The 136,147-nt window shown below is 43.5% G+C and overlaps 1 protein-coding gene across 1 annotated transcript; it reads left to right on the forward strand.

The window, feature by feature from the left end:
• The first annotated feature begins 4,252 nt into the window (after nt 1–4,252).
• On the forward strand, nt 4,253–105,125 carry LOC109904390 (potassium voltage-gated channel subfamily KQT member 4). Its single transcript, XM_031789263.1, has 16 exons — nt 4,253–4,518; nt 6,769–7,135; nt 60,621–60,694; nt 77,182–77,272; nt 80,122–80,248; nt 81,982–82,157; nt 89,310–89,435; nt 89,824–89,934; nt 90,042–90,137; nt 90,485–90,573; nt 91,455–91,580; nt 94,745–94,974; nt 95,134–95,233; nt 100,034–100,165; nt 100,303–100,447; nt 104,548–105,125. The coding sequence occupies exons 1-16, from the start codon at nt 4,253–4,255 to the stop codon at nt 104,749–104,751; spliced, it is 2,460 nt and encodes an 819-aa protein (XP_031645123.1). The 3' UTR covers nt 104,752–105,125.
• Nucleotides 105,126–136,147: the final 31,022 nt, after the last annotated feature.

Consider the following 136,147-nt stretch of genomic DNA (forward strand, 5'->3'; position numbering starts at 1 on the left):
ACATTACATGGTGTAACCTCTCCCCTTTGATACCTTACATGGTGTAACCTGTCCCCTTTGACACATTACATGGTGTCACCTGTCCCCTTTGACACATTACATGGTGTCACCTGTCCCCTTTGAAACCTTACCTTACATGGTGTCACCTGTCCCCTTTGACACATTACATGGTGTCACCTGTCCCCTTTGACACATTACATGGTGTCACCTGTCCCCTTTGACACATTACATGGTGTCACCTGTCCCCTTTGACACCTTACCTTACATGGTGACACCTGTCCCCTTTGACACCTTACATGGTGTCCCCTTTGACACCTTACCTTACATGGTGTCACCGGTCCCCTTTGACACATTACATGGTGTTACCTGTCCCCTTTGAAACCTTACATGGTGTCACCTGTCCCCTTTGATACCTTACATTACATGGTGTCACCTGTCCCCTTTGATACCTTACATGGTGTCACCTGTCCACTTTGACACCTTACATTACATGGTGTCACCTCTCCCCTTTGATACCTTACATTACATGGTGTAACCTCTCCCCTTTGATACCTTACATGGTGTAACCTGTCCCCTTTGACACATTACATGGTGTTACCTGTCCCCTTTGACACCTTACCTTACATGGTGTCACCTGTCCCCTTTGACAACTTACCTTACATGGTGTCACCTGTCTCATTTGACACCTTACCTGACATGGTGTTACCTGTCCCCTTTGACAACTTGCATTATATAGTCACCTGTCCCCTTTGACACCTTACATGGTGTCACCTGTCCCCTTTGACACTTTACCTTACATGGTTTACCTGTCCCCGTTGACACATTACATGGTGTCACCTGTCCCCTTTGACACCTTACCTTACATGGTGACACCTGTCCACTTTGACACCTTACATGGTGTCCCCTTTGACACCTTACCTTACATGGTGTCACCGGTCCCCTTTGACACCTTACCTTACATGGTGTCACCTGTCCCCTTTGACACATTACATGGTGACACCTGTCCCCTTTGACACCTTACCTTACATGGTGACACCTATCCCCTTTGACACCTTACATGGTGTCCCCTTTGACACCTTACCTTACATGGTGTCACCGGTCCCCTTTGACACATTACATGGTGTTACCTGTCCCCTTTGAAACCTTACATGGTGTCACCTGTCCCCTTTGATACCTTACATTACATCGTGACACCTGTCCCCTTTGATACCTTACATGGTGTCACCTGTCCACTTTGACACCTTACATTACATGGTGTTACCTGTCCCCTTTGACACATTACATGGTGACACCTGTCCCCTTTGACACCTTACATTACATGGTGTCACCTGTCCCCTTTGACACCTTACCTTACATGGTGTCACCTGTCCCCTTTGACACCTTACCTTACATGGTTTACCTGTCCCCTTTGACACCTTACCTTACATGGTTTACCTGTCCCCTTTGACACATTACATGGTGGGACCTGTCCCCTTTGACACCTTACCTTACATGGTGTCACCTGTCCACTTTGACACCTTACCTTACATGGTGACACTGTCCCCTTTCACACCTTACATTACATGGTGACACTGTCCCCTTTCACACCTTACCTTACATGGTGACACTGTCCCCTTTCACACCTTACATTACATGGTGACACTGTCCCCTTTCACACCTTACCTTACATGGTGACACTGTCCCCTTTCACACCTTACCTTACATGGTGACACTGTCCCCTTTCACACCTTACATTACATGGTGACACTGTCCCCTTTCACACCTTACCTTACATGGTGACACTGTCCCCTTTCACACCTTACATTACATGGTGTAACCCAAAGTTATTCCAACCTGCTCAAAACAAGAGGACAATGGGTGTTTATGATTGTGTGGGCCTGTGTAATACCCCAGTGGATAGGTGTGTGTGTGTGTGTGTGTGGCGGCTTCTCAAGTGTACAGTATTGGAGTGTGAGAGATAGGCTGTGTGTTTGCATGCACGTCTGTGTGTTAGTGAACGGCTAATGACACATTTGTGCTGTGACCTTGCTCAGCTGTTGTGTTGTCAGAAGCCCATGCAGCCAGACCCGGTCCTTTCCAATCCTGTCTGCATGTTAATTAAGAGAGCAGGGTGAAGATGGTGCTGGGTAGTGGACTGATTTAGTGTAGGGGGTGGTGGAGGGCTGATGGAGTGGGGTAGTGGAGGGAGCTGGAGGGTTGGTGGAGGGTCCGTGGGATGCTTTTCCGCGGTTAAACTTTGATGTTAATCCCCTGGTGCAGGCCCAGATCAGCCCTGTCTATCGTCGCTTCGCTCGACTCAACTTCAGGAGTCACCGCCTAACCACCTGGTGAATCACAGAAACGTTGCTGAGAGGGGGGATGGTGGGAGGAATGTTTTGATGATGCCTTGTCCACTATGACTAAGGTATGGGGGAATCCCCAGATGTTGAATGTTATAGAGCCTCCTCCAGAGAGCCTTTGCATGCTCAGGGGACAGGGGCATGTCTGATTTTATAGGCTAAGCTTTTGGTCAAAGCGAACCTAACCAGGGCATTATTTACCTAGGCACAGGATGGATGGAGTCTAGTGTGAAACAAACCAATGACAACGTCCGAGGATGATGGATAGCTTGCTAGATTTTAGCTGACCTTAATTGTCTGGAAATAAGTGTCCAATCAACGCACATACTGCATAGCTAGGCTACCTCCCAAATTACACCCTATTGCCTATACGTTGCACTACGTTTGTAAAGCCCTCTGTATGCATTCTGAAGCAATGTAAAGAGTTCATGCTGAGCGATGTAAAGTTATGTAAGCATAGGGTCCTGGGAATACACTAGAGATTTGTAGCTCCAGCACAGCAGTGGCACCACCATGCATTCCCCTGCTCATTCCCCAACCATGTTTCATAAACTAATGAAAAGAATAAAATAGACCAGGAGTGTGTATATTGTGCACCATTAGGCTACATACCAAAATGGTGACAATGATGAATGCTTGTTTTGTAGGTTGCTGAAGCTATACATTCCTTGTTTTCCAGTGTCACAGAAGGTCCAAAGTTATATGTTCAAGCACGTCTTCTAGAAATTTCATTTCGTTCATGTGAGTTTTTCTGTTCAAATATGGTATTTTACACTTTAGACCACTGATATATTAATTTATGTGCTTTGGTTTACAGGTTGTCCTGTAAATCACTGTTTTCTCCATCTCTTTGAGTGTACTGCCACTGCAGTAGAGATGGGTTGTATTCACAAGGCACCAAACGGAAGAACACTGACTGAAACAGGGCAGGAATATCACCGTGCGCATTCTCGCTCCCTCTCTCAGCGTCCATCCCATACAATCCGTGTGTTCAAGACAGCCATATGCTTTTGGTTTGTGCGTGCGAAGTCTTCGGAAGCGCAACGGCCCTGGGTCCCTCTAATTTATCTCTGGACCATCTGATTCTGCTGCGTGTGACCCGAGAGTCCTCTCTGAAATAATAGAAGTTTAGAGTAAAGTTGACTCTTGAGTTTAGATATCTCACGGACGGTCTTCACCGCTCCTCACCACGAGCGCGCTGGACCAGCGAGACTCACGGCTGGAGACTCACGGCTGGAGTGAGTGTCAGTTCAGTGGGCATGTTGTGCAGCAGCGAACCTCATGCGATTAATATAATATTAATACGGAAATAATTTTATAAAAGAGCAGGGCGATAATGTTCAATCGATAGTTATTTAACCAACTTAATTGTAGTCCTTTAATAAATACACTTGTCTGCTTTAAGCTTTCAATTGCGGGGTTTAAGTGTTTTCCATATAGACTCATTTCGAGCAAGATGCGCATGTGGGGACGACTATACTAATTAGCAATAGGGTAGGTTATAAAGATTTAACGGTCCTTGGAATTATCGCGTAATACATTTGACAACTTTGCATTTGTTTTTCAACAATGTTTCTCAAAGTTACGGTTTTACATACCGCACTTGTCAAAATGCCATGCGAAATTTTTTTTATGGCTGTGACTTGATTTTTAGAGAACTTAAATTAAATTCAGAGTCCAGACCCAGACTTTTAGAGGGACGAAATTGACTCGCTGTAATTAGTCTTTAGTCCCAAGTAATTATCCGATGCAGACAACCTGATTATGGCTTCGAATTCAGTTGGCTAAATCACCAATGTAGATATGGACTCACTGTTAAATAGGTGATTGAAACTGAATTCCGTTAGATTTAGTACTTATATAGATATACTTTAACCATGTTAAGCACCCCATCAAATAACGGTGGCATTAGAATGTTGGTTCTCCCCGCACCTAACGACGATAGACGGGTTGAGTTTGTGGCTCTTACCGCCGTTCATACGGAGAGGAGTGAACCATCGACCCCGGAGCGCGTGCACCCTTCTCACCGCACCGGGCTCCTCGGTACCCCGCTGCCCGGGCGTCTTGGACCCCGGGCGACCACCTCAGCCTCCAGCAAGCGCTACAGAAAGTTTCAGAACTTCTTGTACAACGTACTGGAAAGACCACGAGGATGGGCATTCATCTACCATGCGTTCATGTAAGTACCCTAATTGTTTTTCAATACAATGTTGTAGGGCCTAGTCATCTCATTTGCGCACGCGGATTTACACTTTCAATAGCTGAATTTGTATATTTACTTTGCCATATCATTTTTTTTTACATGACTTATATTTGCATTGAAACAATTAATTGTATATTGTCATGACTTCCTGAATAATGCACATGCCACGTTTTCCTTTGAGTCATTCCTAATTCATCAGGTGTTGCTTTGTTGGCAATTAGCTCACACGTTCGCAATACATCACAACATGGGACCTCACACTCAATTTCCGCTGCTTAACTTAATGAAATCCCCGATAGAACGGCTTATTATTTAATTTCTCCAAAACCGGCGTTGTTAATTGGAAATAATGTGTAGGCCTACTGCTTGTCTACTTTAAAATCCTTGATACCTGTAGAGGCATTTGTTTTGTACGTCAACACATCTCAGATCAAAAACTACCACTTTTTGCTGATTGTTAGTTGACTAAATATGTTGTTTAGTGTTCGATTATGGCCAGTGTGCAATGGAATCCCTTGAAAAAAACTACAACATCCCGCCCAGGAGTAGTCATAGTGGAGGTCCTACCCTCTTTTAGAACCCGAGAGTGGAAGATTTACTCTGGTGTCTAACATGTAGGCTTAGCATTCACGAACAGTCCCATTAGTCAGAATGTTGCATTTCTTTTTTTAAACTTACTTTACCTGTTTACTGTTTACCTGTTTACCGCAAATTTTTGTCCTTACCCGACTTTCAGTACACTGGTCTGTGTATTTGCGGTTTTATATATTCAATAATGAAGCAAATTTGCACATGACAAACAATGGCTGAGTTTAACCCAACCACAGACCGAACATTGTCCCACATAATCAGATGGCAAATTTCACAAACACTTTCAGTTGATTGCAGGAAACGTGCTGTTACATTCGATTCGGCTGTTGTTGACATATTGTGCATCACGTGCGATGCGTTAGATTGAACATGCAAACGACTGAACCTACCTGCTCCTCAAAGTCGGAAAACAACCCTTTCCTGTGGATATTTCATCTCAATTTCCTACCATCAAAAGGACCAACAGCGCGGACAACCGGTTAAGTGTCTCTTGTATCTTTTTTTAGGGTGTCTTTTTCCCCAGACTGAATAGCCATGGGGTAACCATGGTAACAGTGCGGTTTAGGTAATGTAGGTCCAATTGTGTAAAGACAACATTTCCTTTGAACAAGTTTAGTTTATGGCAGCCTTTTAGTGACAGTAAATAAATGCTTAAACGGAATGGAATCACCAAAACCCGAATCAGTTTATTAGAGATTTTTTTATTCTCCATAACTTAAAGGTAAGTAGTGTAGCCTATGGACAACCATAATAAACCTCTGCTAACTGTGAGTTACAACTTGGGGAAGATCTTTTCCACTCTTAATGTGATCTGTCATTGCTTCGATTTCCCTTTGCACAAGTGTATACAATATATACATAGCCCTATCCAATCCAATAACTCCTCATATAACACTGGGACAGATGAGGTCATCCCCAGCACTCTGAATCCATACAGCTGGGTTGTGTTCACTATGTATGAAACATGGCAACGGTTCAAAACCGAGTGCAACATGAAGTTAACATAACTTGTCCAACAAGAAATGCTTGTTTTAATTTTCCATTGCTCAATGTTTTGAAATGTTTTTCCACAGTGTGCGCTAATGAACACGACTGTGTTTGTATCCAGAGCCAGACCTAAACTCGGGTCTTATCAGAACTACACAGGGCCCGGCACAACACTCCTCTTGGCAACTCATACATAATCTGGGGCTTTTTACTCCACCATAATCAAAGCTCCATTGAGACGCACCACAGCTCTGCTGTGACATCGTCTGATCAGAAAGATTTAAGGTGACCACTCAGCTTTCCTTTCATACCTCTTTGATGATGGTGTGTAAGGGTTTGGAGTTTGGTGTGATGGGGCCGGAACAACTCACAGAAACCACTTTTTAATTAATATTTTTTTTTACAACTGGTAACAAGGACGGGACGCTAGTCACGGTACAACAACTCCAGTCCTCCAGTACCCCTAATGGTACACACTTTTGTTGTAGCCCTGGACAAGCACACCTTTTGGGCTTACTGGAGTTGGGCTGTTGGAGTTAGTGGAGTTGGGGTTAGTGGAATTGGGAAACACTGTGCTACAAGACATTGTCAGGAGTCAATGAGGACAGAGAACCCCCTCCCCCTTAAAACCCACTCCTTGTCCTCCAGTCAGACAACCAGCCACTCCTCGTCCTCCAGTCAGACAGCCAGCCACTCCTCGTCCTCCAGTCAGACAGCCAGCTACTCCTCGTCCTCCAGTCAGACAGCCAGCCACTCCTCGTCCTCCAGTCAGACAGCCAGCCACTCCTCGTCCTCCAGTCAGACAGCCAGCCACTCCTCGTCCTCCAGTCAGACAGCCAGCCACTCCTCGTCCTCCAGTCAGACAGCCAGCCACTCCTCGTCCTCCAGTCAGACAGCCAGCCACTCCTCGTCCTCCAGTCAGACAGCCAGCCACTCCTCGTCCTCCAGTCAGACAGACAGCCAGCCACTCCTCGTCCTCCAGTCAGACAGACAGCCAGCCACTCCTCGTCCTCCAGTCAGACAGACAGCCAGCCACTCCTCGTCCTCCAGTCAGACAGACAGCCAGCCACTCCTCGTCCTCCAGTCAGACAGACAGCCAGCCACTCCTCGTCCTCCAGTCAGACAGACAGCCAGCCACTCCTCGTCCTCCAGTCAGACAGACAGCCAGCCACTCCTCGTCCTCCAGTCAGACAGACAGCCAGCCACTCCTCGTCCTCCAGTCAGACAGACAGACACTCCTCGTCCTGTCTTGCTCTAGTGTATGTTAGTTAGAACTCTATGTATCTGATGTATAAGGCTCTCCTCTGACAGAACTCTGATTAAGGGGAAGTAGTGTGTGTGTCCTCCTCAGTGTCTTGCCCTGTCATCCCTGGTGTTTTACCCTGGGGTTGTTTAGACAAGCCCAGCTGTCTCTGCCAGTGTCACCCTGTGTTTACACCAGAGGGGAAACCCAAGGAGGGCCACAGATACGTATTCTAATGCACTCCTCTTTCCTTATGCTACTGTACACACAGACATGTAGGCCTACATACACAGCAATACACCTTAGTGCAGGCACTCCTCTTGCTTTCCCTCACTCTCTTGTGGTCTTTCTTTTGCCGTCTCGTATGTATGCATGTATACTCACACAGTGCTTGCTGTGTGAACCATCACAACCCTGGCTCTCCCCCATTTAAAGATCATTCCTCGCAGGTACTTAGTCAGTACTGGTGCTATTCCTCTGATATTAGTGGAGCCTATCTCAGAGCTGAGCGAGAGGAAGTTCCTTGTTTCAGATGCCAGGCCCTCCGAGTGTCTCATGGACTGTTCTTACAGACGGGAGAGAGGGGGTTGTCTGCTACTCTCTTGCTCGACTTGCTCTACTCATCAACAGTACTCTATATAGTCCCTACAATTGCCTACATGTTTATCTGTGTGTGTGTGTGTGTGTATGCACTTTGGGTTTGAGTAAGGCTGTTTTCATATGAATTGTATTAGCTGTATCTGCCTAACTGAGCACATCTCCCCCTCAATGTTATTATACCCTGAGGTATGCATTTGTGTGATTTAATTACAATACTCACATAGCATGAGAATAACTACAGTATGGCTGTACAGGAATTATGCTGTGCCAGGGAGCCACCAACCAGCAGCAATCAACTCTGCATCCCACTGCTCGTCTCTGAAGCTAAGCAGGGTCGGTCCTGGTCGGTCCATGGATGGGAGACCAGATGCTGCTGGAAGTGGTGTTTGAGGGCCAGTAGGAGGAACTCTTTCCTCTGGTCTATAGGGCAGTGATTGGGAACAGGGTCCTGTATTTTGGCTGGGATGTTAATCGGTCCTGACTCTCCGTGGTCACTGAATATCCCATGGTAGTTATAGTGAGAGTAGGGGTGTTAACCTCAGTGTCCTGTCTAAATTACCAAACTGGCCCCTCATACCATCATGGACACTCAATCTCCCCAGCTTCCAATTGGCTCATTCAAACCCCCCCACCCCCCGTAACTATTCCCCAGGTCGTTGCAGTAAATGAGAATGTGTTCTCAGTCAATTTACTTGGTAAGAGTGCTAAATAAATACAACAACAAAAAACAATCAGAATTGAATTGAGCCACAGAGTGCTGCTTCGTACGTTGAGTGCTAATATCCCTATCGTTTAATTAGGCCTTAGCTGTGAAGGTGGGGAAGCAGCTGGTGCAGATCTCATTTCTAGAGAGGGTCCCTTTGTGCAGGGTTACATGTATAGGAAAGGAAGTGAAGTAGCCCTCGACTATGTCAGTGTCCTCATGCGCCCTCTTCAGGCCCCCCTTCTCTCAAACGCTAGCATTTGGGGGAGGGCAAATTGATCGTAGATCTGTGCATATGGGCAACTTCTACCCAAAAGCTCTTCCTTGGACACCCCCCTTCAGTCTCTCAAGCTTCCGCTGCAGCAGCTGAACCAGAGATGCAGAGACAACACCGTTCACAGGGTTCCTCTGGTTTCACCACCTGGCCGCACACATTTTCTTTCTCTCTCTATTGAGATTCCAGACCGGTGACGTTTTGACTAGAGAGCTGGCAGGACTCTGGGTGAGAACTGAAGAGGAGGCTGAACTGAAAGCTATGTGTCCTATGAGAACCTGGGAGAATATGAAGGGGTCGTTAAGACCGACAATGATTCTCCATCCAAAATTGTACCCTATTCCCTATATAGTACCCTACTTTTGGGCACTGGTGAAAATATAGGGATTATAGTGCACTATATAGGGATTATAGGGTGCTATTTGGGATATCTGCTGCTCTTCCTGACAACCTGGTCCTAGGAATTCCTGTGCTCACCATCCTGAACTGTTGCTAAGACACACAGTGAATTCATACGCCCGACGAGCTTCCGTTTAAATATCTTGGAGACCATTAAGTGCCACATTTTAAAACGGGAGGTTCACTTACTTAAAAGCCTGAAACCTCTGTCACCCTTCAGCCAACTTCCTACACCTAGGACATCAGGCCTGGGCTGTCTGGGTTTGTAAGAAGAGTGTGATGTGTGTTAGGAGAATAGGGACCTTGGTAAACTGTGTGGTGTCAACCTGTCAGATGCCTGGCATTCAGCTGGATTAGATTCATCTAGCAATATTCTATCTGACCTATGACTCCTCACCCATTCCCACCCGCCACCCATGCCACATATAGATGATCACATGACCACCTCCTCTCCCTACAGGGGTCCCTCCTGATCAGGGGACATTGTTCGCATCCCAAATGGCACCCTATTCCCTATATATTGCACTACTTTTGACCAGCGCCCATAGGGTGCGTCTGTCAGACTGGACTGTGTGTACCATTCGGTGCCAGGCCAAATCCCAGAACGGAGCTGTTAGGCAACAATGTCTTATACTTTTTAGCTAGGGGTGGGGTGGGGAAGTCACTCATAGATCCTTGAGCACAATGTTCCTGTCCAGTGTGGGATGGGACAGGAAAAGGAAGCATAAGAGAGAACTGACCAGAGGGAGTGATTGATTCTATGGAGGGAGGGTGAAAATACACCATCTATTATTGATTTCTTTCTGTTATAGGAACAGAAGGGAGAGTAGAGATGGCCTAGGAGCAACAGAACAGAAGTGGGAGTATAGATGGCCTAGGAGCAACAGAACAGAAGTGGGACTATAGATGGCCTAGGAGCAACAGAACAGAAGTGGGACTATAGATGGCCTAGGAGCAACAGAACAGAAGTGGGACTATAGATGGCCTAGGAGCAACAGAACAGAAGTGGGACTATAGATGGCCTAGGAGCAACAGAACAGAAGTGGGACTATAGATGGCCTAAGAGCAACAGAACAGAAGTGGGACTATAGATGGCCTAGAAGCAACAGAACAGAAGTGGGAGTATAGATGGCCTAGGAGCAACAGAACAGAAGTGGGAGTATAGATGGCCTAGGAGCTTCAGAAAGGAGTTGACGATTGTACGTGTCTAGCTCTAATAGGTTTGAGAGTCCAGGGCCTGTATTCACAAAGCCTCTTAAAGTAGGAGGGTTGATGATCTAGGATCAGTTTAGCCTTTAAGATCATAATGAATAAGATTATTTGGACCTGAGCTTAGATCAGTACTCCTACTCTGAAAAGTTTTGTGGATACTGCTTTACAGATCATTAGGATCTGTAAAGCAAAACTGATCCTTGATCAGCCATCCTTCTCTTTGAGTCTTTATGAATACTAATTGAGATGCTACCTACTGTGGGTCAGAGACAGACAACAGGTTTTACAAGGTAACCAATGACATGAGCCAGCTGAGGGCAAGGCAAACTGAGCTCTTACTCTCCCTCGACGGCCATTCTCGCCTTAGTCTCTGTGTCTCTCAGATATACGTGAATTGAGTAAGGAATGAAAGGATGTTTTGAACTGAACTGAGAAACTGGGGAGGCCAGAAAGTTCAGGACAGTAGAGGTGTTTAGAGAAGGCTGGGTTGAAATACCTGAAACTGGCAGAGTTCTTAGAATGTAAATGGTGTGAGGACAACAAAGCCAAGTCTCCCTCACCATCCCGTACATCTCTCTCCTCTCTTCTCAATTCAAGGGCTTTATTGGCATGGGAAACGTGTTCACATTGCCAAAGCAAGTGATAGATAATTAAATTAACCGTAAGCATTACACTTACTAAAGTTCCAAAAGAATTAAGACATTTCAAATGTCATATTATGCATATATACAGTGTTGTAATAATGTGCAAATAGTTACAAAAGGGAAAATCAATAAACATAAATATAGGTTGTATTTACAATGGTGTTTGTTCACTGGTTGCCCTTTTCTTGTGGCAACCGGTCACAAATATTGATGCTGTAATTGCACACTGTGGTATTTCACCCCGTAGATATGGGAGTTTATCAAAATTTGATTTGTTTTCAAGTTCTTTGTAGTTCTGTGTAATGAGGGAAATATGTATCTCTATGGTCATACATTTGGCAGGAGGTTAGGAAATGCAGCTCAGTTTCCACCTCATTGTGTGAGCAAATCAAATCAAATCAAATTTATTTATATAGCCCTTCGTACATCAGCTGATATCTCAAAGTGCTGTACAGAAACCCAGCCTAAAACCCCAAACAGCAAGCAATGCAGGTGTAGAAGCACGGTGGCTAGGAAAAACTCCCTAGAAAGGCCAATACCTAGGAAGAAACCTAGAGAGGAACCAGGCTATGTGGGGTGGCCAGTCCTCTTCTGGCTGTGCCGGGTGGAGATTATAACAGAACATGGCCAAGATGTTCAAATGTTCATAAATGACCAGCATGGTCGAATAATAATAAGGCAGAACAGTTGAAACTGGAGCAGCAGCATGGCCAGGTGGACTGGGGACAGCAAGGAGTCATCATGTCAGGTAGTCCTGGGGCATGGTCCTAGGGCTCAGGTCAGTTGAAACTGGAACAGCAGCATGGCCAGGTGGACTGGGGACAGCAAGGAGTCATCATGTCAGGTAGTCCTGGGGCATGGTCCTAGGGCTCAGGTCCTCCGAGAGAGAGAAAGAAAGAGAGAAGGAGAGAATTAGAGAACGCACACTTAGATTCACACAGGACACCGAATAGGACAGGAGAAGTACTCCAGATATAACAAACTGACCCCAGCCCCCCGACACATAAACTACTGCAGCATAAATACTGGAGGCTGAGACAGGAGGTGAGCAGTGTGCACATAGCCTGCCTTCTCTTGAGAGCCAGGTCTGCCTTCAGTGGCCTTTCTCAATAGCAAGGCTATGCTCACTGTCGGTCTGTACATAGTTAAAAGCTTTCCTTTAATTTTGGATCAGTCACAGTGGTCAGGTATTCTGCCACTGTAACCTCTCTCTCTCTCAATCTCTCTCTCGCTCTGTAAGCCCCTCACCCCTCTCATCCCCCCTCTCGGGCTCCCTCTCTATTCCCCCCCCTCTCTAAACCCCTCTCGCTCTCTCCCTTCTCTAACCCCATCTCCCCCTCTCACTCCCTCTCCCCATCTGTAAACCCCCCTCTCTCCAACCCCCCCCCCCCCCCCATCTCTCTGTTGCTCTCCCTCGCTAAACCTCTGTCTTCATTAGGCCTCATTATGCCCTGCACTTTATTCTCTACAGTGCACTGCTTTTAACCAGAGCCTTATTGGGGACATAGGGAATAGAGTGCCATGTGGAACTCAGCCTGGGAGACTGACGCTAATTCCAGCAGCTCTGCACACTACCCCTTTGATAAAAGAGCACAGTTTGTTATTTTTACATACCACTCATGTGAAGGAAACAATAATTATGTAATTGAGTGGCTAATGAGATTAGGGTGATCGTAACTGGATTGGATCAGGTCTGGTTTGTGTTCCTCTGATCTGAATCGAGGGGGTGTTATTCTACTGGACTGGGAAGGGTTCTGTGAGCTTAACTTCTGAGCTTTTGAGGTGTCTCTGTCAGTCTCTCATTCCCTCTCATCCCTCTCTCTATCGAAGTGTATCACTTCCTCTCTCCTCTACCCCGCTTCCCCCTTGTCCCCCTCTCCCTGCCTGTCTGTCCAGCCGTGGGTCTCTGTCATGTGCTTGACGTCTCTTTCGATGGCCTGTCAGATATCTGTCAAAGCCCCTTTTCGGAGCGGCCAGCACAACCAGCTAGTACGGAGGTGTGACTGGAAGCAAGGGGACAGATGCAGAGAGAGAATAATATTTTGAGAGGGAAGTGAGACTTGGATGGAAACAGTGAAAGACGGGTAAATATTTGTGACGGGATGACGCTAGAGAGGGATTGATGTAGAGGATGACATTGGAATGAAAATCGAGTGAAGGGAGGCCTCCCGAGTGGGCACAGTGGTCTAAGGCACTGCATCGCAGTGCTAGAGGTGTCACTATAGACCCAGGTTCGATCACGGGCAGGATCACAACTGGCCGCGATCGGGAGTCCCATAGGGCGGAGCACAATTGGCCCAGCGCCCTCCGGGTTAGGGGAGGGTTTTGCCATGAGGGCTTTACTTGGCCCATCGTGCTCTAGCGACTCCTTGTGGCCGGGCACGTGCAGGCTGACCTTGGTGGTCAGGTGAACGTTTTTTCCTCCAACACATTGGTGCGGCTGGCTTCCGGGTTAAGCGGGCGGATGTTAAGAAGCACGGTTTGGCAGGTCATGTTCGGAGGACGCAGGACTCTATCTTCGCCTCCCATGTCCGTTGGGGAGTTGCAGCGATGAGACGAGATGGCAATTGGGGATAAAAAGCAGGTAAAACCCTTGACTTTTTTGACATGTTACGTTACGGCCTTATTCTAAAATTTATTCAATAAAAACTCAGCAGTCTACACACACTACTCCGTAATGACAAAACAAGAACAGGTTTTTAGAATATATAAAAAACAGAAATACCTTATTTACAGAAGTGTTCAGACCCTTGGCTATGAGACTTGAAATTGAGCTCTAGTGTATCCTGTTTCCATTGATCGTCCTTGAGATGTTTTCTAGAATTTGATTGGACATGACTTGGGAAATGCCTTTTTTTTAAAAGATTAACTTGGATTTGCTAACAACGTGCCATTGGAACACAGGAGTGATGGTTGCTGATAATGGGCCTCTGTACGCCTATATAGATATTCCATAAAAAATCTGCCGTTTCGCGCAACAAAAGTAATTTACAACATTAACGATGTCTACACTGTATTTCTGATCAATTTGATGTTATTTTAATGGCCAAAAACTTGCTTTTCTTTCAAAAACAAGGACATTTCTAAGTGACCCTAAACTTTTGAACAGTATATGTAAACTCAGCAAAAAAAGAAACGTCCCTTTTTCAGGACCATGTCTTTGAAAGATAATTTGTAAAAAAAATACAAATAACTTCACAGATCTTCATTGTAAAGGGTTTAAACACTGTTTCCCATGCACCTGTGGAACGGTCATCAAGACACTAACAGCTTACAGACGGTAGGCAATTAAGGTCTCAGTTATGAAAAGACACTTAGGACACTAAAGAGGCCTTTCTACTGTCTCTGGAAAAACACCAAAAGAAAGATGCCCAGGGTCCCTGCTCATCTGCGTGAACGTGCCTTAGGCATGCTGCAATCAGGCATGAGGACTGCAGATGTGGCCAAGGCAATAAATTGCAATATCTGTACTGTGAGACACCTAAGACAGCACTACAGGACGGACAGCTGATCGTCCTCGCAGTGGCAGACCATGTGTAACAACACCTGCACAGGATCGGTACATCCGAACATCACACCTGCGGGACAGGTACAGGATGGGAACAACAACTGCCCGAGTTACACCAGGAACACACAATCCCATCAGTGCTCAGACTGTCCGCAATGGGCTGAGAGAGGCTGGACTGAGGGATTGTAGGCCTGTTTTAAGGCAGGTCCTCACCAGACGGCACCGGCAACAACGTTGCCTATCGGCACAAACCCACCGTCTCTGGACCAGACAGGACTGGCAAAACTTGCCCTTCCCTGACGAATCGCGGTTTTGTCTCACCAGGGGTGATGGTGGGATTCACGTTTTATCGTCGAAGGATTGAGCGTTCCACCGAGGCTTGAACTCTGGAGCAGGCTCATCCTGACTTGACCCTCCAGCATGACAATGCCACCACGCACAGAACGAGCAGTATGGCTGATTTCCTGCAAGACAGGAATGTCAGTGTTCTGCCGTGGCCAGTGACAAGCCCGGATCTCAATCCCATTGAGCACGTCTGGGACGTGTTGGATCGGAGGTTGAGGGCTAGAGCCCCCCCCAGAAATGTCCAGGAACTTGCAGGTGTCTTGGTGGAAGAGTGGGGTAACATCTCACAGCAAGAACTGGCAAATCTGGTGCAGTCCATGAGGAGGAGATGCACTGCATTACTTAATGCAGCTGGTGGCTACACCAGATACTGTTACTTTTGATTTGGATTTCAATTGACTGATTTACTCATATGAACTAACTCAGTAAAATGTTAGATTGTTGCATGCATATATAATATATAATTCGAATACTGAGCTATATTATGCTCAAATTTAAATATAAACGTATTATTTTATACTAAATACAATTGCTCAAAGATTTTGTTGAACTTTTTATGGCTGGGGGGCAGTATTGAGTAGCTTGGATGAATAAGGTGCCTAAAGTAAACAGCCTGTTCCTCAGTCTCAGTTTCTAATATATGCATTTTATTATTAGTATTGGATAGAAAACACTAAAGTTTCTAAAACTGTTTGAATGATGTCTGTGAGTATAACAGAACTCATATGGCAGGCAAAATCCTGAGTTGAAATCAAAACAGGAAGTCCGAAATCTGAGTTTTGTATGTATTCACCAGAGTCCCCAATGAAATCCCCTTGAGATATGAATGATGTTGCACTGCCTAGGGGTTCTACTAGATGTCAACCATCAATAGAAATTATAATGAGACTTTTATGATGTTGTGGGAGTGCATGATAACAGAATCAGTCAGGTGTCTGGCAGTCAGCCATTTTCTGATCATGTTTTTTCCTCGTGGTAGTCACTTGTGTTCCATTGCTCACGAAGGCAAGAAGGAGTACTCCGGTTTGAACTTTATTGAAGCTATATGTTAAAAACATCCTAATGATTGATTCTGTACTTAGTTTGAAATGTTTCTTCGACAGGTAATATCACTTAAAAAAAAAAAATCCGATATAACACTGACCAGAATTAGCGTTTGGATATGTATACCAAACGCGCTAACAAAAGAAGGTATTTGGACATAAATAACAGACATTTGCGGACATTTTCGAACAAAACAAACATTTATTGTGGACCTGGGATTCCTGGAGTGCTTTCTGATGTAGATCATCAAAGGTAAGGGAATATTTAGCATGTAATTTCTTGTTTATGTTGACGCCATCCTTGCGGCTGTGGTGTTTTTACTTCTGAGTGCCGTCTCAGATTATTGCATGTGTTTCTTTTTCCGTAAAGTTTAAAAAAAATCTGACACAGCGGTTGCATTAAGGAGAGGTATATCTATAATTCCATGTGTATACTTCTGTGTATACTTTTGTATTATCATCTACATTTATGATGAGTATTTATGTTGAATGATGTGGCTATGCAAAATCACTGGATGTTTTTGGAACTAGTGAATCTAATACGCCAATGTAAACTCAGATATTCTGATATAAATATGCATGTATTGTGTAACATGAAGTCCTATGAGTGTCATCTGAAAATTATCGAAGGTTAGTGATTAATTTGATCTCTTTGTGCTTTTTCTCTCTCTCTTTGGCTGGTAAAATTGGCTGTGTATTTTAGTGAGTTGTTGGTGACCTAACATAATCGTTTGTGGTGCTTTCCCCGTGAATCCTATTTGAAATCGGACACTGTGGTGGGATTAACAACAAGACTACCTTGAAAACGATATAAAATACATGTATGTTTGAGGAATTTTAATTATGAGATTTCTGTTCTTTTGAATATGGTGCCCTGTACTTTCACTGGTTGTTGTTATATCGCTCCCGGTAACAGGATCTCAGCCATAAGAAGTTTAAGAAGTAAAATATTTTTATCTCAAAGGTAGGGGTCAAAAAGATTAACACCTGTTTTTCAATACCTTTCAGTACCTCCCCTTACTAAGATAATGGAACTGAGCTTTTTTCTAAAACGTTTTATGAGTTCGAGAACACATTGGGAGGGATTTTAGACCATTCCTTCACACAGAATCCTTCCAGATCCTTAAACTGAGCTGATGGACTGCCCTCTTCAATTCAAACCACAGGTTTTCAATGGGGTTCAAGTTTGGAGACTGAGATGACCTTTGCAAAATGTTGATGTTGTGGCCAATTTCTGTTGATTTGTGCTTGGGCTTATTGTCTTGCTGGAAGATCCACTTGCGACCAAGTTTCAACATCCTGGCAGAGGCAACCGGGTTTTTGGCTAAAATGTCCTGGTACTGGGTAAAGTTCATGATGCCGTTGACCTTAACAAGGGCCTCCGGACCAGTGGAAGCAAAGTAGCCCTGTAACATCAAAGGTGCACCACCATATTGTACAGTAGGTATGAGGTACTTTTCTCCATGTGCTTCTATTTTCAATGCCAAACCCACCACTGGTGTGCATGGCCAAAGCTCTATTTTCATGACATCTGACCAAAACACTAGTTCCAATCCAAGTGCCAATGCCGTTTAGCAAACTCCAGACGTTTTACATTTGTTGGACGACATGAAAGTAGAGTTCTTTGACCAGACCCTTAATGTACAATGATCCATTTTATGACCATCTTATTAAAACAATTCCATACGTTTGCTTAGATTGCAATATCTACTAAGGGCTTAGACCTACAGGGGTTAAGTAAGCGTTACAGTGGACAGTCAAACCTGGCAGGTCCTGGGGATGGGACAGATGAGTGGAGGGGGGACCGTTAGGACGGTGGCGTCGAAGACTGCCAGAAAAGCTCTACGCACAATGGCAGTCCTACTGGGAAACGCAGTGTCCTGTTGAGGGTGGTTTTGTCCCAAATGGCACCCTATTCCCTACATACTGCACAACTATGGGCCCTGGTCAAAAGTACTGCACTATATAGGGAATAGGGTGCTATTTGGGACAGAGGGTCTTGTGACGCGTCACCCAGTTAAAAGGTTAAGGCAGCGCTGTGCCTGTGAGTGTTAAATCCTGTTTATAGACAAAGAGCTAGAGTGTGTTCTCTGGTTTGTGGATACTGTCATCTTCCGTAACTGGTGGTACTGTGAGAGAGAGAGCTGGCATGCTGTAACCATCAACACATCTCTCTCCAACACCTTATACTATTACACCAGCACTATTTTGCAACACATTATAGGCCCCTTAATTCCATCTATTTCACATTGTGCCCCCCCCCAAATAAAAATGGTCTGTGTGCAAGCGTCTGTTACTAAAAATACTGACCTGCTGAAAAAGTGTTTGCGCTTGCAAAGTGCTTTCAATGGTTCTGACCTGTTCATTTTGGAAACACTGAAACCACTCTAAACGGTTTGCTCCAGTTTTGAGGTTATGAACGTAACTCATGACCCACACCATGACCAGTCAGTCAGTCAGTTTGCCCCCAGCACCACCAGTGTTTCACAAAGAGCAGTGAGAATGCCCTGCAGGCAGCTCTGCTATGGTAACTAGCATAAAATCTGTTTTTAAACCTAATCTTAACCACACTGCTAACCTAAATGCCTAAAGGCGTCAGCATGTTTCAGTTTGGCCTGCGCCTAACCGAACGAGTGTGCTCGCATACTCCCTTAAAACACCTTCACTTGTGATTAACATAAATTCACTGAAAACCCCAGTCAGGTCACCTGTGATATAAGTCAGTATTAAACATCCATCCATGTCGGGAGATTGCATAGAAACCAGTTACTAGGGGCAACAGTGAGTGCTCTTACCTTCAAGTTTGCACACACTGTACATAGTTTTTTTCTATTGTATTATTGACTGTTTGTTTATTCAATGTGTGACTCTGTTTGTGTCGCACTGCTTTGCTTTACCTTGGCCAGGTTGCAGTTGTAAATGAGAACTTGTTCTCAACTAGCCTACCTGGTTAAATAAAGGTGAAAAAAAGTAGGTTTCGGTAAGAATCTGCCTCTGATTTCCAAAGGTTCCAAGTTCGAATCCAGCGATAGAAAGTTGTTTTTAAGATTTTGGTTTTAAGCCTAACCCAAACTTAACCCTTACCCTAACCATTTGGAGTTTGTGGAGTTAATGTTAAAAAAGGTATTATGTTAGGGTTAAGTTAATATACCTAAACTTAACCTTAAACACTTCGACATTTTCTGTTTCCAACAACTTTGAAATTTGACATTTTGAGAAACCTGGATGAACGTCTAATTCTGATGTGAGACTGAGAGTTAGTTGGAAAACCCACAGTGCTCTTTGTCTCACATCACACACCTAAACTATAGTCTACTGCAGCCTATCAAAAATAATTTCCTATTAGAAATGATCACTTTTTAAATAATCCAATCCTCCTGCTGCAGGATTATTTTAGACCTGTGATGAAACTGGTCAAATTTAAGATCCTACATCTAACTCATTTAGTTGTTCTTATAGAAGGTAAACAGTTTTCTAGTCCTGATGGTGACCGGTCACCTATACTGCGCACACACGCTCTCCACTTGCTTTTGTCTCCCTGTTGCCCCCACGTCAACCACCACTGCACTCATTGACATAGTGCTAGCAAGATTAATCTACCCTAATATAGTGACACACACACACACACACACACACTCCACAGATCCAAGGAAGCCCTTGTTCTTGTTCCTGGGAAGTCCCAGGTCCAAGGACCCTGTCACTCGCTCTCTCTCTGGCTGTACCCGGCCAGCAGCGTGGTGGAAGGCCTGGCTGCTTAAGTGTTACGACCATTTTAATTTATAACTGCAGCTTCTATAAACATGTGGGGAAACCTCACCATGGAGACTGGACTAAAACAAATGCATAATATAGGCCTGTATTTATAAGGCCTGGTCGGCCTGCCTGCACTAAGCAGGGGCCTTTTCTCTCTGTGGTGTGTGTGTGTGTTACACGTGTGTGTGCACGCATTGCATGGCGTTTTTATGTCTTCATGCAAGTTTTTTTATGTGAATATGCATGTGTGTATTATACAGTGTACAATATGACCAATAATTAAATGTAATGTCTGTTTTAATGACACGGGTGACTGCCACACATTATATTCTGCCTCCCTGTGAACTGTTATTCGCAGTGTTACTCTATTTCTTTCTGTTTCGTATTATTGCTCAACTAATTTTCTCAACCCAACCCTTCCTCCATTTCTTCTCTCCTCTTTTTCAGTTTCTCAGTTTCTCTCACTTCCCTCCCTTCTACATGTTCTCAATGCCACATTTCACCTTTATCACTCATCCCTCTTTCCTTCTCCTCTCCTCCTCTACGCTATTCACCTTTCACTTTTTCTCCTCCCTCTCTTTCCCCTTTCTCCCTCCTTTTCCATCCCGTCTTCGTCTCCGTTCTGCCCTCCCCATCTTCCCTCGCTTTCTCCACCTGATTTCCTGACTCTGCAGGTTTGTCCTTGTTAATTAACAGGCTCTATGATGAGGGCAGGCAGGAGGTAAACACTGCCTAAAGGTCAGCCTCAGCCTGACTGGGCCAAATCCCAAATGGCACCCTATATTGTGCTGCAGTACTTTGGCCCATAGGGCTCTGGTCAGAAGTGGCACACTATATAGGGTCAGCCTTTAAATACTGCAAAATCAGCAGCTTCTGTTCCTGCTTCATCACGAAAATTATTATTCTCTCCCTTGTGAAATTAACAGAATTGTATTAATATTTTTACAGTCATTCTTTAGGTATCAAGATATCATTTTCCCATGGTTCCCATTTTTCCTTCGGTTTATTTTGAAATCATCCGATTTAAGGATTTCGACCAGTGGAGAATTGATAGGTGGTTTTACAAGTAGTTCAAGGTAGTGTTTGCGCATACAGCACATTTGGCGGGTGCAAAGGAGATGAAATATTTATATTTGAGAAAGGAACGCATATTAGATGTCTTAAGCTCACTGTGTTGTTTTGTTTAGAGGGCTGCTCAGTGCTCTGGTGGCCTCTTGGCCCTGAGATTAAAGCCATGTCAGCAGGTGTGTGATGAGACCTTACAGATACTTCATCTTTCTTTTTCTCTCTCACTCTGGGAATCATCCTCTCACTCTGGCAGCAATCATCTCTTCTCTGACTTTCTCTTTTTTTTTTCTCTCACATGCGTTTCCTTTCCTCACAGCTGCATACTCTCTATTCCCTCTACTGCTCAATCGATCATTTCGGCCCCGCTTGTCAAATTCCCACATTGTTTCCTCAGTAATGTCCGAGTGAGGGTCCTATGGCCTTTAGTGGAGCTCAGATTAGATGACGATGGGGGGTAGTGTGGAACACCACGTAGGCCTACACCGCAGCCGTGTGATGGAGGACAGCAAGTCGGCAAACCTCTCCCTCAGGACTAAGGCTCAATCACTGTGAACATTGACCTTCAACGCTGCACGGGAACAGTGCGAGAGAGGGGAAAAAGAAGGGGGTCTAGGGGGGGGGGGGGGGAAATGAGAGACAGTGGGGAGAAAGGGAAACTGAGGGAGAGGGACATTGAGAGAGCAAGCGAAAGCAAGACTGAGAAGGGAGGGGTGGACAAGAGATGGAGGGATGTCAGAAAGGGATGAATAATTCAGAAGTATTATCCCTCCTCTCCCATTCCATTCCCTCCATGGCCTGTCACTTAATTTGTTGTAATGATGCAGAAAGAGGCATGAAGAGGGAAAGAGACAGGCAGACGGCGAGTGACTGAGAGGCCTACAAGTGGCCCACTCTGAACCTGGCAAGGGTTCAATCCCTGTTGAGAGGGAGGGGGAGAAGAAAGTGAGTAGAGCACGGTGGGTAGAGGTTGCACTTTCCAGGACGTATAAGCGATAGTGAACATTCAGTACCTAAACATTTACTGAACAATATCCCTGCTCGTCTTTCCATTGGGTTAGCATACATTGGCAGATTGATGTCATTGACTTCAGGTATGCTGTAGTTTACCCAAAAACGCAATATACAGTACAAGTCATGTATTAAGTCTTATCCTTTTGCTTACTACTTGTGAACAAAATTACGCTCTTTCAAAATGTGTTCTTTCACATCCACTGGGGAGTCTATTTTAAGAGATTCCAAACCCAGCTTTCTTCAGTGGACCAGATAGTGGGTTTGCAGGGCAGAAGTTCTGCTCCTGGAAGTCCAACTCCTATAGGAGCTAGTGGACCAGAGGTTCAGTCAGTGTGGCCAACCAATGGAAAATGTGTCAGTTTCCGTCCCAAATGGCATCATATTCCCTATTCAGTGCACTACGTTTGACCAGAGCCCTATCAAAAGCAGTGGACTATATAAGGAATAGGGTGCCATTTGAGACGCACCCTCCAAGTCTTCATGTTGGTTGTACTGGCTGTAGTGGAGTCTAAGGACGATGATGTAACTCTAACACGTGGCTCTGGATTGTGTCTCCATACACACAGGCTGAGGCAGGCTGGTGCCGCATCACCAAAACTCTCAGCTATACACTGTAGTCTTTCATGTCAACCTCAGGCTTCATGTTTGAAGTCATCGGATAAAGACATTAGCTAAGTCGTCTCTGTGATAAGGGAGATAACAGGGGTTTCTACTGTAGGGTTGTCTGCCTGTCTGAGAGATGGCAGGGGTTTCTACTGTAGGGTTGTCTGCCTGACGGGGAGATGGCAGGGGTTTCTACTGTAGGGTTGTCTGCCTGTCTGAGAGATGGCAGGGGTTTCTACTGTAGGGTTGTCTGCCTGACGGGGAGATGGCAGGGGTTTCTACTGTAGGGTTGTCTACCTGACGGGGAGATGGCAGGGGTTTCTATTGTAGGGTCGTCTGCCTGTCTGAGAGATGGCAGGGGTTTCTACTGTAGGGTTGTCTGCCTGTCTGAGAGATGGCAGGAGTTTCTACTGTAGGGTTGTCTGCCTGATGGGGAGATGGGGTTGGAGCCTTGCAGTTAGCTCTGCTGTCATTACCAGGATTCACACGTCTCTGTCATGCAGGGTTATCATCGAAGACCAGGCTGAAAAACCCACCACTGGGTCGTAGGGTCGCTGCCATGGCAACCTAAACTGACAACACGTTTATAGTAATGCTTCTTTTTGCCGTTGAGCTGTTAGGTGTTGAAGGCTCTGCAGGCCAGTTCAGCTGTGTGTAGACATTAACAATGAGTAACAGAACTGACTACGTTTACACCTGGTTGTGCTGTCATTGGTTGTACACATGTAAGCACTAACACATGACAGACTGTGCCTTGTCAGTGAATAACCACGTCCCTCCAGTGACGTGGGAAGGTGTGAGGCCGAAGTTACAGTATGTCACTGAAAGTGTAGTGATAGACCAAAAAAATCGTGCGTGTTATGTTGTTTGTGTATTGTTATCTTCCACTGGGCCTATGTTAAACTATTCATAGCCATTTCTATTACTCAGATAAGAAGAGAAGAGACCCTTGGAATATTGTTGCAGATAACAGAACACGATAGACATGCAGATTCAGTTGCCTAAACCTCTGCTATGAGAAAGTAGAAGATGGTTTAAAAGGGTCAGTCAAGTCAATTTACTTGTCAATGGTCCTCTGAAGCTCAGTTTGTTGAGCATGGCGCTTGCAACGCCAGGATAGTGGGTTCGATTCCTGGACCACCAGCATGTAAAATGTCTGCTAAATGGCATATATTTTTTTATATACAGTACCAGTCAAAAGTTTGGACACAGCAACTCATTCAAGTTTTTTTTTTAAATTAACTGTTTTTCACGTTGTAGAATAATAGTGAAGACATTAAAACTATGAAATAACTCATATGGAATCCTGTAGTAACCAAAAAAAAGTGTTAAACAAATCAAAATATATTTTAGATTCTTCAAAGTAGCCACCCTTTGCCTTGGTGACAGCTTTGCACACTCTTGGCCTTCTCTCAACCAGTGTCACCTGGAATGCTTTTCCAACAATCTTGAAGGAGTTCCCACATATGCTGAGCACTTGTTGGCTGCTTTTCCTTCACTCGGTGGTCCAACTCATCCCAAACCATCTCAATTGGTTTGAATTGGTGTGATTGTGGAGGACAGGTCATCTGATGCAGCACTCCATCACTCTCCTTTTGGTCAAATAGCCCTTACACAGCCTGGTAGTGTGTTCGGTCATTGTCTTGTTGAAAAACAAATTATAGTCCCACTCAGCGCAAACCAGATGGGATGGGTTATCGCTGCAGAATGCTGTTTCTTTGCAGCAATTTGACCATGAAGGCCTGATTCCCGCAGTCTCCTCTGAACAGTTCATGTTGAACTCTGTGAAGCATTTATTTGGGGTGCAATTTCTGAGACTGGTAACTCTAATGAACTTATCCTCTGCAACCTTCATGTCTTAAAGTAATGGACTGTTGTTTCTCTTTGCTTATTTGATCTGTTCTTGCCATAATATGGACTTAGCCCTATTTGGTAAAATACCACCCATACATTGTCACAACCCAACATATTGGCTCAAATGCATTAAGAAGGAAAGAAATTCCACAACTGAACTTTTATCAAGGCAAACCTGTTAATTGAAATGCATTCCAGGTGACTGACTACCTCATGAAGCTGGTTGAGAGAATGCCAAGATTGAGCAAAGCTGTCAAGGAAAAGGGTGGCTACTTTGAAGAATCTCAAATATATTTTGATTTCTTTAACACTTTTTTGCTTACCACATGATTCCATATGTTATTTCATAGTTGTGATGTCTTCACTATTATTCTACAATGTAGAAAATAGTAAAAATAAAGAAAATCCCTTGAATGAGTAGGTGTGTCCAAACTTTTGACTGGTACTGTATATTTATTTAATTATATTACTTATTACAATAGACTTGTAATAAATATACAACTGCATGTAACTTTGTATTCCCAAACTGTCTAACTCCAGCCTTCAAGGCATTTCATAACCCTGGTCTAAGTCCCATATTGTACTCTATTCCCTCTATAGTGCACTGCTTTTGATCAGGGCCTATAACTCGATAGGGATATGGCCAAAAGTAATGTACTATATTGGGAATAGGGTGCCATTGGGAGCGTAGCCCTGAGGTTTGACTAATTACCTGCTAGCGGTAACACTAGCGCATGTAAATGTCACAGTTCTCACAGCACCTCCCCTTTAACCAATTAGAATCTTTTACATAGAGAGAGAAATGCTAGCTGGAGTTTCCGCTGATGCCAACTCCGCAAGTATTCATTATTAGACTATATTACAACATACACAATGGGCTTTGATTGGATGCACTAACTGGACTTCCTGATATCAGGTGTGCCTGTCTGCGCTCGTCCAGTTGTAGATAACTGGTGGTGAAGGCGTATGAGTATTTCCTTTCATAACAAGTTCTTTGAAAGTGGCCCATGTAGCAGTACCTTAATAAATCTTTCACTAAGACTTTCATCTTCTTTGACATAGCCAGGGCTGGAAGAGTACAATGATTTGTATATGGTGTATTGATTCTGTACCATTACTGTATGCTTTTTATTGGACTTTTCAAATACATAATCAAGCAATTTATTGGTCATTCACACTTGGAAAACAATCTAAATAAATCAAATCTATAAAATCCATTCTTCTTAGAGTGATGTGTACACTCAATTATCCACAGTCACAGCACTCACCACCATGTCCCCCTCCAACATTTTAGTTTTCTACACTGCTCAAAAAAATAAAGGGAATACTAAAATAACACATCCTAGATCTGAATGAATGAAATATTATTATTAAATACTTTTTTCTTTACATAGTTGAATGTGCTGACAACAAAATCACACAAAAATGATCAATGGAAATCAAATATATCAACCCATGGAGGTCTGGATTTGGAGTCACACTCAAAATTAAAGTGGAAAACCACACTACAGGCTGATCCAACTTTGATGTAATGTCCTTAAAACAAGGCAAAATGAGGCTCAGTAGTGTGTGTGGCCTCCATGTGCCTGTATGACCTCCCTACAACGCCTTGGCATGCTCCTGATGAGGTGGCGGATGGTCTCCTGATGGATCTTCTCCCAGACCTGGACTAAAGCATCCGCCAACTCCTGGACAGTCTGTTGGTTGATGGAGCGAGACATGATGTGCTCAATTGGATTCAGGTCTGGGGAACGGGCGGGCCAGTCCCATAGCATCAATGCTTTCCTCTTGCAGGAACTCCTGACACACTCCAGCCACATGAGGTCTAGCATTGTCTTGCATTAGGAGGAACCCAGGGACAACCGCACCAGCATATGGTCTCACAAGGGGTCTGAGGATCTCATCTCAGTACCTAATGGCAGTCAGGCTACCTCTGGCGAGCACATGGAGGGCTGTGCGGCCCCCCAAAGAAATGCCACCCCACACCATGACTGACCCACCGCCAAACCGGTCATGCTGGAGGATGTTGCAGGCAGCAGAATGTTCCGCACGGTGTCTCCAGACTGTCACGTCTGTCACATGTGCTCAGTGTGAACCTGCTTTCATCTGTGAAGAGCACAGGGCGCCAGTGGCGAATTTGCCATTCTTGGTGTTTTCTGGCAAATGCCAAACGTCCTGCACGGTGTTGGGCTGTAAGCACAACCCCTACCTGTGGACATCGGGCCCTCAATCCACCCTCATGGAGTCTGTTTCTGACCGTTTGAGCAGACACATGCACATTTGTGGCCTGCTGGAGGTCATTTTGCAGGGCTCTGGCAATGCTCCTCCTTGCACAAAGGCAGAGGTAGCGGTCCCGCTGCTGGGTTGTTGCCCTCCTACGGCCTCCTCCACGTCTCCTGATGTACTGGCCTGTCTCCTGGTAGCGCCTCCATGCTCTGGACACTACGCTGACAGACACAGCAAACGGTTCTTGCCACAGCTTGCATTGATGTGCCATCCTGGATGAGCTGCACTACCTGAGCCACTTGTGTGGGTTGTAGACTCCGTCTCATGCTACCACTAGAGTGAAAGCACCGCCAGCATTCAAAAGTGACCAAAACATCAGCCAGGAAGCATAGGAACTGAGAAGTGGTCTGTGGTCACCACCTGCAGAACCACTCCTTTATTGGGGGTGTCTTGCTAATTGCATATAATTTCCATCTATTGTCTATTCCATTTGCACAGCAGCATGTGAAATGTATTGTCAATCAGTGTTGTTTCCTAAGTGGACAGTTTGATTTCACAGAAGTGTGATTGACTTGGAGTTACATTGTGTTTAAGTGTTCCCTTTTATTTTTTTTGAGCTATATATATATATATATATATTTTACATGAATGAATAGGTGTCGAAACTTTTTGCTGGTACAGTAGATATTTTTTTAGTGCATGCATGTGTATCATTTTTAATCAATCTGTTTTAAAAGATCTCAGCATTTCAGATGCCATAAGCACTGGTACGTACGAACCATAGACCTTAATCACAGGAGGCTGCTGAGGGGAAGAACGGCTCATCATGGCCGGAACGGCGCAAATGGATTGGCTTCAAACACCTGGAAACGATGTGTTTGTATTTAATACCATTCATCTGATTCCGCTTCAGTCTAATGACTGATGTTCATATGTATGTTATTTTCCAGCAAGGGACTCGCTGTTTGAAATGCATCATCTTCAGGGGGACAATGGTACAATAACAGTTGTTGGAGGTCCCGCCAGGCAAGCTCTTGAAAGAAGGCAGTATGTATACACAGTACACTAATTCTATTGAAGTGTGCGTGTGTGCCATACCACAATATGGCATTTATTTGTGTGTGTGTTCTGGACTGCTGCGTCATTAACCAACTTTGATCTGATTACCTGTATTGCCAAGTTTATAGATGAAGTTTACAGTTATTAATTGTTGCAGTACTATGTCTACTCCTGTCAGAAGTATTGAAGTAGCTAGTTGTATTTGGGCGGTGCTGTTGATATAGTAAACCATGGATACCAGATCTAAACAGACTAATCAGAGCTAATATACATGATACAGTATGTAGGCTGTGTTAGGTCAATGAGAATGTAGGGTTGTATTAATTAGTGCACACTGTAGTAGCAAAACGTTTTGCAAAAAAAAAAGTGGCAGGTAAGCCTCGAGGTTAGATCGTAGGGCCAGTAACCAAAAGGTTGCTGGTTCGAATACCGGAGCCGACTAGGTGAAAATCTGTCCCTGTGCCCTTGAGCAAGGTACTTAACCCTAATTGCTCCAGGGGCGCAGCACAACGGTGACCCTGGCCATAACCCCACTCCCCTTGGGTGTCTCAGGAATTTGGAATATGGGTCAAAGACGTATAATGTTTTCAAAGTAGCAAAAAGAAAACCGCAATTACAATTCTCTAAAAGGTTTGTTTTTATGTTCATTGGAGTGTCACCTATGCTGTTATAATATTTATATTCAAGAATAAAGCCAATAATTCATTTTTATTGTGGTTCATATGAATGCACCCTAGTAAAATGTAATTCAGTATAACACTATATAACACAGCATAATGTATAATGAGACTATTTTATTTTGAATACCACATATTTGGTGTGTCATAGGTACAACAAAAAAATTGTTGAAGGCTACAAAGACTTCCTGCATTACACTGTCCAAGATTTTAGCATTTTTTTCAATCTTTCACTTCATCCTTTGAGAGTTGTTTTTGTCTCTGAGTCAGCAAAACAAAGTTATTGTACTTTGATATAAAATTCTGGTGTTATACTGTATGACTTTTTTGTTACCCTGAACGACACATCACTACGACCCAAAAATATTGATTTAAATAGGATTCCTTCAGCAATAACAATGATGATCCTATGAACTATTATTAGTAGCAGCAATAGTATTTTTCTTTGAGGAATTCTTTAAAGTTATAAAACGGTGTAAAAAACAGTAGCGTGGAGGAAGCAAGTGGTTGCTCCAATGTTTGAGATTGAGGCTTAAGGGATTGCTCTAGTTCTGGAGTCAAGGACTCCGATGGTTGCTCCAGCTCTGGAGGTGCAGGTTCATGTTGTGTTTGTATAAGTTGTTCAGGGGGCTGCTCAAGAGTTTCCTGCAGTGGATTCTGGAGTTAAGTTCATGACCACATTCATTTGTTTTTTCAATGGCGGCTGTCAGGAGAATTTTCAATCGCAATGATAATAACTAACAATCATTAACTTTGACCAATCCCCGGGGTTTGTAAGACCATGGGTTTAATAATAATTAGGCAAAGACTCAGCTTATGCAAAAGGTTAGTACAGTTCATTCACGAGAATGTTTGCCTTTTTTATTTTAGAACGGTCTTTATAACACACACAAACAAGTTCAAATCTTAAGCTACGCCTTGCTCAGAGTCAATGTTTTGTGGAGATGTTGTGTGGAGACAGAATGTCCTGTAAAGAACACAGTAGTACAACTTGTCTGTCGATAGCTCCTCATTTGTTTCACACTTGCACTCTGCTTACATACTAAAAAGGAACAAAAGGTCCTTGTTCTAATTCTGACTAAAACTACACACATCATCAGATTATAGTTTTATGATTCTAATAAATTTCATACAATTATATGGTTTCAGGGTGGAATGTTTTAATCATTACCATTAAGCATATAATTCCCTTATCAATCCACCCTTAATGACTAAATAATACTCACTGATACATCCACCGTCATATGGAATCAAAAATGTTACACAAAATCAAACAAAACCAAGACATGTATTTACATCAGATACTCCTCATCGACTGCTCTCGGCCTATATCCAATTATAACTCTTCTTTTTAGGATTTTTATTAGTCTTCATTAACCTCTCTGTGCACAGAACCCGTTAGCGGGTTTAAATTCAACAACATACGGTGATCGCTACATAAATAGTCCTATTAAACATTCATGAAAATACAAGTGTCTCACATGGTTCGAAAGCCTAGAATCTTGCTAACCCGACTGTGTTGTCAGATTTAAAAAAGGATTTACTGCGAAAGAATACGATGCGATTATCTGAGGACAGAGCCCCATAAAAATAAAAAAAACTATTTCAACCAGCACAGGTGTAACAAAATCACAAATTGCAATAAAATAAATTGTTTACCTTTGACGATCTTCCTCTGTTTGCAATCCCAATGCTCATTGTTACGCAATGAATGGGCTTTTGTTTGATAAAATCCATTTTTATAGCCTAACACGAAACATTTTGTGAACTGCTTGTGTCGTGAATTCCGTCTCATTCAATTTTCTACGACACATTCGATGTAAATACACACACCAAACGTGACTTTATCCAGTCATGTTTGGTTTCATTGCAATCAACTGGTTGTTTGTAACACAACCAAACTTGATGGGTCATTTCGTGGGAAGTATTGACTGAAAGAAACCTATTTGAAGACAAGTAATGACGACATTGTGCACCAATGATATGACCGCTGTTTCGTTGATTGACTGTATTTTAACCCACTGATCGTCTTGAAATCTAGCTGGATAGATAGCCAATGAGCTGAGGTAAACGGCAATATGCAATGGTTATGTGTTGGAAGACCAACCCATGTAGTAAACTCCGGCGTAAAGAGGGTCATTTGCTATTGAAGATTCATACTGGAAGGAGCCACGCATGTTACGCACAGCACTATTTTGGTAAAGCTCATCTTCAGCTGTTTATATACAGTGCCTTGCGAAAGTATTCGGCCCCCTTGAACTTTGCGACCTTTTGCCACATTTCAGGCTTCAAACATAAAGATATAAAACTGTATTTTTTTGTGAAGAATCAACAACAAGTGGGATACAATCATGAAGTGGAACGACATTTATTGGATATTTCAAACTTTTTTAACAAATCAAAAACTGAAAAATTGGGCGTGCAAAATTATTCAGCCCCTTTACTTTCAGTGCAGCAAACTCTCTCCAGAAGTTCAGTGAGGATCTCTGAATGATCCAATGTTGACCTAAATGACTAATGATGATAAATACAATCCACCTGTGTGTAATCAAGTCTCCGTATAAATGCACCTGCCCTGTGATAGTCTCAGAGGTCCGTTAAAAGCGCAGAGAGCATCATGAAGAACAAGGAACACACCAGGCAGGTCCGAGATACTGTTGTGAAGAAGTTTAAAGCCGGATTTGGATACAAAAATATTTCCCAAGCTTTAAACATCCCAAGGAGCACTGTGCAAGCGATAATATTGAAATGGAAGGAGTATCAGACCACTGCAAATCTACCAAGACCTGGCCGTCCCTCAACTTTCAGCTCATACAAGGAGAAGACTGATCAGATATGCAGCCAAGAGGCCCATGATCACTCTGGATGAACTGCAGAGATCTACAGCTGAGGTGGGAGACTCTGTCCATAGGACAACAATCAGTCGTATATTGCACAAATCTGGCCTTTATGGAAGAGTGGCAAGAAGAAAGCCATTTCTTAAAGATATCCATAAAAAGTGTCGTTTAAAGTTTGCCACAAGACACCTGGGAGACACACCAAACATGTGGAAGAAGGTGCTCTGGTCAGATGAAACCAAAATGTAACTTTTTGGCAACAATGCAAAACGTTATGTTTGGCGTAAAAACAACACAGCTCATCACCCTGAACACACCATCCCCACTGTCAAACATGGTGGTGGCAGCATCATGGTTTGGGCCTGCTTTTCTTCAGCAGGGACAGGGAAGATGGTTAAAATTGATGGGAAGATGGATGGAGCCAAATACAGGACCATTCTGGAAGAAAACCTGATGGAGTCTGCAAAAGACCTGAGACTGGGACGGAGCTTTGTCTTCCAACAAGACAATGATCCAAAACATAAAGCAAAATCTACAATGGAATGGTTAAAAAATAAACATATCCAGGTGTTAGAATGGCCAAGTCAAAGTCCAGAGCTGAATCCAATCGAGAATCTGTGGAAAGAACTGAAAACTGCTGTTCACAAATGCTCTCCATCCAACCTCACTGAGCTCGAGCTGTTTTGCAAGGAGGAATGGGAAAAAAATTCAGTCTCTCGATGTGCAAAACTGATAGACATACCCCAAGCGACTTACAGCTGTAATCGCAGAAAAAGGTGGCGCTACAAAGTATTAACTTAAGGGGGCTGAATAATTTTGCACGCCCAATTTTTCAGTTTTTGATTTGTTAAAAAAGTTTGAAATATCCAATAAATGTCGTTCCACTTCATGATTGTGTCCCACTTGTTGTTGATTCTTCACAAAAAAATACAGTTTTATATCTTTATGTTTGAAGCCTGAAATGTGGCAAAAGGTCGCAAAGTTCAAGGGGGCCGAATACTTTCGCAAGGCACTGTATCAATCAGTATGGCGACTAAGTCAGGGAAAGCTAAATCTAAGTCTAGATATACAGATGTACACACAATTTTAGAAGAAATTGATCGGGAAAGTGAGACCGAGATTGTTGGACGATTAATTTAGCGAGCATAGCTTTGATTCCCAAATGGAGGAATATGTTTTGAATGGAGAGGACATCAATTTGGACTGGTAAGTTCTTCTCATGCTAATGCCGTTGTTTGAAATTAATAATATAAAATAATATTTGTGATTTTAATTTTTTTAGTAGCAATATATAAATATTTTATGAAATATGTAAAGTACACGTTGGCTATACATTGTGGGTGGGGGTTTGTTTGTATGTGTATGACCCATAGCCTATGTTTGTGTGTGTGTGTGTATATATACATATTGTGGATTAGAGGGATTATTGCTGAGATGCGTGTGTCTGCTGCTCCACCTCACCCCACCCCCACATGAAATAGCCTATTTGAGGTTGTTGAGGGGAGGGCAGGCCCACAACAATGACCAAAGTGAATTCGAGACAGTAGATCTAGCTGGTCTGTCATAATATAAAATAGACAGTAGATCTAGCTGGTCTGTCATATAAATGAGACGGTAGATCTAGCAGGTCTATAATAATATATTCAACCTGTTGATACAGGGCTCATATGTGAAACTATTCTAACTGAACATTTTCTTTCACAGTGACATCGACTCCGAATGGGAGCCCCCAGTGCCAAGGTGTCCATCCCCCACTGAAGCTGGTTCATCCAGCCGGACACCTGTTGTCTCAGCGCTACTGGGGCATGGACCGCAAAAAAATTGCCCATTCCAACTGCAATAAGGACTACAACAAGAGCATGGGAGGTGTGGACCTGTCAGATGCGCTGATAGGCTATTACAATGTTCTCCATAAGATGATGAAATGGTACAAGACCTATCCTTTCATCGACATTGCTGTGGTGAATGCATTCATCCTACACAAGGAAATGGCTAAGAGCTGTGGAAAGCCCCCCATCTCACAGCTAGCCTTCAGAGAGCTGCTCATCAAGGAGCTTGCTGGTTACAGCACCACTGCACCACATTCTGACCCCTCTACCTCTGTCCCTTCTACTCCTGCCACAAGTGGTGTTCATCTGCCCAAATGTATTTCTGCAGGCATGGATGTGCCTCAGGGCCAAAAGGGCACAGCATGGAGGCGTCGCTGTGTTCTTTGCAAAATGAGGTCCCCCATCACCTGCACCACATGCTTGGTGACTCTGCTTTACAGCAGAAAGAGACTGCTATGGCACCTGGCATCAGCAGCACAATATTGTGTAGAGGACTGAGGGTCTTCCAAATATTGAAAGTGTTATTTTGTAAATGTATATCTTTTTTCGTCATGTTTTTTTCTCCATTTTGTGGGTGGGTGTGTTAGAATACCATTTTGGTATTTTGTATATAGTTATTCCATTCAAAATGTATTACTTCACCAATTTGGCCACTTGAGTACATCTGGGCTACTTGTGTGGGACACCTGGGTGACTTCATGATAAATGTCATGTACCACACTCATTTTGGAAGTTATCATTCTGAAACTTTGCAAAAGTACTGTTGCCCTCTTATGTTTTCCACTGAAATTGTCCCCATCATCCTATCTGAATGTTTGTTTTATCTTGTTCATTTTAAAGATGATGATATAAAAATAAAAAACGTATGTTTTTTTCATTGTATTATCTATACCAGATCTATTGTGTTATCTCCTACATTCAATTCACATTAACACAAACTTCAGAGTTTTCTTTCAAATGGTACCAATAATATGCATATCCTTGCTTCTGGGCCAGAGCTACAGGCAGTTAGATTTGGGTATGTCTTCAGGCGGAAATTGAAAAAAGTAGGGGGGTAGCTCTGAGGTTAAAGGAACAGTCTGTCTAAACATTGAAGATAGTCTCATCTAACATTGCCTCCTTGTGGTTAAAAGAAATGGAGCCATCTCCTAGGCCTGTATTCGTCATCCCACTGGTGTGAGCTCGGAATCGGTCCATGTCTCACCATCTGTTGCATCATCGATCCCTAGAGTTCTAGTGATTAAACCTCTCGCACATGGGACCAAACAGCATCCACACCACACCAACACACTCATACAGGTGAAAGCAGCCCATAATACATTACTTCCACCCCAGAGTTCTCTGCTAACTCATGAGCTAATGTGGTCAAACCAGCCAGGGCCTTGTTCACTGATCTGTCTGGAGCTGTGTTATTAAAAAATAAACGTACAGCAATTGAACCCCAGTCATTTTCCCTCCCCCTCCCTTTTCTGCCAATAATATATGGAGAGTCAGTCTATTTTACCAGGTCATGAGGGAGGTGGAGGATAATTGGTCAGAATTCCCCTTTACTGCATCCCCGGTTTCATTCATGAATCTCTGTTAATTATAATAGATTTAATCCAATCCCCATTTTTATTTATTGTCAATGACCAAAAGAACGTAGTGGTAAAGCCTTCACCTAATTTAATTCCTAGCGTTGTATTCATCTGGAACTTCCCTGGGGATGCCAATAGCATCCATCTAGACAAAGCTACTCCCATCCTGGTCAAAACTCCTCCTGTGCCTACTTTAGACTCCTGTAACTGGCCTCTGATGACTAACTCGAACTGGTTGGACCAATAACCCCGGGGTGCAAGTTCCTAACCACCCTTTTTGGAAGTTTGTCATATGCGTCCTTTGCTGGTACGAGCCCCCCTACATCAGTTATAGGTGCTGTGAGGTTAAGAATTTTTTCCTGTACTTCCAAACCTAAGTCAGTCGCATTAACGATTACCTTTCAGCCATTAAAATCATCTAAGTTCTCGGTGCCATTCTTGTATCTATATCACTGGTACTCATCAGGAGTTAAAGTGAACTGAGGTGGGTGGCCGATTACTTCAATCTGCCCAACCCAATCCCTGTAAAGTTATTTGCTTTCCAAGGGAATTGTTTAATGTTTACCTTCTTGATCTTCTTTGACTCCTTATTCTGTAAGTCACTCATCAGTGTATTATATAGTTTATTTTTTACTTCTTATCAATGACAACGGCATCATATAATTAATACCGGCAGGTGGTGGATCTGGATGTATCAGAAAGGTTATCAAGACTATGTTGCACCTCAGAGTCCCTACTCTTCCCAAAAACCGCCAACCCTCTCCTGCCCTTAGTCGGTTTGCTACGTACCACCACATACGCGGCAGGGTAGCCTAGTGGTTAGAGCGTTGGACTAGTAACCGGAAGGTTGCAAGTTCAAATCGCTGAGCTGACAAGGTACAAATCTGTCGTTCTGCCCCTGAACAGGCAGTTAACCCACTGTTCCTAGGCCGTCATTGAAAATAAGAATTTGTTCTTAATTGTCTTGCCTAGTTAAATAAAGGTAAAATATATATATATATTTTTTTTTAAATACTCAAACCTCTAGGAGCACACACAGTGATGAGCGGTCGGGATAGGGAATCTTCGTTAAGGAGGTGGCCCCCGGACCCTGTTGGTACTCGGTTCTTCTCCTAACTCGTGTGTGTGTGTGTGTGTGAGCAGCAGTGCTTGTATGTGTAAATACCCTTTTGCAGTGGGTAATGTGGACCCAAGTGACTCTCTCAGCTGTTCTAATGGCAAAGGTGGTTTAACAGAACCTGGTGTGGGCCTTCCCAACGGGGCTGCTTCCAGTCTTTTCTCCTCGGGGACTGGATCCACACCCCGTCCCCTGGTTGGATTGAGTGAATCATCTTCTCCTGTAATTCACCTGTTGGACATACGGGTTTGGTTAACAGTCTTGTGTTCTGCTAGTATATCTTCAACTTCTATGTCTATCTGTTCTGGTCCCTAACTCTGGCATTCTATTTGTTCTACCTGATTAGCTAAAATGTCATCCATTATTTAAAGAAATAGATCCTAGTAAACTAATTCTAGGGATAATATCTTGACCTAATATTTTAGCTACCATAATCGTGTCCGCCAAGTAAGTTGGGAACGCTTCTACCCATTTACTATACTTATCTATTATTGTTAAACACCCCTTCTTCCCCTTACTTTGGAATAGTTCAATGAAGTCCATTTCCAAATGTTGGACTGGATATTCAACCAATTTTTTTTTTAAGTAGTTATCCCCTAGGCCACTAAGTCTTTCCTAACCTGCAGTGTTTCCTAACCTGCTCTACCATCCTTCCTGCCTGTTGGCACATGGCTCTGCCTATGTGTCAATTTGCTGCATATCTAAACAATGACTTAGGTAAGATTAGTAAATTATCCTAAAGTGTGACATTATCTTGTAGGATCGCTCCTTTCATTTTACACATGTCCAATTCTTCCTGGGGCGTTCGTTCTCGTTTCTCTGTCAAGTGTCTTATCTTTAAGATTTATTGGTGCTGCTTTTTATGGTTTTAAATGCATGTGTGCTGTCTGTGTAAATAGTAACCTTTCTCTCCTTTCTTATTTCGCAGGCTCTAGTCAATGCTACTATTTCGGCCTGTTGTGCAGAATCATTTCTGGGCAATGGTTCAGTGTCTAACACCTTAGTTCCTGAAACCGTTCCCATTTTAGTTAGGGTAACGACTACTTTCAACAAAATCATATCTCTTCCTAGTGAATTTGCTAACGATACACTTAAAATAAAAAATAAAATACCTGCCTCCTCTCCTAACTTTTCACATTTTTAAAACCAATGGAGCTGACAGTCTCTCTATGAATGAATATCCTAAAGCTAAGCGAACCAAAATCTCTTCCCTGTCATTCTTATTCTGTCTTTTCTGTGTGTCACAGTATTATTTCTGTCCCCCATTTCTCGGGAGAGCCTTACACTCTGCCATCTAATCCTGTTTATAGTTGAACTATGCTGGTCTCCACTCAGTAACTGTTATCTACCCATTCTGTGTCACTTCTATATTCTCTCCTCATGCTACTCCCAAACCATCAAGATCTCAGCAGTGCGGGGAAGGGCTTCTCCGTCTGCCCTTCTATCTGTCTGTCGCTCTTTCTCAAAACAGTCAGTATCAAATATGGTTTCAGTTTTCAAAATATTGACTAAATGTCTCACTGTCTCCCTGTCTGCACTCATGGATTTTTAGAAAAATCAACATGTCTATGGTAGTAATCTCTAAGATTATTACCTAGTTGATAGTTTATCTCGATACTCTCAATGATCCTGAATTACCACAGATGTCATATATCCCTGTCCTGTTGGCTCAGAATATGTTCTAAATACTTAACATAAGTCTACCATTATTACACTTATTCTTGCTAACTTTATAACCTTATTCAACAACAAAATATAATAATACTATTATCAATTTTACAGCCTTGTGTTCCATTTCTTACACTGAATAGAGCAACAGCTGACTACCTAAGGGAAAACAAAACTTTCTAAACATGACTTAACTTCTTTGGGGTAGGGGTCAGTATTGGGTAGCTTGGATGAAAAACGTGCCCAAATTAAGCTGCCTGCTACTCAGCCGTAAAGCCTAGAATATGCATATAATTAGTAGATTTGGATAGAAAACACTCTGAAGTTTCTAAAACTGTTTGAATGATGTCTGTGAGTATAACATAACTCATATGGCAGGCAAAAACCAGAGGAAAAATCCAACCAGGAAGTGGGAAATCTGAGTTTTGTAGTTTTTCAACTCAGCCCCCATTGAAGATACAGGGTGATATTAGTTATGTTTCACTTCCCAAGGCTTCCACTAGATGTCAACAGTATTTAGAACCTGTTTTGAAGATTCTACTCTAAAGGAGGGGATCATAAGGGCTCTTTGAGTGTGTGGTCTGGCAGAGTGCCACAGCCTTGGTCTGGCGCGCTCATGTGAAAGGTAGCTACGTTCCAATTCATTTGTACAGACAAAGGAATTGTCCAGTTGGAACATTAATGAAGTTTTATGTTAACCTCTCTAGGTTAGGGGGCAGCATTCGGAATTTTGGATGAAAAGTATGCCCAAATTAAACGGCCTGCTACTCGGGCCCAGAAGATATGATATGCATATAACTGGTAGATTGGGATAGAAAACACTCTAAGTTTCCAAAACGGTTAAAATAGTGTCTGTGAGTATAACAGAACTGATTTAGCAGCCGAACACCTGAGAAAAATCCATTCAGGAAGTCGTTTTTTATTTTTTATTTTGTAGTTTTCTATTCAATGCCATTAAAGTATCCGTTGACTTAGGACTCCATTTGCAGTTCCTATGCCTTCCACTAGATGTCAACAGTCTTTATAAATTGTTTTAGCCTTGTATTCTTATAAATGAGGGAGTAAGACCAGCCTGCACAAGTGGGCCCTAACGTGACGCAGAGTTTTCAGGCGCAAGTGCATTTCTTGTTTACGTTTTATATTGACAACATTATTGTCCGGTTGAAATATTTTGGATCATTTAGGCTAAAAAACAACCTGAGGATTGAATATAAACATTGTTTGACATGTTTCTATGAACTTTACAGATACAATTTGGATTTTTTTTGTCTGATTGTTTTGACTGAGTTTGAGCCTGTGTATTACTGAAGAAAACGCGCTAACAAAGCGGAGGTTTTTGGATATAAAGAGACTTCATCGAACAAAAGGAACATTTATTGAGTAAATGAATGTCTTCTGATTGCCACCATATGAAGATCATCAAAGGTAAGGGATTAATTGTATCTCTATTTCTGAGTTTTGTAACACTTCTGCTTGGCTGGTTAATGTTTGTAATAATTTGTCAACTGGGTTCCGCTAGCGGAACGGGGTTCCTGTCCCAGACAGGTTAAGCCAAAATAGTGGGAGTTTCAAAATAACCTTATGACAGTTTTTTTATAAACCCACCTTCACCCCCTTTTTAACCCATAATTATCCATGAGAGTATTGTATAAAAAATACTACTACTGGTCAAAAGATAAAACAAAGTTTCAAATAACAAAATCACTACTCTGAAATCCTCCACAAAGAAAAATGATTATACCCATATGGCCTTAGGAAGAGAGACTTAAGGAAGTCTACCCTTAGTCAAAGGCTATGCCCTTCTCATTGGTTCAAATTACAAATATGTCAAAGAACTATAAACTCCATCATAATTATCAATTACACAAATTACCTTAAAATCATTATCCAAATGGCCCTCCCATGAAGCTGATCAGACCACAAAGGAAAGCCATGATTTAGGTCAAAAGTCATACCACCCCTTCAAAGAAATGTTTCTTACTATATTAGATCAATTAAAGAAAAAACATCAAACATTTTCTACATGTTGTATCCCAGGTTCCCAGAACATTCCTTTATCAAAATAATTAATGTGTTTAATTAAAACTCAGAAAATACAACTTCTAAAATACCGTGTGTGTGTGTGTACCCCTTTAAGATATTGTGACTCTAGGAAACATGGATATCTCCTCAAACCCAAAGGCAACCCCTAGGTTAAATACAAACAAAACATTTCCAGGCCTTTTCAATTTGGTAGAAATATGCCTCTATCTGACTCGCTCCCTTCAAAATTACAGCCCCAGAAAACGAGACAATGAAGCACTCCTTTTCCCAGAAAAACCCCCACAACCACCCAGTCAGCATTTCATTATACTACACCGATTTAGAAACCCAAACGTTGAAGACAAACAAAACCTAATAATAATGATAATTCCATTGTACTCCCTCCATTCATTAGTTTTAAACTTCCTCAATGGTTATATGTACTTAATTGAACATGCGTTACCCTTGAATACAATACTGTACTTCAAATTTATGAAATTCCCCTAATTAACATATTACTTGACTGATTTTTCCCAAGCTTGCTTTTCAACATTAAAACCCATTCAGTCTGTCTGCAACCAGTCTCTCAAAGTGCTTGATAGAAAGCCCCATAGCCATCATCACTGTTACATTCTCAAAAAGCTTGAGCTCCTGAATTGGAAAAATCTAATGCAATACACTGACGCATGTCTTGTATTAAAAATTCTACATGTCCAGGCTCCCCCTCCACTCAGTACTTTTGTTGAACAGAAAACCCAAACCTTATGGCAGCAGATCCACATGGTCCGCCATGAGAGATGACTGTTTTAGTCCCTTAAGGAAAAGCACCTTCAATCTGCTTTTGTTCTATGCAATGGAAACAGATTAATGTTAGAATACATTAACTTCCTGCTCAAATTCACTGGTATTACCTAAACAATAAAACAAAAACAATAATCAGAAACTGTCACGAATCGTGAAAGTTAACTATTCAGACCTGAATCCCTTACAGCCAAATATAGCCCAGCGAGCACAACTAACTCACCTATTCTTACCAGAAGGCGAAAATATAACCCCTACTCAAACAACCTTACCTCTATCGTAAGATTAAAACACATTTTACAACTTTCTCTTCTCTTTCGGCTTCACGTATGAAATGTCCAAGACTTTAAAAGTAACATGTAAATCACCAAATGTATAAAATACATCAGTCAATCCATAAGAATAAAAACATCTCGGTGGACACAACTCTATTGCCATTAAATATCTGCATTAGATTTAGGTAACTGTCTCTTCTGTGATTGTTATTTAAATATGACTCCTATTCTCAATACCTTATTCCAGCAGACCATTTAGGGAACAGGCAACGTATTACATCGAAATCGCCTCGCTATTTGTTGAACGAATTAGTCTTTCAATTTAACCTAAACAAGTTATTAAAACGATCAGTTTATATCTTAAACAAACACTAACGACCGTATCTTTCCAGGCAAAACATACCAATAGTTCAATTACAATCAGAAACCCAGATTTGAGTCAATTGGTGCATAGGCTGGGAAACAAACCCGGGTCTCCAGCGTGGTAGGCTAGAATTATACCACTGGACCACCAAAACTATTGAAATGATGGAGACTCCTCGCAAAAAAACCTATTTATTAATGTCTATAGTCATAAAATCAGGCACATATTACCCAAGACAATTCCCAGAAAATAGACCTAATTTAAAGGTCCAAGCATTTCTCCGGCGATGATTCTACTTTCTCTCTCTCTCGTTGTCTCTGCCTGTCCCCTTATCTTCTCTTTTCCTTTCCTCTCTTGACTCGTATCTCCTACTCAGAATTTAGGAATAATTACTATTGTGACTTTGGTAAGTTATTACGTCTCACATGCACATAATTTTCCCCCTGCTGATGTCCTTCTCGAAACGGTCTCACCCTTTCTCTACACTTGCCTTCTTACCTCCTTTTCTGGGCTTCAGACAGCCATGTATCTAACCCTCGACCTGCTGTTTCCGTTGAATATCTACACATGTCTTATGTATCTACTTTATCATTCATTCAAATTTTTCTACATCTAGACGTCTCTCAAATTCATACTTCTTTCTCCATTTTGGGCATTAGATTTACCTCTCATCCCCGGTTAATTCCGGGACCTCCTTTGAGGATTTACCACCCATGTTATTCAATTACCTTTCCTTGTTATTCTGCTTCTTCTCACGATCTATGTGTATGTGCTTTCTACCATTATTATCCTTAACCTATGTTGAGAAATACCTTCCGTTAATCTTTCCTAGAATATTTGAATAATTATTTGTATGAATCCTGATATTATTTAGATCTCACACGTATACAACCATAAGTTCTACTTATTCTTTGTTGTTCCTTGTGACTTTTGACTGATCAATATATCTGTCTCACACGCAAATAATTATCCTCTTATTGTGTGTGCTTTTAAAACTCTGATCCCTTCTCACAATCTGTGTCTCACAATTGATGTGTATGTCCCTATGTGTGTGCTTTTTCCTTTCTTGAAACTTTATCTATAGAGGTGTCTTTCGATCGGACATTAGGTCTCACACGTATACAACTTATAAGCTATGTCCCAGGGTTTGTAAAGTCCTAGTTAACATACTATTTTTCTGTTGTTCCTTGTGACCTTTGACTCGTTAATATTTCGTATCTCATCCCGCTATATAGGTTTCCCTTCTTCATTGGATAATCAGACCTAGATGTGCGCCTCCGGAAGATCTGACAATCCCCCTTCTATTTAAACGTATTTAGACAGGCTACCTGTATTAATGTAATCATGTCTCTGACCTTCTCTCTTATAATTCGATTATTATATTTCGCCTTCCAATTTTAGGTTTTTCTGCCTACGTCTTTTGACCCTATTATACGTTTTAGGTCTCACCATTAGCTATTTTTATTCGGCAGTGGCCACAGTTGCCCAGGGTCATTACGGACCCTGCCTCTTTGTTGAATTTACAACTAATTCCTGTCTTCAATTTGCATAGAATACTTGGTTCCCTTTAAATCATTTTTCTCCACACAAAATTCTAAAGACAGGTCACCAGATATATGCTCCTTGGGATATTTTAGCATCTAACACCCTAAATACATTAAAATCCTTTACTCATCTCCGGTTAATTCTGGCATTCTCTTAAGATCCTTTACCTCATTTAATGCAATCATACAGATATTATCCAATATACAGTATATCCATGAATAAAAAGCACCTACCTTATTTTTTTGCAGTTGAGGTTTCAACGTTGGTTGGTTTTTGTCACAGTTTTCTGTCGCGTACCAGTTTGCCACTGGCCTTAAATGGAACCTCAATTTCCAGAGGTCAGGTCTTTAACCTCTCTGGGATCGTTTGGAATGCTAGTGTCCCACCTTGCCAACAGCCAGAAATCTGTTGTATTTTACACCATTTTAAAGATACACTTCTCGTTAATCCAACCACAGTGTCCGATTTCAAAAAGGCTTTTTGGCGAAAGCAGAACATATCATTATGTTAGGTCAGCAACTAGTCACAAAAAGCATTTAGCCATTTTCCAACCAAAGAGAGCTGTTGCAGAAATGTAGATGAAATCACTAACCTTTGACGATCTTCATCAGATGACACTCCCAGGACTTCATGTTACACAATACATGTATGTTTTGTTTGATCAAGTTCATATTTATATCCAAAAATCTCAGTTTACATTGGCTCTTTGTTCAGAAATGCCTCCAAAACATCCAGAGAAATTGCAGAGAGCCACATCAAATAACATAAATACTCATCATGAACTTTGATGAAAGATACATGTTTTACATGAAATTAAAGATAAACTTGTTCTTAACTTCTTGCGTCGCAAATGAAATGAAATTAATATGCTAGCTCTCAAGCTTAGCCTTTTGTTAACAACACTGTCATCTCAGATTTTCAAAATATGCTTCTCAACCATAGCAAAACAAGCATTTGTGTAACAGCTAGCGCAGCTAGCATAGCATTTAGCGTTAGCATCAGCAGGCAACATTTTCACAAAAACCAGAAAATCATTCAAATAAAATAATTTACCTTTGAAGAACTTCAGATGTTTTCAATGAGGAGACTCTCAGTTAGATAGCAAATGCTCAGTTTTTCCTGAAAGATTATTTGTTTAGGAGAAATCGCTCCGTTTGGTGCGTCACATTTGGCTACCAAAAAAAAAACGAAAAATCAGTCATCAAAACGCCGAACTTTTTTCCAAATTAACTCCATAATATCGACTGAAACATGGTAAACGTTGTTTAGAATCAATCCTCAAGGTGTTTTTCACATATCTCTTCATGATATATCGTTCGTTGAAAGCCTCCTCTCTCCTCTCAATCACTGGATGACTGCGTGCAGCTTGTAGATTACGCACCAATTTAGACAAAGGACACCGGGCGGACCCCTGGTAAATGTAGTCTCTTATGGCCAATCTTCCAATGATATGCCTACAAATACGTCACAATGCTGCAGACACCTTGGAGAAACGATAGAAAGGGCAGGCTCATTCCCGGCGCATTCACAGCCATATAAGGAGACAATGGAAAACAGAGCCTCAAAAATTCTGCCCATTTCTTGGTTGAAGTTTCATCTTGGTTTCGCCTGTAGCATGAGTTCTGTGGCACTAACAGATATCTTTGCAGTTTTGGAAACGTTAGTGTTTTCTTTCCAAAGCTGCCAATTATATGCATAGTCGAGCATCTTTTCGTGAAAAATATTGAGCTTAAAACGGGCACGTTTTTTTATCCATAAATTAAAAGAGCACCCCCTATATCCAAGAAGTTAATGCAACTGCTGTGTCAGATTTCAAAAAAGCTTTACGGCAGAAGCACAATATTCAATGATCTGAGAACAGCGTTCAGCCACAAAAGCAAGCTATACAGTTACCCGCCAAATTGTGGAGTCAACAAAAATCATAAATAGCATTATAAATCTTCATTTACTTTTGCTGAATCTTTGTCGGAATGAACTCCCAGGACTCCCACTTCCACAAGAAATGTTTGTTTTGTTCGATTACATCCATATTTATGTCCAAATACCTACGTTTTGTTTGCGCGTTTAGTTCACTATTCCAAAGGCACAATGCGCGAGCGCAAAATCCAGACAAAATCAAGAGTTCCATTACAGTTTGTAGAAACATGTCAAACGATGTTTACAATCAATCGTTTGGGTCTTTTTATAATAAATCTTCAATAATATTCCAACCGGACAATAGTGTATTCATTAGAGGAAAAAGAAGTAACGGCGTGACCGCGCAGTAAACAACTGATTGGCCTCAGCCTAGTCCACTTGTTGAAACCGCGCTTATTCGACACCCTTCCATAATAGAAGCCTCAAACAACTTTCCAAAGACTGTTGACATCTGCTGGAAGCCTTGGGAAGTGCAATCTGGCCCCATAGACACAGCATATTGGATAGGCAATCATGTAAATGAAACTACAAATCTCAGATTTCCCACTTCCTGGTTGGATTTGTCTCAGGTTTTCGCCTGCCATAGGAGTTCTGTTATACTCAGACATCATTCAAACAGTTTTAGAAACTTCAGAGTGTTTTCTATCCGATACTACTAATAATATGCGTATATTAGCATCTGGGACAGAGTAGCAGGCAGTTTACTCTGGGGGACCTTATTCATCCAAGCTACTCAATACTGCCCCCCTGTCACCAAGAAGCTAACTTATGGATCTCTGATCCATCCGTGCACGGTTTTCGGCACTCCCAGAAAACAGGTATTGAAAACCGGCTTCGAAGGACCAAGCTGTCAGGAGAATTTTCAATCACAATGATAATATTTAACAATCAATAGCTTTGACCAATCCCAGAGGTTTGTAAGACCATGGGTTTAATAATAATTAGGCATAGACTCAGCTTATGCAAAAGGTTAGTAAAGTTTGTTAACGAGAATGTTCTAAAATCAAAAATGCAAACAGTCTTCATAACATACACAAACAAGATGAAATCTTAAGCTACGCCTTGCTCAGACAGTCAATGTTTTTCCACTACACAGATACATTGTTTCTTTAATCTGCAACATGTTTCATAATTTTCCGCAAGCCTAACAGTTTCTCCCCTTCACGGGTGGAGACAGAATGTCCTGTAAAGAACACAGTTGTACAACTTGTCTGTCGATAGCTCCTCTTATCATTTGTTTCACACTTGCACCCTACTTACATACTAAAAAGGAACAAAAGGTCATTGTTCTAATTCTGACTAAAACTACACACATCATCAGATTATAGTTTTATGATTGTAATACATTTCATACAATTATATTGTTTCAGGGTGGAACATTTTAATCATTACCATTAAGCATGTAATTCCCTTATCAGCGGCGCCTACATTTTTCTACATTTTCCCCTCTTTTTTTTCTCCCCAGTATCATATTGTGTAATTGTATGGATGGGTGGGTGGATGATCAGGATTGACATCCTCCTTCTCTGATAGCTAAAAAACAAAAATGTAGACGTTATGAGACTGGCACAGAAAAGGATTCACATCTATTAAATTAGCGCCAAATTCAAATATATTACTCTAAAAATCTAACTTTCATGAAATCACACATGTAAGATACCAAATTAAAGCTACACATGTTGTGAATCCAGCCAACATATCAGATTTCAAAAAGGCTTTTATCTGAGGATAGCACCCCTGTAACCAAAGAGAGAGAAGCATATTTCAACCCTGCAGGCGCGACACAAAACGCAGAAATAAAAATATAAATCATGCCTTACCTTTGACAAGCTTCTTATGTTGGCACTCCAATAGGGGCGGCAGGGTAGCCTAGTCTAGTGGTTAGAGTGTTGGACTAGTAACCGGAAGGTTGCGGGTTCAAACCCCTGAGCTGACATGGTACAAATCTGTCGTTCTGCCCCTGAACAGGCAGTTAACCCACTGTTCCTAGGCCGTCATTGAAAATAAGAATTTGTTCTTAACTGACTTGCCTGGTTAAATAAAGGTAAAATAAATTTAAAAAATATGTCGATATATTTCCAAAATGTCCATTTATTTGGCGCGTTTGATCCAGAAAAACACTGGTTCCAACTTGCGCAATGTGACTACAAAATATCTCAAGTTACCTGTAACTACTTTTGTAATACATCTTTAGGTATTTTTTAAAGTAAATAATCAATCAAATTTAAGACGGGATGATCTGTGTTCAATACCGGAAGTAAAGAAACTGACGCTACCTCTCTGGTCATGTGCCTCTAACAAACAGTGCACTTCAAGTGACCCTCGTTTTGAACAGGGCTACTTCTTCATTACACAAAGGAAAAACCTCAACCAATTTCTAAAGACTGTTGACATCCATTGGAAGCGATAGGAATTGCAAGAAGGTCCCTTAGAATTCTGGATTCCCAATGAAACCTAATTGAAAAGAGAATGACCTCAAAAAAACTAACATCTGAAAGGTTTGTCCTCGGGGTTTCGCCTGCTAAATAAGTTCTGTTCTACTCACAGACATGATTCAAACAGTTTTAGAAACTTCAGTGTTTTCTATCCACATCTACTAATAATATGCATATCTTATCTTCTGGGGGTGAGTAGTAGGCAGTTGAATTTGGGCATGCATTTCATCCGGATGTGAAAATACTGCCCCCTGTCACCAAGATGTTAATAGTAGCCTATACAATGATAACATTTAATCAAAGTTTAAACGTTAAATCAACTCCCTCTCCCTTTCTCTCTCAAACATGTTTTACTATTTCATTGTTAATATTAATAATAATCACTTTACTATAATTTGAGCCTGCGGCAACACTTTACATTGCATTATTACCCAATTATTACATGATAGTTAATGTTGTAATTATGCATTGTGCAACTGCTGTGAATGGGAGTTTGTGGTTGTGTGGGGGGAAAGGGTTGAGTGGGTGTATGTGTGTATCCCACAACTGTTGCGAAGGAGTAAAGATGTTAGGGACAATAGAGGATGATCCACAGCTATATATAATACAACTCGAGGTGAGGGCGATGGAAATGCATTTGGCAGTTGATCTACTTCAATTCGATAAATGGCACTGTGTGCTCTTTTCGAAGGATGGATCCCAGTCTGTTCAGGGCTATGGAATGCGGGGGTCAGAGGTGGTCTGCCGGGCATTGGGATGACGGCCCAGCTCGGGATGAGGGCTTTTAGCGGGTTGAATGGTGGGGACCAATTGGAGGTTTACTTAGTAGCATTGCAAATATCATGGTACAGCTATATAGATACTCAATCATCATGTTACTTTTTAATGGTATGTTTACAAATATATATTTTGATAAATTGAATTGAAAGTTGTGTATCATTATTATGGTAAGTGGTGAAATAAGTATAGCCAGTTACAATTGTAATGGCCTAGCAGATAATAAGAAAAGATGATCAGTATTTACCTGGCTAAAAGAGAAGGAATATAATATCTATTGTTTACAGGGAACCCATTCAACAATTTTAGATTCAGTTTTGTGGAAAACGAACTGGGGGGCGAAATATATTTCTCCCATGGGCAAAGAAATTCAAAAGGGGTGATGGTTTTAATTAACAGTCATTTTGATCCAAATGTGCAAATTGTCCAAACAGATTATCAAGGTAGATGGATTATTTTAAATGTTATTGGACAATAAACAGATATGGCTTATCAACCTATACAGTCTGAATAATGATGATCCAAGCTTGTTTGAAAATATATATAAGAATTTATCAACTCTACACTAGACTCTATTATTATGGTGGGAGATTTTAATACGTTCTTAAACACCTCTATGAACCGGAAAGGAAATCACACTACAAACTATCACCCTCAAGCACTTAAGGAAATCATGAACGTCATGGATATATTGGAATTAGTGGATATATGGAGACTTAAATACCCTGACCTAGTGAGATATACATGGCGGAGACTTAATCAAGCTAGTGGTCTTGACTACTTTCTTATGCCATTCTCTCTGGCCCCAAAAGTTAGTGTTGATAGGGGACAGAATGCGGTTGGATCATCACATAATTGGCATATATATTACTCTTACGGAATTTCCATGTGGGCGAGGATATTGGAAATGTAATCAAAGCCTACTAGATGATAAATTGTTTAGATCTAGGACAGAAGAATTTATAACAGACTTTTTCAGACATAACATAGGTACAGCATATCCCCTTATTGTATGGGACACTTAAGTATGCCTTTGGAGGCCATGCAATTCAGTACTCATCAATAAAACAAAAGCAATTTAGATCAAAAGAGTCCATATTAACAAAGGAAATTGAAGGACTAACAGTACAGTTAGATGGCAATAAAAACGGTACCATAGAGGCACAGAATAAGTTAGAGGAAAAACTAAAAGAAATGGAGGAACTTATTCAAGAAAGATCCAGTGTAATAGATTGTAAAAATAAAGCAAACTGGATGGAATATTGGGAAAAATGCACCAAATTCTTTTTCAATCTTCAGCATAGAAATGCTACCAAACAAAATGTATTAAAACTTGTTGATGATGGAGTCACACATGATTCACCAAATGATATTTTGAAAGAGGAAGTAAAGTACTTTAAGAATATGTTTTCATTTCAGGCTCCTCCATCTCCACTAACTGAAACTAATTGGATGGATTTACTTCCTAATAATATTGTAAAATTAACATCTGTACAGAAAGACTCTTGTGAAGGCCAAATTACAGAGGAGGAACTCGTTGATGCAATTGGGGCCTTTAAGGATGGGAAAACTCCAGGGTTGGATGGCAACCCAGTGGAAGTATACAGTCCATTAAAAAAATTGGAGACCTCTTACACAGTGTTGTGATGCAAAATGCTTGGCGCATAGAATTTAAAAAGTGTTGTCAGATATTATTCATCCTAATCGGACGATGCATTGGAGTACTATGAAATATCGGGGAGACCAGGCCTGGTTTTCATAGCTGATTTTGAAAAGGCTTTTGATAAAGTACGACTGGAGTTTATATATAAATGCCTAGAATATTTCAATTTTGGGGAATCTCTTAGAAAATGGGTTAAAGTTATGTATAGTAACCCTCAGTGTAAAATAGTAAATAATGGCTACATCTCAGAAAGTTTTAAACTCTCTAGAGGAGTAAAACAAGGATGTCCACTATCGGCATATCTATTTATTATTGCCATCGAAATGTTGGCTGTTAAGATTAGATCAAACAATAATATTAAGGGATTAGAAATCCGTGGCTTAAAAACTAAGGTGTCATTGTACTCTGATTCATGTTTTCTTTTAACCACAATTAGTATTTCCACTGCCTTATCTTTTGCTATTCTCTCTGGATTAAAACCAAATTATGGATCACTAAAAAAATGCACATTTTACATTACCATGTAGTTTACCAATAAAATTGTCTGACGAAAATGTGGACATACTCGGTATATAAATCCCAAAAGAAAGAAATGATCTCACTCCAATAAATCTTTATAGAAAGTTAGCAAAAATAAATAAGATCTTGCTACCATGGAAAGGAAAATACCTGTCTATTTGTGGAAAAATCATATCATATCACAGTTTACCTATTTGCTTATGGTTTTGCCTACACCTAGTGACCTGCTTTTTAAATTATATGAACATAAAATATTCAATTTTATTTGGAACGGCAAGCCAGAAAATTAAAAGAGCCTATTTAACGAATATGAATTCGGAGGGCTGAAATTATTAAATATTAAAGCATTAGACCTCTCACTAAAGGCATCAGTCATACAAAAGTTATACTTAAATCCAAGCTGGTTCTCTAGTAAATTGGTATGAATGTCTCATCCTATGTTCAAGAAGGGCTTTTTTCCCTTTATTCAGATTACACCGGCCCACTTTCGATTGTTTGAAAAGGAAATAATCTCCAAAATATCTTTATTTTTTAAACAAGCCTTAGAAAGTTGGTTGCAATTTCAGTTTAATCCACCTGAAAAGACAGAACAACAACAAATATTGTGGTTAAATTCAAATATACTTATTGATAAAAAAACTGTTATAATATTTGTGAATGATATCCTAAATAGGACTGTCACACATGCAGCTAACACAGACATATGGAAATGCCTGCTCTACCCAAAATTACAACCAATTAATTGCAGCACTACCACAAAAATGAGGCAAGTAGTAGAAGGGGAAAAAGTAAGGTACTTGTATGTCGGCCCTGTATTAAAGAACATAAATGGTTAAAGAAAAGTGTGATAAATAAATAAAAAAACTGACAGCTGTGCCATATAAATTGCAAAATAGTTGGGAAGAGATTTTCGATGTACCCATTCCATGGCACATGGTTTATGAATAGATACACAAAACAATGCCGGATGCAGAACTTTGAATTTTTCAATTTAACTTACTATACAAAAGTCTTGCAACTAATAGAATGTTATATATATATGGGGGATACAATCTTCCCAGCTCTACAGATTCTGCTGTGAGGACGCAGAGTCATTAGAACATTTATTTCGGTATTGTCCTTATGTATATCGTTTTTGGTCACAGGTCCAGGAATGGCTGAAGAATTGCAACATTTGCCTAGAACTAATGCTGCAGACAGCAATACTGGGTGATTTGAAAAGCCATAGTCAATCAATCAATAATATAACAATTATTTTAGCAAAAATGTTTATTTTTAATATACAATCTGTAGAAGCTATGAGAATAGAAAGGTTCAGGTCGTTTGTGAAGCATCACAGCACAGTTGAAAAATATATGGCAAATAGAAATCCAAAATGGATGATGTTGAGAGATAGATGGGAGAGGTTGAATGGAGATGAAGGGTGGGACTAATAGCAAGATAACACATGTAGAACATACGGGGTCTGTAAAATGTATACAGGTTCAGAACTGTTGTGAAATAGCACAGTTACAAATAGAAATCAAACTGGATGGACATCAGTAATAGAGGAAGGACTAAAAACAAACCAAAAATAACTATTGTAAAATAGTTATTGAACTGTGAATGTAAAATGTGTATAAGATGTATAAATTGAAGGTAAAAGCCGAAGTGTTTATTAGTTTACTCCAATTGGGGGATCGGTGGTAGGGTTTGCGGGGAATAATAATAAAGGTATATTATTTTTTTAAAGTATGTATGTCTATATAGGTATGTGTATGTATATATGTGTATATGTATGTCTATATAGGTATGTGTATGTATATACGTGTATATGTATATCTATATAGGTATGTGTATGTATATATGTGTATATGTATGCATGTGTGTGTGGATACATATATTTACCCAAAAAATATATGGGGGATTGGAAATGATGCAGACAATTACATTGATGGAACCAATATTCTTTCCGCAATATTTAGCTGATCCAACCCTTAAAAAAAAAGAAATTATGCATTGTGACACTAACTGGTAAATGTCTATGCAATACAGGTATACAAATACAATTTCAAGATACCTACACAAAATAGCTCCATAAAATGCACAGTAGCATGAAAACAACTGGATCTGCGTTCATCTTTTGTCTGTGCCATGCAGCCCTCTCCTTTATTAGATAATGGAATGTACAGTATAAAGATAATGTTGCTTAAAATGGCATTAAATTAAATATAATATGCAGTATTCATACAACAAGTAAATATGAATTGCATGATTAAATGTTGTAAACTAGTGAAAACATAGTTGGGTTAACAAAGGATAACATGGGATAACAAAGCATTCAGCATAACGGGTGACATTGTGATATAACACAACTTTTATTTTTAGATGAATTTCTACATTTTAAAAACAATTTTGTCATTCGAATTTTTAACCCGGACAGTTACACTAAAGGACATTTTGACACTTTAACGCTCAATAACTCCCTTAATTTAATAGTTTGCAACACAAATATTTCTGGTTCAAAATAAGGGTAAGAATTGAGTGATTTTAATATCATAATTATACATTTTTATATTTTTATGTTAAATGACTGGCCTTCGGACACCAAATTTACACGTCTCGTCTTTGACCCATATTAAAAAAACACACATTACCATTACACACTTGTAGTAATAATAATACACACCAAATAATACGATTTATACGATCAAGATGTGAATGAAAGAATAACGTTTGGAAAGATGGCTGATAGTGGAAACTGTCTGTCAAAATGCAGGGTTTCCCTGGTCCCGCAAACACACACTTCTCTCTTTTCTTGGGTGCCTCATTTTTCCACACAGTGACTAATGAGTAGGCAGTTTTCTCCCAAGGTTACCAAAGTCTATAAAGTGCATCGTTGGCTTCTTTCCCCCATGAAAAAGCACTTATTTTTTGTTTTTTTCCCTCTTCCCTGAAGTTTCTGGTCACCAGCGACATGCATGGGTTGGGGATTAGTGGTGGAGAGTGTGAGCTGTTCTGTTACCTGAGAAGAGGGAGCGAGAGAGGCAGGCCTGTACTGTGCTGTTACCGGGGGAGATGCAGGCCTGTACTGTGCTGTTACCAAGAGAGGGGGAGTGAGAGAGAGGCAGGCCTGTACAAAGCGGTGCTGCTTCCTGAGGAAAAGTACATTTGCCTACAGTCGCTATTTAAAGACACTGAGGCACTATTTATAACCTATTCTACTGTTACCACCTTTCTCTTTCCGCTTGCTGACACTCTCTTGTGCTCGCCAGTGTTGCCACACACCCCTTCAATGCCATAACCCCCACTCCCGGACAAATCAGGGCAGCCCCACACTCGCCAGTGTCGCCGTAACCCCTACTACTGGACAAAGGAGGGCAGACCTCCTATTCAAGTCAGTATTCGATGCCCATCCATGTCTAAGGATGTTGGGAGATGATGTGGAAACCGGCAACAGTGAGCGACGTTACCTTCAAGTATGTTTCGGTTTTTCTAGGGTGTTGTGGATGGGCTTAAGCATCTGCCTCTGATTCCAAAGGTTGCAAGTTCGAATCCAGTGATTGAAAGTTGTTTATACTTTTAAAAATTGAAGTATGTCCCAAACCTTACCCCTTACGAAAAAATGTGGAGTTAATTCCTAAACTTAACGTTAAACACTGAAATGTGACATTTGGAACAACTTCGAAATTTGACGTTTGTGAAACATGGATGAACAAATTCTGATGTGAGAGTTGGTTGATTATCACATATGACCACCAAGCATATTCTGGATATCAGATCAACACTTACTAACCTCGATTTCGACTTCAAAGCTGTTCCTTTGTTCATACTGGACTCCATTCCTTGGCTACCAAAATGCTGCAGGTATAGATGTGGGAGATGTGCCGGGCATCCTGGTGAGATTGAGGCGAAAATAATATCGACCGGCACTACCCCTCCATTCTATTAGAAAATATCCATTCACTTGAGAATAAGATGGATGAGCTTTGTTCCGTAGTCTTCTATCAGAGAGACTTGAAAAGTCAAAGTATTATATGCCTTGCAGAGACGTGGCAGGGTGACTCTATGCAGGTGCTGCAGTAGTAAGACGTTTCTCCATGCAACGGCACGATCGGGCGAAGGCAGCCTCGGGGAAAGTCCGAAGGGGGAGGGTTGTCTCTTCATCAACAACTGGTGTGCTTCTTCCAGTGTGAAGGAAATCTTGAGCTGTTGCTCACCTAATATAGAACACCTCATGGTAAACTGCAGACACTTATCTACTAAGAGAATTCTCCTCCATAATCATCACGACTGTATTCATCCCTCCACAAGCCAACACCCCTTTGGAACTCAATGAACTGTATGGGGACATTAGAAAAAAGCTATAAACCGCTCACCCAGAGGCAGCGTTTCTGATGGGCGGAGACATTAACTTAACTTAACCGCTCTAACTTACTTTTACCAACTGTTCTACCTTATTTTTTCCAATAATTCTCCTGCACCATTAGGGGTGCTAAAACCACTTTTATTCTACCCACAGAAATGCATATAAGGCCCTCCCTCTTCCTCCCTTTGGTAAGTCTGACCAAGACTATGTTCTTCTGCTTCCTGTTTACAATCAAAAGCTCAAACAGGAAGTACCAGCTCAATACGGACGTGGTCCGATGAAGCAGATGCTAAGCTACAAGTCTGTTTTGCTAGTACAGACTGGAATATGTTCTGGGATTCATCTGATAGCATTAAGAAGTTTACCACATCAGCCACAAGCTTCATAAATAAGTGCATAAATGACGTTGTCCCCACAGTGACTATACTAACTTAAATAAACCAACAACCAAAAATGAAAATAATATCCAAACCAAAAACTACAGATTAGTGGTTGGCAATGTCCTTGCTGGGCTACATGCTAGAGCTACCACTTACAAGCAACGGGACATTGACATGGACACATACAAGAAAGCCTGTTACGACCTCCGAGACAACATGCAAACGGACAATATAGGAGGAAGGTGGAATTATATTACCGGCTACGACGCTCTTGTTATGTGGCATGGATTGCAGATGATAATAGCCATAAGCCATAAGATGCCTAGTGACTCAAAACTCCCAAACAAGCTAAATGCCTTTTATGCTCGCTTTGAGGAATACCACATTGAGTCTTGCGTAAAAGCCCCTGTTGTTCCAGATAAATGTGTGATCTCTCTCTATCTGTGGCCGATGTGAGAAACCTTTGTAACAGGTTAACACTCGCAAGGCTGCCGGGCCAGATGGAATACCAGGGTGTGTTCTCAAAGCAAGCGCATACCATGGCCCGTTCTCCCGGTCTGTAATCCCAACATGTTTCAAGCTGACCACCATTGTCCCTGTTCCCAAGAACTTCAAGGTAACCAGCCGAAATGACAATTTCCCTGTAGCACTCACATCTGTAATTATGATGTACTTTGAAAGGCTGGTTGGTCATGGCCCACATCAACACCCTGGACACACTCCAATTCACATACTGCCCCAACAGATCCACAGATGACACAATCGCAATTGCACTTAACAATGCACTCTCCCACCTGTACAAGACAGGAAATAACTGTGAGAATGCTCTTCATAAACTACAGCTCAGCGTCATAGTGCCCTCCAAGCTCATCACCAAGCTGGGGGCCATGGGACTGAACACCTCCCTCTAATTGGATCCTGGACTTCGGACTTCCTGATGGGACAGCCCCAGGTGGTGAGGGTAGGCAACAAAACTTCTGCCACACTAACTCTCAACACAGGGGTCCCTCATCCCCTCCTGTACTCCCTGTTCACCTACGACTACGTGGCCACGCATGACTCCCAACGCCATCAATTTTCACTGACGGTGATGAGACAGCCTACAAGGAGAAGGTCAGTGACTTGGCAGTGAGGTGCCATGACAACAACCTCTCCCTCAACGTAAGACCAAGGAGCTGATTGTGGACTACAGGAGAAAGAGGGGAAAGCACACCCCCATCCACATCGACAGGGCTGTAGTGGAGCGAGGCGAGAGCTTCAAGTTCCTTGGCATCCACATCACTAAGGAATTAACATGGTCCACACACACCCGCACAGTCATGAGGAGTGCACGACAGCACCTCTTCCCACTCAAGAGGTTGAAAAGATTTGGCCTGGGCCCTCGGATCCTCAAGTTCTACAGTTGCACCATCGGGAACATCTTGACTGGCTGCATCACTGCTTGGTATGGCAAATGCACCACCCTTGACCACAAAGCGCTACAGTTGGTGGTGCGGACAGCCGACTACATCACTGGGGCTGAACTCCCTGCCATCCAGGACCTCTGTCAGGCGGTGTCAGAGGATGGCCCAAAAAATGGCCCAAGCCATAGACTGTTCACTCGGCTACCATCTGGCAAATGGTACCAGAGCTTCGGCTTGGAAAAACAGGCTCCAAGACCACTTCTACCTCCAAGCCATAAGACTGCTAAATAATGAATTAATGGTTACCTGGACTATCTGCACTGACCCTAACTCTATGAACACTCACGAGACTATATTCACTGAGTGTAAGAAAACATTAAGAATGCCTTCCTAATATTGAGTTTTGCCCTCAGAACAGCCTCAATTTGTTTGGGCATGGACTCTACAAAGCATTCCACCTGTTGACTCCAATGCTTCCCACAGTTTTGTCAAGTTGGCTCAATGTCCTTTGGGTGGTGGACCATTCTTGATACACACGGGAAACTGTTGAGCATGAAAAACCCAGCAATGTTGCAGGTCTTGACACACTCTAACCAGTGCGCCTGGCACCTACCATACCCCGTTCAAATGCACTTTAATATTTTAACTTGCCCATTCACCCTCTGAATAGCACACATACACAATCCATGTCTCAATTGTCTCAAGGCTTAAAATTCCTTCTTTAACCGGTCTCCTCCCCTTGATCTACACTGCTTGAAGTGGATTTAACAAGTGACATCACTAAGGGATCATAGACTGACCAGGTGAATCCAAGTGAAAGCTATTTCATGGAAAGAGCAGGTTCTCCTAATGTTTTGTACACTCAGTGTATACACACTATATACACACCCACACACTACATTGACACTCTCAGACAAAACACACACGCATACTGACGCAACACATACACACGCACCACACTTTTACACGCAATATGATGTTGCTACTCAATTATTTTTTCAATCTTCTTTTTACTCTTATCTATCCTGATGCCTAGTCACTCCCCCTTGCCTTCATGGACATGCAGTGCTTTCAGAAAGTATTCAGACCCTTTTCCACATTTTGTTACGTTACATCCCTATTCTAAAAAATAATGACAAAGCAAAAACAGGTTTTTAGAAATGTTTGCTAATTTATCAACAAAACTAAAAAATTATTACAGAAGTTTTCAGACCATTTACTCAGTGCTTTGTTGAAGCACATTTGGCAGCGATTACAGCATCGATTTTTCTCATGCTCTGCCAGGTTGGATGGGGAGCGTTGCTGCACAGCAATTTTCAGGTTTCTCCAGAGATGTTCGATCAGGGTTAAAGTCCAGGCTCTGGCTGGGCCACTGAAGGAAATTCATAGACTTGCCCCGAAACCACTCCTGCGTTGTCCTGGCTGTGTGCTTAGGGTCATTGTCCTGTTGGAAGGTGAACCGTTGCCCCAGTCTGTGGTCCTGAGCGCTCTGGAGCAGATTTTCAACAAAGATCTCTACTTGGCTCCATTCATCTTTCCCTCAATCCTGACTAGTCTCCCAATCCCTGCTGCTGAAAAACATCCCCACAGCATGATGCGGCTACAACCATGCTTCACCGTAGGGATGGTGCCAGGTTTCCTCCAGATGTGATGGTTGGCATTCAGGCCAAAGAGTTCAATCTTGGTTTCATCAGACCAGGGAATCTTGTTTCTAATAGTCTGAGGGTCTTTAGGTGCCTTTTGGCAAACTCCAAGCAGGCTGTCATGTGCCTTTTACTGAGGAGTGGCTTCCGTCTGGCCACTCTACCACAAAGCCCTGATTTGACTTGTTGGAAGTTGGCATCCTATGGCGGTGCCACGTTGAAAGCCTTCACTCAGAGCAAGGGCCACATGCTTGCCTACACGCACACACACACACACCTTCCATTTCTACCGCTTTTCCTCCTCTTAAACTTTCTCATTGAGTGACATTTGAGAAGTTTGCTTTAACTCGTTTCTCTCCTGCTGTACCCTTTTTCTTTCTGTCCCTTCTCCAGAGAGCCAACTACTGTAGGCACCTGTTCAATCTTCTCCCCTCTACCCCTCTCTCTCTTTCCCTGTTCCTCCACTCCCCTCTATCCCTCTCTCTCCTTCCCCGTTCCTCCACTCCCTGCTCTCCCCTGTAGTGTGTAACTGATAGCAGCTTTATCATCCTGTGCTGATTTGAATCAGAGGTGCAGACTCCCACAGGTGTACTGTAGCTGTAGGATCCCACCGGAGCTGCCTGAATGACTGACAGGGATATGCGTACTGTACATTCTGCTCAACTGTACTGGCACACACAACACTACAGTAGTGCAGTACTTCTGTGGTGGTGCTTTTTGTTCCACCTCAGTTATAACACACCTGGTTAAACTGATATGCCTGTACAGAGCTTCCTACCCCAGCTACAACACACCTGGTTAAACTGATATGCCTGTACAGAGCTTCCTACCCCAGCTACAACACACCTGGTTAAACTGATATGCCTGTACAGAGCTTCCTACCCCAGCTACAACACACCTGGTTAAACTGATATGCCTGTACAGAGCTTCCTACCCCAGCTACAACACACCTGGTTAAACTGATATGCCTGTACAGAGCTTCCTACCCCAGCTACAACACACCTGGTTAAACTGATATGCCTGTACAGAGCTTCCTACCCCAGCTACAACACACCTGGTTAAACTGATCTGCCTGCACAGAGCTTCCCACCCCAGCTCCAACATGCCTGGTTAAACTGATCTGCCTGCAGAGAACAGCCCACCCCAGCTCCAACACGGATGGTTAAACTGATCTGCCTCTAATAGTTTAGATGATCTGGTTTCATTTTTTTTTTTAAACGGAGTAATTTGGACGGAGACTGTCAATGCCTGAAAGCCTTCCTTCAGAGCCCCGTCGATCAGAGCTGGTGCCACACACCTTCAACATAGAACCTACAGAAAATAGTTAAATGATGGAGAAATAATTTTCTCACAAGGATATTTTGAATGAATTAAACTATCTGCAACACACATTTTTGTGAAGGATAAATTGAGCAGGACAAACTACGGTTGACAATTGACTCCTTTCAGACTCGGGAAAACCCCTGGCCTTGACGGCATTCCAATAGAGATCTACCTGGCGGGAGGTAGCCTAATGGTTAGAGTGTTGGACTTGTAACTGAGCAGTTGCAAGATCAAATCCCCGAACTGACGAGGCAAAAATCTGTCCTTCTGCCCTTGAACAAGGCAGTTAACCCACTGTTCCTAGGCCGTCATTGAAAATAAGAATTTGTTCTTAACTTCTTGCCTAGTTAAATAAAGGTAAAAAATATATATATTTTATGAATTACTGAAAGATCCACTACTAGAATGTTTTTTTAAATTATTCATATATAAATGGTAAACTGTCTCACACACAAAATGTCACCCTTGCAATATTGAACGCAAAAATGAATTGACGATAACATTAGACAATTATTAGAAATAATTGAAAACCTATGAGAATGCAGGGAAACCAGGCAATCTTTATAGCAGGTAAAGTAAAGCTATGTATTGATAGTGGATAAACCAATGTTCTTGAATGTATAAGGAAGGTATCATGTTTATGAATGACTTTGTAAACAGCAGTAACATTCTCACACAAGCAATTCATCAAGGTGCATGGAGATGTATGCTCAATACAAAATGATAACCAACTCATCGCAGCTCTGCCACAAAAATGGAATAGGCAATTACTGAAAAGGAATTAGTTTGTCTGCCACCAATTAAAAATCATAAATGTCTTTATAATGATCAATATAAATAGTCAAATGTATTTTTCACTTACGGTCAAGAGGGTTGACAACTATGCCACATACAATTCAAGATAGTCGGTAACAGATTTGATGTCCCAATACCATGGCATCGCAGTTATGAACTGATATACAAAACAACAATTGATGCATCAGTCTATTCTTTAAATTTAAGCTATTATATAAAATTCTCTCTACAAAAAGAATGCTCAGTATTTGGGGTACTGAACAGTCAGCCCTGCGCAGACTCTGCCACACGGAAACAGAATCAATAGAGCATTTATTTTGGTACTGTTGGTGGCTTGTTTTTGGAGTCAGGTCCAGGAATGGTTATGTCATATCAGGGTGCGGTTGGACCTGCAAACCGTATTGTTGGGGGATTTGAAGGACAACAGTCAGTCGATAGGAAATATAATTGTGCTCTTGGATAAAATGTGTATTTTTGGGTCAATTTCTGCATTAATGTTGCAGATTGGGAGGTTTGAGTCCCTAGTGAGACACAATGGTAGAATGGAGGGATGTATTGCAAGAGGAAATGGTAGAATGATGAAAGATGGGTTGGTCTGTGGTTGTTTGAAGGTTGGAATTAATGAGTGTATGAATAAATACATACACACATGCACAGTATACATGTTTGAGGTCCTCCAATCAGGGGTGAGGATCACTGGGTGAAAATGGTCAATATCAGAGAATATCTTTACATTTCCGTTAGATATAAGGACTTGACATGCTCCAGATACACATGTCCTTAATTTCATATACGGAGCTAGGATATTCTCTGTAATGGGACAGTTTCTACATGCATCCAATCCGGACTTCAGAAAATATCTGGGGTGAGATACATTCAATACACACACCTGATCCAAGTTGCTGTTTCCAAAGCACATCTCTGCTATTTCTGTTGTTTTTTAAAAATTCAGCATAGAAAATCCAGAGCTCCAATCACGTTTTCTGTAAAGATGCAAACCGGTCAATCGTTGCTGAAAATGTATTTTATTTGTTTAACAGAAAATAAAAGTTGCACACCCTCAATACTCCTGCCTGCCCTGTTTGTTATGGACGAGGAGATTGGGTCGTCAGCGGTGAGTATTGCTAGTCTGTGAACAATCCAAACTGTCAATGCATAAATCATGAATCAAAATTGTCGATATTGCAAGAAAATATTGTCATTTCACGTAACCCTACCACAAGGTAGCTACTTGCTTCATTCATGACGAGAAAACAAACTGGAACAAGGTAGCTAACCTTAGCTAGCCAAGTGGCTACTTTGATAGATAGTTAAGTTATCAGTAGCTAGCTAGCTTATATTAACCAATAATACAAAATATGCCTAAACATTTTAAAATATTAACTGTCACCTTGATGGCGGTAATTTGTTTTCGTTATTTGTCAGCTAGCAAGGCTCCCAGTTAGCTTTCACCCCCTCCCCCCTTTCAAGCGTAGCTAGCTATCTAGCTCTACTTACTGCTGCTGGCCAAATTATATATTAATAAAACCTCTCAAATGACCTACTTACTTTAGCATGAACTACTTTTGAGATATTTTCTGACAACCATCTCACTTCCTTGTTTCTCCAGTTGTCAGTTCGACCACACACCCATTTACACACAAATTTGTGATACCCAAACTAAAAATTGACAATAAGAAAATGTGATTCTTGTTGCTAGGCTACCAGTTAGTGCTTTTAGCTTGCGGTTTGCGTGGACCTTTATCCAGAGGGAAAACAAAGGGAAAGCGGATACCTAGTCAACAATTACAGCTAGTGTTTGAAAAAATGATAAGGATTTAATATTCGTCAAATTTATTGAGCATGTCCTCCACTCAAATAAGCTATAAAAATGTTCCTTATTTAGCATATCAAGATCTTGATATGGACCTCAGTCAAGAGAATATGCCTTGTATGTGCTGAGAAAACATACCATGTAGGCCTACTATTTTTTATCATATACAGAAAATAAGATGTCCACATAGGCCTATCTCAGGATATCTAATAAGTCAATATCCGGCCTTACGTGTATGATATCCGGAGGCAATCCATAAATGCTTTCTTTGTGCATGAAAGAAAAAATATGTATTTCATATTTGTCAATTGAGCATGTGTTGAACTCAGAAATGCATCAGAAATCATCCTTATTGACAGCATATCAAATCATTATTTGTCACATGTCCCGAATACAATATGTAAACCTCAACGTGAAATGTTTACTTATACAAGCCCTTAACCAACAGTGCAGTTCAAGAAAGAGTTTAGTTTATTTGGTAAATATTTTCTTAAGGTAAAAAAGAATCAAAAGTAACACAATAAGGAGGTATATACAGGGAGTTCCGGTACTGAGTCAATGTGCGGGGGTACAGGTTAGTCGAGGTCATTTGTACATGTACTGTAGGTAGGTAGGGGTGGAGGGACTATACATAGATCAAAAAACTTATCAAGATCCGGATATGGACCTCAGCCAAGAGAAACATATCTGAAATCAATATAGCTTCATATCTTGAATATGCTGAGAACCCAGATATGTGATGTATACAGTCGGTATTTGTCAACATGAAGAGAGAAAATAGGATGTTCCATATCTCAGGATATTGAATGAGTCCATATCCAACCATAGGAAATGTCCATGTGTGATATTCAGAGTAATCCCAACATCATATACACTACCGTTCAAAAGTTTGGAGTTACTTAGAAATGTCCTTGTTTTCCATGAAACACACATGAAATGAGTTGCAAAATGAATAGGAAATATAGTCAAGACGTTGACAAGGTTATAAATAATTATTTTTAATTGAAATAATAATTGTCCTTCAAACTTTGCTTTCGTCCAAATCTTCCATTTGCAGCAATTACAGCCTTGCAGACCTTTGGCATTCTAGTTGTCAGTTTGTTGAGGTAATCTGAAGAGATTTCACCCCATGGTTCCTGAAGCACCTCACACAAGTTGGATTGGCTTGAAGGACACTTCTTACGTACCATACGGTCAAGCTGCTCCCAGAACAGCTCAATAGGGTTTACATCCAGTGACTGTGCTGGCCACTCCATTATAGACAGAATACCAGCTGACTGCTTCTTCCCTAAATAGTTCTTGCATAGTTTGGAGCTGTGCTTTGGGTCATTGTCCTGTTGTAGGAGGAAATTGGCTCCAATTAAGCGCTGTCCACAGGGCATGGCATTGCAAAACGGAGTGATAGCCTTCCTTCAAGATCCCTTTTACCCTGTACAAATCTCCCACTTTACCACCACCAATGCACCCCCAGACCATCACATTGCCTCCACCATGCTTGACAGATGGCGTCATCACTCCTCCAGTATCTTTTTATTTTTTCTGTTTTTTCACAAATGTTCTTCTTTGTGATCCGAACACCTCAAACTTATTTGTCTGTCCATAACTTTTTTTTTTCAATCTTCCTCTGTCCAGTATCTGTGTTAATCTTTTCTTTTTATTGGCCTGTCTGAGATATGGCTTTTCTTTGCAACTCTGCCTAGAAGGCCAGCATCCCAGTGTCGCCTCTTCACTGTTGACATTGAGACTGGTGTTTTACAGGTACTATTTAATGAAGCTGCCAGTTGAGGACTTGTAGCCCTCTGTTTATCAAACTAGACACTCTAATGTACTTGTCCTCTTGCACAGTTGTGCACCGGGGCCTCCCACTCTTTCTATTCTGTTTAGAGCCAGTTTGCACTGTTCTGTGAAGGGAGTAGTACACCGCGTTGTACGAGGTCTTCAGTTTATTGGTAATTTCTCGCATGGAATAGCCTTCATTTCTCAGAACAAGAATAGACTGACGAGTTTCGGAAGAAAGTTATTTGTTTCTGTCGATTTTGAGCCTGTAATCGAACCCATGCTGTTGCTCCAGACACTCAACTAGTCTAAAGAAGGCCAGTTTTATTGCTTCTTTAATCAGAACAACAGTTTTCATCTGTGCTAACATAATTGCAAAATGGTTTTCTAATGATCAATTAGCCTTTTTAAAATGATTAACTTGGATTAGCTAACACAACGTGCCATTGGAACACAGACGTGATGGTTGCTGATAATGGGCCTCTGAACACCTATGTAGATATTCCATAACAAATCAGCCGTTTCCAGCTACAAAGCTATAGTCATTTACAACATTAACTATGTCTACACTGTATTTCTGATCAATTTTATGTTATTTTAATGGACCAAAAAATGTGCTGTTCTTTCGAAAACAAGTACATTTCTAAATGACCCCAGGCTTTTTTGAACAGTAGTGTGTGTCTAAAAGACACATGGATTCAGAATGTCAGGATTTGGTGAATATCCACAAAACTCCAAATATACATTGGACATGGTCTGTATTCTCTAGAATATCAAAACCAGTCATGTAAAGAGATCCCCTGATATGGACCCCAGTTGGTGGGGATGTGATTATTGTATGTTTTACATTTCGTTATGTTTTTGATTTTGGTTTCACGCTGTGAGCGGTATGTGTGCTGGTCCTGGTGGTTGTGGGTGCGCTCACAACCATGCCTGACCGGGCATCGGGCTGGGCTTTCCCGCCCTTGGAAAGTCTCTTTGGGGCGGGGGCTTCACTATGCCGGCATCTGAGGTCGGGTGGGGACAAGCGGTTGTTTTAATTGAATGAATAAATAAATAAACACTGATGGCATGGTGACAGATGGTTAAAAATATCCATTGTGCCTGTTTTCTTTTTTCATTCTTATACTATAAAGACCTCAGGACTCAAGCAAAGTGCCTTTTTTTATTGCACTTGCAGTATGCATTTTCAGGAAAACATTTATAGTAGGTCAAGGCACTTACAAACAAGAGGCCCAACCTAACTTCCATTAAAAGCCTACTTCCCTGAAAAGTTATGTAGCTCAGAATGCTTCACCAAAAATGTCACTCTATTCCCTATATAGTGCACTACTTTTGATCAGAGCCTTATGGGACCCGGTCAACAGTAGTGCACTATAAAGGGAATAAGGTGCAATTTGGGACGTAGACTCCTATGTTTCCTACTGTTGCTCAAAATGAAAGAGGCCTATTCTGGCTGTTTATTTGGGCCAGGCTGTGTTTTTGTATAGCTGGACAGAGAGGTAGTGTCTGTTTACAACCAGCTTGAATTTCAAAGAAACTTCAAATATACACAAGACACAACACTGTTGGATTTAAAGACATGTTTCCTTGCAGAGAGCCAAAGGCTGCTGGAGAAGTCTCCTGTTTTTTTTCTTCTGTCTGTAGTAAGAAACAGTGGTCAAACCAACCTAGAGTTGAGGTGTCGCTGAAAGGCAAGATTCCCATTGTTTTGTTTTCAGATCAAATGGTAAATAGATATGAATACTGTGTGTGTGTGTGTGTGTGTGTGTGTATGCATGCAAGCAACTGGCTAATGTATATTCTTCCAGGCATTTATCCCATAGTGTATCTGTGGCTTGTCATCCCATTTAGGATGGTTTGGTTTGTGTCCTGTTCTCACTCAGGCTACAAATATCCCCTCTCCCAGACTGGCTACATTTGTTGGCTGGGTTTGCTTTTGTAGTGGGGTGTCAGATGGAGAAAAAAATCCTGCGGTTCAGGATGTCTCCTCACCCCCAGGTTCGTTGGCAGAGGGTCACAGCAGGCCATACAGGGTGACCCATCCGATGACCAGTCCTACAGTAGGTCTTTACGGGTGGAAGGGAGAAGGCAGGGACCCCCAGAGCAGGCCCAAATTGTATCTGTTCAGAAAGTACAACAGCTGGGATAGGAGAGAGAGAGCGCCTCTCTGTGTGTGCGCCTCTCTGTGTGTGTGCGTGTCTCTCTGTGTGTGCGCCTCTGTGTGTGTGCGCCTCTGTGTGTGTGCGCCTCTCTGTGTGTGTGCGCCTCTCTGTGTGTGTGCGCCTCTCTGTGTGTGTGCGCCCGTCTCTCTGTGTGTGTGTGCGCCTCTCTGTGTGTGTGCGCCTCTCTGTGTGTGTGCGCCCGTCTCTCTGTGTGCGCGTCTCTCTTTGTGCGCGTCTCTCTTTGTGTGCGTGTCTCTCTGTGTGTGCGCCTCTCTGTGTGTGCACCTCTCTGTGTGTGCGCCTCTCTGTGTGTGCGCCTCTGTGTGTGTGTGCGCGCCTCTCTGTGTGTGTGCGCGCCTCTCTGTGTGTGTGCGCACCTCTCTGTGTGTGTGTGCGCGCCTCTCTGTGTGTATGCGCGCGCCTCTCTGTGTGTGTGCGCGCGCCTCTCTGTGTGCGTGCGCGCGCCTCTGTGTGCGCGCCTCTGTGTGTGTGCACGCCTCTCTGTATGTGTGCGCGCCTCTCTGTGTGTGCGCGCCTCTCTGTGTGTGCGCACGTCTCTCTTTGTGTGCGCGTCTCTCTTTGTGTGCGCGTCTCTCTTTGTGTACGTGTCTCTCTGTGTGCGTGTCTCTCTGTGTGTGCGCCTCTGTGTGTGCGCCTCTGTGTGTGCGCCTCTGTGTGTGCGCCTCTGTGTGTGTGCGCCTCTGTGTGTGCGCCTCTCTGTGTGTGCGCCTCTGTGTGTGCGCCTCTCTGTGTGTGTGCGCGCCTCTCTGTGTGTGCGTGTCTCTCTGTGTGTGCACCTCTGTGTGTGTGCGCCTCTGTGTGTGTGCACCTCTGTGTGTGTGCACCTCTGTGTGTGTGCGCCTCTCTGTGTGTGTGTGCGCCTCTGTGTGTGTGCGCCTCTGTGTGTGTGTGCGCGCCTCTCTGTGTGTGTGTGCGCGCCTCTCTGTGTGTGCGCGCGCCTCTCTGTGTGTGTGCGCGCCTCTCTGTATGTGTGCGCGCCTCTCTGTGTGTGTGCGCTCGCGCCTCTCTGTGTGAGACGTGCGCCCACAGAGCGAGACGCGCCCGCCCACAGAGCGAGACGCGCCCGCCCACAGAGCGAGACGCGCCCGCCCACAGAGCGAGACGCGCGCGCCCACAGAGCGAGACGCGCCCGCCCACAGAGCGAGACGCGCACGCCCACAGAGCGAGACGCGCCCGCCCACAGAGCGAGACGCGCCCGCCCACAGAGCGAGACGCGCACGCCCACAGAGCGAGACGCGCACGCCCACAGAGCGAGACGCGCACGCCCACAGAGCGAGACGCGCACGCCCACAGAGCGAGACGCGCACGCCCACAGAGCGAGACGCGCACGCCCACAGACCGAGACGCGCACGCCCACAGACCGAGGCGCGTGCGCACGTTTTGATAAGGAGATGAGGAGAGCGGATGTAAGGAGTATGCATTTGAGATCTTCCCAGAGAAGGCCAGAAGGTGGTATTGCTTCTGACCAAATACTTTTACCTGTCATGACCAGTCTGGTAATACTTTTTCACTGATCTGGCCTGTTTTGGCTTTTGTCAATTTCCAATTCCCTGCATCAATCATTCCATAAGGGCCTAAGCAAAAATGACATAAAGTGCTTACTGGTACGTTTTTAACAAAGTTTCTTCTCATATAGTCATCAATGCAGTAGCATTTCTCTAAATTTTAATTGTGACTCTTATTACCTTGCGAGACAGGGTTTTTGACATAGTTTAGTCTGATATCAGTTTGTTTATATGGAAACCGAAAACCACTCAGGAGGAGCCATACAGCAGATTATACTCCATTCGACCTCCTCAGAAATAAGAGACTGCTGATTTGGTGGTTTTTCTACTGATGCGCCTCCTTAATTGACATTTCTCTGAAGGGAGCTGGAGAGGGGTGGGGGGTGTTGTGGCTAAAACTGTTCCCTCAGCTGAAATGTTGAAATGCGACCTCCCGCACATGGACAATGCATGGGCTATATATCATACGCTTTTGCCGTTATCAATTTTCTGACCTCCAGGATTTTGAGGCAACGAACAACTAAGCAGATTTTGGTGGATTTTTGCCCCAATGTTTCCAGTTAATTGCTGATGTTCAAAGGGGGTGTTGTCTTTCAGACCTGAGCCAGGTTTCCTGATAGCGATGTAACTCGGGTTAAAGCGTGTTTTTAACGATTCATCCTAAAAAATAATGTCCTAAAAGATGTCACACCTGTTTCCCAAAACACCACGCAGTGCTCTCGTTACAAAGGGGAAACTCGACTGTGTTACAGGAGCTTTCCCGTGGTGAAATGATTCAAGAATTTAGGCTGAAGAGCTAAATTAGTAATGGCTGGTCAATCTTTTTATTTTTTTTGTACACAATACAGTGCTCCCTTAGAGAGAATACATTTTCTGTATCCTATTATGTATTTGTATTATGTTTACCATGTGTTATGTATTATTTGTGTTTTCTCCTGCTATTTTGTATGTAATGTTTGATATTTTTTTCAGTTTGGGTAAACTGTGAGCATGAATGAATAAAGCCAAAGTCAGTCGCTTGTTCCCTCGTCCGCTATAGAACGTGAACGTGACCTAAAAATAGGATATGAGGACAAAGGTTTTTGTTAATGTTCAACAAGTCATTGTAGCTTAATGGCAGACAGGAATTGCACTTCAAGTAAGCCTATAGATATTCTACAATTAAAGTAATTAAACATGAAGTAGCAAGTGAAGCGACATTGCCATAGACCTAATATATATTGACCTCATGGTTATTGGTTAGGCTACAGGGAAATACGTGAGCTTTCAGATATAGACCTAATACACTGCTCAAAAAAATAAAGGGAACACTAAAATAACACATCCTAGATCTGAATGAATGAAATATTCTTATTAAATACTTTTTTCATTACATAGTGGAATGGAAATCAAATTTATCAACCCATGGAGGTCTGGATTTGGAGTCACACTCAAAATTAAAGTGTAAAACCACACTACAGGCTGATCCAACTTTGATGTAATGTCCTTAAAACAAGTCAAAATGAGGCTCAGTAGTGTGTGTGGCCTCCCTACAATGCCTGGGCATGCTCCTGACGAGGTGGCGGATGGTCTCCTGAGGGATCTCCTCCCAGACCTGGACTAAAGCATCCGCCAAGTCCTGGACAGTCTGTGGTGCAATATGGCGTTGGTGGATGGAGCGAGACATGATGTCCCAGATGTGCTCAATTGGATTCAGGTCTGGGGAACGGGCGGGCCAGTCCATAGCATCAATGCCTTCCTCTTGCAGGAACTGCTGACACACTCCAGCCACATGAGGTCTAGCATTGTCTTGCATTAGGAGGAACCCAGGGCCAACCGCACCAGCATATGGTCTCACAAGGGGTCTGAGGATCTCATCTTGGTACCTAATGGCAGTCAGGCTACCTCTGGCGAGCACATGGAGGGCTGTGCGGCCCCCCAAAGAAATGCCACCCCACACCATGACTGACCCACCGCCAAACCGGTCATGCTGGAGGATGTTGCAGGCAGCAGAATGTTCTCCACGGCGTCTCCAGACTCTGTCACGTCTGTCACGTGCTCACTGCTTTCATCTGTGAAGAGCACAGGGCACCAGTGGCGAATTTGCCAATCTTGGTGTTCTCTGGCAAATGCCAAACGTCCTGCACGGTGTTGGGCTGTAAGCACAACCCCCACCTGTGGACGTCGGGCCCTCATACCACCCTCATGGAGTCTGTTTCTGACCATTTGAGCAGACACATGCACATTTGTGGCCTGCTGGAAGTCATTTTGCAGGGCTCTGGCAGTGCTCCTCCTTGCACAAAGGCGTAGGTAGCGGTCCTGCTGCTGGGTTGTTGCCCTCCTACGGCCTCCTCCATGTCTCCTGATGTACTGGCCTGTCTCCTGGTAGCGCCTCCATGCTCTGCACACTACGCTGACAGACACAGCAAACCTTCTTGCCACAGCTCGCATTGATGTGCCATCCTGGATGAGCTGCACTACCTGAGCCACTTGTGTGGGTTGTAGACTCCGTCTCATGCTACCACTAGAGTGAAAGCACCGCCAGCATTCAAAAGTGACCAAAACATCAGCCAGGAAGCATAGGAACTGAGAAGTGGTCTGTGGTCACCCCCTGCAGAACCACAGTTTATATACGAATATTGAAGCGCCGCATAATGGCTTAATACTAGGTAGGTCTATTGATTACACATACATGAATGTGATGTCAATATTTAACCAAATTATATAATAGCTAGATTGTTATAACATTGTAAAGTTATGTTATTTATATTGAACTTTGATTTCTGAGGTCACAGAGACAGATGAACATCTTCATTGTATGTTTAGCTGAGTTTTTCTGCGAGTAAAGTGATGCTGGAGGTCAAACTGTAGTCTAACTACGCACTTAGCTGTTCTACTAGTGGTCTGAGGTGATTTCAAATGCAACGTTAATAAAGACTGTTTTGGGAAAGGGTTTGGAAATTTAAAGCTGCAATATGTAACTTTGTTGGCAATCTGACAAAATTCACATAGAAATGTGTGTTAGATTGATCGTTCTATTGAAAGCAAGTCTAGGAAGCAATCGATCTGTTCTCTGTTCGCGATTTCTATGCTTCCCCTTAAGTTATATATTTTTATAAAAATCTTTTCGGTTTGTACACAAGCTTCAAACACCAGAGAAAATACAATATTTTTGGTTATGGAGAATATATTTCACTGCGGTTTAGATGGTACAATGATTCTATACACAATTGCTTGTTTTGTCACAAACTGAAATTAGGCGAACTATTAGAATATGAGCAATCAGGAAATGATGGTGCGATTTCTGCGTAGTGCGTCTTTCAAAAGGCTCTTTAAGAGGGTTCTAAAGATGAACTTAGTCTTAAGATACTTTTGGGAAAGCGGCCCTGGTGTCCAGTTCTCAGACCTGTTTAATTTAACTATTATAATATGACCCCTGCAGACTGGTGTCGTATTCATTATAGCACACCATAGCAAAACATTTTGCAGCGGAAAATGTAAGTTCAGCAAGTTCCTCCCTTTTTAAATACCTTTTCTTCCTTTTTTTAGGAGGTCCTAAAGATTAAGCAAATGTATTCTTTCCATTTTGATTTGTGTGTTAATTCATGACAATTGAAGGAAGTGGTGGCCAGAGAGTAATATGAGGTAGTAATGTTTATTGGATGCATTTTATGCCAAAGCGGCACAGTAGTGGCTGCCGCGCGACATGGGCCATGCCAGCACGGGTGGCTGCTAGCTCGACATGGGCCATGCCAGCACGGGTGGCTGCTAGCTCGACATGGGCCAGGCCAGCACGGGTGGCTGCTAGCTCGACATGGGCCAGGCCAGCACGGGTGGCTGCTAGCTCGACATGGGCCAGGCCAGCACGGGTGGCTGCTAGCTCGACATGGGCCAGGCCAGCACGGGTGGCTGCTAGCTCGACATGGGCCATGCCAGCACGGGTGGCTGCTAGCTCGACATGGGCCAGGCCAGCACGGGTGGCTGCTAGCTCGTCATGGGCCAGGCCAGCACGGGTGGCTGCTAGCTCGTCATGGGCCAGGCCAGCACGGGTGGCTGCTAGCTCGACATGGGCCAGGCCAGCACGGGTGGCTGCCGTGCGACATGGGCCAGGCCAGCACGGGTGGCTGCTAGCTCGACATGGGCCATGCCAGCACGGTGGCTGCTAGCTCGACATGGGCCAGGCCAGCACGGGTGGCTGCTAGCTCGACATGGGCCAGGCCAGCACGGGTGGCTGCTAGCTCGACATGGGCCAGGCCAGCACGGGTGGTTGCCGTGCGACATGGGCCATGCCAGAACGGGTGGCTGCTAGCTCGACATGGGCCAGGCCAGCACGGGTGGCTGCTAGCTCGACATGGGCCAGGCCAGCACGGGTGGCTGCTAGCTCGACATGGGCCAGGCCAGCACGGGTGGTTGCCGTGCGACATGGGCCATGCCAGAACGGGTGGCTGCTAGCTCGACATGGGCCAGGCCAGCACGGGTGGCTGCTAGCTCGACATGGGCCAGGCCAGCACGGGTGGCTGCTAGCTCGACATGGGCCAGGCCAGCACGGGTGGCTGCTAGCTCGACATGGGCCAGGCCAGCACGGGTGGCTGCCGTGCGACATGGGCCAGGCCAGCACGGGTGGCTGCCGTGCGACATGGGCCAGGCCAGCACGGGTGGCTGCCGTGCGACATGGGCCAGGCCAGCACGGGTGGCTGCCGTGCGACATGGGCCAGGCCAGCACGGGTGGCTGCCGTGCGACATGGGCCATGCCAGAACGGGTGGCTGCTAGCTCGACATGGGCCATGCCAGCACGGGTGGCTGCTAGCTCGACATGGGCCATGCCAGCACGGGTGGCTGCTAGCTCGACATGGGCCAGGCCAGCACGGGTGGCTGCTAGCTCGACATGGGCCAGGCCAGCACGGGTGGCTGCCGTGCGACATGGGCCATGCCAGAACGGGTGGCTGCTAGCTCGACATGGGCCAGGCCAGCACGGGTGGCTGCTAGCTCGACATGGGCCAGGCCAGCACGGGTGGCTGCCATGCGACATGGGCCAGGCCAGCACGGGTGGCTGCTAGCTCGACATGGGCCAGGCCAGCACGGGTGGCTGCCGTGCGACATGGGCCGGGCCAGGCCAGCACGGGTGGCTGCCGTGCGACATGGGCCATGCGTGGCTTGTGGTTTGACGCGCTAGAATAACATGTGGTATAAGGCTTTGCACCCACCGGATCATCTCCACAAGAAGTTATCTTTTGAATTACGTCCTATTCATCTATTCACATTTGTGTTTGATCAGGCGAGGCGCACACACACACACACACACACACACACACACACACACACACACACACACACACACACACACACACACACACACACTAGAACAAATTAACCCAGTGGTGGACGTGGACAGTCCTCTAGAACAAATTAACCCAGGGTTGGACATGGACAATCCTCTATTAAAACAATATAACCCGGGGGTGGACGTGGACAATTCTCTATTAAAACAATATAACCCGGGGGTGGACGTGGACAATCATCTAAAGCAAATTAACCCAGGGGTAGACGTGGACAATCATCTAAAGCAAATTAACCCGGGGGTGGACGTGGACAATCATCTAAAGCAAATTAACCCGGGGGTGGACGTGGACAATCATCTAAAGCAAATTAACCCTGGGGTGGACGTGGACAATCCTCAAACAATATAACCCAGGGGTGGACGTGGACGACCATCTAAAGCAAATTAACCCTGGGGTGGACGTGGACAATCCTCAAACAATATAACCCAGGGGTGGACGTGGACAATCATCTAAAGCAAATTAACCCTGGGGTGGACGTGGACAATCCTCAAACAATATAACCCGGGGGTGGACGTGGACAATCCTCTAAAACAATATAACCCAGGGGTGGACGTGGACAATCCTCTATTAAAACAATATAACCCGGGGGTGGACGTGGACAATCCTCTATTAAAACAATATAACCCGGGGGTGGACGTGGACAATCCTCTATTAAAACAATATAACCCGGGGGTGGACGTGGACAATCCTCTATTAAAACAATATAACCCGGGGGTGGACGTGGACAATCCTCTATTAAAACAATATAACCCGGGGGTGGACGTGGACAATCCTCTATTAAAACAATATAACCCGGGGGTGGACGTGGACAATCCTCTAAAACAATATAACCCAGGGGTGGACGTGGACAATCCTCTATTAAAACAATATAACCCGGGGCTGGACGTGGACAATCCTCTATTAAAAAATATAACCCGGGGGTGGACGTGGACAATCATCTATTAAAACAATATAACGGGGGGATGGACGTGGACAATCCTCTATTAAAACAATATAACCCGGGGATGGACGTGGACAATCCTCTATTAAAACAATATAACCCGGGGATGGACGTGGACAATCCTCTATTAAAACAATATAACCCGGGGGTGGACGTGGACAATCCTCTATTAAAACAATATAACGGGGGGATGGACGTGGACAATCATCTATTAAAACAATATAACCCGGGGATGGACGTGGACAATCCTCTATTAAAACAATATAACCCGGGGGTGGACGTGGACAATCCTCTATTAAAACAATATAACCTAAGATCAGTTTAGCCTTTTAGATCACAATGAGTAAGATTACAAGGACGGGGGAAGTTGCAGATCCTAGATCAGCTCTCCTGAGATGCATGATACATACGGCTTCTGGTGTATTCTCTCCCTGGTTGACATATTCCTCCCAACTGCTGTCTGAACTGTCCGGAGGATCTGTCAGATCTCTACGACATATGTGTCTTGTGTTCCTTTCTTCCTGTTGTCCCAATGGGTGGGTTCCAGTCCTGTTGTAGCTACTACAGTGTGTCTGACTCTGACATTGGGTTGTTGTCAGATCCTCTGGGATTCTATCCCTGGTCACCCACACCAATCAGTCATCCTCTTCCTTCATTCATTTACAATGATCATCTGTGGTTGTGTGTGTGAGAGTCTGGAAGGAAATGATTCTCCCCCTGTGTCCTTTCACCCCTGTTTACTGTAAAGAGAAGGGAATGAGGATGGATGGACTGTAGTAGACTCTTGTAGTGTGTGTTAGAGAGATGGAGATAGTGGATAAGAACAGGGAGTTCTCTGTCCACTCTGTGTGTTATTACTCTTGCTCTTTATTGTTACATTTTTCAGGGTTATTTGCCACATGTGAATACAGTGGACATGTTACTCACCAGAGCTGAACAACATTATAAAGTCACTTTGTCATTCATTATAGTGTTACCATCACCCTTGTTGTCCAACAGACCAAATATAATCACAATTATGGCTTTGCCACACACTCCGTTAAACACTGACCAGTGTGATTGTCATTCCTTCAGTGATGACCCATCCATATCCACAGTGTGATTGTCATTCCTTCAGTGATGACCCATCCATATCCACTGTGTGATTGTCATTCCTTCAGTGATGACCCATCCATATCCACAGTGTGATTGTCATTCCTTCAGTGATGACCCATCCATATCCACTGTGTGATTGTCATTCCTTCAGTGATGACCCATCCATATCCACAATGTGATTGTCATTCCTTCAGTGATGACCCATCCATATCCACAGTGTGATTGTCATTCCTTCAATGATGACCCATCCATATCCACTGTGTGATTGTCATTCCTTCAGTGATGACCCATCCATATCCACTGTGTGATTGTCATTCCTTCAGTGATGACCCATCCATATCCACAGTGTGATTGTCATTCCTTCAGTGATGACCCATCCATATCCACAGTGTGATTGTCATTCCTTCAGTGATGACCCATCCATATCCACAGTGTGATTGCTCCATTCATACAGTCGTTTATCTTAGGTTAGATTGTTGTTGTCATAATAGAGGGTTTTACTGGTCATGGCCTTCGTTAGCTCTCCCCAGAGATTAGTGAGAATGTGCGTGAAAGAAAGAGGGAGGGGGGAGTGTGTATGTGTGATGGAGAATGTGTGTGATTGTGAGCAGGAGACTGTTTGGGGTTGTGAAAAGTGTTCTCATACTGTGAGACCTGGCCTCTACCCCAGTGGCATACTGTGAGACCTAGCCTCTACCCCAGCAGCATACTGTGACCTAGCCTCTACCCCAGTGGCATACTGTGAGACCTAGCCTCTACCCCAGCAGCATATGGTGAGGCCTAGCCTCTACCCCAGCAGCATACTGTGAGGCGTTAGCCTCTACCCCAGCAGCATACTGTGAGGCCTAGCCTCTACCCCAGCAGCATACTGTGAGACCTAGCCTCTACCCCAGCAGCATACTGTGAGACCCTAGTCTCTACCCCAGCAGCATACTGTGAGGCCTGTCCTCTACCCCAGCAGCATACTGTGAGGCCTGGCCTCTACCCCAGCAGCATACTGTGAGACTTGGCCTCTACCCCAGCAGCATACTGTGAGTCCTAGCCTCTACCCCAGCAGCATACTGTGAGGCCTAGCCTCTACTCCAGCAGCTGCCACCTGGCTAATCCTACTGTGCTCCCAGAATATTCACATGAGAGAGGGAAAAAAAAACTCCACTGGGATCACCTGGAATGGAGTCGGGTTAACGGCACTGCTCCAACTGTCAAAGAACCTTGTGCGTTCCAAAAGTACTGGTATTGTAATCAAAATGTATTAGTCACATGCACCGAATACAACAGGTGTAGACCTTACAGTGAAATGCTTATTATGAGCCCCCAACAAACTAACAATGCAGTTTTTTTTTTAAACGATAAGAAATAAAAGTAACAAGTAATTCAAGAGCAGCAGTAAAATAACAATGGGACTATATACAGAGGGGTACTGGTACAGAGTCAATGTGCTGGGGCACCGGTTAGTTGAGGTAATATGTACATGTAGGTAGAGTTATTAAAGTGACAAAGCATAGATAACAACAGAGAGTAGCAGCAGTGTAATTGTCTGGGTAGCTATTTGATTAGGTGTTCAGGAGTCTTATGGCTTGGGGGTAGGAGCTGTTTAGAAGCCTCTTGGACCTAGACTTGGCGCTCCAGTACCTCTTGCCATGAGAGGTATCAGAGAGAACAGTCTATGACTAGGTTGGCTGGAGTCCTTGACAATTTTTAGGGTCTTCCTCTGACCCCGCCTGGTGTCGAGGTCCTTGATGGCAGGAAGCTTGGCCAGGGTGATGTACTGGGCCGATCGCACTACCCTCTATAGTGCCTTGTGGTTGGAGGCCGAGCAGTTGCCATACCAGGCAGTGAAGCAACCAGTCAGGATGCTCTCGATGGTGCAGCTGTAGAACCTTTTGAGGATCTGAGGACCGATGCCAAATATTTTCAGTCTCCTGAGGGGGAATAGGTTTAGTCGTGCCCTCTTCACGACAGTCTTGGTGTGCTTGGAACCTGTTCGATTGTTGGTGATGTGGACACCAAGGAACTTGAAGCTCTCAACCTGCTCCACTGCAGCCCCGTTGATGAGAATGGGGGCGTGCTCTGTCCTCTTTTTCCTGTAATCCACAATCATCTCCTTTGTCTTGATCACGTTGAGGGAGAGGTTGTTGTCCTGGCACCACACGGCCAGGTCTCTGACCTCCTCCCTATAGGCTGTCTCATCATTGTCAGTGATCAGTCCTACCACTGTTGTCATCGGTAAACGTAAGGATGGTGTTGGTGTCATACCTGACCATGCAGTCATGAGTGAACAGGGAGTACAGGAGGGGACTGAGCACACACCCCTGAGGGGCCCCTGTGTTGAGGATCAGAGTGGCGGATGTGTTGTTACCTACCCTTAGCACCTGAGGGTGGCCCGTCAGGAAGTCAAGGATCCAGTTGCAGAGGGAGGTGTTTAGTCCCAGGGTCCTTAGCTTATTGATGAGCTTTGAGGGCACTAGGGTCTTGAACGCTGAGCTGTTGTCAATGAATAGCATTCTCACATAGGTGTTCCTTTTGTCCAGGTGGGAAAGGGCAGTGTGGAGTGCAATAGAGATTGTATCATCGGTGTATCTGTTGGGGTGGTATGCAAATTGGAGTGGGTTTAGGGTTTCTGGGATAATGGTGTTGTGAGAATCTGTGTCCACTCAGCATGCCATACATGCTGTGCAGAGTACAACACCATAATTGTAATTATCAGATACATCTACTGTGGACACAATGCAAGGCTGGATGAATGTGTGACATTGTCCCACAGAAGTGTCCATTGTTCCGCACACTCAAGTTAATAATCTATACTAGAGTACAATGAAAAAGAAAACCGATTCTATTTCATAGCCATGGTCTGTTTCTCCCTCTCTCACCATATACACACTTGTCTGCCTAATGTCTATTTTTGTGTCTGTCTAAGCATTTGGCTATGTTTAGAGTGTATGTTGACCTGTCTGTGTGTGTGTTACAGTTTCCTGCTGGTGTTCAGCTGTCTGGTTCTATCTGTGTTCTCCACCATACCAGACCATCAAAAGATAGCCAACGAAGGCCTCTTCATCCTGGTAAGCCGTCAGCCCCCATCTCCTCCCCTCCACCATACACCCAGCTCCACGGGCCAGATGTACCAAGCCTCTCAGAGTAGGAGGGCTGATTTGGGATCAGTTTATTTTTTTTACACTAAAAGTACAATTTGCCCCTGCCAAGTGCCAACCCACCTTAACACGATTCTAAATCAGTAATGTGTTAGCCTGAGTACCTGTCCGGTTTTGCTTTCAACATCACTATATCATTGCCTTGTTTGGCAAGACAACAACAGGTTGGAGAAAGCGGAGGCAGACTGGAACCTACAGTAGCTAAGTTGATATACTGTTAGTGTAAACACTGGTTATCCCACTGAATCTTCCTCTCCCTTTATCTGACTAGCCCAGGCATTGCTCCTAAGTGGTAGGGTGGTTTAGGGGCAGCTATATAAACCATATACTGTAACATCATTTTTCACACCTCGGTTCAAATAGTATTTGAAATCTTTCAAATACTTTGAATGTTTACTCTAGCCTGCCTGGAGTGCCATATGGGTGGGGATTGTCATTTTGGGACTGTTCTATTGGTTCCATTATGCCAGGCAAGCTCAATTAAGCTTAGATAAAGTATTTGAAATGATTCCGAATAGTATTCGAACCCAGGTCTGCCATTTTCTGGACCGTATGTGTACTGCATTTGTCTGAGTGTGATTAGAACATCATACTGGGGAAGAGCTACAGAGTGTCTGATTCTGCTTCCCGTCACACCTGCCGTTGAGTGTGTGTGTGTTCCGCGGAAGAATGGCAGTGTAAGAAACGGTGGTGTAAGCAGGCGGGAGGACTCAGGTATTGTTGAGTATACAGGAAATCCCAGACATGAACCAGTAATCCAAACAGCCATAATCACTACTTCCTCTTTCATCTTTAGGAGGATGGCTTTCTGCTTTTACTCTCTGCCTTTATCACCTGTTTAATTTCCCTCCCTTCCTCTCACTTTTTATTTTACTCTCTGCCTCTCCTTTTACTCTCTCTCTCTCTCTCCCTCTACCCCCTCTCTCTCCCTTTCTCTCTTTCTCCCAATCTTTCTTGCTCTGTTTCTCTCTCCTGTTTGCCCTCTAACTGTTAATTAATGGTCAAACTTGTATTTTATGATTCTACATTATGACCATTCACTCTTTGAATCAGTCTTTTAGCCATTATTGAGCTTTGCTTACGTGAATAGTACTGTTATGGAAGATTGAGCCAATTTACCCTCTAATGCAAATGAAATATGGGAAATGGAACAGAGATAGACAAACATCAATTAATTACTATATACAGTTGAAGTCGGAAGTTTACATACATCTTAGCCAAATACATTTAAACTCAGTTTTTCATGCTTCCTAACATTTAATCCAAGTAAAAATTCCCTGACTTAGGTCAGTTATGATCACCACTTTATTTTAAGAATGTGAAATGTCAGAATAATAGTTGAGAGAATGATTTATTTCAGCTTCTATTTCTTTCATCACATTCCCAGTGGGTCAGAAGTTTACATACACTCAGTATTTGGTAGCAGTGCCTTTAAATTGTTTAACTTAACTGCCCCATTCCTCCTGACAGAGCTCGTGTAACTGAGTCAAGTTTGTAGGCCTCCATGCTCGCACACACTTTTTCAGTTCTGCCCACAAATTTTAGTCAAATACCTTGACTTTGTTGTACTTATTAAGCCATTTTGGCACAACTTTGGAAGTATGCTTGGAGGAAAACAGAGGAGACTTGCAAGCCAAAGAACACCATCCCAACCGTGGAGCACGGGGGTGGCAGCATCATGTTGTGGGGCTGCTTTGTTGCAGGAGGGACTGGTGCACTTCACAAAATAGATGGCATCATGAGATAGGAAAATTATGTGGATATATTGAAGCAACATCTCAAGACATCAGTTAAGTTAAAGCTTGGTCGCAAATGGGTCTTTCAGATGGACAATGACCGCAAGCATACTTCCAAAGTTGTGGCAAAATGTCTTAAGGACAACAAAGTCAAGGTATTGAAGTGGCCATCCCAAAGCCCTGACCTCAATCCTATAGAAAATTTGTGGGCAGAACTTTAAAAGTGTGTGCGAGCAAGGAGGCCTACAAATCTGACTTACACCAGCTCTGTCAGGAGGAATGGGCCAAAATTCACCCAACTTATTGTGGGAAGCTTGTGGAATGCTACCTGAAATGTTTGACCCAAGTAAAACAATTTAAAGGCAATGCTACCAAATACTAATTGAGTGTATGTAAACTTCAGACCCACTGGGAATGTGATGAAAGCTGAAATAATTCTCTCTTCTATTATTCTGACATTTCACATTCTTAAAATAAAGTGGTGATCCTAACTGACCTAAAACAGGGAATTTGTACTCAGGAATTGTGAAACTGAGTTAAAATGTATTTGACTAAGGTGTATGTAAACTTCTGAATTCAACTGTATATTTGGATTTGTTTAACACTTTTTTGGTTACTACATGATTGTTATTTTATAGTTTTAAAAATAAAGAAAAACCCTTGAATGAGTAGATGTGTCCAAACTTTTGACTCATACTATATATAGCACTATATTTGGCAACACTGATTTTGTCTGTTTCCACTCCCATTCTCTTTCCTTTGTCCTTCTCCTCTAACTCTTTGTCCATTGTCACAGATTATCATTTTGTAAACAGCTGGTGAGCTTCTTTAACTGACCTTGCTGTGACCCTATGCTGATCTGTGCTGTTCAGTTGGTTTCCTCATTATGACCCATGACTGACCCTCTCCCTCTGTCTTCCCCTAGATGAGGTTGTAATGATTGCAGTGTTTTCTCTGTCTCCCCCTAGATGAGGTTGTAATGATCATGGTGTTTTCTCTCTCGCTGTCTGTCTCCCCCTACAGGAGTTTGTGATGATCGTGGTGTTTGGTCTGGAATACGCTGTGAGGGTTTGGGCATCTGGCTGCTGCTGTCGCTACAGAGGATGGCAGGGGAGACTACGCTTCGCCAGGAAACCCTTCTGTGTCATAGGCAAGACTGTCATAGGCTGTCTCTGTCTCTCTCTCCCTGTCTGTGTGTGTGTGTCTATTCAACTACAAGATCATGTGTAAGTATACAGTCGTGGCCAAAAGTTTTGAGAATGACACAAATATACATTTTCACAGTTTGCAGCTTCAGTGTGTTTAGATATTTTTGTCAGATGTTACTATGGAATACTGAAGTATAATTACAAGCATTTCATAAGTGTCAAAGGCTTTTATTGACAATTACATGAAATTGATGCAAAGAGTCAATATTTGCGGTGTTGACCCTTCTTTTTCAAGACCTCTGCAATCCGCCCTGGCATGCTGTCAATTAACTTCTGGGCCAGCCCATTCTGATGGCAGCCCATTCTTGCATAATCAATGCTTGGAGTTTGTCAGAATTTGTGGGTTTTTGTTTGTCCACCCACCTTGAGGATTCAATGGGATTAAGGTCTGGGGAGTTTCCTGGCCATGGAAACAAAATATCATTGTGTTGTACCCCGAGCCACTTAGTTATCACTTTTGCCTTATGGCAAGGTGCTCCATCATGCTGGAAAAGGCATTGTTCGTCACCAAACTATTCATGTATGGTTGGGAGAAGTTGCTTTTGGAGGATGTGTTGGTAGCATTCTTTATTCATGGCTGTATTCTTAGGCAAAGTTGTGAGTGAGCCCACTCCCTTGGCTGAGAAGCAACCCCACACATGAATGGTCTCAGGATGCTTTACTGTTGGCATGACACAGGACTGATGGTAGCGCTCACCTTGTCTTCTCCGGACAAGCTTTTTTCTGGATGTCCCAAACAATCGGAAACGGGATTCATCAGAGAAAATGAAAAAAGTCTTTGCCTCACTGTGCGTGTAGATGCACTCACACCTGCCTACTGCCATTCCTGAGCAAGCGCTATACTGGTGGTGCCCCGATCCCGCAGCTGAATCAACTTTAGGAGACGGTCCTGGCGCTTGCTGGAGCCCTGAAGCCTTCACAACAATTGAACCGCTCTCCTTGAAATTCTTGATGATCCGATAAATGGTTGATTTAGGTGCAATCTTACGGGCAGCAATATCCTTGCCTGTGATGCCCTTTTTGTGCAAAGCAATGACGACGGCACGTGCTTCCTTGCAGGTAAGCATGGTTGACAGAAGAAGAACAATGATTCCAAGCACCACCCTACTTTTTGAAGCTTCCAGTCTGTTATTCGAACTCAATCAGCATGACAGAGTGATCTCCAGCCTTGTCCTCGTCAACACTCACACCTGTGTTAAAGAGAGAATAAATGACATGTCAGCTGGTCCTTTTGTGGCAGGGCTGAAATGCAGTGGAGATTTTGGGGGGGATTCAGTTCATTTCTATGGCAAAGAGGGACTTTGCAATTAATTGCAATTCATCTGATCACTCTTCATAACATTCTGGAGTATATGCAAATTGTCATCATACAAACTGAGGAAGCAGACTTCGTGAAAATTAATTTGTGTCGTTCTCAAAACTTTTGGCCACGACTGTACTTACGATACATGTACAGAGTAGTATTTAAATAAATACATACATACATACATGGTTTCCAAAGAGCAGTAGCTAATGGATAGTTGTTGATCTATTGATATGTGTCTGAGCTTACTGGGACTGAGTGTGTGTACTTGATGTGCATTGTGCATCTCTTTCTCTTACCCCCTTTCTCTCCTTTCACCTCCTCTCTTCTCTCCTTTCACCTCCTCTCTTTCTTCCCCCTCTTTCTCCATAGACTTCATAGTGTTTGTGGCGTCGTTGGCGGTGATCGCAGCGGGTACCCAGGGGAACATATTTGCCACCTCTGCCCTGCGCAGCATGAGGTTCCTCCAGATCCTCCGGATGGTACGCATGGACAGACGAGGAGGCACCTGGAAACTACTGGGCTCTGTGGTCTATGCCCACAGCAAGGTGGACATACACACACACACACATACATATATATATATATACACACACACACACACACACACACACACAGACACACCTGACAACACAATCTGCACCATCACCTGACAACACAATCCCCACCACAATTACCTGACAACGCAATCCCCACCACAATCACCTGACAACGCAATCCCCACAACCTATAGCTGACAACGCAATCACCTCCACCACCTGACAACACAATCACCTCTACCAGGTGATTGTGTTGTCAGGTGATGGTGATTATTGTGTTGTCAGGTGATGGTGATTATTGTGTTGACAGGTGATGGTGATTATTGTGTTGACAGGTGGTGGTGATTATTGTGTTGACAGGTGATGGTGATTATTGTATTGTCAGGGATGGTGATTATTGTGTTGACAGGTGGTGGTGGTTTATTGTGTTGACAGGTGGTGGTGGTTTATTGTGTTGACAGGTGGTGGTGGTGGTTTATAGTGTTGTCAGGTGATGGTGATGATTATAGTGTTGTCAGGTGGTGGTGGTTTATAGTGTTGTCAGGTGGTGGTGGTTTATAGTGTTGTCAGGTGGTGGTGGTTTATAGTGTTGTCAGGTGATGGTGATTATAGTGTTGTCAGGTGGTGGTGGTTTATTGTGTTGACAGGTGGTGGTGGTGGTTTATAGTGTTGTCAGGTGATGGTGATGATTATAGTGTTGTCAGGTGGTGGTGGTTTATAGTGTTGTCAGGTGGTGGTGATTGTTTTGTCAGGTGGTGGTGATTGTGTTGTCAGGTGGTGGTGGTGGTTTATGGTGGTGATGATTATAGTGTTGTCAGGTGATGGTGGCGATGATTACAGTGTTGTCAGGTGATGGTGACGATGATTGTGGTGGAGGTGATTGTGTTGTCAGGTGGTGGAGGTGATTGCGTTGTCAGCTATAGGTTGTGGGGATTGCGTTGTCAGGTGATTGTGGTGGGGATTGCGTTGTCAGGTAATTGTGGTGGGGATTGTGTTGTCAGGTGATGGTGCGGATTGTGTTGTCAGGTGATGGTGCTGATTGTGTTGTCAGGTGATGGTGGTGATTGTGTTGTCAGGAGGTAGTGGTGATTGTGTTGTCAGGTGGTGGTTTATAGTGTTGACAGGTGATGGTGGTGATGATGATTGTAGTGTTGTCAGGTGGTGGAGGTGATTGTAGTGTTGTCAGGTAGTGAAAGTGATTGTAGTGTTGTCAGGTGGTGAAGGTGATTGTGTTGTCAGGTGGTGGTTTATAGTGTTGTCAGGTGATGGTGGTGATGATTGTAGTGTTGTCAGATGATGGTGGTGTTGATGATTGTAGTGTTGTCAGGTGGTGGAGGTGATTGTAGTGTTGTCAGGTGGTGAAGGTGATTGTTGTGTTGTCAGGTGGTGGAGATGATTGTGTTGTCATGTGATGGTGTTATACTGTTGTCAGGTGATTGTGTTGTCAGGTGATGATGATTATAGTGTTGTCAGGTGGTGGTGGTGGTGATTGTGTTGCCAGGTGGTGGTGGTGATTGTGTTGCCAAGTGATGGTGGTGATTGTGTTGCCAAGTGGTGGTGGTGATTGTGTTGCCAAGTGGTGGAGGTGATTGTGTTGCCAAGTGGTGGTGGTGATGATTACAGTGTTGTCAGGTGATGGTAGCGATGATTGTGGTGGAGGTAATTGTGTTGTCAGGTGGTGGAGGTGATTGCGTTGTCAGGTGATTGTGGTGGGGATTGCCTTGTCAGGTGATGGTGGGGATTGCGTTGTCAGGTGTTTGTTGTGGGGATTGTGTTGTCAGGTGATGATTATAGTGCTGTCAGGTGATGGTGGTGATTGTGTTGTCAGGTGGTAGTGGTGATTGTGTTGTCAGGTGGTGATTGTGTTATCAGGTGGTGGTTTATAGTGTTGTCAGGTGATGGTTGTAGTGTTGTCAGATGATGGTGGTGATGGTTGTAGTGGTGTCAGATGATGGTGGTGATGATTGTAGTGTTGTCAGGCGGTGGAGGTGATTGTAGTGTTGTCAGGTGGTGGAGGTGATTGTGTTGTCACTTGATGGTGTTATACTGTTGTCAGGTGACGGTGGTGATTCTGTTGTCAGGTGGTGGTGATTGTGTTAACTGGTGGTGATTGTGTTAACTGGTGGTGATTGCGTTGCCAGGTGGTGATTGCGTTGCCAGGTGGTGATTGCGTTGCCAGGTGGTGATTGCGTTGCCAGGTGGTGATTGCGTTGCCAGGTGGTGATTGCGTTGCCAGGTGGTGATTGGGTTGCCAGTGGTCAGGTGATGGTTGTAGTGTTGTCAGATGATGGTGGTGATGGTTGTAGTGGTGTCAGATGATGGTGGTGATGATTGTAGTGTTGTCAGGTGGTGGAGGTGATTGTGTTGTCACGTGATGGTGTTATACTGTTGTCAGGTGATGGTGGTGATTGTGTTGTCAGGTGGTGGTGATTGTGTTAACTGGTGGTGATTGTGTTAACTGGTGGTGATTGCGTTGCCAGGTGATGATGATTGCGTTGCCAGGTGATGATTGCGTTGCCAGGTGGTGATTGCGTTGCCAGGTGATGATTGCGTTGCCAGGTGATGATTATCGTGTTGTCAGGTGATGATGATTATAGTGTTGTCAGGTGGTGATGATTATAAACGTTAGGAGATGGTGGGGATTGTGTTGTCAGGTGATGGTGGGGATTGTGTTGTCAGGTGATGGTGGGGATTGTGTTGTCAGGTGATGGTGGGGATTGTGTTGTCAGGTGATGGTGGGGATTGTGTTGTCAGGTGGTGGAGGTGATTGTGTTGTCAGGTGGTGGAGGTGAATGTGTTGTCAGGTGGTGGAGGTGATTGTGGTTTCAGGTGGTGATTGTGGTTTCAGGTGGTGATTGTGTAGTCAGGTGATGGTGGTGATGATTATAGTGTTGTCAGGTGGAGGTGATTGCGTTGCCAGGTGGTGATTGCGTTGCCAGGTGGTGATTGCGTTGCCAGGTGATGATTGCGTTGCCAGGTGATGATTATAGTGTTGTCAGGTGATGATGATTATAGTGTTGTCAGGTGGTGATGATTATAAACGTTAGGAGATGGTGGGGATTGTGTTGTCAGGTGATGGTGGGGATTGTGTTGTCAGGTGATGGTGGGGATTGTGTTGTCAGGTGTGGTGGGGATTGTGTTGTCAGGTGATGGTGGTGGTTTACAGTGGTGTCTGGTGATGATTATAGTGTTAGGTGATGGTGGTGATTATATTGTTGTCAGGTGATGGCGGTGATTGTGTTGTCAGGTGGTGGTGGTGATTTATAGTGTTGTCAGGTGATGGTGATTGTGTTGGTTTATAGTATTGTCAGGTGATGGCGGTGATGATTATAGTGTTGTCAGGTGATGGCGGTGATGATTATAGTATTGTCAGGTGATGGCGGTGATTGTGTTGTCAGGTGATGGTGGTGATTGTGTTGTCAGTTGATGGAGGTGATTGTGTTAGGTGGTGGAGGTGATTGTATTGTCAGGTGATGGAGGTGATTGTGTTGTCAGGAGGTAGTGGTGATTGTGTTGTCAGGTGGTGGTTTATAGTGTTGACAGGTGATGGTGGTGATGATGATTGTAGTGTTGTCAGGTGGTGGAGGTGATTGTAGTGTTGTCAGGTAGTGAAAGTGATTGTAGTGTTGTCAGGTGGTGAAGGTGATTGTTGTGTTGTCAGGTGGTGAAGGTGATTGTGTTGTCATGTGCTGGTGGTGATTGTGTTGCCAAGTGGTGGTGGTGATTGTGTTGTCAGGTGGTGGTTTATAGTGTTGTCAGGTGATGGTGGTGATGATTGTAGTGTTGTCAGATGATGGTGGTGTTGATGATTGTAGTGTTGTCAGGTGGTGGAGGTGATTGTAGTGTTGTCAGGTGGTGAAGGTGATTGTTGTGTTGTCAGGTGGTGGAGATGATTGTGTTGTCATGTGATGGTGTTATACTGTTGTCAGGTGATTGTGTTGTCAGGTGATGATGATTATAGTGTTGTCAGGTGGTGGTGGTGGTGATTGTGTTGCCAGGTGGTGGTGGTGATTGTGTTGCCAAGTGATGGTGGTGATTGTGTTGCCAAGTGGTGGTGGTGATTGTGTTGCCAAGTGGTGGAGGTGATTGTGTTGCCAAGTGGTGGTGGTGATGATTACAGTGTTGTCAGGTGATGGTAGCGATGATTGTGGTGGAGGTAATTGTGTTGTCAGGTGGTGGAGGTGATTGCGTTGTCAGGTGATTGTGGTGGGGATTGCCTTGTCAGGTGATGGTGGGGATTGCGTTGTCAGGTGTTTGTTGTGGGGATTGTGTTGTCAGGTGATGATTATAGTGCTGTCAGGTGATGGTGGTGATTGTGTTGTCAGGTGGTAGTGGTGATTGTGTTGTCAGGTGGTGATTGTGTTATCAGGTGGTGGTTTATAGTGTTGTCAGGTGATGGTTGTAGTGTTGTCAGATGATGGTGGTGATGGTTGTAGTGGTAGATGATGGTGGTGATGATTGTAGTGTTGTCAGGCGGTGGAGGTGATTGTAGTGTTGTCAGGTGGTGGAGGTGATTGTGTTGTCACTTGATGGTGTTATACTGTTGTCAGGTGACGGTGGTGATTCTGTTGTCAGGTGGTGGTGATTGTGTTAACTGGTGGTGATTGTGTTAACTGGTGGTGATTGCGTTGCCAGGTGGTGATTGCGTTGCCAGGTGGTGATTGCGTTGCCAGGTGGTGATTGCGTTGCCAGGTGGTGATTGGGTTGCCAGTGGTCAGGTGATGGTTGTAGTGTTGTCAGATGATGGTGGTGATGGTTGTAGTGGTGTCAGATGATGGTGGTGATGATTGTAGTGTTGTCAGGTGGTGGAGGTGATTGTGTTGTCACGTGATGGTGTTATACTGTTGTCAGGTGATGGTGGTGATTGTGTTGTCAGGTGGTGGTGATTGTGTTAACTGGTGGAGATTGTGTTAACTGGTGGTGATTGCGTTGCCAGGTGATGATGATTGCGTTGCCAGGTGATGATTGCGTTGCCAGGTGGTGATTGCGTTGCCAGGTGATGATTGCGTTGCCAGGTGATGATTGCGTTGCCAGGTGATGATTATCGTGTTGTCAGGTGATGATGATTATAGTGTTGTCAGGTGGTGATGATTATAAACGTTAGGAGATGGTGGGGATTGTGTTGTCAGGTGATGGTGGGGATTGTGTTGTCAGGTGATGGTGGGGATTGTGTTGTCAGGTGATGGTGGGGATTGTGTTGTCAGGTGGTGGAGGTGATTGTGTTGTCAGGTGGAGGAGGTGAATGTGTTGTCAGGTGGTGGAGGTGATTGTGGTTTCAGGTGGTGATTGTGGTTTCAGGTGGTGATTGTGTAGTCAGGTGATGGTGGTGATGATTATAGTGTTGTCAGGTGGAGGTGATTGCGTTGCCAGGTGGTGATTGCGTTGCCAGGTGATGATTGCGTTGCCAGGTGATGATTATAGTGTTGTCAGGTGATGATGATTATAGTGTTGTCAGGTGGTGATGATTATAAACGTTAGGAGATGGTGGGGATTGTGTTGTCAGGTGATGGTGGGGATTGTGTTGTCAGGTGATGGTGGGGATTGTGTTGTCAGGTGTGGTGGGGATTGTGTTGTCAGGTGATGGTGGGGATTGTATTGTCAGGTGATGGTGGGGATTGTGTTGTCAGGTGATGGTGGGGATTGTGTTGTCAGCTGATGGTGGGGATTGTGTTGTCAGGTGATGGTGGTGGTTTACAGTGGTGTCTGGTGATGATTATAGTGTTAGGTGATGGTGGTGATTATATTGTTGTCAGGTGATGGCGGTGATTGTGTTGTCAGGTGGTGGTGGTGATTTATAGTGTTGTCAGGTGATGGTGATTGTGTTGGTTTATAGTATTGTCAGGTGATGGCGGTGATGATTATAGTGTTGTCAGGTGATGGCGGTGATGATTATAGTATTGTCAGGTGATGGCGGTGATTGTGTTGTCAGGTGATGGTGGTGATTGTGTTGTCAGTTGATGGAGGTGATTGTGTTAGGTGGTGGAGATGATTGTGTTGTCAGGTGATGGAGGTGATTGTGTTGTCAGGTGGTGGAGGTGATTGTGTTGTCAGGTGGTGGAGGTGATTGTGTTGTCAGGTGGTGGAGGTGATTGTGTTGTCAGGTGGTGGAGGTGAATGTGTTGTCAGGTGGTGGAGGTGATTGTGTTGTCAGGTGGTGTAGGTGATTGTGTTGTCAGGTGGTGGAGGTGATTGTGTTGTCAGGTGGTGGAGGTGATTGTGTTGTCAGGTGGTGGAGGTGATTGTGTTGTCAGGTGGTGGAGGTGATTGTGGTTTCAGGTGGTGATTGTGGTTTCAGGTGGTGATTGTGTAGTCAGGTGATGGTGGTGATGATTATAGTGTTGTCAGGTGATGATTATAGTGTTGTCAGGTGATGGTGTTGATTATAGTTTTGACAGGTGGTGGTGATTGTGTTGACAGGTGGTGGTGATTGTGTTGTCAAGTGGTGGTGGTGATTTATAGTGTTGTTAGGTGATGGTGGTGGTGTGTGTCAGATGATGGTGGTGATGATTGTAGTGTTGTCAGGTGGTGGAGGTGATTGTAGTGTTGTCAGGTGATGGTGGTGATGATGATTAGTGTTGTCAGGTGGTGGAGGTGATTGTAGTGTTGTCAGGTGGTGAAGGTGATTGTTGTGTTGTCAGGTGGTGGAGGTGATTGTGTTGTCATGTGATGGTGTTATACTGTTGTCAGGTGACGGTGTCGATTGTGTTGTCAGGTGATGATGTTGTTGTGTTGTCAGGTGATAATGTTGTTGTGTTGTCAGGTGATGATGTTGTTGTGTTGTCAGGTGATGGTGGTTGTGTGGTCAGGTGATAATGATTATAATATTGTCAGGTGATAATGATTATAGTGTTTTCAGGTGATGGTGGGGATTGTGTTGTCTGGTGTTTATTGTGTTGTCAGGTGATTATTATGTTGTCAGGTGATTATTATGTTGTCAGGTGATTATTATGTTGTCAGGTGGTGGTGTTTGTTGTCAGGTGATGGTGTTTGTGTTGTCAGGTGATGGTGATTATGTTGTCAGTTGATTGTGTTGTCAGGTGATGGTGGTGATTGTGTTGTTTGCTCTTTAATATTTGGCATATATTGATTGATGTTAATTGATTATGTTTTTGATGATCTTTTGATGACTACCTGCCCCTCCCCCTCCTTTCTCGGTCTCAGGAGCTCATTACAGCGTGGTACATTGGTTTCCTGGTCCTGATCTTTGCCTCCTTCCTGGTTTACCTGGCAGAGAAGGATGTCAACACAGAGTTCAACACCTACGCAGACTCCCTCTGGTGGGGAACGGTCAGTACCACACACACACACACACACACTCACTCACACAGGAAAGATTGCATTGAATTGGATAGCAGTCGTCTTCTGGGCTCCTGACCAATTCTGCTATTGTTGGAAAAGGACCCATACGCATTTCACAGTTAGCCTACACCTCTTGTTTACGAAGCATGTGACAAATAACATTTGATTTGACACACACACCCACTGACTTGGGTATGAATTGCCCTTTCTCCAGATCTAGGATGAGACTGACCAATAGAATGTCTCTCTAGTACCATGCTGTTTTACTAGTTCTGCTCTGTATAGTATTTACCACTGGAAGACGACTGCTGTGTGTGTGTGTGTGTGTGTGTGTGTGTGTGTGTGTGTGTGTGTGTGTGTGTGTTTCTACTTCCAGATTACTCTCACCACCATCGGCTATGGTGACAAAACACCCCGCACCTGGTTGGGCCGACTCTTAGCTGCCGGCTTCGCGCTCCTGGGTGTGTCCTTCTTCGCCCTTCCTGCTGTGAGTCTCTCTCATTGGTGTACATCCCTGTCAGTTCCCCTCCCAGCCAATCGGCGCTCATTCCTTTGGCCCTCCCTCTGATCCGCTCCTTCTGAACCCTCTCTCAGGGTATCCTGGGGTCAGGCTTTGCTCTGAAGGTGCAGGAGCAGCACAGACAGAAGCACTTTGAGAAGAGGAGGACTCCTGCTGCCAACCTTATACAGGTGACCACAGATAGCTCAGGTGTCATCCACTCAATCAACAGACTAGGTCATAAGGGGTGACAGGTAGCATAGTGGTTGGACGTTGGACCAGTAGCCGGAAGGTTGCGCGATCGAATCCCCGAGCTGACAAGGTAAATATTTGTCTTTCGGCCCCTGAACAAGGCAGTTAACCCACTGTTCCTAGGCTGTCATTGTAAATAAGAGTTTGTTCTTAACTGACTTGCCTTGTTAAATTAAGGTTAAATAAATAATAAAACTGAACCCACTAACAAATTGCTGTATGACTGGATCATTTTCCTTTAGTGGCCTAACGTGTTCCTGCGTGTTCCTGTGTGTGTGTGTTCCAGGCTGCTTGGCGTCTGTACTCTACTGATGCTCAGCACTCCTACCTGACAGCCACTTGGTACTTCTATGACAGCATGCTTCCATCCTTCAGGTAGGTACTCCCTTCTTCTCCTCTCCAATAATGCCGTTGTTGTGTGTTGGTGCTGGTCGACCCATGAATTTAACCATCCCCACTGTACATGAAATTAAAAGGACAAAATGTTTGTACAGGTAGATTTGACTTAGGTGTGACTTGGAGTAGCAAGCGTGTCTCCCCTATCCTAAAATAATGTGGTTTTGAAAGCCAGCTGACACTGCTAACCGGTTGAACATTGAGAGAGCATTGTAGGGAGGTGAGGAGAGGCTGTACAGATGAATTATAGGATCTAGGAAGAGAACCTAAATGTAACTTACACCTACATATAATTAACATGACACACACATGAACATACACACGAACGTACACAAATATACAACAATGATCAATATCCCAGCAATTGAGTTGCTTTTACCAGTGGTGACCGTGGGCATTCTATCTTCCTGGTCTAAAATGGTGGGGTGCACTTTCATTCATTTTCATTCTCCCTTTTTAAGTTATTACAGGTTTCTTCAAATGTGACTACCACCAAATGTGACTACCACCATTGTTTATCTTTATTATTTCTTAAGATTGTATTCTCTTATTTTATTTAAGTATTTACATATTAATTTGACTCATTAACTAAATGTCATAAAAGTCATAAACTATGTTTAAAAAGAGGGGGACTTTTATGACTTACATATACCTTTTTTTTGCCTCTTAGCTCTGTGTCCAGTGACAAGCAAAGTGTGTTGATGGTGCCATCAATATTTGTCATACTTAATTTTGATAAATTACATATGAATTATCCCCACCTTTTTTATGTTTTGACCCTTAATTTGACATCCTTTATGTTGTTTTTGTTTTGTTTTGTTTCTTGCTTTCTTTGTTTTTTTTTGTGCACATGGGGTCAGAGAACTGACACTACTGTTCAGTCACCTTCAGCGACGGCGTAGCGCCAAGAATGTCCTTCACAACTCCCACAACACCCTGCTGTCCGGGCTACAGCCCTACAGCTCCCCCTACCTGTCAGGGGACAGGTACGCACCACCACACACACACACACATACACACAGATAAACGGCAGACCAATATATAGATGCACACTGACATATACACACGCAAGAAAAGATCACCGTGACACATGCACTAATTTGTATCAAACAATCTTTCACCAGAGGATGCCGCAGGTTTTACTCCTTATAGCAGCGAGCTGGTTTAGAAAGAAATGCTGGCTGTTCCCTGGTCTGTGGTTCCTGTGTGGATGTACTGTTGTGTATCTAACCACCTGTCACAAATACTGATTCTAAACCTGTGTGTAATTAACAGCACCGCTTGCTCCATCTCTGTCTGCCTCTCATTCACTTTCCTCGTCTCATTCATCTTCATGTCAACTCCATCACCCTCATCCATTCATCCCCTCTTTCTCTCCGTTTTGTCCCGCTCTCTCTCTCTCCTGTCATCCACTTCTTTTCCATGTCATCCCTCCATCAACCCTGTTCTCAGGAAGGCAGAAGTCCCTAGCAGGTTTGTTCTTCTGAACATATGTGTCTCTGCATTCTCTCTCTGACAAATCCAGCTAGGAAGTGGTCCTCCATGGTAATGGGAAAAACAATGGGACACAACCCAGCATGACAGATACATACAATAACATGCCATGTTTTCCAAGGTATATGTTTGGTCTTGTAGCCCCTCAGTATGAACCAGATGTATGCTGTATTTCCCATACAGTTGATTGAATAGTGTTGCATGTACTGAAAGACATTAATAACACATTGATGGCAGTGTGTCTCCCAAATCAAGAAGACAATGGTTAGGTGTGGAGCTAATTATTTTCAACCTTCTAGAACGGGGGCTGCAGTCTTATTATGGATATACTCCGGTGAACTGCTTCCTCTGCAGACTCTCCTGCTGCCTACAGTACACCCCCAACTCAACACCTCCCTCCTCCATGGGTGTGTGTCAATACATTGGCAAACCTTCAAAGTGAAAGGAGACTAGGAAAGGAAGTCATTTAAGACTGTTGAGTTGCAGTACTGGGCTACCCCTCCACTTCACCCTCTCCACCTCCCTCAGCCCCTCACCTTTATGATCTCACTGCCTGCGTACCCTGCCTCTGCTCTCCCTTTTCCTCCTCCTCTTTCTCTCCTATCTTCCAATTCTCCTTTCCTCCTCTCTCCTCTCCCCTTCTAGCCCCCACCCCCTCTTCTTCTTCTCCCCTCACCCTTTTCCCTTCCTCCTCTACTCTTCCTCTCCTCCTATTCTCTTCACCCTCCTTCTGCCTTGTGTGTTTCCTCAGTCAACTCGTTTCTAAAAAGCGGTCTCTTCTGGATTCACGCTGGCCGTAAGCAGCAGAGGTATCCATGGTGACAAGCAAGCCCCCCCCCACCCCCATCCTTCCTTACTCACACATTCACACTACCCCCTTCCCACTCTGCCTGAGGGTCCCACAGCCTTCTGGCCCAGTGCAGTGGGTGTGTCTCTGTACATTTTCTCCTTCGAGTAAGGAGTTGGTCCCCTTGAAATATCCCACTTTCAATAAGGAGTTGGTCCCCTTGAAATATCCCACTTTCAATAAGGAGTTGGTCCCCTTGAAATATCCCACTTTCAATAAGGAGTTGGTCCCCTTGAAATATCCCACTTTCAATAAGGAGTTGGTCCCCTTGAAATATCCCACTTTCAATAAGGATTTGGTCCCCTCGAAATATCCCACTTTCAATAAGGATTTGGTCCCCTCGAAATATCCCACTTTCAATAAGGAGTTGGTCCCCTTGAAATATCCCACTTTCAATAAGGAGTTGGTTTTAGTCTCTTCATTTAGCATAGTGTGAAGACACTTGTCATTGAGGATGGTCATCAGGCTAAAAATGGTTGTAAATTGCACATTTGATAGTCCCATTTTGGAATTGATCTTTGAGAATAGGAAACACTGCTCTGGTGTTAATCTTTGCCTGGGCCTTTACTGTGTGAGAAGAATGACAGGGTGTTCTGTTAAAATGATAACTCTGTTGTAAACCACGTTCTTTCAGTGAACTGGATGACACAATAAACCATGCATTCTTTATTAGAAAACGGAATTTGTTTCATGGTTTATGTGGATCTAATGTCAGCATTGGCCTCCTCACACACTTACAGATTTTACAGCATATTTCATAATTTTTACAGAAGGTTCTGACAAATAAAACTTTTTTTTTAATGAAAAGGTCAAATAATTAGCAAGTCACACATGCTGTTTTCTTAATAGTGTTGCATGACCGTTACTTGTTAATTGCACACATTGTTCATGCATGCATTCTTTGATCACTTCTGCTCTGTAGTGAATTATGGAGAAAGGGTTCAAATGATCCTGCATGCAATGCAACCATATGCTTGTTGCATGCAGAAACATTTCCCTCCCCTGATAGTTTTTTCCCTTTCGTCTGCTAAAATGTTTCTCTTCAAATCCTGTGCTCAGGATGCCGTGCATGTCTTTGGAGGGTTCAGCTGTGTTTTTAACCCTAGCACCTCCCTTTTTAATTTCCTTTCCAATGGAATGCAAAGGGCAGTAATTCAACATCTTACTCTGTCCACCCTCCCCTTCTAATTCATCCTGAGCATTTCAGCTCCGGCGTATGAAATGCCGTTTCCCCTAATGCTTTTCCAGCTACTTAAATATTACATTTAAATGGCAGGCCAGCGCACAAACAAGGGTTATATCATGTCTCTAATCGTTCTCTGGTGCGTGACGTTTGAAATGCTTTGTGACTTTGTAACATGTAAGTGGTCACCGAGTGCACGTCAAAATTAGCTCCCTATTCCCTATATATACCTATACCCCCCCCTCCCCAGTCAGCCAGTCAGTAAATCAGCCAGTCAGTCAATAAATCCGGCAGTAAATCAGCCAGATAGTCAGTCATACCTGTGTGACATCTCCGTCTGAATGTCTGTCTCTGTTCTCTCTGCGCTTTGTTGGTCATTGAGTATGTTGTGTGTGACTGTTTTAATGGGAGTCAGTAGCTACACACTATCTAGTGTACTGCTGTCTGTACCTGCTAACTACCTGGGACTGCTTCTCTGCAGATTGGCTAAACTTAGTGTCTAAAACAACTGGATCGTCCACTGAACCTATAGTCAATGAGGAAAATCACACAACAGAACTCTAAGGTTGTCCTAAGTGGCAGATAAACACGTGGACACAAGTTAATTACCTTCGTTGTTTCAGCAGCAGCAAAATGGGATTCCGGGACAGGATGCGTCTGAACAACTCCCGTTCGTCCCAGGCGAGCCGGAACAAGGCATCCCCGCTCCCTCCCGGGACGAGTGTCCGCCAGTCGCCCAGCACGGACAATGTCCCAGAAGCCACCAGTCCCGGAAAGGTGCAGAAGAGCTGGAGCTTCAACGATCGCACGCGGTTCCGCACCTCCCTACGACTCAAACCCAGACCTCCTGCAGACGGTGGGAACTGGGACTTGACTCACTCACACAAACACACATTCTACATTTACATACACTTAAACAGTACATACTCACATACTGTCTCTCTCACGTATATTATTGTACTCACTCACTCCCTCCCTCTTACCCTTAACTATATTGTTGCTGTCCTGTCTACAGTGGAAGGAGTAGGGGAGGACAGTGTTGAAGACAAACCATATTGTGATGTTGCCATGGAGGAGGTGATCCCAGCAGTGAAGACCTTGATACGGGCTGTTAGGTGAGTCCTACAACCCCTCTCACAGCACCCCTACCTGTACCCACAGGGTACCTACTGGTCCACATCATGATGGAACCAGGTCACCTGTCTCCTCTGGTCCTATTGTCGCAATAGGCCCGAGTATTATATTTGGGCCTACAGTACTTCATGTTATGGTGGATGGAGTAAGATGAATGGTTGGCTTTTCCAGTGGACTCTGGCCATATGCAGTTTCAGCTGACGGTAGGGAAATGTCCTCTTTAGTGTGGTAACTGATCCTTCCTGCCGCAGGCCAGCTGCTTGGCTCTGACCTTGTCTCAGTCAGTCAGTCAGGGCCTGGAGGGCAGCTGACAGAGCCGTGATCATGGAGAGTCTATTGCAGAGCTCCATGTTAATGATACACTGTGTGTTTTAGCGATCACTCCCTGGCCCCCAAAAATAGACAAACATGACATCACTATACTAGTCTCTATTATACAGTTATTTTGTTTCGTCTTACTTTGATGGAAATTATCATAAGAATTTGTTGACCGAAGTCTTCATATAACATTGTTTTAAAGGTAAGGTTGTGCATGCTGTAGTGTAGTCGTGTACGTAGACCACATTTCTATGCCCACGATATAAGGAATGGAGAAAGAATGGTGTGAAGGAACGAGAAAAATGCCTAGCTGGCAAACCTATACACTAATTAACGGCTCCATGTGTTCAGGGGGGGAAAAACACGACCCCTTGAGGTTTCTCTGTGCTTAACCATGTAAATATCCTGGAGGGATACCTTCATCGCTCTACACACACGGACGCACGAACATGCAAAACTTATTCCACTGAGGGAGGCAGAAAAACACTACAATTGCCAGCAAACAACTGTCAGTGAGGCAGGTATGTTGGTCTGTGGGTAGTTGGTGTGAGTGGGTTGTATTGAACCACTACTGGCAGATCCCAAGGGTCAGCCATACAGACACACAGCATCTTTCATGTTGCATCAGAATGTGTGTGTGTTTCCATGTGTACACTGTGTACAGTGTTCTATAAGTATGAGGGGTTATGTGAGTGCATGTGTTTATATGAAAGGGATAGTGGATTGGGTCTGGATTCATTTGAGTGTAGGCCCTATTAGCTACCATACTGAAACGTGAATATTCTTTGTCGACACTACATCACTGTAGAAACACTGGAATAGTATGTAAGACTCCACACTTAAGATTGATGTCTTTTAAGAAACTGGTAGATATTAGCATCAGCTGTATTGCTGAGGCTTCACTATAGGAAGGCTAATGTAGTTATCAGCCTGTCTACTTGCCTGTGTAAATGTGTGGTGTTTGGGATATGCAGGGATGGTGAGAGAGGAGGAGGAGAGAGATCGGCATACTTGTTGTAGTACTCTACTCAAACTAATCAAGTTGTGCTAAAGCCACTAGTAGTCAACTTCTGTATTTCTGCACAAAGAAGTGATAGTTCCATTCCTCTGCTTTTAAAGTTAGAAGCTGTTGATTGAGCTCATGTAAGCAGGAGTTCCTATTTTGGTGTTAAAGACAGCAGGTAGCCTAGCGGTTTGAGCATTGGCCCAGTAACTGAAATGTCGCTGGTTTGAACACCCGAAGAAGACTCTTGAGCCAACAAGGTGAAAAATCTGTTTATGTGCCCTTGAGCAAGGCACTTAAACCTCATTTGCTCCAATGGCGCTGTACTTACTATGGCTGACCCTATAAAACAACACAATTCACTGCACCTATCCTCCATCACAACCCACTTCACTGCTGTTGCCATGAGTCATTCACATAAAACCAAACCAAAAATGACCGAATGCTGACTTGAATATGTTTGGTCCAGATCTCAATAACTTTTTGGTACTGATTCCCTACCAGAGCCCCTGAGTCTGTAGCTAATGATTTAGTGCACCCAGCTATGCCCCTATACCAGGTAGCTGCAGTGGGAATACTTCAGCCAATGTATTAATACGATCATACCACTCGATGAAGAGAGAGACTCAGCGCTTTGAAGAACCCCTTAGGATGGAAATAAAATGATATTTCTCTTTCTTTTTCTTGTTCATTCCTTTCTACTTTTCCTTACTCTTTATTTTACCCACACCTGAGACCCACCCGAACAGAAAAAAATATGCATCTACCTGCAAAAAGAATAAAAATACATCTTGCAAAAATATTTTTGAAAAACTCTGTAGTCATCAAGAGCGCACTGTGAGGAGGAGGAAGGGTGCGCTGACGGCTTCTGTGGTACCAGCTGTCGACCACCACCCCTCTTTTTCTACTTTCTCTCTCTCCTGCAGAGCAGAAGAAAGAAGAGGGAAAGGGGGATAAAGAGGAAAAGTGTGTGTTTGCCATCAACACACTAGCGTTGCAGCACAGCGTTGCAGCACAGTGTTGCAGCACAGTGTTGCAGCACAGCGTTGCAGCACAGCGTTGCAGCACAGCGTTGCAGCACATAGCACTAAACTGCCATTGCACATACCAGTTGTTCAGTTGCCAACAATGGTTAACACGTTTCCACGTTACATTGTGTTCCATATCCCTGCTGTGATTGTGTGTGTCTGTTTCACCAAACCACCACCACTACAAATGTAATGTGTGTGTCCTCCCCCTGACAGAACACACTGATATTAAAGAGGTCTTAGCCCATCTGTGTGTGAGAGATAGTGTTTCCTCATAAAACAGCCCCCCTCCCCACCTGCCTCGCCCTCCCTCCCCTCTGTGCCCACTCCGACTCATGGAGCAATCCATCACGGCTTTGTTTGACAGGTTAAGTGCGTATGTTTGGCTACGCTAACATTTGGTGTTTCCTGCATTCTGCCGAGCCAGCACCTCAGTGTTCGGGTGTCTGACTACTCTCCTATAGTGTGACAAGCAGCCAGAACTCTGCCCAGTATATGTTCAACACTCTACACACACACACACACACACACACACACACACAGTTGTCTCGCTGAGAGGAGGTAGACGAGACACACACACAAGGGTCCACCTCGTGTGTGTGAGAGAGATGCTGACTAAGCAGAGGGCCAGGGTGTGCAGAAAACTGAGTGTGTCCCTCTCTCCTTACACAGTGCACCGGAATAAGGGTGTCTATTAAAGATATTCACAGTGCCTTGGGAATGTATTCAGACCCCTTGACTTTTTCCAAATTGTATTTAGGTTACAGCCTTATTTCTAAAATGGATTACATTTGTTTTAAAATCCTCAGCAATCTACATATAATACCCCATAATGACAAAGTGAAAACAGGTTTTTATACATTTTTGCAAATGTATTAAAAATAAAAAACAGATCTTATTTACCTAACTATTCAGACCCTTTGCTATGAGACTCGAAATTGAGCTCAGGTGCATCCTGTTTCCATTGATCATCCTTGAGATGTTTCTACAACTTAATTGGAGTCCCACTGTGGTCAATTCAATTGATTCGAACATGATTTGGAAAGGCACACACCTGTCGATATAAGGTCCCACAGTTGACAGTGCACATCAGAGCAAAAACCAAGCCATTAGGTCAAAGGAATTGTCCGTAGAGCTCCGAGACAGGATTGTGTCGAGGCTCAGATCTGGTGAAAATAACGAAAACATTTCTGAAGCTTTGAAGGTCCCCATCATTCTTAAATGGAAGAAGTTTGGAACCACCAAGACCGGCTAGACTGAGCAATCAGGGGAGAAGGGCCGTGGCCAGGGAGGTGGCCAAGAACGCGATGGTCACTCTTACAGCGTTCCAGAGTTCCTCTGTGGAGATGGGAGAACCTTCCATAAGGACAACCATCTCTGCAGCACTCCATCAATCAGGCCTTTTATGGTAGAGTGGCCTGACGGATGTAAAAGGCACATGACAGCCCGCTTGGAGTTTGCCAAAAGGCACCTAAAGACTCTCAGGCCATGAGAAACAAGATTCTCTGGTCTGATGAAACCAAGATTGAACTCTTTGGCCTGAATGCCAGGTGCCACGTCTGGAGGAAACCTGGCACCATCCCTACGGTGAAGCATGGTTGTTGCCGCATCATGCTGTGGGGATGTTTTCCAGTGGCAGGGACTACTCAGGATCGAGACAAAGATGAACGGAGCAAAGTACAGAGAGATCCTTGATGAAAACCTGCTCCAGAGTGCTCAAGTCCTCAGACTGGGGTGAAGGTTCACCTTCCAACAAGACAACGACCCTAAGCACACAGCCAAGACAACACAGGAGTGGCTTCGGGACAAGTCTCTGAATTTCCTTGAGTGGGAATGGGAGAAACTCCCCAAATACAAATATTCAAAGCTTTTAGCGTCATGCCCAAGAAGACTCGATGCTGTTAACCGCTGCCAAAGGTCTGAATACTTACGTAAATGTGATATTTCAGTCTTGTATTTTTTTAAATAAATTAGCAAACATTTCTAAAAAATAGTTTTTGCTTCATCATTGAGGTATTGTGTGTAGATTGATAAGAAAAATATATATTTGATAAATTTTAGGATAAGGCTGTAACGTAACAAAAAGTGAAGGGGTCTGAATACTTTCCGAAGGCACCGTATACAGTCAGTGTTCTATACATGGCTCTACATATGTCATTGGTAATACAGAACCAATGCTGTTGTCAAAGTCCACAACAAAGGGGAATCCCTGCAGTCCTCCAGTGGTTTCCTTTAATGAGGCCATTTGTGAATAAATTGACAAGGTCACTTTGACTGCAAATCCCACTTAATCACACCTACGTAGTGGCATTGATGACGTGCATGACTTGTTTCATGGTTTAACACTTTCGCAGTATTCACTGGTTTTATTCTGCAGTGTGAGGCACCCACAGGCAACACATTCTAGTAGATCTCTACTTGTGTGTGTGTAGGATTCTGAAGTTCCTGGTGGCCAAGCGGAAATTTAAGGAGACTCTGCGTCCATACGACGTGAAGGACGTCATAGAGCAGTACTCTGCTGGACACCTGGACATGCTGGGGAGGATCAAGAGTCTACAATCCAGGTACACACACACAACCTACAACAGTTGGAGACACAGTGGATTCGTTCCACACACACTCTATCATCAGTAGTAACCATAACACCACTAAATGAACCATTTTGATAATGACTGTTTTGTGTTGTCCTGGTCCTCCCCAGAGTGGATCAGATAGTGGGTCGTGGATCGTCCTACCAGCCAGATAATAAGAAGGTGAGGAGTGAGAAGGGAGAGAAGACCCCTCCAGAACTAGACCTTATGGACGAGCTCAGTATGATGGGACGTGTCATCAAGGTGGAGAAACAGGTACAGAGCTCCAGTACAGTAGGTTGATCATCATGTTAACGCACGGCCACGGCCACCACTTTGAGACAGGAAAAACCCTGATCATCAATGCGTGGCTCTCCTGATTAGGCTAATATTCCATGTACACTGAGCAAAAATACAAACGCAACATTTAAAGTGCTTGTCCCATGTTTCATGAGCTGAAATAAAAGATTCCAGAAATGTTCCATATGCACAAAAAGTTATTTCACTCAAATTCTTTTGCCTCACATTTGTTTACATCCCTGTTCAAGAGCATTCCAAATCAAAGTTTAATTGTCACGTGCGCTGAATACAACAGGTGTAGGTAGACCTTACAGTGAAATGCTTACTTACAGGTTCTAACCAATAGTGCAAAAAAGGTATCAGGTGAACAATAGGTAGGTAAAGAGGGGGGGGGGGGGGGACACAATGCAAATAGTCCGGGTAGCCATTTGACTACCTTTTCAGGAGTCTTATGGCTTGGGGGTAAAAACTGTTGAGAAGCCTTTTTGTCCTAGACTTGGCACTCCGGTACCGCTTGCCATGCGGTAGTAGAGAGAACAGTCTATGACTGGGGTGGCTGGGGTCTTTGACCATTTTTAGGGCCTTCCTCTGACACCGCCTGGTGCAGAGGTCCTGGATGGCAGGCAGCTTAGCCCCAGTGATGTACTGGGCCGTTCGCACTACCCTCTGTAGTGCCTTGCGGTCAGAGGCCGAGCAATTGCCATACCAGGCAGTGATGCAACCAGTCAGGATGCTCTCCATGTTGCAGCTGTAGAACCTTTTGAGGATCTCAGGACCCATGCCAAATCTTTTTAGTTTCCTGAGGGGGAATAGGCTTTATCGTGCCCTCTTCACGACTGTCTTGGTGTGTTTGGACCATTCTAGTTTGTTGTTGATGTGGACACCAAGGAACTTGAAGCTCTCAACCTGCTCCACTACAGCCCTGTCGATGAGAATGGGGGCATGCTCGGTCCTCCTTTTCCTGTAGTCCACAATCTCCTTAGTCTTGGTTACGTTGAGGAATAGGTTGTTATTCTGGCACCACCCGGCCAGGTCTCTGACTTCCTCCCTATAGGCTGTCTCGTCTTTGTCGGTGATCAGGCCTACCACTGTTGTGTCGTCTGCAAACTTAATGATGGTGTTGCATGCCTGGCCATGCAGTCGTGGGTGAACAGGGAGTACAGGTGTGGACTGAGCATGCACCCCTGGGGAGCTCCAGTGTTGAGGATCAGCGTGGCAGATGTGTTGCTACCTACCCCCACCACCTGGGGGTGGCCCATCAGGAAGTCCAATATCCAGTTGCAGAGGGAGGTGTTTAGTCCCAGGATCCTGAGCTTAGTGATGAGCTTTGAGCGTACTATGGTGTTGAACGCTGAGCTGTAGTCAATGAATAGCATTTTCACATAAGTGTTAATTTTGTCCAGGTGGGAAAGGGCAGTGTGGAGTGTAATAGAGATTGCATCATCTGTGGATCTGTTTGGGCGGTATGCAAATTGGAGTGGGTCTAGGGTTTCTGGGATAATGGTGTTGATGTGAGCCATTACCAACCTTTCAAAGCACTTCATGGCTACGGACGTGAGTGCTACGGGTCTATAGTCATTTAGGCAGGTTACCTTTGTGTTCTTGGGGCACAGGGACTATGGTGGTCTGCTTGAAACATGTTGGTATTACAGACATGTTAAAAATGACAGTGAAGACACCTGCCAGTTGGTCAGCACATGCCCGGAGCACACGTCCTGGTAATCCGTCTGGCCCCGCAGCCTTGTATGTTGACCTGTTTAAAGGTCTTACTCACGTTGGCTACGGAGAGCATGATCACATAGTCGTCCGGAACAGCTGATGCTCTCATGCATGCCTCAGTGTTGCTTGCCTCGAAGCGAGCATAGAAGTGATTTAGCTCGTCTGGTAGGCTCGTGTCACTGGGCAGCTCGCGGCTGTGCTTCCATTTGTAGTCTGTAATAGTTTGCAAGCCCTGCCACATAAGACGAGCATCGGAGCCGGTCTAGTATGATTCGATCTTAGCCCTGTATTGACACTTTGCCTGTTTGATGGTTCGTCGCAGGGCATAGCAGGATTTCTTGTAAGCTTCCGGGTTAGAGTCACGCACCTTGAAAGAGGCAGCTCTACCCTTTAGCTCAGTGTGAATGTTGCCTGTAATCCATGGCTTCTGGTTGGGGTATGTACGTACAGTCACTGTGGGGATACAGTCACCTCGATGCACTTATTGATAAAGCCAGTGACTGATGTGGTGTACTCCTCAATGCCATCGGAAGAATCCCAGAACATGTTCCAGTCTGTGATAGCAAAACAGTCCTGTAGTTTAGCCTCTGCTTCATCTGACCACTTTTTTTATAGACCGAGTCACTGGTGCTTCCTGCTTAAATTTTTGCTTGTAAGCAGGAATCAGGATGATCGAGTCGTGGTCGGATTTAGCAAATGGAGGGCGAGGGAGAGCATTGTATGCGTCTCTGTGTGTGGAGTAAAGGTGATCTAGAATTGTTTTCACTCTGGTTGCACATTTAACATGTTGATGTTAATTTGGTAGAACTGATTTACGTTTCCCTGATTAAAGTCTCCGGCCACTAGGAGCACCGCCTCTGGGTGAGTGGTTTCCTGTCTGCTTATTTCCTTCTTAATGCCAGCACATGTCTGTGGTGGTAAATAAACAGCCACGAAAAGTATAGCTGAAAGCTCTCTAGGCAAGTAGTGTGGCCTGCAATTTATCACTATACTCTACTTCAGGCGAGCAAAATCTAGAGAATCCCTTAGATTTCGTGCACCAGCTGTTTACAAATATGCACAGACCTCCCCCCTTGTCTTACTGGAGTGTGCTGTTCTATCTTGCCAGTGCAGCGTGTATCCCACTTGCTGAATATCCATATCGTCATTCAGCCACGATTCCGTGAAACATAGGATATTACAGTTTTTGATGTCCCGTTGGTAGGATATTCGTGATCGTACCTCATCTTGTTCATTGTCCAATGATTGCACGTTGGCGAGTAGTATTGACTGTAATGGCAGCTTGCTCACTCGCCTTTTTCGGGTCCTGACCAGGCATCCAGCTCTTTGTCCTCTGTACCTGCGTCGCTTCCTCTTGCAAATAACGGGGATGTCGGCCCTGCCGGGTGTTTGGAGAAGATCTTGTGCGTCTTGTATGTTGAAGAAAAAATCTTTGTCTAATCCGAGATGAGTGATCACTGTCCTGATATCCAGAAGCTCTTTTTTTGCCGTAAGATACGGTTGCAGAATCATTTTGTAGAAAATAAGTGACATTTTATCCATTGTCAAGATATTCAATCCACCTGAAAGGTGTGGCATAGAAAGAAGCTGATTAAACAGCATGATCATTACACAGGTGTGCTGGGGACAATAAAAGGCCACTCTAAAATGTCCAGTTTTGTCACACAACACAATGCCACAGATGTCTCAAGTTTTGAGAGCATGCAATTAGCATGTTGACTACAGGAATGTCCACCAGAGCTGTTGCTAGAGAATTGAATGTTCATTTCTCGACCATAAGCCACCTCCAACGTCGTTTTAAAGAATTTAGCAGGACATCCAACCGGCCTCACAACCGCAGACCACGCAGCCCAGGACCTCCACATCCGGCTTTTTCACTTACAGGATCGTCAGGGGAGGGGGGGTGCTGAGGAATATTTCTGTTTGTAATAAAGCCCTTTTGTGGGGAAAAACGCATTCTGATTGGCTTGGCCTGGCTCACAAGTAGGTGCCGTCCCAGGCCCACCCATGGCTACGCCCCTGTCCAGTCATGTGAAATCCATAGATCATGACCTCATTTATTTATTTAATTGACCGATTTCCTTATATGAGCTGTAACTCAGCAAAATCTTTGAAATTGTTGCGTTTTATATTTTTGTTCAGTATAATATAGGGGTGAGTGCATGATTTCTCAATTTATGCTTGTATTTGTCTAATGATAATTATTGGGTTAGTAGTACTACTAACTGCCATTTAACTTTGCAATCATTAATAATGAAAAACCTAGTAAAAAAGACTATCATAATCATTGCTCATTAATAATGTCATAAATAGATTTTAGTGCACAAAATAATTAGTGTGTGTTAATCTCTGTACAGGTGCAGTCGATAGAGAACAAGCTGGACCTCCTTCTTAACTTCTACACACAGTGTCTGAAGAAAGGCTCCTCCAACTTCACCTTGTCCTCTCTGTTAGAACCAGACCTGATGTCGGACTACCACAGCCCCACAGACCATCGTGACCTTTTCCCCTCCGCCAACACACTCAACATCTCCCACTCAGAGTCCAGCAACATAAAGTGACTGGTATTGTACTCACTGACTGAGGCTGGGGCTGAGTCTGGGAATGAACTGGGTCCACCGCTAGACCCTCACCACAATGACCCTGAGATGTCATGTCACAATACTGGACTGTAGCAGCACCCCTGGAGCAACCCACTATGCCCATAGCTCTTCCCACTAATCACCAAACCAATTTGATTCCTAACTTTGGAGGTCTGACTCCTTTAGGAATTCACAGTCCACACCTTAGGACCCACCCTTTTTACCATTGACTGATCCTCATCTTTAATAATTTCTCCCTCCACATACACTACATGGCCAAAAGTATGTGGTCAACCCTTCAAATTAGTGGATTCGGCTATTTCAGCCACACCCATTGCTGACAGGTGTATAAAATCGAGCACAAAGTCATGCAATCTCCATAGACAAACATTGGCAGTAGAATGACCTGTACTGAAGAGCTCAGTGACATTCAACGTGGCACCATCATAGGATGCCACCAAGTCAGTTTGTCATATTTCTGCCATGCTAGAGCTGCCCTGGTCAACTGTAAGTGCTGTTATTGTGAAGTGGAAACGTCTAGGAGCAACAATGGCTCAGCCCTGAGGTGGTAGGCCACACAAGCCCACAGAACAGGACTGCCAAGTGCTAAAGCGTGTAGCATGTAAAAATCGTCTTTCCTCGGTTGCAACACTCACTACCAAGTTCCAAACTGCCGCTGGAAGCATTACCAGCACAAGGACTGTTCGTCGGGAGCTTAATGAAATGGGTTTCCGTGGCCGAGCAGCTGCATACAAGCCTAAGATCAAAATTCGAGATGCCAAGCGTCGGCTGGAGTAGTGTAAAGCTCGCCACCATTGAAGCAGTGGAAATGCTTGCTCTGGAGTGATGAATCACACTGTGCATTCTGGCGATGACAGGAGATCGCTACCTGCCCGAATGCATAATGACCTGGGGCTGTTTTTCATGGTTCAGGTTAGGCCCCTTAGTTCCAGTGAAGGGGCATCTTAACGCTACAGCATACAATGACATTCTAGAGGATTCTGTGCTTTCAACTTTGTGGCAACAATTTGCCAAAAAAAGGCCCTTTCCTGTTTCAGCATGACAATGCCCCCGTGCACAAAGCGAGGTCCATACAGAAATGGTTTGTCGAGATCGGTGTGGAAGAACTTGACTGGCCTGCACAGAGCCCTGACTTCAACCCCATCGAACACCTTTTGGGATGAATTGGAACGCCGACTGCGAGCCAAGCCTAATCGCCCAACGTCAGTGCCCCGACCTCACTAATGCTCTTGTGGCTGAATGAACGCAAGTCCCTGCAGCAATGTTCCATCATCTAGTGGAAATCCTTCCCAGAAGGGTGGAGGCTGTTATAGCAGCAAAGGGGGAACCAACTCCATATTAATGCCCATGATTTTGGAATGAGATGTTTGACAAGAGGATGATCACATACCTTTGGCTATGTGGTGTATTTTAAATCATCTCCTCCGTTTTAGAGCCCCCACTAGTGGAGTCTTCATCATACTATCCTTTCTCTGTTACAAACCAGCACCCATCAACCCTAACTACTCCTCACATGAAGCCCTTCACTCACACCCTCCCTCCACACCCTCCTCCCTTAATCCTCTCCCTTCATCTTCATCTGGCCATAGCCCTATCCAACCCTAACCCAGCCTCAAGTGAACCAGTGGAGTCTCTACTGAATATGCATACACTGGCCACCAGAGGGTACCATCTGAGCAGAGTCCTGGCCCGAAGAAGAGAGAGAACAACACTACTACTTGACCACCTAACACTACTAACTGACCAGTTTCACTCACCAACCACATCATATATACTGTATCTATCTATGCCTTTTCCTAAATATCAACCTAAGTTTGGGTTTTGTAAATTTTTTACACGGTTTGGTGTTCTGTTATCTGCTCAGTTTTTTTTCCTCTACTGGTTTCCTAATTTGTAATCAATAGATTTCCAGATGAACCAATGAACTGCTGCAGCTCTCCAACAGTCAGAATAGCTTTGATTTGTTTGATTAGTTCTCTAATCTGTTGCTATAGGAGACGGACTGTCTCTAAGTTTCTGATGAATGTACTGTGTGTGCCCTGTTCTGTCCCCTCCTCCTCTCATCCTCACCACACCTTCCACAGCTCAACTCAACTCTCTTTCTGAGGCACTGCAAAGATGTCATGTCCCCATCTACTCCACTGTGGGGATACCCAGACTGGAAAAAAGGCCCAAAAATGGACAACTCGTCATGATTAGAAAGATGAAAACCACAGCCATTTCACCAAAACATCAGCTCTCTGTCCTTGCCCTCCAGTCCAGGTTGTTTCATGATACTCGTTCTACAGTTCTACAGTATGCTGTCCTGAAAAGAGAGGGACTAGGTTATGACAAGAGAAGGACCTAGGCCTCGTTTTGTGACACTTGTTCCATCCCTCTTTGAAGTACATCCATCCACTCCGATAGTCTCCCGACTCATGATTCTCTATACAAAAAGCCCTCTTTGAAGTACATCCATGCCACTCCGATAGTCTCCCGACTCATGATTCTCTATACAAAAAGCCCTCTTTGAAGTACATCCATGCCACTCCGATAGTCTCCCGACTCATGATTCTCTATACAAAAAGCCCTCTTTGAAGTACATCCATGCCACTCCGATAGTCTCCCGACTCATGATTCTCTATACAAAAAGCCCTCTTTGCAAAAAAAAGAAAAGAAAGAGAAAGTGACTCCTTGAAACAGCCAATATGATATTGCATAATAGTGAGAGAAATACTGGAAGGAGGCAGGCTCTGTTTTCCAGTTTTGGAATGGGGAATCCCTCTCTCTAGCATTGTTTCATGGGATTTCGGGAGAGATTTTACAGGTTAAAGGGGTTATTGTATGTTTTCTACCTGTTGATCTCTTTAAAAACCTCTGTCTGGCCGCCCACCCCTCAGACATGCGTGTTCCTCAGACCAGACCAAAGGGTAAGAAAACACTGACCCCAAGTCAGACTATAGAGGGTGATGTCCCTTCTCTCTGTATCAGTACTCCTCCATTCTCACCCGTCTTTGTCACGTAGTATCTCACTCCTGTGTTTCATGTCAGCTGGTTTAGGCCAGCCAATCAGCTCATGTCTATGATGAGATGTTTTCCAAACCAACCAACTATCACACATTCTTTGGCTGCTTTCCAACATCAACACTAGCATACTACTTAAAGTGCATGCACCAACCATAATAGCTTCAAAGCAGTGTGCTAGTGTGGATGTTGGACCAGAGCCTTACTTTCTCTCATTGTCGATAGAGAAATCTTGTCTCGTTGATTCGCCCAACACACGCACCTTCTCATGATGCACGTCAAGTGAACAGACTGAGTACTGTTGGTGTGATGTAGCCAATCGTGTGAATGGTACAGTCAGGTGGTGGCTGATAAGATAATGCCTGGGAGGCATTCATCCATGTCAGAAGCATGATCTCTGGTACTGTAGCCTCCCCTATCTATGCATGTGTCTTAGCCAATAGCTTTATAAGTACTTCTTTACTGCATCTAACCGTGGCAGGATTCAATGCAGACGTCCTCCTTGCATTATCGACAAGAGAGAGTCCACTTTAGCCGTATGGTGTATGGCTGTTTATGGTTCGCTGACAGACCCTAAACAATGGTTTGCTCATAGAGGTAATGTTATGTAAAGATTTTCTAATGGACAGAACTGGAGAACACTCACCCCAAAGTTCTATTCTTGTACCCACTGTAGTGGACACTATGGCACCTGAAGAGACTCCTGTAATAACTGGAATCAGAGTACTAGTAAGTCGTCCTTTCTGTTTGTTCATACACTCCACCGCGTCTCCTCTGACAGCTAAAATTACATGGACCATTTCTATGATTGTATTTTTGTGGGGGTTTTTATTGTTTAAAGTGAATGTTAGATTTGAGTCTGTTATGAATGTGTCCTCCCATTTTGTTTTTTGATATTGTTTCCTATAAAGTTTAATAAATGTAGCATTTTTGTCAAGTCAAATTGACGATGCATGACTGTTCTCAGACACTCCCATACTTCACACACACACAGTCCCAGAGCTCAACGATTGATTTAACTGTTGTTAGCCATAATTGCATCCGGCCCTAACAATGGAGGACATTTTCTTTTTCTCAGAATCACAGTTCTCTGTTTTCAGCCAGTACAAGCAAGTCTCTGGCACCATGAGAGGCTTGGACAAATTAATTAGGTTCAATCAAGCCAACAGTTAGTTGATTCAGGTGCAGAAATGTACCATTCAAAGCGTCTGGAGATTCTGAAGCATTTTACGCTTGGGACATCTGGTGTTTTTGTTGCTGCTTTTGTCAAATTGACGACAAGTGACTGTTCTGAGTTAGACAATGGCAAGACCACATTCAGTAGGGCCTAGAGATTCAGTCTGGCATCATTTCATTACGAATGTATTGTTGGATGGTAAATAGCTTTTTGTTATTGTCCTTAAATAGAAGCCATGCCAAATTATGTCCAATCAGTTAATTGTTCATTCAGTGGTAGACAGTACACACTTATCCATATTAGACTGATGTGTCGCTTTACATGCTATAGTCTTTTTAGAGTTAAATATCTTGATCTGGGCCTCCCGAGTGGCGCAGCGGTCTAAGAGACTGCATCACACTACTAGAGGCGTTACTACAGACCCGGGTTCATTCCCGTGCTGTGCCACAACCGGCCTTGGCCGGGAGTCCCATAGGACGGCGCACAATTGGCCCAGCGTCGTCCGGGTGAGGGGAGAGTTTGGCTGGTGGGGCTTTACTTGGCTCATCGCGCTCTAGAGACTCCTTGTGGTGGGCCGGGTGCCTGCGGGCTGACCCCAGTCGCCAGTTGAACAGTTTCCTCTGACACATTGGTGTGGCTGGTTTCAGAATTAAGATGGTGGGTGTTAAGGAGCACGGTTAGGCGGATCATGTTTCGGAGGACACATGATTCCACCTTCGCCTCTCCCGAGCCCGTTGGGGAGTTGCAGTGATGAGACATGATCTACTTTCAATGGTGTTGAGTGGCTACAGCACAGTACAGAACGATACGCCTTACATAACACATAACTTTGAGAAGGAAATCACAGAAAATGTATATTTTCATTGCAATCTCAGTCCCTTACTATGCAACGACATACACTGAGTCAACAGCTTGAACAAGCCCTTACATTTTTTTTCCACAAGACTGATTACAGAAACAACTGATTGGCATGAACGTATCAATTGCAAGTGTATAGTTTTAAAACTGAATCATTGCTCCTCTATTCAAATTCTGTCACATTTTAAGCTGGGACTGGAGGCATGACCTTTAGCATCCCACAGTGACAGTACTGACCCAGCACGTCACCCTGCCTTCCCTTGATACACATTAGCTTCTATAGGAACTGAGATAAGCACAGCTCTGATTTTCTAATCAACACGAAGGCTGAGCATGATCTAATCTTCTGCATGTTGTCTTACTGTCCCTTTCATCACATCACTTCATCTGTCTGCGTCCCAAAATGGCACCATATTCCCTATCTAGTGCACTGCTGTTGACGAGAGCCTGAAGGGCCCTTGGTCTAAAGTACTACACTGTATAGGGAATAGGGTGTCTTTTGAGATGGGCCCTCTGACTTGCTGCCATTCCAACATTCCATCCATCCTCCCTCACTTATTTTAATCCCTATAATGTATGGGATCTATTGTTATAACGAGAACTAGTACAAAGTCAAAGCAATAAACTAGTATTAACAAAATGTCTTCCATGCAATTTCAATGATTTGATGAAGTTACCCGTTGGAATAATAACGATATTCAGTGTCTTTATTTTCTAATGCACACCTGATTTGGTTTTTAAAAGTGAAACCATAAAATGCTCACTACTTGTTGAGAATAATTCAATTGACTAATTTATTACTTTTTTTCAATAATGATTTAATTGAATGTTATGCTGTCTCTCATTTGAGTAATGCAGAGTCTTCTTTCTCCTGCCTGCTTTAGCCTATTGATGATGATGATCAACGATCCTCGTACCATTTTTGGATCAAATCAAACTTTGTTGACTCAGTCCACTCTGGAAAGATTAGAAACTATGTTATTACCAACCATTTAACATTAACGTCGTAGCTTTATGAAATACCCAATGTACAGTAGGGACCAATTCAAAGACTCCAGAGGTCTACAGATACTTCCGTTCCCTGGATTTATCACATGAATGGCAGGATGTTCATTTATCATTTGGCCAGTTCAGCGTTTCCCCAACCTCTGTCCTCCAGTACACATTTATGTTGTAGCACAGGGACAAACTCACCTGATTCAACTAATCAAGGTTTTGATGATTAGTTGACAAGTTGAATCAGGTGTGCTTGTCTGGGGCCACAACAAAAACGTGTACTGTTGAAGGTACTGGAGGACCGGAGTTGGGAAACACTGTTATAGTGGACGTGTGTGTTTAACTTCAGCCTGTAATGTAGATAAGTCCATCATTCAATCCACAGGAACTCTATCCAGATACAGAATGTCTGACTACCAAATGGCACCCTATTCCATATATCAAGGTTAGTCGACTTCTACCCGCGAGGGCCGGAGCCTGTTGATTTTCTGTTCTACCTGATCATTAATTGCACACACCTGTTGTCCCAGGTCTAAATCAGTCCCACGTCTGTATATAGTACAGGTAATTATATGGAAAATAGTACACTTGCCTGCCAAATTATACCAGTTGCTAAATTACAGGGTGATGATGATAAATTCTTTTTTAATTAACAAAAGGTTTATACTGGTATTGACATGGTTAATCCAGTCAAACGATAAAGCAGCATATCTTCTCAGTCCAGCCCAGCTCTCACTTGATTCAGTTTTGTTTAAGGTCTCTTCATCACTTTGTCCGTCCTATTAACCATACCCCCACATTCTTGGAAGACATATAATAACCTAAAGGTAATGACACAAATGGATGTTTTTGCACTTTGAGCCCAGACCAGACTGTCTCTAGTTACAGTGAAGAGCTACAATACATAGTAGTTTAGCTACAAGTGTTATTCTCATATTGTTTTCATTGTCTGGTTGATTTGAGGTCATTTCCTGATTCCTGCTTGTTATCTATTGGGGATAGGGTGGCAGGAAAGGGTGCATGTGCGATGATGTAATTGCTGCGGAATGCAGGGAGTTGGAATGCTAAAGGCATTGTGACTTCAGCTGTGGCAAACCACAACGTGGCAAACCACAACGTAAGGCTTGTCAATGGAACGCTCTCCATTTCTCTCTGTCTCCCTCACTCTGTTTCCCAATGCTTTTCTCTCTGTCTCTCTGTTTCTCTCGCGCTCTCTCACTGACCACGTTTACATGCGCACAGTATTCTGGATAGTACCTCATACTGTATCACACTTAAGGTCTAATTCGGGATAAACTGTTTACATGCACCTTATTCCGCTCACGAGTTTCACTGTTTACATGAATAAACATAATATTACTCATTTAAGTTTATATGGGTTAAATTGAATTGTAACTGAAATATGGACACCGACTGTAGGGCTGTAACTTCACATGTAGGATAATATAATGTTAACTCCTGCAGAATTAGGCATTTTTTCTCGGAACAGGGGAGGAGAAATGGTATTTCTTTCTTTCAGCATCTCTTATGAAAATGCATGTGTTATCTTTGACATGCAAGCAGACAGTTTTTCAACCACATAAAATATGCACCCAAGATTTTGGGCTCCAGAGTGGCGCAGCAGTCTAAGGCACTGCCTCAGTGCTAGAGGTGTCACTACAGACCTGGTTCAATTCCAGGCTGTATCACAACCGTCCATAATTGGGAGTCCCATAGGGCAGAGCACAATTGGCCCAGCGTCGTCCGGGTTAGTGCTTGGCCGTGGTAGGCCGTCATTGTAAATAAGAATTGGTTCTTAACTGACTTGCCTAGTTAAATAAAGGTTAAATAAACTGGGAGGCTTATCAGAATCATTTTCTCAGCTATTAATCTCCTCAAAACCAGTCAAACTGATGACTTTTGGACATTTTGCACAGGATCTATCTTTACACTTTTTTGAAGTTAGTGCGTTTTTCACCCAGGTCCCTGAACTAAACAGACAACTTTATCGGTGTTAACTAGATTACTAATGCATTAATTCTATCAATGTAAGACATTATTCTGGTGAGTTCTACTTTATTTAGTTATAAAGGAGAGAAGCTGCATAACATATAGTGGCTTACCAAATGTCAGAAATGATCATATGGACTACCAAATTTCAGAAATTATAAGCAAAACGTTGTCTAAATTAGGGGTGAAAGTAACCAGTAGGCTATATGGTCCAGTATGGAGTAACAGCAACATAAATTATGGTGGATGGAACTGCACAGGTAGCCTACTTTTTGAAGTGATTTGTTTGACAAATCAGATGAAAACATCATCACACAACACCCATGATATGCTAAACTGAGCCTGCGCAGACTGGTAAAACAACAGTAGCCTGAATGAGATAAGATGTTTACATGCCACAGTAACCCGTCTAAAATCAGAATATCTCATAACCGGGATTACAAGCCTTTTCAGGTAATTGTGAATGGGATATGATGTTTACATGCCACAGTAACCCGTCTAGGATCAGAATATCTCATAACCGGGATTACAAGCCTTTTCAGGTAATTGTGAATGGGATATGATGTTTATGTGTCAACTCAAAATCAGAATACTTGAGTATACCAAATAATAATGGCATATTGGTGTGCATGTAAAGGTGGTCACTGACTGCACAATATGATATTGTATAAACATTGAGTGTCCACTAGAGAGCAGTCTTTCCCAACCCTGTGAGACACTGAACGACATTGCATTGGCAGATTGAGGCAATGAGAGACTCAGTCAGTGGCCCTGTTCAGGATACCAAATTCGAAATGTTTTCAAAACGTTTGGCAATGTACACCACAACCATTGTGCAACGTTTTTGTGCACATTTTTGAATACATTCAACAAATATTCACCTGGGATGCAGATTCACCGGGGATGCAGAGTAATCCCCCCAAAATGAGTGAGTATATCTGTCATATTTGCAACGGGGTGGGAGGGAAGTAGCCGAGGGGTAATAACACCCTCACAGGTGTCAAAGCTAGGAATTCCTTCCGCAGGCTTTTCCTGGTGTCAGCAAGTTGTCCAAAGCAAGTGTCTGGGGCTTAAACATCTTTATCTGAGCCCTCAGCACTATCCCAGAGTTTTATTTGATTTATTTCACCTTTATTTAACCAGGTAGGCAAGTTGAGAACAAGTTCTCATTTACAATTGCGACCTGGCCAAGATAAAGCAAAGCAGTTCGACACATACAATGACACAGAGTTACACATGGAGTAAAACAAACATACAGTCAATAATACAGTATAAACAAGTCTATATACGATGTGAGCAAATGAGGTGAGATAAGGGAGGTAAAGGCAAAAAAGGCCATGGTGGCAAAGTAAATACAATATAGCAAGTAAAACACTGGAATGGTAGATTTGCAATGGAAGAATGTGCAAAGTAGAAATAAAAATAATGGGGTGCAAAGGAGCAAAATAAATAAATAATTTAAATACAGTAGGGAAAGAGGTAGTTGTTTGGGCTAAACTATAGGTGGGCTATGTACAGGTGCAGTAATCTGTGAGCTGCTCTGACAGTTGGTGCTTAAAGCTAGTGAGGGAGATAAGTGTTTCCAGTTTCAGAGATTTTTGTAGTTCGTTCCAGTCATTGGCAGCAGAGAACTGGAAGGAGAGGCGGCCAAAGAAAGAATTGGTTTTGGGTGTGACTAGAGAGATATACCTGCTGGAGCGTGTGCTACAGGTGGGAGATGCTATGGTGACCAGCGAGCTGAGATAAGGGGGGACTTTACCTAGCAGGGTCTTGTAGACGACGAGTATGAAGCGAGGGCCAGCCAACGAGAGCGTACAGGTCGCAATGGTGGGTAGTATATGGGGCTTTGGTGACAAAACGGACTGCACTGTGATAGACTGCATCCAATTTGTTGAGTAGGGTATTGGAGGCTATTTTGTAAATGACATCGCCAAAGTCGAGGATTGGTAGGATGGTCAGTTTTACAAGGGTATGTTTGGCAGCATGAGTGAAGGATGCTTTGTTGCGAAATAGGAAGCCAATTCTAGATTTAACTTTGGATTGGAGATGTTTGATATGGGTCTGGAAGGAGAGTTTACAGTCTAACCAGACACCTAAGTATTTGTAGTTGTCCACGTATTCTAAGTCAGAGCCGTCCAGAGTAGTGATGTTGGACAGGCGGGTAGGTGCAGGTAGCGATCGGTTGAAGAGTATGCATTTAGTTTTACTTGTATTTAAGAGCAATTGGAGGCCACAGAAGGAGAGTTGTATGGCATTGAAGCTTGCCTGGAGGGTTGTTAACACAGTGTCCAAAGAAGGGCCGGAAGTATACAGAATGGTGTCGTCTGCGTAGAGGTGGATCAGAGACTCACCAGCAGCAAGAGCGACCTCATTGATGTATACAGAGAAGAGAGTCGGTCCAAGAATTTAACCCTGTGGCATCCCCATAGAGACTGCCAGAGGTCCGGACAGCAGACCCTCCGATTTGACACACTGAACTCTATCAGAGAAGTAGTTGGTGAACCAGGCGAGACAATCATTTGAGAAACCAAGGCTGTCGAGTCTGCCGATGAGGATATGGTGATTGACAGAGTCGAAAGCCTTTGCCAGATCAATGAATACGGCTGCACAGTAATGTTTCTTATCGATGGCGGTTAAGAGTGTTCTGATATGAGGGTAAGAGGCATGATTGGTGACATGGTATTTTATTTACCAGATGGTCACCCACACTACTTTGTGGTGGCCCCAGGGTATGCATGTCAGGGTAGTTAAGCAGGTATAGACAGAGATGAGGTAACATGTTTAGTTAATCATGGTCCCACTGGGCACAGACCTCAAACCATGTTGATTCAACCAATGTGTGCCCAGTGGGGTGCTGTGTTCTACTTTGATGCCTAGGTTGAGCTAGACTGATGAGTCCATGGATATTTTGTGGAAGAGAGCCTTGAGGTAAAAGAATGACCACAGCTACAATTCCCCCAATCTGGAAGTCAAGCTTTATGAATGGGATTAGGTGTGTAGGCCTGGTTCTGTTTAGACAGATGAGTGCTATTGTCTGCAAGGCACCGGCCAAGAGGGAAGCTTAAGAAGGCAGCTATTGATTGCCTCTCTCATCCTAAATTACATTACTTGCTACCGTGCAGTGTTGATACTCGCAGTGTTCCCATTTCCCAAATGTCAATCACCTCATTGGATTATGCCTCACTTGGCTCCAGTTTTTAACAACACTGTTTTTAACAACAGTTAACAACACCGCTCCTGCAGGATTTTTAGGCACTCTCTAAGTGGCACAGACAGTTCTAGAGAAGTGTTCCTCGATCCTGGTCTTGGGGACACATGATGTGCACTAATACACCAGATTCAACTAATGAATTTATCATCAAGCCTTGGGTAAGTTGAACTAGGGCTGGAACCAAAGCCTGCACACCCAGATGGTCTCCACAACCAGAATAAATTAAATTGTTGTAGATGGTGAAAAACCTGGGGTTGGGCTATATAATTGGCTCATCATTAGGGACCTTTTAACTTGAAGAAAACTTTCCTTATGATGTCATCATTACTCTGTATTGATAATACATTCTGAAACCTTTCCTTATGATGTCATCATTACTCTGTATTGATATTACATTCTGAAACCTTTCCTTATGATGTCATCATTCTCTGTATTGATATTACATTCTGAAACCTTTCCTTATTATGTCCTCATCACTCTGTATTGATATTACATTCTGAAACCTTGCCTTACAATGTCATAACCTTTTTAGCACCTTTTGTGTTGATCCAGAAAAATGAAAACCAGACTTGTTTTATGTTGTAAGTGTGCTATGCAACTGTGTGCATGTGGTGTTTGTGCTCACAATTCCTCAGTGCAGTTTGTTTTACTTTGGCGTGTGATGATTAAAACCCACCAATGCCACCACTATTAGGGAACATCAGGAGGGACGTTATGTCTTGGCTCGCTCCCCTCTTTTGGTTTTCTCTCCTTGAGATAAGAGTATCTGAAGAATCCCGGGAATTCTAGACAGCGGGACCATGCAGGAACATGCCTGAGTAGGAATCAAGAATAGCATTGGGGAGGGGGAGAGGTGGGACAGGTGGAGCTGCACAGGTAAGGCTGAACATTTGGACTCCCTTTATTGTGTGTTAACAGTGGGACGGAACAAAAGTTTGCACACCTTCCACTGGTCTACTGAGTCTAAGAGACATTAGGTATCCTCATTGCTGTACTGACCAGACCTCAATGCCACTTCTTAGGTTTCTACCCATTGATACTTCCCCTTAACCCAATGCTTTCAAAGGCTAAACAAGTTCAAACGTATCGATGGGAAGAATAGCAGGTGCTGTTGCTGAGTATTGATGGCCTCAGCAGGGATCAATGGTATTGACAGGGAGGGCCTTTTAAAGGGAGTTTCAGGGGTGAGATGACTGGTGGGCCAGGGAGATTCAGGAGTAGAGATGACTGGTGGGCCAAGGAGATTCAGGAGTAGAGATGACTGGTGGGCCAAGGAGATTCAGGAGTAGAGATGACTGGTGGGCCAAGGAGATTCAGGAGTAGAGATGACTGGTGGGCCAGGGAGTTTCAGGAGTAGAGATGACTGGTGGGCCAGGGAGATTCAGGAGTAGAGATGACTGGTGGGCCAGGGTGTTTCAGGAGTAGAGATGACTGGTGGGCCAAGGCGATTCAGGAGTAGAGATGACTGGTGGGCCAGGGAGTTTCAGGAGTAGAGATGACTGGTGGGCCAGGGGGTTTCAGGAGTAGAGATGAGCCCCCACATTCCACTGTTATTGCCTTAATGCAAATGTAGTTAGACATATCCTCTCTACATTGGGAATTTGAAGATGAGGGAGGCCTACAGTATTTGGGGGGATTAGGGGGATGATTATGGTTGAGCCGGGGTGCCGACATGAAGCTAGGGTAAAGGGTTGGGCTATGGCTGACCCGTATTTTCAACCCTAACCCTAACATTGTTCTTAATCCTAATCCCTAAACCTCAACCCTTTCCATAGCCTTATAATCAACCCTAACCCTAATCTTGGTTTATCATACTACTATCATACTTTTCTCTTTGGAAGTATAAGGTCCTGTAGCTCGGCTCCTCCTGTATCTTCATTTGACCCAAGGTGCAGGATCCCGCCTACATGTAGCTCCGATTTAACCATTGCCAAGTGGAAAGCCAGTTTGCGCTAGCGGAGGGATTGGTTAGATGTGTATATAGCCCAAAAAGTATATGTATCTAAATATGTGGACATTGTGTATGATTGAATGTATGGCACAGCGTGCCCATGTCACTTGTTTTGCCCTGCAGCTACTTGCCTACCAATAGAGGACCACAATGGAAACAAGTCAGACTTCTTGTGTGTATAATCCTCAGCAATTTTGGTACATGTATTGGTTGCCTGGTGTGGCTTCTTTATGTATTTCAAATCAAACTCTAGTCCACACCACAGTTTAATCTCTGTCAAATGTGTGGAGGAGAAGGAAGGACATCCTGTTGCAAGGCCCAGGAGGCTGTGGTTCTGTGACTGGTATTCAAGATTCAGCCATTTGTTAGCTAAATGTTTTGAGGATTTGATATTTAATATATTTTAAATGTATTTCAAAGAGTGATTATAGACTGAATTTTAAAACATCTCATTTTTAACTTGTGTTAATGCCTCTAGTTCCTATTGAACTTCATTATGCGAAGACTACTGAACACAGGCTTACAGGCCTTTTAGCCTCTCAGTGACTTATTAAACCCCTGTTATACAGCCCCATCTCTTCTCGGTCACACATTAAACCCCTTTTATCAAGAACACCTCACACTACTTTTCAGGAACATTCTGTTTGGAGCTGGTCCCCATGGCAACCTGACATGGAACATGGCAGTGGATGTTCCACAATCAAACATGTTCAGCCTCAGCCTGCCAGAGTTCCTGACTGTGACACTGCTGGCCTGAAAACAAGGAATGTAGGTAGTCTACAGAGCACAACTCCAGCTGCCACCTCTTGAACCCAACTGGGGGGGGGGGAGCGGAACACAACTCATGGACTGAACCAAGGGATCTAAGATGGGGGAAACACCTCTCATGGATTGAACCAAGGGGTCTAAGACGGGGGTAATAAAACATCCTCAAATGTCCCACTGCTGAGGAACACAAACACAAAAGAATAGTAAAGTGGTTGGTCATCAAATTCTTGGACGAGAGAGTGTTGTCTTATTTCTTTTTTATTTTAACAATAAAACATATTTTGCATCTTCAAAGTGGTAGGCATGTTGTGTAAATCACAACCCCCCCCCCCCCCCCCCCCCCCCCATTTTAATTTTAATTCCAGGTTGTAAGGCAACAAATAGGAAAAATGCAAAGGGGGTGAATACTTTTCCAAGCCACTGTATTGGTAAAAGGTGCCTTAGCACAAATACTGTAGAAATGTTTACGCAGTGTATTTTATTTACAATATTCATCCCGTGCCCACACACTTTTAATTCTGAAAAGTGAAAGTATACTTGTGAGGATGGTCGCCCTAGTAGTAGTTGTAGGTTTTTATACAGTACCCAAGACCAATCCATGAGTTCATTTGACCATTGGGAAAAGAGCTACTGCGTAATTACTGCAATGTGGGTTTGATTGAATTAAGCCCTAAGTTATTATCCAATCTTTCCTGAGATGTAATGTAAAGTCCTCAGTCAGCAGCATCAGGCATCATAAGTCCTCAGTCAGCAGCATCAGGCATCATAAAGTTATCAGTCAGCAGCATCAGGCATCATAAAGTTATCAGTCAGCAGCATCAGGCATCATAAGTCCTCAGTCAGCAGCATCAGGCATCATAAGTCCTCAGTCAGCAGCATCAGGCATCATAAGTCCTCAGTCAGCAGCATCAGGCATCATAAAGTTATCAGTCAGCAGCATCAAACATCATAAAGTTATCAGTCAGCAGCATCAGGCATCATAAAGTTATCAGTCAGCAGCATCAAACATCATAAAGTTATCAGTCAGCAGCATCAAACATCATAAAGTTGTCAGTCAGCAGCATCAAACATCATAAAGTTGTCAGTCAGCAGCATCAAACATCATAAAGTTATCAGTCAGCAGCATCAGGCATCATAAAGTTATCAGTCAGCAGCATCAGGCATCATAAAGTTATCAGTCAGCAGCATCAAACATCATAAAGTTATCAGTCAGCAGCATCAGGCATCATAAAGTTATCAGTCAGCAGCATCAGGCATCATAAAGTTGTCAGTCAGCAGCATCAAACATCATAAAGTTATCAGTCAGCAGCATCAGGCATCATAAAGTTGTCAGTCAGCAGCATCAAACATCATAAAGTTATCAGTCAGCAGCATCAGGCATCATAAAGTTGTCAGTCAGCAGCATCAAACATCATAAAGTTATCAGTCAGCAGCATCAAACATCATAAAGTTATCAGTCAGCAGCATCAAACATCATAAAGTTATCAGTCAGCAGCATCAAACATCATAAAGTTATCAGTCAGCAGCATCAAACATCATAAAGTTATCAGTCAGCAGCATCAAACATCATAAAGTTGTCAGTCAGCAGCATCAAACATCATAAAGTTATCAGTCAGCAGCATCAAACATCATAAAGTTGTCAGTCAGCAGCATCAAACATCATAAAGTTATCAGTCAGCAGCATCAAACATCATAAAGTTATCAGTCAGCAGCATCAGGCATCATAAAGTTGTCAGTCAGCAGCATCAAACATCATAAAGTTATCAGTCAGCAGCATCAGGCATCATAAAGTTATCAGTCAGCAGCATCAAACATCATAAAGTTGTCAGTCAGCAGCATCAAACATCATAAAGTTATCAGTCAGCAGCATCAAACATCATAAAGTTATCAGTCAGCAGCATCAGGCATCATAAAGTTGTCAGTCAGCAGCATCAGGCATCATAAAGTTATCAGTCAGCAGCATCAAACATCATAAAGTTATCAGTCAGCAGCATCAGGCATCATAAAGTTGTCAGTCAGCAGCATCAAACATCATAAAGTCCTCAGTCAGCAGCATCAAACATCATAAAGTTATCAGTCAGCAGCATCAAACATCATAAAGTTGTCAGTCAGCAGCATCAAACATCATAAAGTTATCAGTCAGCAGCATCAAACATCATAAAGTTATCAGTCAGCAGCCTCAGGCATCATAAAGTTGTCAGTCAGCAGCATCAGGCATCATAAAGTTATCAGTCAGCAGCATCAAACATCATAAAGTCCTCAGTCAGCAGCATCAGGCATCATAAAGTTATCAGTCAGCAGCATCAGGCATCATAAAGTTATCAGTCAGCAGCATCAGGCATCATAAAGTTATCAGTCAGCAGCATCAAACATCATAAAGTCCTCAGTCAGCAGCATCAGGCATCATAAAGTTATCAGTCAGCAGCATCAGGCATCATAAAGTTATCAGTCAGCAGCATCAAACATCATAAAGTTATCAGTCAGCAGCATCAGGCATCATAAAGTTATCAGTCAGCAGCATCAAACATCATAAAGTTATCAGTCAGCAGCCTCAGGCATCATAAAGTTATCAGTCAGCAGCATCAAACATCATAAAGTTATCAGTCAGCAGCATCAGGCATCATAAAGTTATCAGTCAGCAGCATCAAACATCATAAAGTTATCAGTCAGCAGCATCAGGCATCATAAAGTTGTCAGTCAGCAGCATCAAACATCATAAAGTCCTCAGTCAGCAGCATCAAACATCATAAAGTTATCAGTCAGCAGCATCAAACATCATAAAGTTGTCAGTCAGCAGCATCAAACATCATAAAGTTATCAGTCAGCAGCATCAAACATCATAAAGTTATCAGTCAGCAGCCTCAGGCATCATAAAGTTGTCAGTCAGCAGCATCAGGCATCATAAAGTTATCAGTCAGCAGCATCAAACATCATAAAGTCCTCAGTCAGCAGCATCAGGCATCATAAAGTTATCAGTCAGCAGCATCAGGCATCATAAAGTTATCAGTCAGCAGCATCAGGCATCATAAAGTTATCAGTCAGCAGCATCAGGCATCATAAAGTTATCAGTCAGCAGCATCAAACATCATAAAGTTATCAGTCAGCAGCATCAAACATCATAAAGTCCTCAGTCAGCAGCATCAAACATCATAAAGTTGTCAGTCAGCAGCATCAAACATCATAAAGTTATCAGTCAGCAGCATCAAACATCATAAAGTTGTCAGTCAGCAGCATCAGGCATCATAAAGTTATCAGTCAGCAGCATCAAACATCATAAAGTTATCAGTCAGCAGCATCAAACATCATAAAGTCCTCAGTCAGCAGCATCAAACATCATAAAGTTATCAGTCAGCAGCATCAAACATCATAAAGTTATCAGTCAGCAGCATCAAACATCATAAAGTTGTCAGTCAGCAGCATCAGGCATCATAAAGTTATCAGTCAGCAGCATCAAACATCATAAAGTTGTCAGTCAGCAGCATCAAACATCATAAAGTTATCAGTCAGCAGCATCAAACATCATAAAGTTGTCAGTCAGCAGCATCAGACATATTAGAAACACTAAGATGATGATGAAAGTGCAAAGCTGGCCTCCTGAGTGGCCCAGCGGTCTAAGGAGCTGCATTGCAGTAGTTGTCTGGGTTAGGGGAGGGTTTGGCCGGGGGGCTTTCCTCCTTCGACATATTGATGCGGCTAGCTTTCAGAGGTGTTAAGAAGCAGCGAGGCTTGGTGGGACATGCTTTGGAGGACACATGACTCGACCTTCGCCTCTCCAGAGCCTGTTGGGGAGTTGCAGCGATGAGACACGATCTCAACTACCAATTTGTATATCACGAAATTGGGGAGGAAAAAGGGGGTCAAATTACAAAAAAAGAAAGTGAAAAGCTTGACTTTCTGGTTTTTACTCATAATATTGAACTTACTTAGCCTGAGAATTTGAGACATTTTACATTCCTCACACAGTGGTGCAAGGTAAGTAACAGCCTGTGAGTTATTCAGCTTTATGACAACATATCTGAGAAAGATTTACAAGATTGAGACATGAGGATGCTCTCAGGAGTCTAGTGGAGTGGCGCTGGATGTTTTGGGCTCCAGTGAGGGGAGGGAGGATGAGTAGATGACAGGTATTGAGCGATGGTGTGACAGACCATCAAGGCTGGGTCAGTCCCTATGGGGGTGGAGGAGTGGATGGAGGGAGGAGAGGTCTGGTGTGAGCCACCTGAGACCCACTCTCTCAACACTCATCCAAAGATGAAAGGATGACATCCTTAGGGGACAGGGTGGGTGAGGAGGGTGAAGGAGGAGGAAAGAGGGGGAGGAGACGGTCTTCTTCCTTCCCTGTAGACACACTGAATTACCAGAACATACATGTATCTGGCCACTCCTCTTCTGTCATCATAAGAGTTCATTTTTGTCCCTTTCCCTCTTAAAGTTAAAACATCCCTTCTCTCCCCAAAAGGGACCAACCATCTGTCTTGGAGACCCAGTGTTGTGAATTGAATTACATTTGATTCATGTAGCTCTTTTCCCACATTCAAAGCACTGTACATTACATTGGTGTCCGCAGAAAACGTAGACCGTGTAGTTTGTATTCACTTTGGTTATTGTGGCTGAGTATTATGTTGTTGTGTAATTGCAATATTGCCAAACCCCAAGGCAGTAAGTGCTCTCCCGCTCACAGCGTCAACAAACCATTACCACACACACACATACAGCATCAACCAGTGGTGTAAAGTACTTAAGTAAAAATACTTTAGTAGATTTGTTTTCCTTTACTTTACTATTTATATTTCTGACTACTTTTACTCCACTACATTCCTAAGAAAATAATGTACTTTCTACTCCATACCCAAAAGTACCCGTTACATTTTGAATGCTTAGCAGGACAGGAAAATGGTCTAATTCCCACTCTTAAAGAGAAATTCCTGTTCATCCCTACTGCATCTTATCTGGTGGACTCACTAAACACAAATGCTTATTTGTAAATGATGTCTGAGCGTTGGAGTGTGCCCCAAACAAAAAAATCGTGTTGTTTGCTTATAAGGAATTTGAAATTATTTTTACTTTCACTTTTGATTCTTATATTTTAGCAATTACATTTACTTTTGATACTTAAGTATATTTACATGTCAAACCAAATAATGTTTTACTTTTATTCAAGTAGGATTTTACTGGGTGAATTGGGTAGTTTTTCCACAACTGGCATCAACAAAGCGTATTACAACAAAATGAAGGAGCTGCCTGCCATAGAGACTAAATGTAATCAGAGACTTGAAGACTGAGTGCTGTGATCAAACATGAAGGGAATATCAAATGAGCAGCAGGTCTCTACACGCCAGACAATATATTTTCTGGTACTATAAGTCTGTATTGTACTGCTCTCACAAAACATAGGGCAGGAAAATACTTTTAAACACACACAGAATGAACGAATTCATCTCTAGCACCTATCCATTTACAGTACTATAAGGGAATTTCATAGTGAAAAGATGGAAAGCCTTTATATTTAGTTTGGTCACATTCTACCTTCAACAACTGATGGTTGACCGGTCTTCCAGTCACACTGGTTGAAACGTTTGGACATGTCAAAATGTAGGGATGCTGCTGTTATTGAAGTCTTGTTTGGTACGTTAGAACTATGTTCAGTGTTGCATGAGTTACTCTATGCAGACAAAAAAATCTGCTTGAATGGGTCTGATTGATAGGGAGAGGTGTGTGTGTGTGTGTGTGTGTGTGTGTGTGTGTGTGTGTGTGTGTGTGTGTGTGTGTGTGTGTGTGTGTGTGTGTGTGTGTGTGTGTGTGTGTGGAGTCCTCCCATTCCCCGTTCTGAGAGATGGGAGAAAGGTGAGTATGAGTCTGCTTGCACTGATATGGCCAATAGAGTCAGACAGACCCAAACATACCTTGAGGGAGTGTGTGTGCGGGGCCTGTCTGCCATTGCAGTGTTGGGACAATAAACTGTCATCTTTGTTGTTATACAGTAATTACTATCTAATTCACAAGTCATATTTTTAAAGTCCCTTTAAACATATGCCAAGATAGTGTCACATTGAATCCTATAGACAGATACAGCTGATCTAGGGACATTTTCTCTTTGGCAAAGCAGAGGCTGATTCACACTCACCACTTTGCTACCTCCTCTGTCAGCAAGAAACCAATCTGTGGTTCCTCAATCAATGGGAATAATATGTCAGACATATGAGACGTGAGAGAGGCAAAGGTGACAGAGGATTGTTCTGAGAGAGTTTGCTGAATGTTCTGTGATCTTGTCAGGGTTAGTAGGCTTGAATGAAAGAAATCAGTAAAAGTACTGGTTTTAAACTATTAAGTTGTTCCTCCGTCTTCTGACATATAAGAGGAAAGCGAGGAGAGCCGTGAAGTAAATATCTAACACATGTCCTATACAGCACACCTGACACCTTCACTATCTCCGACACCCTCACTATCTGCCCTTCACATGGAGACAGAGCGATAGAGGTGTTTTGTCTATGGCTCTACATCAGCCTGCTATCAAAGCAAGGTGTGATTTAATGGATAAGAAGGAGGCAGACTGAGAGATAAAAAAAGAGAGCGAGTTCATGTTCCTGGCATTATATATTATACACCAGAGGAATGGAGTGCACTATATAGAGAATATGGTGTTGTTTGGGACATATAGTCTGTGCTCAAGGACACCGACTAACCGCACAAACCGGGCTCCAGAGTGGCACAGCGGCTAAGGCACTACATCTCAGTGCTAGAGGCGTCACTACAGACCCTTGTTCGATTCCAGGCTACATCACAACTGGCCGTAATTGGGAGTCCCATAGGGTGGTGCACAATTGGCCCTGCGTCATCCGGGTTAGGGTTTGGCCGGAGTAGGCCATCATTGTAAATAAGAATTTGTTATTAACTGACTTGCCTAGTTAAATGAAGGTTAATAAAAATAAGTCAATAAAACTGTACGATTTGTGATGTAAATTGAGTATATAGTATGCTTATTGGTCATAGTATGGATATAGTTAGTATGCCAAAATGTCCCGGATGTCGTACTACATTTGCCAAAATAGGAAGTATACAAGCAGTGGACACTATTTCCGTGCTTTTAGGGCCCATAGTGCAATTCTTCCGAAAACAGGCGTAGCTTCATATTGTTTTCAGATTTCAAGAAAATTTTGGAAAATATGCAGAGCGGATACAAATTCATTGCTTTAACTAATTATGACAAATGTTACGAAAATGCTGAGCAATGTAATAAAGTAATGACTTTTCAAATAACTTACCTTACACATTATGTTGGCTGACAATCCTTACGAACCACATCATTACAGCAGTATGTACCGGTATTCTAGCTAAAATGTTAGATTAAATGGCACTGAAGGATAGGGCTGCCGTGCTTCTAGCTCTTAGGAAACTTTGCAATATGTTTTTTTTTTTTATGTGTTATTTCTTACATTATTAGCCCAGGAAATGTTTTGTGTTATTACATTCAGCCGGGAAAAACTTTTGGATATCAGAGCGGCGGTAACTCACCAGCATTACCAGCATTATGACCAGGAATATGACTTTCCAGAATCGGCTCCTTTGTTCATACCCCCCACGGCAATTGAACTGATTCCAGAGGCTGTTCCAAAACACTGCCGGCGGAAAAGAGGTACTCCGAGTGGACTTTTAGTCCGACTCAGGATGCGTGCACACCACTTCCGAGTATATTACTCGCTCATGTTCAGTCTCTGGATAATAAAGTTGACTAGATCAAGGAGAGGATTTCCTTCCAGAGAGACATCATGGATTGTAACATACTCTGTTTCATGGAAACATGGCTCTCTCTGTATATACTGTCTGTGTCCATACAGCCAGTTGAGTTCTCAGTTCATTGCGCAGACAGGAATAAATGTCTCTTCAGGAAGAAGGGCAGGGGTGTATGTTTCATGATTAACTACTCATGGTGTGATTGTGATAACATACAGGAAGTCAAGTTATTTTGTTCACCTGACCTAGAATACCTCACAATCAAATGCAGATCGTATTACCTCCCAAGAGAATTCTCTTGGTTATTTGGTTATTGCCACAGCCGTGTATATTCCTCCTCAAGCCGATACCATGGCGGCCCTCAAAGAACTTCACTGGACTTTATGCAACCTGGAAACCACATATTCTGAGGCAGCATTTATTGTAACTGGGGATTTTAACAAAGCAAATTTGAGAAAAACGTTACTGAAGTTCCATCAACACATTGACTGTAGTACACATGTTGCTAAAACACTTGACCACTGCTACTCCAACTTCTGGGATGCCCACAAAACCCTTCCCTGCCAACCCTTTGGCAAATCTAATCACTAATCCATTTTGCTCCTCCCTTTCTCTAGGCAGAAACTCAAACAGGAAGTACCTGCACTAAAGACTATTCAACGCTGGTCTGACAAATCAGAATCCATGCTTCAAGATTGTTTCGATCACACAGACTGGGATATGCTCCAGGTAGCTTCCGAGAACAACATCAACTCAGTCACCATATCAGTGTATTTGTCTATCAGGAAGTGCACAGGAGATGTTGTACCCTCTGGGACTATTAAAACCTACCCTAACCAGAAACCATGGATAGATGGCAGCATCACATTTAACCATGGCAAGGTGACTGGGAATATGGTCGAATTCAAACAGCAACAAACAGGCAAAACGTCAGTATAATTTCAAAGTGGAGTTGCAATTCAACGGCTCAGACATGAGACGCATGTGACAAGGTCTACAGACAATCACGGACTACAAAGGGAAACCAGCCATGTCCGGACAAACTAAACACCTTCTTCGCCTGCTTTGAGGAGAACACAGTGCTACCGACGCAGCCCGCTACCAAGGACTGTGGGCTCTCCTTTGCTGTGGCTGACGTGAGTAAGACATTTAAGCGTGTTAACCATTGCAAGGCTGCCAGCCAAGACGGCATCCCTAGCCTTGTCCTCAGAGCATGCGCAAACCATCTGGCTGGAGTGTTTACGGACATATTCAATCTCTCCCTATCCCAGGCTGTTGTCCCCACATGCTCAAGATGTCCACCATTGTTCGAGTACCCATTAAAGCAAAGGTAACTGAACAAAATTACTATCGCCCCATAATACTCACTTCTGTCATCATGAAGTATCATATCACCTCTACCTTACCTGACACCCTAGACCAACTTCAATTTGTTTACCGCCCCAATAGATCCACAGACGATGCAATCACCATCACATTGCACACTGCCCTATCCCATCTGGATGAGAGGAAAACCTATGTTAGAATTCTGTTCATTGACTATAGCTCAGCATTCAACACCATAGTACTGTAGTGTCTTTGGCTATGCCGGATTAAGTGATATGACATGCTATTCTGTAAAATAATTACTCCGTAATAAATATGACCTGATTGAGCTAATCATGTAAATGTAATTAACCTGAGTCGGGCACCACAAAATAATATTTATAGAGCTGTTATCTTCCGAATAAACTCTTAAAGACCTAGTAATATTTTACATCAATAGCAGTCAATATTAATCGTCACCTTAATTCAGTCTCATCTGAAAGTTGTAAATTCTTGGTTATTTTCACGAACCCTGGCTAACAAGTTGAATCAGCAATACAAAATTGGGTTTAATTATTTATTTACTAAATACCAAACTAATCACACAGAATTACACATACACATATTTAAATCATAACTTGATTACAAATTACGTCATAAAGGAAAACGTCCGGGAAGACTGAGGAACAAAGGAAGAAGCTGTGCTATCGTAAATAAGGTATCTTATGCATTCTAAATTACCGCCCATTTGGAAAAGGAAAATCCAATAAATATTTACTCTGAGCTGCATTTCGGTAGGTTGGTGGTAGATGGAAGGCCGTGTTGCCCAACCGAGTCCTTTGTCCTTTGAAGAATGTCTCTGCTGGTATATTGAATACGTTGTAGTAATGTCGTTGTGTGGTAGACGGGATACTCTGTCTGTTCCTTCCTAACCCTCGTTTGCAGCGGCTGTTGCTAACTCAACGGGTAGGAGGTATCACTTTTGTAGTGAATAAGAGTTCAAAGTTCATACCATTCGCAACCAAAGCTCACGCTGATGTTGGCTTCGTTCTGTAGTTATTATCTGAACCATTCTGACATTGGACCGTTGTCCTCACGTCCTCGGAACAGGAGGTTATATTGTCATCAAGGGCTTACATAGGAAGGGAGAGGAGGGCATGTTGGAAAAGTTTTATAGCCCCTGTCCCTTCACGGGCCACTGATTGAGCAGAGCCCTATCTTATGAAAACCCAAATCTCACATTTTAGAAGCTAAAATCACATTTCATCCCATCACGAATAATTTCATATTTCAAACATTTAAATTGAACAACAATTCCATGTGAATCCGATAACTCTGATGTGTAGACTTTACACCGTAGAGTTTGTCATCTTATCATCGATGAGAATGTCTCAGATGACAACCGAACTGACATCATATTCATTAAGTACCACTGCATATGTTCAATTGGTCGGATTACCAAAATATAGTTCATTTCCCCACACCTTCTGATGTTCCCAGAATCTCTATGTTACCCAAAGGGTTTGCAAATGTAACATCAGAAGGGTAGAGAGAGGAAAAAGGGGGGGAAGAGGTATTTATGACTGTAATAAACCTAACCCCAGACCAATATCATGACAGTACCCTCCAAACTAATCATTAAGCTCAAAGCCCTGGGTCTGAACCCTGCCCTTTGCAACTGGGTCTTGGACTTCCCGATGGGCCGACCCCAGGTGGTGAAGGTAAGAAACAACAACTCCACTTCGCTGATCCTCAACACTGGGGGCCCACAAGGAAGCATGCTCAGCCCCCTCCTGTACTGCCTGTTCACCCACGACTGTGTAGCTACGCACGCCTCCAATGCAATCATCAAGTTTGCAGATGACACAACAGTAGTATGCCTGATTACCAACAATGATGAGATGACCTACAGGGAGGAAGTGAAGGCCCTGGGAGTGTGGCGCCAAGAAAATAACCTCTCACCCAACGTCAACAAAACAAAGGAGCTGATCGTGGACTTCAGGAAACAGCAGAGAGAGCCCCCCCCCCCATCCACATTGTCGGTACCGCAGTGGAGAAGGTGGAAAGCTTCAAGTTTTTCAGTGTACACATCACTGACATACTGAAATGGTCCACCCACACAGACAGTGTGGTGAAGAAGGCACAGCAGCACCTCTTCAACCTCAGGAGGCTGAAAAAATGTGGCTTGGCACCTAAAATCCTCAAACTTTTGCAGATTTACAATTGAGAGCATCATGTTGGGCTGTATCATCGCCAGGTATGGCAACTGCACCGCCTGCAACCGCAGGGCTCTCCAGAGGGCGGTGGGTGGCATCACCAGGGGCAAACTACCTACCCTCCAGGACACCTACAGCACCTGATGTCACAGGAAGGCCAAAAAGATAATCAAGGACAACAACCTATCATCCAGAAGGCGAGGACCGTACAGGTGCATCAAAGCTAGGACCAAGAGACTTCTATCTGAAGGCCATCAGACTGTTAAATAGCCATCACTAGCACATTAGAGGCTGCTACCCTATATACATGGACTTGAAATCACTGGCCACTTTAATAATTGGATCACTAGTCACTTTAATAGTGTTCACATATTTTGCATATACTGTATTCTATCCTATTCTACTGTATCTTAGTCTATGCCGCACTGACATTGCTCATCCAAATATTTATATATTCTTAATTCCATTCCTTTACTTTAGATTGTGTGTATTGTTAGATACTACTTGTTAGATATTACTGCACTGCTGGAGCTAGAAACATATTTCGCTACACCCGCAATAACATCTGCTAAACAGTGTACGAGACAAATTCAATTTTGATTTGAGCTACCTAATGTTAGTTGGCTACTAATACATCAAACTTGCCAGTAATTTTAACTATATCCTATCTTTAACGAACTACCCAACATTTATTGACTTGATTATTCCCGTCATGTTTAGCTAAGTGGTATAGTCATTGTGCGTTCTCAATGGACATTCAGGTGTTTTCGTAAATTCGCTCTGGTTATCTACTCCGATTTCAGAGCACTCTCGTCTGAGTGTACCAGTACGCAAAATAACTGATGAATTTACCAACGCTCAACTCCCGTTGAATATGGCCGTTGTCAGTACACTTCGGCAAAAAAGCATAATTAAATTGTTGCCAGCAGCACATTTAGTCACCAAAGCTCTGGATAACCAGCTCTGCCAGGACAAGTAAAAGTTTCAGAGTGAGGTATTCTCTCATTTGTGTCTGGAAGTAGTTAGCAAGCTAGCTAACGTTAACCAGCTAACTTGGGTGCTTGACTACCCTTGTGAGGTCAGAACGCTCGGAACAACCCTTCTCCTCAGCCAGTGTGTCCGAGAGCAAAACGCTCTGAATTTACTAACGGACAATCTGACCACGCTCTGAATTTACGAACGCCCAGAGGGGGCTCTGAGTGCACTCTGGCACTCCAGATTGAATTTACTAATGCACCCTACTCATCGGCCAGAGCGTCCAGTGTGCGCTCCGAGAGCGAAACACTCTGAATTTCCAATTGGACAATCTGACAATGCTCTGAATTTACAAACGCTCAGAGCACACTCTGGCACAGATAGTATGCTCCATTGTTTATCCACTGGCAGCATATGGATCTGACTGGAAGGTCCAAGTTGACGGGAGCCGGCGTGGGCCGTAGTCACTCTGAGTCTGAACACAACCCAACAACACTCCGACTGAACAAAAACTAAACTAAATTCAAAGAAAGGTAAACCGATAAAATAAAAAACGTTTATGTTGAAACTGCAATTTCAACACACAAGGAATGTCCCAACCCACTTTTCTAAATAAACAGTACAATGCCTTGCAGAAGTATTCATTCCCCTTGGCGTTTTTCCTATTTTGTTGCATTACAACCTGTAATTTAAATGTATTTTTATTTGGATTTCATGTAATGGACATAAACAAAATAGTCCAAATTGGTGAAGTGAAATGAAAAAAATTACTTGTTTCAAAAAATACAAAATAAAAGGAAAAGTGGTGCGTGTATATGTATTCACCCCCTTTGCTATTAAGCCCCTAAATAACATCTGGTGCAACCAATTACCTCCAGAAGTCACAAAATTAGTTAAATAACGTCTACTTGTGTGCAAGCTAAGTGTCACATGATCTCTGGATATATACACCTGTTCTGAAAGGCCACAGAGTCTGCAAAACCACTAAGCAAGGGGCACCACCAAGCAAGCGACACCATGAAGACCAAGGAGCTCTCCAAACAGGTCAGGGACAAAGTTGTGGAGAAGTACAGATCAGGGTTGGGTTATAAAAAAATATCTGAAACTTTGAACATCCCACGGAGCACCATTAAATCCATTATTAAAAAATTGAAAGAATATGGCACCACAACAAACCTGCAAAGAGAGGGCCGCCCACCAAAACTCACAGACCAGGCAAGGAGGGCATTAATCAGAGAGGCAACAAGGAGACCAAATATAACCCTGAAGGAGCTGCAAAGCTCCACAGCGGAGATTAGAGTATCTGTCCATAGAACCACTATAAGTCGTACACTACACAGAGCTGTGGCCAAAAAAAGCCATTGCTTAGAGAAAAAAATAAGCAAACATGTTTAGTGTTCGCCAAAAGGCATGTGGGAGACTCCCCAAACGTGGAAGATGGAACTCTGGTCAGATGAGACTAAAATTGAGCTTTTTGGCCATCAAGGAAAACGCAATGCCTGGTGAAAGTCATCTATGTCAAGTGTCACATTTTCAACCTGTTCAATGTGTCAGTAATCAGGGGACTAGTAAATTATCCATATATCATGAGTTTTGTTTCCAGTGAACACACAGCAGAGTCTCCATCTGGGATTTCCGATCTTGGTGCGTCTTGGCCTGGGAGGTTTACCGCTGTTGGGAGCCGCTCCCATCCCGGGGGAGAAATTACAAGGATTGTTTTTGTTCAGTCGGAGTGTTGTTGGGTTGTGTTCAGACTCAGAGTGACTACGGCCCACGCCGGCTCACGTCAACTTGGACCTTCCAGTCAGATCCATATGCTGCCAGTAGATAAACAATGGAGCATACTATCTGTGTGTGTGTGTGTGTGTGTATGTCTGTGCAGTGTGTACAGTATGTATAGACCCTCTATTGTTGCCATGGCTCTAGTGGCCATGGTTTCACTTTACTTCTGCTCCTGAGGAGATCGGACAGTCTAATGTTGAGCATCTGGAGGGCCTGGCTCAGACCTGAGTCATTATAGAACAGGCCCAGCCTCTCAACACACACACACGCACCCACAAACAAAAGTCTTGTGAAACATATAGCTCCCTCTTTCACAACTCGTCTTGTTTGTACATTGTGATTCCTCCTCGGTTCCTCTGCTGACGCATATTTTGTGAATCCCACCAGTCGTGTGACTTCCTCCTCTGATTCAGGGGCCTAATTGGGGGGAGGTTATAGGAGGCCCCTTGGGGCACACCCGGGCCCTCACATGTGGCTACAATCACTCTCCTTTACTGAAAGAATGTCACTACTGTATTGTACTACATTGATGACTCACTGTGACCCCATATTATAGAGAAATGTGAAGTGTGACTGGGTATGAATCAGTGTTCACTGGAAACAAAACTCATGATATATGGATCATTTACTAGTCCCCTGATGACTGACTAGTCCCACATGCCTTTTGGAGAACACCAAATGTGTTTGCTTAATTTTTCTCTAATGGCTTTTTTTTGGCCACTCGTCCATAAAGCCCAGCTCTGTGGAGTGTACGACTTATAGTGGTCCTATGGACACATACTCCAATCTCCGCTGTAGAGCTTTGCAGCTCCTTCAGGGTTATATTTGGTCTCTTTGTTGCCTCTCTGATTAATGCCCTCCTTGCCTGGTCCGTGAGGTTTGGTGGGCAGCCCTCTCTTGGCAGGTTTGTTGTGGTGCAATATTCTTTCCATTTTTTAATAATGGATTTAATGGTGCTCCGTGGGATGTTCAAAGTTTTGGATATTTTTTTTAAACCTTTTTTTGAATTCAGTTTTCGTGGCACTGCCTCTAAATTGTGTTAGCACTCTATCGGGGATAGCCCTCTCCCCCTGCTGTGTGTGGTATTGATTGTGTCTTTAACAATACTTATTGGTTACACTAGGCGGCAACTACGGAAACATCTGTGTCTGGAGATCTCTTGCTCTCTCTCGCTCTCTGATCCTTTGTCACTTCCAATATATACTGTCTTCACTGACAGACCTCTGCTCCACCTATCTCAAGCTGGGGACAGATTTTGGATCAGTGATGTTTTGGGGTGACGAAGCTACCTAGGAACTACTATAGAGAAGAGATGAAAAGTAAACCATTTAGATAGTGTCAGGACCCGGTTACGAACCCGGGTTTCCGGTGAGAGAAACAGTCACTTAGCAAACTGAGCCACGAATAGTGGGCAGAACCCAGAAGATGAGGCAGACACAGCACTTGAGACGGTGTTTTAATAAAGTAAAAGGAAAGTTCTTCAGGCAAAAATATAAATCCACAACGTACATAAGTAATTCCAAGAGAACAAAGGTAATCTTCCAAGAGAAAAAGGTAAAGCCACAAGGTGGTAAGTACAGCAGAAAAAAAGCCTCAAAAGATAATCAAAAATAAATAAACAAGAACAAAACAGAGTACCACAAGAGAGTCCAACTGGAGCAACAAATGTTCACAGCATCACTGGGTCTGGGTGCTAACATTCAAACACAGAGCAAAGAACTGAGGAAAACTAAGGGTTTAAATACAATCAACGGAAACGAGGCACAGGTGAAAATAATAACTGGGAACAAGGGAAAACAAAAGGGTCAAATAGCACAATGGCGGTATCTAGTGACCAAAACCGGAACAACCCTGGCCAAATCCTGACAGAATCTCCCCCTAGGAATGGCTCCTGACGTTCCTACCAGCTTTCTCGGGGTGGAGGGCCCTGAACTGTCGAATGAGGTCAGGGTCCAGTATGTCTTTGGCAGGAACCCAGGAGCGCTCCTCGGGACTGTAGCCTTCCCAGTCCACCAGATACTGCCAGGACCGCTGCACCCGGCGGCAATCCAGTATCCGATGGACGGTATAAGCCGGCTGGCCTCCGATGACACGGAGCGGAGGGGGAGGTCTGTCTGCCGGGACAAGGGGAGAAAAAACAACAGGTTTTAATAAGGAAATGTAAAACGTGGGATTAATCTTAAGGGATCTGGGTAAGTGTAGGCGATATGACACGGGGTTCACTCTCCTGGCAACCTTAAAGGGACCGGTGTATTTCTGGGACAGCTTGCGAGACTCCACCCGTAGTGGTAAGTTTTTTGTGGAGAGCCAGACTCTCTGGCCTGGGCGCAGAGTAGGCCCGGGACGGCGACGCCTGTTGGCTTGATGTTGGTACCGCTGTGAGGAACGCAGAAGATTAAGACGGGTCTTCCTCCATGTAAGCCGACAGTGTCTGACGAACTTCAAGGCTGAAGGCACTCTGACTTCTGCCTCCTGGTCCGGGAACAATGGAGGGGCATAGCCAAACTGACTCTCGTGCGGGGACATACCAGTGGAGGAGGAGCGCAAGGTGTTGTGTGCGTATTCGGCCCAAACAATTTTATTTTATTTTTTATTTTACCTTTATTTAACCAGGTAGGCAAGTTGAGAACAAGTTCTCATTTACAATTGCGACCTGGCCAAGATAAAGCAAAGCAGTTCGACAGATAAAACGACACAGAGTTACACATGGAGTAAAAACAAACATACAGTCAATAATGCAGTATAAACAAGTCTATATACAATGTGAGCAAATGAGGTGAGAAGGGAGGTAAAGGCAAAAAAGGCCAAGATGGCAAAGTAAATACAATATAGCAAGTAAAATACTGGAATGGTAGTTTTGCAATGGAAGAATGTGCAAAGTAGAAATAAAAAAATAATGGGGTGCAAAGGAGCAAAATAAATAAATAAATTAAAATTAAATACAGTTGGGAAAGAGGTAGTTGTTTGGGCTAAATTATAGGTGGGCTATGTACAGGTGCAGTAATCTGTGAGCTGCTCTGACAGTTGGTGCTTAAAGCTAGTGAGGGAGATAAGTGTTTCCAGTTTCAGAGATTTTTGTAGTTCGTTCCAGTCATTGGCAGCAGAGAACTGGAAGGAGAGGCGGCCAAAGAAAGAATTGGTTTTGGGGGTGACTAGAGAGATATACCTGCTGGAGCGTGTGCTACAGGTGGGAGATGCTATGGTGACCAGCGAGCTGAGATAAGGGGGGACTTTACCTAGCAGGGTCTTGTAGATGACATGGAGCCAGTGGGTTTGGCGACGAGTATGAAGCGAGGGCCAGCCAACGAGAGCGTACAGGTCGCAATGGTGGGTAGTATATGGGGCTTTGGTGATAAAACGGATTGCACTGTGATAGACTGCATCCAATTTGT

Source organism: Oncorhynchus kisutch, linkage group LG14 (genome assembly GCF_002021735.2).
Source record: "Oncorhynchus kisutch isolate 150728-3 linkage group LG14, Okis_V2, whole genome shotgun sequence".
NCBI lineage: Eukaryota > Metazoa > Chordata > Actinopteri > Salmoniformes > Salmonidae > Oncorhynchus > Oncorhynchus kisutch.

Bases quoted from the DNA above. Each gene is read 5' to 3' on its own strand.
- LOC109904390 (XM_031789263.1), top strand. From the start codon at position 4,253: ATGTTGGTTCTCCCCGCACCTAACGACGATAGACGGGTTGAGTTTGTG. The intron at 60,695-77,181 runs GTGAGTATTGCT...TGTGTGTTACAG, and splicing joins AGGAGATTGGGTCGTCAGCG to TTTCCTGCTGGTGTTCAGCT. The intron at 100,448-104,547 runs GTACAGAGCTCC...ATCTCTGTACAG, and splicing joins TCATCAAGGTGGAGAAACAG to GTGCAGTCGATAGAGAACAA.